At 45.3% G+C, this 142,910-nt stretch overlaps 4 protein-coding genes and 1 long non-coding RNA gene across 7 annotated transcripts in view; 3 read left to right on the top strand and 2 right to left on the bottom strand.

The window, feature by feature from the left end:
• The window catches only part of Tsen2 (tRNA splicing endonuclease subunit 2), a 44,018-nt gene extending 12,659 nt beyond the window's left edge, over positions 1-31,359 (top strand). Inside the window, exons 5-12 of the mRNA XM_021165226.3 lie at positions 2,931-3,447; positions 4,895-4,972; positions 14,198-14,248; positions 17,055-17,193; positions 23,344-23,380; positions 24,592-24,703; positions 25,617-25,706; positions 26,628-31,359. Of these exons, the coding sequence (XP_021020885.1) occupies positions 2,931-3,447; positions 4,895-4,972; positions 14,198-14,248; positions 17,055-17,193; positions 23,344-23,380; positions 24,592-24,703; positions 25,617-25,706; positions 26,628-26,687 (1,084 nt within the window). The 3' untranslated portion in view covers positions 26,688-31,359. The remainder of the gene's footprint in view (positions 1-2,930; positions 3,448-4,894; positions 4,973-14,197; positions 14,249-17,054; positions 17,194-23,343; positions 23,381-24,591; positions 24,704-25,616; positions 25,707-26,627) is intronic.
• Positions 31,360-32,620: 1,261 nt separating this feature from the next.
• Mkrn2os (MKRN2 opposite strand) lies at positions 32,621-39,955 on the bottom strand. The gene is made up of 4 exons (XM_021165610.3): positions 39,630-39,955; positions 36,544-36,593; positions 34,254-34,416; positions 32,621-33,171 (listed from the first exon to the last, which is right to left on the bottom strand). Exons 1-4 carry the CDS (start codon positions 39,845-39,847, stop codon positions 32,949-32,951), a joined length of 654 nt encoding a protein of 217 aa, XP_021021269.1. The 5' UTR covers positions 39,848-39,955; the 3' UTR covers positions 32,621-32,948.
• A 36-nt stretch (positions 39,956-39,991) lies between these two features.
• Positions 39,992-41,972, top strand: LOC147003853 (uncharacterized). The gene is made up of 2 exons (XR_015047573.1): positions 39,992-40,215; positions 41,769-41,972. It is a non-coding gene; the product is annotated as an uncharacterized LOC147003853 (long non-coding RNA).
• A 5,292-nt stretch (positions 41,973-47,264) lies between these two features.
• On the top strand, positions 47,265-62,547 carry Mkrn2 (makorin ring finger protein 2). 2 transcript variants are annotated; one of them, XM_021165726.2, is made up of 8 exons: positions 47,265-47,379; positions 54,321-54,449; positions 55,261-55,442; positions 56,333-56,637; positions 58,014-58,228; positions 59,235-59,345; positions 61,845-61,989; positions 62,141-62,547. In XM_021165726.2, exons 1-8 carry the CDS (start codon positions 47,354-47,356, stop codon positions 62,276-62,278), a joined length of 1,251 nt encoding a protein of 416 aa, XP_021021385.1. In that variant the 5' UTR covers positions 47,265-47,353; the 3' UTR covers positions 62,279-62,547. The 2 variants fall into 2 exon arrangements, with proteins under 2 accessions (XP_021021385.1, XP_085696274.1); XM_085840148.1 differs by lacking the exon at positions 47,265-47,379 and adding an exon at positions 47,474-47,655.
• A 586-nt stretch (positions 62,548-63,133) lies between these two features.
• Raf1 (Raf-1 proto-oncogene, serine/threonine kinase) lies at positions 63,134-120,768 on the bottom strand. Of its 2 annotated transcripts, none has more exons than XM_021165724.2 (17): positions 120,474-120,768; positions 88,124-88,356; positions 82,185-82,297; positions 79,397-79,499; positions 78,966-79,123; positions 77,167-77,265; positions 75,527-75,680; positions 71,382-71,409; positions 71,146-71,273; positions 70,724-70,841; positions 67,946-68,030; positions 67,366-67,542; positions 66,307-66,353; positions 64,756-64,874; positions 64,337-64,468; positions 64,109-64,243; positions 63,134-63,951 (listed from the first exon to the last, which is right to left on the bottom strand). In XM_021165724.2, the coding sequence occupies exons 2-17, from the start codon at positions 88,328-88,330 to the stop codon at positions 63,808-63,810; spliced, it is 1,947 nt and encodes a 648-aa protein (XP_021021383.1). In that variant the 5' UTR covers positions 88,331-88,356; positions 120,474-120,768; the 3' UTR covers positions 63,134-63,807. The 2 variants fall into 2 exon arrangements, with proteins under 2 accessions (XP_021021383.1, XP_021021384.1); XM_021165725.3 differs by lacking the exon at positions 120,474-120,768 and adding an exon at positions 119,921-120,211.
• Positions 120,769-142,910: the final 22,142 nt, after the last annotated feature.

Below are 142,910 nucleotides of genomic sequence, written 5' to 3'. Positions count from 1 at the left end.
AGTGGCTCTTTCAATGTGTTTTTGCTTTTAGGGTTTTTACTAGGTTTTTTGTGTGTTTGTTTGTGTTGTGGTGGTGGTGGTGGTTTTTTGTTTTTGTTTTGCTATACTTTTACTTTTTATTTTTTGTATGCCAGAGATCTTACCATATAGCTGGCCTAAAACATGCAATCCTCCTGCCTTTATCCCTGTAGGTGCGAAAAGAACATACTTGCACCACTGTGACTAAGTCACATTTTCAAGTCAGGGAGGATTCTGATGTATCTTATAGATCCCTTCTTCTACAGTAAAGTACATCGACATAAGAGGTTCAAATAACAGAAGTCCAGAGGATGGAGAAGTGGCTATTAGCTCTCACTGATCTTGCAGAGGACCCAGGACCAGTTCCCAGCACCCACACAGTGGCTCACAACAATCTGCATCAGGGGAGTCCAGCGCCCTCTTTCAGCCTCCAAGAGCACCACGTGCATACGCTGCACGTACAACAAACCCACACACATAGACAGAAAAAAATCAAATGAACAGGTTCAAAGAGCCACAAAACCTCTAGAGTCTGTGCTGCAGTTGCTAGCACAAGAGAACTTTTAGCTCTTTCTGGCTTTTCAACTGCGTGCACTGGTTGCCAGGCCACCATGTTCCTTGCTGATAAGAAGCTGTATGTAACAAGATCTCTGTGAGCCAGGAGGACTAGCATTCCCAATTTTGTGAGAGAGGAAATGGAAGCAGAAGCTACACAGTGGTGAATGACAAAGTCAGACTAAACCCCAGACATGTGCAATACCAGATTAACCACGCCTTTATACTACAGGTTTCAGAGCAGCCTTGCCGTGTTTCAGTCCTTTAGTGTGGGAGGGAGCACTTTTTGAGACAGGGTTTCTCTGTATAGCCCTGGCTGTCCTAGAACTCACTCTGTAGACCAGGCTGGCCTTGAACTCAGAGATCCGCCTGCCTCTGCTTCCAGAGTGTTGGGATCAAAGGCATGTGCCACCACCTCCCAGCTATGTTCCAGTCTTTGAAACATAGTCCCAGCTACGGATTCAGCCAGGCCTCGTAGCACAGGCCTGTAATACCAGCTACTCAAGAAACTGAAGCAAAAGAATTGGCAAGTTCAAGTCTTGGCTGGATAAATGAGACCCTATCTCAAAAAAGAAAAAAGAAAAAAAAAGAGCAGGGTAAGGCACAGTGGACAGTAGTAGGGCCCTTGCTCTTGCTTGCTGAATAGTAATATATGAATGAGTCAGAGATTAAGTTCCCAGGATACAGGGATGTGTGCTCATCTGTGTATAGGAAAACCAATGTGAACAGCTTGGAATTCCAATAAGCCAAAGTGAAGCAGACAACAGCTTTGTAGGTGCAAAGGACAGTTTGCCTGGTGGACAGTGTGTGCACCCTGATATATATCTGGGTATCAAGCACACAGGTGAAATAAGAAGAGGGATGAAATTACTTGTATCTTCAGTTGTATCTTCAGGATGGTCCGAACCACTGGTGTTTGCCACTAAGATCAGCCTTCTGCTGATCTTTGGTTGGTAACATGTTCTTATGTCACAGGAACATATCCCAGCAATCCTGACACAGCCCCGTTGTCTTCACCATAGCCTTTGTACCTTGGCAAATGCTCAACTCTTTGAGGATAGAAATTTAATGTGTTACTATACTCTTGAGGATTATTATGGGGAACTATTTTCAAATGTTTGGACATATATGTGTGTGTGGTGGTAATCTTGGGTGTCAGTTGAAGATTGGTCTACACAGCCATTCTTCTCAATTGCTAACTGATGGAGGAAATCCCTAGAGCACTGTGGGTGGTACCATCTCTAGGCAGGTGGTTCTGGGCTGTATAAGAAAGCTAACTGATGCCAGGGTGTAGTGGCGCACACCTTTAATCCCAGCACTCGGGAGGCAGAGGCAGGCGAATTTCTGAGTTCGAGGCCAGCCTGGTCTACAGAGTGAGTTCCAGGACACCCAGGACTACACAGAGAAACCCTGTCTCAAAAAAACCAAAACCAAAAAAAAAAAAAAGAAAGCTAACTGATTGTGAGCTAGAGAGTGAGCCAGAAGCAAAGTTCCTCCAAGGTCTTTGCTTGGGTTCCTGCCTCTGGGTCCTGTCTGGAGCGCCTGCCCTGACTTCCCTTCATGGTGCCTGTAAGCTCTCAGGTGAAATAGACCCTTTCCCCACCAGTTGCTTTTGGTCAGAGTGTTTCATCACAACAGATGATTTGCCTTACAAGTTGTTGAACAGTGTATAAGGAAAATCAGTTCTTCCCATATCCAGTGATGTTCCTGGGCACTGTGAAAAGTATCTATTGAAATTTACTTTCCGGGCTGGAGAGATGGCTCAGTGGGTAAGAGCACCCGACTGCTCTTCTGAAGGTTCAGAGTTCAACTCCCAGCAACCACATGGTGGCTCACAACCATCCGTAAGGAGATCTGGCGCCCTCTTCTGGAGTTTCTGAAGACAGCTACAGTGTACTTACATATAATAAATAAATAAATCTTTAAAAAAAAAAAAAAGAAAGAAAAGAAATTTACTTTCCAGTGCTAAACAAAGGGTCTTATATCATGACTGGAGTGTCTGTCAGAAACAGTGTGATAACCAGGATTAAAAATAAGACAAAATGGACCCCAGTAAAAGGCAACATTTTTTTCTGCCTTATTTACCAGCATCTCTTGGTTTTAAATAACATAGATTATCACACTTTGTTAAAGGGAGGTTAACTTTGTCAAAATAAGCAAATAATGTTAAAGGGTCAATGACGCTTGCTTGTCGCTGGACAGTTAGATGCAGGGGAATGAGGGCGGCAAGCTCGGCCTGTAGTCCACCCTTGAGAAGAACTCGGCATATTGGTGGGCCACCTTGTAGGCTTTCTGGGTTACTTTGTTGTCATGGAATTGAGACTTGAGTGTGTTATTGACGGTGTTTCTGTTGGCAGGTATCAACATCGGGTGGAATGGGCCAGGGACTTCCTGCGTAGGCAGGGCCACGATGAGAGCACTGTACAGAAGATCCTTACTGACTACACAGAGCCACTGGAGCTTCCTTGCAGAGAGGAGAAAGAAGAGACCCCACAGCACGAGCCACTGAGCTCCAAGGCCAACTCCTCCCTGGAAGGCAGAGTGGAAAAGGATGAACTTCCCGTGACCCCTGGAGGTGCTGGACAGTCAGATGACCTACCGGGTCTCAGCACACACTCAGACTGCCTGCAGGAGGGGCCTGGCCATGCCACACTCGCTGCAGCTAGTCCATCTAGCCATAATGGGCATGTGGCAGAGGACCCCCAGGTTCTGCCCCAGGAAGCCCTCGTTCCACAGGATGGCCTTTGGCCTGAAGCCAGCAGCCAGGCAGCAGGAGAGAAAAGGGCTGCTCACGAGTATGTGCTCATAGAGGAAGAGCTGTGTGGTGTCCAGGAGGAGAAGGAGGCAGCGGCGGCGGCATCATCAGATGAGAAGGTACATAGATCAAAGTGCCCTGCTCCCCACATCTGGGCTTCAGTTACAGTCAGCGACAGTCTGAGAGCATTGCTGTTGGTTGTGGCTTTTTAAAGAGAGCCCACATTCCCTATTGCCGTCATTGCAGTGTTAGGACCCCTCTCCTGTACTTGTCATTGTTGCTAATCTCTCACTAGTACAGACTTTACCATGAATGGGTGTGGATAGGAAAACTGTACCCCTGGGGTCAGTGCTACCCACAGTCGCAGGCATCTTCTGGGACTCTTAGGCATGTCCCTTGGAGATATGAAGACTGTCAGTCACATCTCCTGCTGGCCAGTGAGAGGTGTCAGCCCTCCCAGATGTCCTTCACTTGCCCCTGGGCAGGCCCTGTTGTCTACACTGGGCCTGTGTGGTGTTTCTGAGGCCAGCGCTGAAGCACAGCCCCAGTTGCACAGCAGTTGTGAGGCCTGTTTCTGCTAAAATTCAACTTTTTTTTTTTAAAATAAGTTAAAGCAAGACCAGTAATTCTCTGTACATTGTATGGGAGAGGAAAAAACTCATGATAAGTGCCTGATCTCAGGCATGACTGAAGTTTTGACACCTAAGTTCAGGCACACAGCTTGTGAGTGGAAAACACTAAGTTCAACGGTGGAGTTGTCTCATCTGCAGGGAAAATCCACAGGATGGCGCTAGCAGCAGAAGAACAAAAACATCCATTCCACGTAGGGCTTCTTAAGTATTTATTTGTTTTATGTATATGAGCACACTGTCACTATCTTATGTCACACCAGAAGAGGGCATCAGACCCCATTACAGATGGTTGTGAGCCACTATATGGTTGCTGGGAATTGAGCTCAGGACCTCTGGAAGAACAATCAGTGCTCTTAACCACTGAGCCATCTCTCCAGCCCCCACATAGGTTTTGTTTTTTTTTTTTTTTTTTTTTTAACAGATTTTATCTAACAGCGTGAAAAACCCAGTAGAATAACCTGACAATATTCTGAAACCTTGATGAGAAAAGAAAGTCTCAAGTTGGGTGTGGTGGTACATACCAAATCCCACCACAGCTGAGGCAGCCTGGGCTAGCCTGGCCTATGTCGCCCATTGAGTTTATCAAGAAAATGCTGGGGGCTGGTGAGATGGCTCAGTGGGTAAGAGCACCCGACTGCTCTTCCGAAGGTCCAGAGTTCAAATCCCAGCAACCACATGGTGGCTCACAACCATCCGTAACGAGATCTGGCGCCCTCTTCTGGAGTGTCTGAAGTCAGCTACAGTGTACTTACATATAATAAATAAATAAATCTTTAAAAAAAAAAAAAAAAAACGAAAATGCTCATTTGGGAATTAAGTCTCATGATAGGTGTGTCTCAAGTGGCTGATTTATTCATAGTCTCATTCATTCTCTCTCTCTCTCTCTTTCTCTCTTTCTCTCTCTCTCTCTCTCTCTCTCTCTCTCTCTCTCTAGTTGCTGAAAAGGAAGAAACTTGTGTGCAGAAGAAATCCATACAGGATCTTTGAGTATCTGCAGCTCAGCCTAGAAGAGGTATGTGTGCATCTTGCTCTCAGCCCTGGGTAAGTCCAACCCTGTGCACTGTGCACCTGACCCCACCTTGCAGACAGTTCTGTATAGAATGCTAAATGGGGCCATCACCTACTAGGATGTTCATCCTCACTCAGCCTGTTTCACCATTTGAGAGTGTGTTGGAGCTCACCAAAATGGTGTTTGAGAGCTCTGGGTTCAAATCCTCAGCAAGGAAACAAAAGGAATTTTGAGCATTTAAGGGGTTTATCTGAGCCCTCCCTTCCTCCCTCCCTCTTCCCTTCTCCCCCCTTCTTCTTTCTCTTCCTCTTCCTCCTCTTCTTCTTCCTCTTCCTCCTTCTCTTCCTCCTCCTCCTCTTCTTCCTCCTCCTCTTCCTTCTCCTTCTTCTTCTTCCAAGACAGGTTCTTATTACTGGGATACCAGGCTAGCCTGAATTTCACAGCCCCTGCCTCAGGTGTGCTGGGATTTGGTGTGTACTACCACAGCCGAATTGAGTCCTTTTCTCAGCAAGGTTTCAAAATATTGTCAAGTTTTCTGTTGTTTGTGTTTGTTTGTTTGTTTGTTTGTTTGTTTGTTTGTTTTGAGGCAGGGTATCTCAGGGTAGTTCTGGCTACCCAAAAACTCACTATATAGACAGCTGGCCACAAATGTACTGAAAGCCTCCTGACAGCATCCTGGGTGCTGGGATTCAAGGTGTACAGCACCATGCATGCCCAGCTAATTTTTGTCAGCTTTTTAAAAAAAAATTATCTTTATTAAGATGTAATTAGCACACCAGTTCATTCATTTGAAGTGTGTAACTCAGGCTGTGTTGAAGGTCATTGGCAGATTTCCTGCCTGATATTCACAAAGTTCTGAGTCAATCCCCAGTACTGTAAAACAATAAAAAAGTTAATAGAAAAATACACAGTCCACCTTGTGTGGCCACACATAGCTACCAGGAGACTAAAGAAAAGTGATCATTTGAGCCCAGCAATTCAAAGCCAGCTAGAACGCACAGCCAGACTCTTTCCAGGATACAAAAAAGGAAGGAAGGAGGGAAGGGAGGGAGGGAGGGAGGGAGGAGGAAAAAAACTCAAGTTTTTTTAAATTGCAGAGCCTACTGTTTTTTATGTGTTGTGTGACTCTGATCACGCCCTGACTGCTGAGGGAGGGAGTATTCCAGGCATTTCCTCTGCAGAATCCACTCACTGCATGACTGCGTTCTAAGTAAACTCTACAAACTCTGTCACACTGCCCTTCTTGTGTTCCTCTAGCTGTGGTTGAGCTTGCTTGAGACCCTCCCTCCCTTCTTGCTCCTGCCTTTCTGCTGCAGGAGGCAGTGGGCCCTTGCTGAGCTTCTCAGGCAGCTCTGCAGCATCACAGCTCTTCTTCACAGCTCTGGACAGCTGGGCAGGTCTCTGGGGAATTTGTTGTATTCATCCATGGAGCTCCTGTCAGAGCCACATCGGTAACCCTCCGTTTCCCTGTCCTTGCCAGTGATACACAGCTGAGCAGGGAGTGGTGTTGTGGCCAGCACCTTTTCTCTTAGTTTTTCACCTGTGGCTGATAGTCCACCCTGAGATTCGGTAGCCACTGGCCACACCTGACTGTTCTAACGTAAACGAATTAGAACTGAGTAAGTGCAAATTTCCATTACCCAGTTGCCCCAGCCACATTTTTGTGTACCAAACAGGCACATGTGACCTCCGTCCTGGACACCCTGTAGATCATTCTCAGTTTCACGGACAGGAGGGGCTGGGCAGAAATGAAATGAGCCCAGCCTGTCCTTTCTCTGTGTTCCCTTCTCCCCTCTGGTGTCCAAGCATCAGACTCCATCCATGTGAAAAGCTACAGTTTCCACACAGAAATGTGTGATGACTTCTTCCTGCTTTTACGATATTGATCCGATCTGTAAAAACAGTTCTACCACAACCTTCTGAATGCCTTTTCAAAGAACTCGGACTTCTCTCCATCTTCATATTTAAAGCCGCCTTTCCTGTATGTTCAAAGAAACCCCTCTGAGTGGCTGGAGGGTCTGCTTTGTCGACTGCCCCTGGGCTGGTAGGAAGAAGAGCGGATCATAGCATCTCTTCCCTTGCGTCACTTCTAACCTTCATTTAGAATCTTGAAACTAGCTAAGAAAGGGCAGTGGCTGCTGGGGGGCCAAACCAGAACTTTGTGTATGCTGGACAAGAGCTCTGCCACTTAGCTACCCAGCCCAAGAGCAAAACAATTCAAACAACAAATGTCGTAGCTGGTGGTAAAACAGTAGACTAGTTTATAAAGTGTAGGAGTGAAAAGATTGGGCCCTAAGAGACTAAAATAGACGGTCAGAAACAGTCGGTAGACAGGATTTCAGTATTCAGTAAAACTGTCATTTCCAGTCGGTGCTGGAGCAGCTCATTGACCATGTGGAAAGAGACCCTTAACATAACCCTGCCTCACAGTATATGCCAAAAGACAGCTCAGGGCAGTTAAAGAAAGATATGCATGGTGGTGGCACATGCTTGGGAGGTGGAGACAGAAGGACCACAAGCTAAAGGCCATAGACAAAGCTACATAGACAATTGTATGGCCATCCTGAGCTTCGTGAGACCCATCTCAAAAAACCCAAGGCTAAATACTTGCATTATCTAGCTTTGCCCAATGAGTAAGTTCTTCCAAGAAGCTGTGACATATAGATTGCATGCCAGGGGTGGGGCTATCAATCCATGATGGAGTGATTCCCTATGGGGCTCCAGGGCCCTGGCTCCTTCCCTAGGAGACCACAGCCCTGAAGAAAAGAGTGGAAACTGAAGTTTCAGAAACTAGCAAAACACCACACAGCTGCAAATGAACTCTTTTACATATGGGGTTGCTGTAGATGTTTTTCTTTGACATTCTAACCTAGTTCACAGAGGCTTGTTCTTTTTCACTTAAAAATTAAGTTACCAGCCGGGCGTGGTGGCGCACGCCTTTAATCCCAGCACTCGGGAGGCAGAGGCAGGCGTATGTCTGAGTTCGAGGCCAGCCTGGTCTACAAAGTGAGTGCCAGGACAGCCAGGGCTACACAGAGAAACCCTGTCTCGAAAAAACAAAAAAAACAAAAAAAACAAAAAAAAAAAAAAATTAAGTTACCATACAAAGTATGCTTCGTTATGGTATTGTAAGGGTCCATGATTCACTGAAGACTGATAGATACCCTGGACTCAAATAGTGTTTAAGTGCAAAGACTGTTTTATTCTGCAGAAGTTCGGCATACTGAGGCCTCCCATTACCAAGATAGAGAGACAGCTAAGTGAGCTTGCAGGGTCGTTTTTAAAGCACATTGGAGTTCAGGGGCAGATGAGCTTCATCTTACTCTATCTCTAGCATTCTGGAACCATTACTGGGATGTGAAGGCTGGAGCCTGGTGGGTTTTTTTGTGGGTTTTTTTTTTTTTTTTTTTTTTTTTTTCTGTTAGTAATTGAAAAGACTTGTCCCGGCTTGCCTGGACTGGCCCAGTTTGTAGGCCTAGTCTCCCTGACTGGCCGTTTGAAGTGTGCTGTGGAATCAGCCTCAGCTTCTCAGTATGTTCAGACATGTATGTCAGTATACTTATCTCTTCTCATTGCCCTCTCCGCTGTACTCTTCTCATTGTCCTCTCCACTGTACTACCCAAACCCTTGTTCCCATCTTCCAGACCCTCCTGTTGCCCTCAGATAAGCACACCCCTGCTCTCTCGTGGACCCCACTGCCTTCTCTTCTTCCCAGTACCCTGCCCCGAGGAGCTCGATCTTGTTTCACCGGCTCCTTAACGCTTTTATGGGCAATGCATCCACATTTAACTCTAGATTCTGTATTTGAAGGGGGAACCCTGTAGAATTTGGCCTTCTGAGCCTGGCAGAATTTGGTTTGAATGATGATTCCCATGTTCCTGCAGACTTAGCATGTTTCTTTCTTGTTGTTCATGTGCATCATGATTCCTTTATCCTTTGCACACAGTAATTGTCCTTAGGTGGCGAGAGCCTGCCTCCCTGTGAGGCCTGTGGTGGACTGTTTTGGGGAGGGAGGCTGGTAGTGCCTTAGAGCAATAGCTCCGGTAGGGTGTATCCCTCCTGTTGTGGCCTTTTGTTCAGGCAGCATTTCAGGGCGACCTCCCATGTCTGCCAGGGTAGCTGCTGGAGAGGTGAGCAGGAAAAAGACCTCAATCCTGTTCTTTTGGGGACCTGTAGTCAAGGTAGAGGAAAGGGGGGGCTCATGTAACAGCACCTGCCCCATGCCCCGCCTGCATATCCGCTCTGGATACCACAGAGAACACTGCTGCTTTTCTGTTGTCTCCAGGACCCTTCACAGAGTGTGTCTCTCATTGGCCCATGATTATGTGAGCTCAGCTCCAGGGCTCAAGAGGAAGTCACACATACTGAGAACAATGGAATACTGAGTGTGCTGGTCTAATGTTTCATGTGCATGGTCTAGTGTCTCTGCTAAGGACCTGTTTGTGTGTTATCTCCCTAAGTCCTCATATTACCCTCGACCGTGTTATGATCTCTTTGACCTGGGAAGAAACTATACCTCAGGCTGGTTAAATTCCCTGCTCAAGATCAGTACTTGAACCTACGCCATCTGACTGTGGAGCCAGGACTCTAAGGCATTTGCTGTGAACTACCAATGATAATGGAAATAAATAAACAAGACGGTGCCGATCAGTATCCAGTGATAATGGAAATAAACAAGACGGTGCCAATCAGTATCCCAACACCCTGGTGCAGCATTTGCCTGCAATCCTGGGGTTGCTCCCCCAATAGTAAAGATAGGTGTGATATTACAGACAAAGATGAATAGGGCAGGGTGTGGCAGCCCACACCTTTAATCCCGACACTGAGAGGCAGGGGATCTCTGTGAGTTCTAGACCAGCTTGGTCTACATATCAAATTACAGGTCAGACATAGTGAAACTGAAAAAGTATAATGTAAAAGCAAAATTCTAGGCCTTTAGGCCCAGGCTTGAGAATGTGACCTCTGTGACTCAATGCTCCAAGGTATACTAATCATAAAACAGACAGCGACATTCCCACCCGCTTCCTGGGTTCAAGGGGTGTTCATTCAAAGAAAGTCACCCTGACCCACCCTGACCATTGCTGGAACCCGCTATGCAAATGTGCTATTGTTAAGGGCTCTTAGAAACTGTCTTGAGAAATAACCCACACAATTACCGGGTATTCCTTGTGACTCTTGTGACTTAGCACTTCCTTGTGACTCTTAACTGGTATTTTTGGTATTTTCCAACAACGCCCTCCCCACCTCCTTGAGTTGTGGTTTCTTCCTTTAAATACCCCCTTACCTAGCTACTCCAGGCGCCACGGTCCTCTACCCCTGCATGGTGTATGACCGTGGGCCCAGAGCGCTCTTGAATTAAAAGTCCTCTTGCATTTTGCAGCAAGACCGTTTCTCATGAGTGATTTGGGGTGTCACCTCTCCTGAGTCAGAACGTGGGGGAGTCCTCACATTGTGGGTCTTTCAAAACCCTGTTTAAAAAAAAAAAAAAAAAAAAAAAAAAGCAAGGGGACTGGAGAGGTGGCTCAGTGGTTAAGAGCACTGACTGCTCGTCCAGAGGTCCTGAGTTCAATTTCCAGCAACCATGTGGTGGCTCACAACCATCTGTAAGGGAATCTGATGCCCTCTTCTGGTGTGTCCAGACAGCTACAGTGTACTCCTATATAATAGATAGATAGATAGATAGATAGATAGATAGATAGATAGATAGATAGATAACAAAAACAAAGCAGGGAGAAAATACTTTCCTCATCAACATAGCACATGAGAGGTGGCATCCTTTGGTTTTCTGATGGGTGACCTGCCAGGATGTTTCCCTCAGAGGGATATAGTGAAGACCCCATGAGGTGTGACATGTGTCACGTGCCTCTTGAGGAAGCAGGTAACTACATGCGAATCTCTTACCAAGGATGCTGCCATCCCTGGGTGGACATGGCCCCAGTTTTAGTCTCTATTCTCTCTGTTGTCCTGATGTACAGAATGGCCGGTACATACGTTTGTTTGTTTGTTTGTTTGTTTGTTCTTTCCTCTAAATTTAAAATGAGCTCCACCAGAATTTGGTTTGATCATGGCTTGTTGAAGGATTGGGGGTGCTAAGGGAACTCTTTTTTTTTTTTTTTTTTTAGCTAAGGGAACTCTTAAGAAAAAAAGTAAGTCTTTCAAATGTGTTCCCTTCTGCTTATTCAGTGTAACAGTTCTCTTTGAGTTCATGGTCAGTATCAGACATCGCAATAGCTTAACAAATAGCACATGCACATAAAGAAAGATGAAATATTGTAACTTGTGAGTTGTTTAAGAGCCCACTGCCCCGGCCTGGGACTGAGAACAAAGCAGAACAGCCCCCAGGCATGCCAGGGCAAGGCTGTTGTTAAGGCATTCCTAAGAACATCTTGACTGTAAAGATGAAAAGGTATGTAAGGACCAGCAGGGCTATATTATCTAAGTCAACACCATCTGGCCAGAACCTCCCCTCTGTCTATTGCCCCTTGGCGCCGAGTAAAGTCATACATCAACTGGTTGCTATGTGAACAAAGATAAGCCCCCAGCCCACAGAAACAAAGTCCTGCTTTCTGTTAATGTTTGAATAATCCGATAGTGTGTTGCTATGCTGAATTCCACACCCCTAAGCCCCTTACTCCATAAAAACCCCTAGTTTTCAAGCCTCGGGGCCGACATCCGTTATCTCCTGTGTGGCATGTCAGCCCGGAGCTCCGTAATTAAACGTCCTCATGTAATTACAGCAAAAGATGGTCCTTCGTGATTTTTTGGGTGCACGCCGAATCAGGAATGGGGTGGGGGTTTCCCCACTAGGTCTAACACACACGTCTCTCCTGGCAGAGTTCCTGACTCTACAGTGCCTAGTCAGCAGTGCCTTAAATCTCTCCCTATAGCAAGATGCCCTCTCTCTCTAAATTGCTGATACCCATCATAAGTTAAGAAGAATTCACAGTGACTTTACCCTTTCCTCTGTTGGACAATAGCAGCTGTCACTCAGATATGCTGATATTGTCTTCCACAGCTGGCTGCTTGCGTATCTGCTCTTGAACCATGCCATGGCAGATGCCACACTGTAATTCTGTGCCCTCCTTTAGGAAGTCATGAGATCACAGAGCCAGGCTGATCCATGGCTTTAGAGAGTTCTGTCTTCAAAATATGGTTTTCCAGTGTGGTGGATCCTAGCCTAAATACGCTGTCCCCAAAAGGGAAAGCTTGCTGGTGAAGCCAGCTTCACAGACCTCCCTCCTCTGCCTCCTGAGGACTTGATTCCAAATAAAGTACTTCAGTGAGGTTGGAGAGGTAACAATTAAGATCACTGACTCTGACCTCAAAAGGACCAAAGGTCTGATCCCAGCACCCAGTGACTCAGAGCCATCTGTTATTCCAGTTCCAGGGGATCTGGGCCTCCTTGGATCTGTGGCACACACATGGTACACATACATACATGTAGGCAAAACACCCATACACATAAAATAAAAATTAAAAATACAAATAATTTAAACCACCTCAGTGAAGGCTTGAACTCAGGTCTAGTAGACCTCATTCCATGCTCCTCTGAAGCAGGTTCCCTTTCTGTATTGTACTATTCTGAACCAAGAGATGCAAATGTGTCAAAATGTAGGGAACTAGCTGGGCGTGGTGGCGCACGCATGCCTTTAATCCCAGCACTCGGGAGGCAGAGGCAGGTGGATTTCTGAGTTTGAGGCCAGCCTGGTCTACAAAGTGAGTTCCAAGACAGCCAGGGATATATGGAGAAACCCTGTCTCGAAAAACCAAAAAAAAAAAAAAAAAAAATGTAGGGAACTTGTCCACCTAAGGGCAGCTTTATCTTTTCTACAGTATTTCAGTCACCCTGGGCCACCCATAAACTGTAGTATTCAGTGTTAGAAAATGGTGGTGGCAAGAATGAGGCCAAAGTAAGTTCATAGGAGGTTTGGTGAGGCTTTGGGCAGCACTGGGAGAAGTGTGACCTCTCTGGGGACATCTAGGCCCCTGGAGAAGCAAGCTGAGGCAAGTGCAGAAGCCCCCAGTGGACCTAGGTGCCTGGGTCTCAGCCAAGGCAGGGTTGGGGTTCCTTTCGTTCTCTCAGCACAAGCATTGAGCCCTCACAAAGGGAGCTGGCCTGTCTTGTGGGCGGAGGCAACAGTGTGCCTCTGCTCTGCCTTAGAGGCACAGGGACTGAAGGTGTCTCCAGACAAAAGCAAGTGCTCTGGAGCAGAGAGGCAAAAGAGTTGCCTGAGCCTGTGGTGAGGAAAAAGCCATTAACACAGCACCGAGCGGGGGTGGAGGGGCTGGTCATATTCCGGGAGCAGGTCTGGGCCACCACACCCTGCTCCAAGCTGTGTGTGTATGAAAAGTAACTTTTCTAAATCAAGACTGAGGAAGATCTGTCCTGTTTTGGTCCTGTTTTGCAGATCATAGTGGGGTCTGGCTATGATGGGGTCTGCTGTGATCTCACCACAGGCTTCGGGCTATCTTTTCCTCCGCCTGTGCCCCACCCCCTGCACACACTTAGCAGGAGCGCGAGTGAGGCAGATAGTTTTGAGTTTGTCACCCAGGACTCGCAGACAGCTTGGAGAACCGCAACTCTGGAGAGCATCAGTGGCTCTGGGCAGTTCCAAGGAAGCCACTGGGGTGCTAGGCCCTGCCCCTCTCCTCTCATCCCTGGACACCTCTGCACCCTTCAGCTTTCTGGCCCCTTGTTGCCATGTGTGCACAGCCTTGGGACAGGAGGAGACAGAGAAGAAGGAAGCCAAGTCCTGTTTCTACTCAAGGACCCTCCTGCCCTGCGCCTGGAAGCAGGGGCCATTTGTGATTCGTTGTGGGTAGCATATCTCATGCCTTTTAAAATACTTGGACATGAGAAAAGTCAGGTTGGAATGTAGCTTAGCAGGGTAGTTCAGGCATGCGGGAGGCGCTCCTTCTGTGGCCAGCACTACAGTCAATAAAATACAGAGTAACCCAGTGTCGTCTTTCAGTACTGCCCACCACCCTGTCCCCTGGGTGCCTGAGGATCATAGATCTGTCTGCCCTGGATGGAAGCCACAATATGAGGCTGTTGGGATAGATGGGGGTGTGGAGGCATGTTGGCTTTGTCAGAGAGCTATCTTTATCTCTGTTGGGTGATGTGGGGTGAGCCAAGGGTGAGCTAGGCAGTCGCTCCCCTACTAAGCCCCACACCCACACTAGGAGAGCAACAGCGTTTCTAATGAGAACTCCCCTGCTTTGTTGCAGGCTTTCTTCCTGGCGTACGCCCTGGGATGCCTAAGTATTTACTATGAGAAGGTAAGTTTTTGTGTACACACAATCCGGTCGTTCCCCAGTTGACATAGGTAGAGACCCTTCCTATGGAGTTAAAGCCAATGTGTCAACTTTGACTGAAAAAAAGATTTGTCCTTTTCCCGGTAAGGCTCAAACTAAGGAACCTCAGCTGAAGCAGTTCAGGCAGAAGCAGGGTGAGCCTTTTAGCTTGTGTCTCTCAGAGGCTGAGGAACTGCAGCCTGATGTGTAAGAAGGAAACCTGTATCACCATGGTCCTAGCATCACCAACAAAACCCAAAGTTCCAGGTTAGGTGCCGCCCAGGTGCATAGTGCCTGCTCTGGGTGTTTAAGGCCTTGGGCACAAGGCTACCCCAACACTGCAAAAATAATCAAACTCACCAACACACAGTTATACCTGTACTGAGTGTCAGGCCCTTTAAATTCATTGGGTTTTGTTTGTTTATTTTTAATGTGTATAGGCATTTTGCCAGAATATTCGTGCACCCATTGCATGCTTAGTGTCCACAGACACCACTGAGGGTATTGGATCCCCGGAAACTAGAGTACAGACAGATGTGAGCTGCCGTGTAGGTGCTAGAAATATTCTAGGATCAGTGCTCACACTTAACCACTAAGTCATCTCTCCAGACCTTTGTTTTTGTTTTCAAGTCAAGATCTTCCTTTATAGCCTAGGCAAGCCTAGAACTCACTGTTTGTAGCCTAGGCTGGACTCAGTATGAGGTAACCTCCCTACTTCAGCTCTCTGAGTTCCATGCTGTCCAGCTTGCCTGTGCTAGTTCTGTCTTTTCCACCTCTTGGTCGGAGCTGCGTTAACAAGCTAACTGAGCTTAGAGAAAAGAAGCACAGCCAAGGCCACCTGGCTAGTGTGGTTAGAACCAGCTGGTAAGTCCATGTGTGTGAGGCTTCAATGTCTCTGGTTTCACCTTTGCCAGGGTATTACCATTACTGACCTCTAGGCAGACAGCAGGGCAGCCTCTCTGGACATTTCTTGTCTGTTTTGAATGTGGCACTTTGCTGATGTAATGCCTTAGGATACAGTAATGAAGAGGAAAGGAGACAGACGGCATCCGAAGTGTCTGTGTCTGCTTCTGGGAGATCCTCAGGCTCCATGCGGGACCCCGCCCTGTCAGGGAGACTTAGTGAGGGGTTAAAGCCACACGGGTATGAACAAACCCTGATGCTAGGTGTTGATGAGAGCTGTTGTCTGGGGATGGAGCCCAGGGCCCTGTTCACACTAAGCCCATGCTCTACCAGTGAGCTGCAGCCACGCCGTATTTGTGGAATTAAAGCTTCGGCTGAGCTGAACTGAGAAGCTGAACCCCAGACAGCTGAAGAGTTGGTTCTTTCCCAAAGTAGTGGAATGAGAAAGATACTTTCTAAACCCACCCACTTAATTTTTGTGACTGTTTTCTGATGAAACCCGGGGAAAACTTCTTGTTCTATTCAAGGTCCTTCTCTGGACACAGTATTGCACCATCAGGTGGCTGTTCTCCTATCTGAAAGCTACATGGAACCAAGGATTATTTTGGGACTTTAGTGAAAATTTCACTTACAAAATGATTTTTTGCTTTGCTGAGCCTGGCCTGACATTGCAGTATCTGCTCACTGAAGGGCCTATGGACACATGTTTTTATAAGCTCCCGTGGGCTTGTCACACATGACCCAACTCCACATGCCACTGGCTCCTTTATCTACAACATCCTTCCCCAGGTCCCCACCTCTTGGCCTCTGACCCCTTTGCTTTTTCTCATTTCTAAATTTCATCCTCTCTCAAGGATGGAGCCCAGGGCCTGTGTATGCTGAGCCCACCAACAAGATGCACACCAGCCTCAGTGTCTCCTTTTCTGAGTCCTAGATCCCTGCAGCATAAGAGATGAGTGAGAGCTGGGCGTGGTGGCGCACACCTTTAATCCCAGCACTCGGGAGGCAGAGGCAGGCGAATTTCTGAGTTCGAGGCCAGCCTGGTCTACAGAGTGAGTGCCAGGACAGCTAGGGCTACACAGAGAAACCCTGTCTCGAAAAACCAAAAAAAAAAGAGATGAGTGAGAGCCTCAGGTGGGAGCCACATGGGTCACTGTAGACTTTTCTGGTGGCACTTGAGAAGCAGAGGCAAGAAGACTGCAAGTTCAAGGCCAGCCTGGGCTACAATAGTGAGACTATCTCAAAAAAAAAACAAAAACAAAAACAAAAAAACAAAAACAAAAACAAACCCAGTAGCCCCCACCCCCCAGAAGAACATTTTTTTTTTTCCTGAGACAGGGTTTTTCTTTGTTCCCTCTCTCTGTCCTGGAACTCACTTGGTGGATCCACAGTGGCTTTAATCTCATAGAGATTGGCCTGCCTCTCTGCCTCTGTATCCTAAATGCTGGGATTAAAGGTGTGTCCTACCAACACCACCTGGCTTGGAGCAATTTTAATAATATGCACATAGTTTATCTAACCACGGTATGCAGGTGGGCTGAACTGTGGCTCTGAGGGAGGGCACTTGCCTAAGCATGCACAAGGCCCTGTTTTGCATACCCAGCACTGCAAGAGGAAAGAGTATGACTAACTTAAAATGACCCAAATTACTGAGGTTGCTTGTGTTACTTCCTCTGAGATGGACAGAAGGACCTCACAGTAGCACCTGTGTTGGGAACAGCCACACTTAGTGGTTGCTGTCACATAAACAGTGTGGGTTAGGTCTCCTGAATGAATCCCTCTTGTTCATCTCCATTGCTGCTGCAGTGCCATGTTAGTCTAGATGTCTACTCCCTTACTAAAGCAGGAGTGAATAAATGCAAACTATTATCTTTTTAAAAAACATTAGGAGCCTCTGACAATAGTGAAACTCTGGCAAGCCTTCACTGCAGTCCAGCCCACCTTCAGGACAACCTACATGGCCTACCACTACTTCCGAAGTAAAGGCTGGGTGCCCAAAGTGGGGCTCAAATACGGAACAGATCTGCGTGAGTAGCTCTTGAGTGTGAGTGTGTGTGTGTGTGTGTGTGTGTGTGTGTGTGTGTGTGTGTGTGTGTGGCATATGTGAGGACAGGGTCAGCCCAGTTTGCTTGGGAGGTCGAGGTAGCTGTCTGTTCTGTTGGATACCATTGCTGGGTGTTTGGATGGAATGGGTTAAATCCAGAGAATGAGAATGCCGTGTGTTGGGAAAGCCTACTGGCAGGCTCAGACTTTCCTAATCATAGCCAAGAGTTCTATGGCACCTGCTGCACATCAGCCATAAGCTTGTGTGATTTCTGTCAGGTCTGTTTTCTCGAAGTTTCACTTGCCTCAGACTCTGAGTCCTGGAGTTATGATGATAGTCAGCTGTTGTTTACTGAGCTCATGCTGTCCGGCATGGTGCTGTTCCTTCCTGTGACACTCCTCACGGCAGCCTTTTGCTATTCTGTATGCCACTCTCGTTCCTTACTGCAGTGTGGAGAGGAAAGGCCATGTACCCTCACTGGCTTCCAGTCTCCCTCAGGCTTTGGATTCTAGCACAAGGCTCTTAGGCACTTCTGTGTGTTGCTGGCTCCCCCAGTGATCCCCTCAGACTGTGAAAGGCTTGCTGGGCAGAGCAAACAGCACAGAGGCTGGGGCAGGACATGCTAAGCAGGTCTCAGACATGCACAGAGGCAAGAACATGGAGAGCACTGATCCCAAGGTACTCAGGCTGGGACCTGCCTGGATGTTTGAGATGAAAGTCTTCAGAGTGCTGTCTTACCAGTGACTGAAGAGAACCAACAGAATGGATGCGGCACTTGTGCACAGAGGAGCCAGGTGGCATCTGACGTCACCTCAGATTCTTGATGAATTCATCTGGTGCAGTGCAGACTGAGAGTACTAATCTGAAATGCTTGGCCACAGAAGCAGACTGGGTTCCAGGCACTTGTAGGATGAGGTCTGCAGTGAGAATTCTGAAATAGTGTTTTCATTTTAACCTAGATATGAGGATATGGGGCTGCTTCAGACTGTCCACAGCAGCTGACTATGATTTCCCTCATGCTCTAGCAGAGGTGTGGTTTTGCCAACTACATATAGTTTCTGCAGTTGTGTGACAACTGGAATTCTGGGAACTTTTCAGAGGGCATATAAATACTAGAACCCCAAGAAATGGAGTCGGTGGTTGGTGGTTGTTGTTGAGTGGGTGGGGAGGGTTGGTTGCAGTTTGTTAGTAGTCCTGCTCAAAGAAGGAACAAAAGGAAAGAAATTAGATTCAAGGATCTCTCTCTCTCTCTCTCTCCCTCCCTCCCTCCCCTCTATCCTTTCTCTCCTATCCACTGATAATAGGGGGTAAAACCAGTATGGGGTGGGGGGATAAAGGGTAGGAAAAAGAAGAACCCACAAAGTAGCCTGGTTTTTTTTGTTTTTGTTTTTCGAGACAGGGTTTCTCTGTGTAGCCCTGACTGTCCTGGAACTCACTCTGTAGACCGGGCTGGCCTCCAATTCAGAACTCTGTCTGCCTCTGCCTCCTAAGTGCTGGGATTAAAGGCATGCGCCACCACTGCCCAGCTTAGTAGCCTGTTCTTAATACTCACCTTTTTAATGGTTTTATGCACAAGTATATCTTCATACTGTGGAAGTTTCTACTGTGACATATCGGCACTCAGCAAGCTTGGATTGGGACAGAGCGGGAGCTTCAGCCTTGCATGCCTGAGGCTGCACATGATCCCCAACAAGGAAGAATTCAGACCTTGGAGCCTCAGAGATTAGTGATGCTCTTCATGATTGAAGGAGGAGACAGGCAGTTCTGGGGAGCTGAAGCACCATGGCAACCCTAGGGAGCTGTAGATGTCAGGGGCCTGGGTTAGTAACCATCTACCTTTGGGTTCCCCTCAGCTCTGGGGTCATTCCATAATAAATCACCAAACCCCATGTCCACATGGGCCATATGAATGAGTGTTTCCTGGGTCTTTTCAGAAGTGTTTGTGAGGCTCAGATAAAAATTTTAAGGTATTTGAGAGCCCCCAAAAGTTATAGCTTTTGAGGGGTTAAGCCACCTTGTTTCAGCTTGTTCCAAATGTCTCTAAGCCTTTTTAAATAGCCCAAAAAAAGTCAATGCAGTCTTTAAAATTCTTACACTGGGGCTGGAGAGATGCCTCAGGTTCAGGGCACTGGCTGCTAGCTACACTTCCAGAGGACCTGAGTTTGATTCCCAGCATCCACATGGTGGATAACAACCGTCTGTAACTCCAGTTTCAGGGAATGTTACATTCCTGTCTAGCCTCTGTTGGACACCGAGCACACATGTGGTGCACAGAAATGCATGCAGACAGAACACACACACACACACTCACACACACACTCACACTCTCACACACATACAGTCATACACTCACAATTAGAAAAACAATGAATAAAAACTTTAATGCTCTAAAGTAGGCTGTGCTTAAGCTGGTGTTATTAAAACACTTTCCCAGGGTGGAGACCCAGGCAGTATCTACCCTTCCAATGGCCCAGTGAGGCCAGTTCTGACAGTTTACTCTGGGGAGCCAGTCGGTTTATTGAGCTTCTGTGTAGGTAAGGGGTTACTTACAGTGGTGTAGATCCTCCTTTACCCGCAGCAGGACACACCTAGAAAGCCTTTACCCTGACTGGATGAGGGCTCATCCTGTAGACCCATTGATGGCTCCTCTCCATTCCCCTGGCCTAGCCCTCCCCTAGGCCATGTGTAATTAAAGCAAAGTTGCATACAACAGGTGTAGGGAGTGCTAGATTCTCAGGTGAGGGTCTCATGCCCTCCCTACCCCTCCTCCTCAGACTGTCAACAAGCTCAGCTGGATAATCCTCATTCAAGGAGCCTGAATTTCCCCCAAGAAATTGCTAGGCTCAGAGGACAGTCACTCACAACACCCAGAATTGAGGGATAGTCCTCAGGGAGCACCAGCAGCCCTGAAGGTCTTTTCTGACAGTAGGTTGCTATGTGCCCATCCCCCTAGGGGAAAGGCCTCTTTTGTTTCTTCCATCCTGGAAGTAACCCACAGAAGGCTGATGGAGTGAACTGGGCTCAAGTTCTGGAGATAAATTCCAAGATAGCTGTGTTGGTCCCAGCTCCTGTCTGTGCAGGGGAATGGCCTGGATTTGTTTCTTTTAGACTTCCTCTGTTCTCACTCCCGAGATCACAGCCACTCTACCTACCTCTCAGGTCTCCACCATCCTTGTCCTAAGGGGGAAATGAGAGTTGAAGCAGTTGGGGAGGCCGTCCACTGTTAAGAGGCCTCATGGGTAACAGAAAGCGCTCTTAGGTTAGACAGCTCTGCCTTTTCCCACCTGTGTGACCTCAGCTGGTTTCTTAATTTGCCCGAGCTCTGTCTTATCACACCTTGGGGTGTTTATAAAACATCTTTGTAGAGCACTTCTGAGAAGGACTGGGTGAGTTGTGCTCCCATGACTCAACGATTTAGTCAAAGCATGCGGTGCCCCAGAATGTGGGGTAAAGATGCAATTCAGTTCCAGACATGAATTCAGCGGGTAGAGAAGACCTTCATTTCCCCATGGATGCTTTGGGTTTTGTTTTGTATCTTGAAATAGAGTTTTACTACATTGCCCAGGCTGCTCTCACAGTTGAACAACCCTCCTGGCTCAGCCTCCTAAGTAGCTGGACTACATGTGTGTGCAGTAATACCTTCGTTTTAGAATGTTGGAAGCCAGTTCAGAGAGGCTAGTAACTGGCCTAGAGTCTCACGCCCTGGAGTGACAGATATTGGACAGGAAGAGATGGTCCTGGTCCACCTTCTTCCTATCGCTGAACCCCAAGTCACAGAGCTGTTTGGATGCGTGTGGATGTTCACTTCATGGGAACTGAGCTGAGCTGAAACACAGCATATAGGAAATGAATGGGCAAATGGCAATATGACCACAGAGACCAGACCACAGCAGCTGGGTGTGTAGGACCCCAAATATTGGGACCCCCACTCTAGTCCAGGGACAGGAAGCACCCACGAACACAAGAATCCTCTCTTGTTGCAAGACGCACGGAGGCTTTATTGGCAGAGCTCTGGGCCGACACGTACCTCACACAGGAGGCAGGGGAGTCGACCCTGAGGCTCAGAAGCTAGGGGTTTTTAAAGAAGCAAAGGGTTAGGAGTACAAGGAATTTTGACAAAGGCACGGGATTGGTTCATTAACAGAAAGATTACATGTCAGCAAAAAGGGGCATCAGAACTTTGTTCCGGTGGGCTTGGGGCTTATCTTTGTTCACATAACAACCAGTTGATGTATGACTTTACCCGGCGCCAAGGGGTAATAGACAGAGGGGAGGTTCCAGCCAGATGGTGTGGACTTTAGACAAGATGACCCTGCCTGTCCTCGGATTGAGGGGAGATTCCAGCCAGATGGTGTTAGCTTAGATAATGTAACCCTATTTGTCCTTGAATACCTTTTCATCTTTACAGCCAAGATGTTCTTAGGAATGCCTTAACAACAGCCCTGCCCTGGCATGCCTGGGGGCTGTTCTGCTTTGTTCTCAGTCCCAGGACAACTCACAAGTTACAATATTTCATCTTCCTTCAGGTGAAGGGGTCCCGCAGTGGCCTGGGGAGTCCCAAGTTGGCTCTAGGATCACTGTCTCCAAAAAGGAAATTGTGTTCATTTCTCAAGGGGAGCAAGGGGACAGCCAGTGTCCCAGGACTAGCACATGGCAGCAGTAATGGCAAAGCTGTAGGTTACTGATAGATTTCAGCCTTCAGGGCATGGCTATACCATTCATTGTTCATTTATAAATGTCAAGCCTGGGGCTCACCAGAGCACTCTCTTTTAATTTCCATGAAATCCAGTGAGCATCTCCAGGTAGCTCCAGATGACTGACAGGTCCTCAGGGTCCTGGGCTCCATCTTCAGCACAGGAGCTCAGAGTCACTAGCTGAGTGCTGAGCTCTGGACCCAGGAGGGTTGTGAGTCAACCCGCAAGTGGCACAGCTCAGGGCCAGGCCTGGCTTCTTGGGGACTGAGAACCTGAAGGAAGCCAGGTAGACATGGTGGGCAGCTGGCCAGTACCTGCTTCCAAGGGGTCCCTGCAGAGGGCTACCGTCCTTAGGCCCAGGCTCCTTCAATGAGAGGCTCTTTTTGATCTCTAGAGACTGGCTTCACCCCTTCCTGTGTCAGATCCCCATGAGAAAGGCAGGCTGGTACTGGATGGACTGTGTGCTTATGGGTCTTTTGTAGCCTCTCTGCTGAGTTTCTCATTTATTTACTTCCTTTTTTTTATTAGTGTTTGTGACTCAGGTTCTCAGGTTCACATGAGCACATGCTATGGTGTGGGTACGGTGAACTCAGGCATGACTAGACACATGTGCTGTGTATGTATGGACGTGTGCTATGTATGTGTGGGCATTAATACTGAGCATGCTTACTTGCTGAGACTTCTTGCCAGCCCCTGCATGTCAGTGTGTTGAGTGTGATGCATGCAGATGTCTTCAGGTAAGCATGCCTCAGGAGACCAGGGGAAGAGGGCAGGTAACTTTCTCTATTACTCTTCAGCTTATTGCCTAGAGACAGGGTCCCTCAGTGAGCCAGAGCAGAAGCACCCTATTTCCGGTGGACTGGCCAGCAAGCTCTCATAATCTCCCTACCACCCCCTGGTGCTGGGGCTTCAGGCATGGGTAACCCTGCCCCACTTACAACATATGTTCTCCCCACCAAGCCAGGGCCTGAATTTCTACGCTGACAGCCAAAGGCTAGGAAGTAGCCCCAACTGCCCTGAAAACTGTGTTTCCCATGTGCCCCTGCCATGGCACCAGCAGGCGGGGCCACCCTCACTCTGAGTCCGGTTGGATTTGGAATGAGTCACAAATGCTGTACATTGTATGGACTTAATGTACTGTCTGCTACTTCCCACACACGGAGAAAGACCAGGCCCACTTGTAGGTAGGAGTATGGCCCGGGCAGAGTGAGTCACTGGGCTCAGTCCCCAACACCAATGGAAAAGAAAAAACAATGACGTGTACTTAACTTTGGGAGTCGCTTTTGTTGGGTGAACGAGAGTGTCCAGGTTCAGACAGCAGATTTGACTAGTTTTGTTGCTTCTGGGGATCTGAAGCCAGTGTGGGGCCAGAGAACAGAGCACCTCGTGAAGACAGCTGTACAGTTATGATGAGCTAACATCTCCTTCTCTCTTTGCAGTGCTGTATCGGAAAGGCCCTCCATTTTACCATGCAAGGTTTGGAAATTTTTAAATAAATTAATAGAAAGGACACAAGGAAATATCTAGCTTGGGGTTTAATTTTCAGTTTCTCAGAGGCAATTAAAAGTCATATTCTTAGCTGAGCGGCAGTGGTGCAGTGGTACACGCCTTTAGACCCAGCCATCAGGAGGCAGAGGCAGATAGATCTCTGAGTTCGAGGACAGCCAGGGCTACACAGATAGATTCTGTCTCAAAAAAAGCCAATCCTCTCCCTCTCCCACCCCAAAATGTCATATTCCTGGGGCTGAAGAGATGACTCAGTGGCGAAGAGCACTGGTTGCTCTTCCAGAGGTTCCAGGTTCGGTTCCTGATACCCACATGGTAGCTCACAACAGGAGGATCCAGTGTCTTATTCTGACGTCCACAGACACCAAGCAAGAACATGGTACACAAACACATATGCAGGCAAACGCCTATACTTATTTCTTAATCACTCTTAAATTTTGTGTGCACTGGTGTTTTGCCTGCAAGTGTGTCTATATGAGGATGTCCGATCCCCTGGGACAGCAGTTACAAACAGTTATGAACTGCCATGTGGGTGGTGAAAATTGAACCCAGGTCCTCTGGAAGAGCAGCCAGTGCTCTTAACCACTGAGCCATCTCTCCAGCCCAAACACCTATACTTATAAAAATAAAATATATCTCTTCAAAAAGTCATGTTCCTGGCCAAGTGTGGTAGCATGTATCTTTAACCCAGCACTCTGAAGAGGAGGCAGGTGGAGCTCTTTTAAGTTTCAAGTCAGCCTGGTCTACATGGCAAGTTCCACTTTAATCAAGGCTACATAGTGAGACCCTGTCTCAAAGCAAACAAACCCACCAACCTGCAGGCTCCAGGCTGGCCTGAGGTGCTGTTAGACCGCTGGGTTCCATGATCAGCACTGCAGGAGATTTTAGCACACTGGCCTTGTTACGCTGTCCACACGATGAGTGATGGTATCGTGGATCTGTGTTAACATCAAGTTAGTCTGTGTACAGTCCTCAGAGCACAGTGAGTATGAGTGTATCCAAAGAGTTGTCGGTAGGCGTGCATTCAGCCTGAAGGGTGGTAGCTTCCCATCCCGTTGCTCATTAGTTATTCTCTTTGGTGGGCTAGGCTTTAGCAGCAGGCAATGTGAAGTTCTTCTGTCCTGGTTCTTGGTAAGACACGCTGTTCTCTGGACAAGCTGATGGTGTGTCTTGTCTTCTAGCTACTCGGTCATCATTGAGCTCCTAGATGACAACTATGAGGGCTCCCTCCGCCGGCCTTTCAGCTGGAAGTCGCTGGCTGCCCTGAGCAGAGTCTCGGGGAACGTCTCCAAGGTACCAGGCTAAGCCCCGCTGCTACTCACGTGGCTCCTTTGCTTTTCTCTTAAAGGCAGCAGAATTGTTGGGTTTTTTAAATGGAGATGTAGAGGATAGAGAAGTGGCTCTGTGGTTAAGAGCACTTGGCTCTTCCAGAGGACCTGAGTTCAGTCCAGCACCCACATCAGACAGCTCACAAGCACCTGTATCTCCAGCTCCAGAGGACCTGACACCCTCTTCTGGCCTCTGTAGCACTGCAAGCACATGGTGCACGTACACACATAACCAAAAATAACTTTGTTTGTTTGTTGGTTTGTTTGAAGTCATTTGGGGCTCGGTGGCTAAGAGCTCACATTGCTCTTTCTTCCAGAGGACCAGAGAGAGCACCCACACCAGCCATCTCAATTCCAGCTCCAGGAGAGCCAGGGCCCTCTTCTGGCTTCCACGGGCGTCTGCACTCACATGCACTTCCCTACACAGAAACGCAGATACACACATAACTAAAAATAAAATAATAGAAAATCTTAAGTTATTTGTACGGCTGAGTATACACCTGTAACCCAGCACTTGGACAGTGGAGACAGGAGGATCATGAGTCTGAGGCAGCCTGGTCTCCCCTTCTCTGGTGGCATATATATATATATATATATACACACACACACACATACATACATACATACATACATACATACATACATATTGCAGTGTGTATTTTTCATCTTGGATATGTAAGCAGCTTGTCGGCTTCGTCACATCCCCGCATCCTCTTCACCATTGTAAAAGCCAGGGAAGCAGGGGATGTGCCCTCTGAGTGTGCACGCTGCAGTGTACTTGTACACAGGGACGGGTGGGAGTGCCTGTTCTCCTCACACACTGACACAGGTGATGTCTCTTTGCAGAATATGGAAAATGTGTCATCTTTTCTCGGCAGGAGCTGATGCTGTGTTATTTGATTAAGCCCTCTACCATGACTGCTGAAGACATGGAGACCCCAGAATGCATGAAGAGGATTCAAGTTCAGGTGTGTGAGCGAGCGCAGAGACAGCTCCACATCATCCCAAGAGTCTACACCCACTGCATCCTCTGCAAGGCTCTTTCCTCAGTGACAAAAACTGCTTCTGGCCCTGTAAACCTCTCTCATCTTCTTCCCCCTGAACCTATCAGACTCCACCTCTCACAGCCTCGGCCAGTCTATCTGTTGCTTCCCCATCTCCAGCCGTGGGTGAGCCAGCTCAACAGCCAGGCCAGGGTCTCCCACAGGTCTCACTCCCAGAGACTAGCTGTCACTCCCTCCTCATACTTCCTACGTGACTTCCTTCAGTGCTGAGGATGGAACACAAGGCCTCACTCACAGTAAGCGTCTGTTCTACCATACACACCTGAGTCTCACACACCCACACATGTCACTCCCATGTTCCTGTGTTGAACCAGACACCTGGCTGCTTTCCTCTACTGGGGCTGCCAAGTTCTCAGTAGAGTCACCACTGTGTGTTAATATCTCTGAGCCCTTCCCCACTGCCCACTCCAACAACACCTTAGCTACCCACACAGCCTGTGCCCCACCCTGGTCCCAGGCAGATGTCCTGTCGACCTCCAGGGCCCCAGTGGCACCTCCCTCCATTTGTTCTGATCTTCTCTAGGTTTGTGATTCATGGAACGTCAGTGTCTGCTTGTCACTTCCTGTGTGTCCCAGAGCAGGTCCTCACTCAAGCTGAGCACTGGCCTTGACTGCTGCTGTGTGCTGGGAGACTAATTCAGTGATGACAGGGGACAGGGTTCCTGTGTGAGGGTTATGGTTACACCTCGCGCTTTCTCCACATCTTCCTCTTTCAAGACTGGGAAGGGAGTCCCTGCACACCAGCCATCTGTGACAGGCAGCTGTGACATCACATGCTTGGGACTTCCATGTCCAGTTCTGAAGCCCTCTTTTTCTCGGTTGCAGGAGGTGATTCTCAGCCGATGGGTTTCTTCCCGAGAGAGAAGTGACCAAGATGAGCTTTGACCTTCCAATTCCAGAGTCCACAGTTCACCAACAGCTCTGACTGTGTGCCATCGGCCTGCCCCGGAGGAGCACTGGCACATTTGGGAATCACAGGACCCCGTGGTCTGTTGCTGTAATAGAAAAATCTACTCTGTAGCTCAGCTTACCCAAGGACTTCAACCAATTACCCACGTGACTGGAAACCCATTGACGGTTTGGAAACCTTGAAATACTGAGTGGCTGGTGCATTCTCAGTGAACTCACTATTTGACAGGTTGGTGCATTGAACATAAAACTATGTAGTACTGGCTATGAGAGATGCATCTTACTTGGAGAACCTCTTATAAAATAAAAGTGAGAAGTGAAGGTTTTTGAGAGAATAAATGTAGTTAACATTTAGCAGAACATGACATCATTACCCTCTCCCACAGGCTGGAGAGCAGAGAAGATGTTGCCTGAGGGGCATTTAGGCATCTTAGTCAATTTTTTGTGTTGCTGTAGCGGAACAGTTGATGCTAGCTAGCACATAAAAGAAAAAGAGCTTATTTGGTTCATGATTTTCATGGCTGGAAAGTCCAAACAGCATGGCACAGATCTTGGCAGTATCATAATATGCCGGAGGAATGAAAAGGGATATTAGGCAAACCAGGGCTGGGGACGGGGCTATGGCTCTCTGACCGGCCTCCAGGGAACTAACCCACCCTTGAAGAACTGTACTCCCTTACAAGGGGAAGGTAGTGATTTGATCATCTCCCTTGAAGAACTTGCCCCCCTGCGCTGTTAATGGGTAAGTTAAGCTTCACCATGTTTTGGTGGGGGCGGCACACAGTCACAAGATAACCAGCGGGGATGTGGACTTGGGTGGTAGTTCTTTCTGTGAGGGTGGACTGAGAGCCACAGCGTGAGTTAGTGAAAGTGTAAAAGTGTCAGAGGTTCACCCAGGTCCAGGCTCAAGAAACTGGCAAGATGGTGTAGGCACTTGGTCTCCATGTGGTCTGCTGAAACCGTTTGGAAGCAGTGATCTTTAAAAAGAAAACAGGCGTGCTTGCTAATTGCTGTGGGCCATGTCCTCCAGTTTCCTGACTCCATGCTGTCCGCTCATGGCCCCGAATCCTGGTTGTGAGCGTCTGTACAGGCCTCACTCTGCCCACACACATTAGGCCTGGTGCTCTGAAGATCAGGTTCAGCAGTGCAGCTTCCCCAGCATCAGTGGACTGCACAGACACGCTTGTTCCTACCTCGTATTTAGCTTTTTACCATCATGGCTTCCCTTCGGGCTCCAGAGCTGAGATTTCTTGTGGCTTCTTGTTTTGAGTGATCACTTTTTGGAACTTTTCAAGTCAGACAAAAGTCTGAGAAGTCAGGCGGGTGGTGGTGGCACACACCTTTAATTCCAGCACTCGGGAGGCAGAGGCAGGTGGATTTCTGAGTTCGAGGCCAGCCTGGTCTACAGAGTGAGTTCCAGGACAGCCAGGGCTACACAGAGAAACCCTGTCTCAAAAAAAAACAAAAACAAAAACACACACACACACAAAAAGTCTAAGAAGTCGCTGTATGTATTTCACTCAGACCTGCTCAGAGACTGGTTACACCACACTCGGAAATCTTTTTTTTTTTTCCTAGAATTATTTATTTTATGCATGTGAGTACCCTGTAGCTGTCTTCAGACACACCAGAAGAGGGCATCAGATCCCATTACAGAAGGTTGTGAGCATCACGTGGTTGCTGAGAATTGAACTCAGGGCCTCTGGAAGAGTACTCAGTCCTCTTAACCACTGAGTCATCTCTCCAACTCTTCCAAGAGTTGTCCTCCAAGGTTGAGTGACTCCAAGAATACAGACTTAAGTACGGTGTAGAAAGCCCAGGAGACCACAGGTGGCACTTGACACAAAGCTGTGGGGAGGATCCTGGGCTGGGTTGGGGCACAGTGAGGGCACGCCTGCAGAGTGGAGACTTGGGTTTGACCCCACCACTAAGGAAGGGCAGGAGAGGGAAGAGCAGTGTGGCAGAGGCGCCATCTTCTCACTTGGTTTGGTTCAGAGCTGCTGGGGACTCAGGCCTTGCCCATGCTAGGTCAGAGTTTAGCACTGGTAAATCCCTAGTTCCAGAAGCAGCCATTACTATGGAGCCTTGGGATGCTGGACTGAAACACATCAGAGGCGCTGTGGCTTCCAGTCAGTAGCAGCGTTAGCTTACTTTTGGAGGACTTGTGCACTTCTGAAACAGATGTGTAATACATTTGTTTACATAGCCCAAGTTTGCCTGGTGGTGCCACACACCTTTAATCCCAGCACTAGAGAGGCAGAGATAGGCAGATCTCTGTGAGCTTGAAGCTCTGGTCTACAGAGCTATTTCTAGGACAGCTAAGACAAGAAACCCTGTCTCAAATGAATGAATGATGGATGGATGAATGAATGAATGAACAAAAATAAAAAGTCCCAAGTTAATCAAGATTAGAAATTTGCCCTATTGACAAAGCCACCTTCGTGAACTTGCCATGGGTGAGCTGCCGTAGCTACCTCAGCAGAACTGCCTCCCCATGCCCAGGTCCTCAGGATCCCAGGAGTCTCTTCCAGATGAGCTTTTAGTAGAACTGCTGCCTCAGGATTGAAGGTCAAAGGACCACTTGCAGAAGTCAGTTCTTTCCTTCCACTGTCCAGGTCCCAGGGGTCGAACTCAGGTTGTTAAGATTGTTAACCACAACTGGCCTTGCCTACTGCACCATCTTGCCAGCCGAAACTTGAGATGTTTAACCCACCAGTTTATCTTAAACATTTGTTGTTTCATAAAGTGCTAGGAGGTTTAAAAGCAGTCTGACCATTGTGAAGAATATAGGGATCTCTTACCTGAGTATACAGAATAGGAAAAAGGCATTTGTAAACCTTAGTAACAGATGGTCTCTGTATTTCCTTTATGTGAAAGGCTTCTAGTAGCTCGAATAATTGGCATCTTCATGTACATTTTTGAGAGCAGAGGATACAGGGTTCTGCTAGGTAGCTCCAGCTGGCCTCAAACTCCTCCTCCTCCTGATCAGCTCCCCACCCCACCCCCATAGAAAACTGAGTAAGTTTCCATCAGCGTTTCATCAGCGTTAGTTCTCCCTAAAGTCTGCCCAAGTGTCACACATGCTGGATAAGTGTTCTGCCTCTGACACTCTCCTGCCCCTTCCCTTGGCATATGCTGATAAAAATCTAATCAGAAAGCCCCAAGTTCACATTCCACATCAGCACCAGGAACATGAGTACCCTTGGGAACGGTGCTCTTTCTGAGCCTCAGTTTCTTCATCTGTGAAATGGAGTTAGGGGCTGAGGAGATGGCTCAAAGGGTAAGAGCACTTGCTACACACGCATCAGGACCTGAATTTGAATCTCAGCACCCAGGTACACAGCCAGGCATGGCTGCACATGCTTTGTAAACCAGCATTGGATAAAGATAGGCAGATCTGAAAAGCTTGTTAGCCAACCAGCTGAGCCAAAATGTCGAGCTTCCTGTTCAGTGAGCGACCCTGTCTCTGCCCCAGTCGTCTTGGTTTCCAGTGAAGTCTTAGCTGTTGTGTGGTATTTGGATGGGCAGTTTTATTTTTCTGTAAAGTTCCTGAATTTATAAGTGCAAATATTTGGTATGGAGGGGAGTCTACTACCTCCACCTCACCTAGCAAATTACCCACCCATGGGACAGTTATATCATGACACTCGTGATTGTGTATGCTGATCAAAAAAATAAATATAAGGTAGGATCCCATACAGTTTGTGTCAAAAGACTCTCAAGAGCTCCTGGGAAAGCAGAAGCCATCTCTAGACTTAGAGCCTGTGGTGGCTAATATGAGTTGATTGTCAACAGAATCTAGAACCACCTAGAAGACAAACCTCTGGTGAGAGAACCCATCCTGTACAGTGAGCCACACATCCCCATGGGCTGAGGTCCTGGACTGAATCCAAAGGAGAATTCCTGGCTGCAGGCCCAGTGGGTTCACCTTGCACCCCTTCCTCTGTGACAACCCCACCACAATAAACTGTATCCCTTAAACCAAGAGCCAGAATACGGCCTTCCTTTGTTGGGAGCAAATAACAGCAACTTGTCTTAAGTGCTGCCATTTTGACTTCAGACTCCATTTTACCTAAGCTGACCAACTCTTTCTCTAAGCAATGGTTCCCCAAAACATACTGCCTGTTCCTAACAACTGAAAGAACAAATGAATATGACTGGTTGAGCAAAAAACATGTTCAATGTCAGTTGACAAGGATGGAACACTTGGGAAAGTCCCTAATCCCTGAGTTCTGATTGGTAAACAGAACTGTAACGGCCCAGATGCTTTCTGGTCTTATGCTTATAAACCCTGCTTCAGCCCCTACTTGGGGATGCCAGAAGAAACAAGGCTCTCAGACCCTTGTCCGATGGCCCTGATTGATCGGCAACCCTGCTTATGTGAGGGGAGAAGGTACCCCAGCGGAAGGGCATCCTAAGACACGGGAGCCTAAGAACCTTACAGCTCTGATGTGGGACAGTGTCCCGAGGGAAGGGCATCCTGTGACCCAAGAGCCCAGGAACCACACAGTTCTGAGAGGAAGCCTCCTCAACAGAGGCTTTGTAGCTCCAGGGGAGGTATCCTCAGCTCAGGTGAGGAGCTCCGCCGCCTCAGCCCCACTCCTTTCTTTCTCTCAGTACTTCTTTTCTTCATGGCTTCTTCTGATGAGAGAGTTACACCAAGCAGCCATGGCTAAGGGCCAGGTTAGCCACTATTACCTCAGATTGTTATCACTTGAGGGGTGCAGTTGCGTGCCCTGTGATAAGGTGTCTGGTGTCCTCTGCCGTGAGGCTTCGGGTGTCTTGTCAGTGGTGTGGTGTTGGGTGTCCTGCTTTCAGTTTGTTCTCCCTAGAATTTGAGATCAGCTAGGGAAGGGAAAAACCCAAAGAGAGAGCAAGCCAGAGAGGAAATGAAGTAAGTTAGAGTTCTGGCCTCTCTGTTAGAAGGCAGAGGAAGGTGTGTGAAGGACAGTTTCAAAGGCGCTTCTGTTATACTTGGCAGGGGGAGGTTGTTTTAATTTTGAGTTATTATTATTATTTTGCCTTTGTGTGTCTCCACCATGTGCCTGATGCCCACAGAGGCCAGAAGAGGGCACTGTATCCTCTGGAACTGACGTTGCCATGTGAGAGCTGGGAATTGAACCAAGTCCTCTGCCGGGAACAGAGGCTCTTAGTGACTGAGCCATCTCTCCAGCCTCTGCTACCTTTGTTTCTGTTTTGTTTAGTTTAGTATTCTTGACACTCCAAAGGTTACTGAGCAGGGTTTTCCACCACTTGGCTGCATCCCCAGCCTTCCCATGAGTCGTCAGTCGCAGACATAAGACACACATACACTTTCAGAACCTGTGTCTGTCTGTCTCTCTCTGTCTCTGTATCTGTCTCTTTCTCTGTCTCCCCCCACCCCCTTAACTCTCCTGTCTCTGGTTCCTCGCTCTTTTCATTCACATCAAAAAGTAAGTGTGCTCGGTTCATATTAATTGATACAAAGTATTTTCTTCGATCAGTGAATACTGTTCTTCCACTCTGATTATAGCAGATTCTCAGCTTAAAAACACAGCTGTTGGGACTGGGGAACACTGACTGCTCTTCAAGAGATCCTGAGTTCAGATCCCAGCAACCACATGGTGGCTCACAACCACTTGGAATGAGACCTGACACCCTCTTCTGGCCCGTCTGAAGACAGATTCTTACTGTCTGAAGACAGTGGACTTACTTATAATAATAAATAAATCTTTGGGCCAAAGCAAGCAGGGACTGAGTGAGCAGGGTCAGCCGGAGTGAGTGGGGTTTACTGGAGTGAGCAGAGGTCCTAAAATTCAATTTCCAACAACCAACCACATGAAGGCTTACAACCATCTGTACAGCTACAGTGTACTCATATACATAAACTAAATAAATCATTTTTTAAAAAAACATAACTGTTGGAGAAATTTCGTTGTAATGAATTTTTTTTGGAACCCAGGGAATTTTTTTTCTTAAATTGGGGGTATGGTACAGGGGACTGGACCTAGATCTCTTACATGATAGGCAGATAGTTCTCCCACTGAGCTACATACTCTGTCATTTCATTTGTTTTATAAATTTTTATTTACTTTTGTTAGTTTCCTAATTTTTATATAATAAGCTTAATGGAAAACCATACATTTTTTCAATTAGTCACAATTAAGTACATTTATAAATCTGTACTACCGTCTAAAGGCAACAAACCCAACTGTCCTGTCTCAGCGGCCCTCAGATGCAGCATTTGGTCCAGTCTGCCTAAGAGGGGCTTGTCCGTGGGTCGGGATGGTCAGTCACGTGGAAGCCGCTTTCTTGGATGGCCCTGAAGAGCGTGATGTACTTGGAGGCCAGGCGCGTCCTCGGGATCACGTACTTTTCTGTGAACGCGTGCTTGTCCAGCTGCTCTCTGCCTTCCATGGCGAGGATGCAGTTAATGAAGGCGAGGGCAAAGGTCAGGCAGTTGTGCTGATTCTCTTCATACCTTGAAGGGATGAGGGAGACTCAGTGAGGTAAGACAGTCGTCACTGGTCTCCAGGCTGGCCTTGAACTCCTGACCTCAAATAGTCCTCCCACCTCAGCGATTACACCTGAGGCTACCATGCTGGCCCCTGAGAATGCTAACAGTAAAGGCTGATCTGTAGGATAGGCACCCACCACCAACACAAACAATCTCTGGGATTCACACGGCAGAAGGGAAGAACCAATTCTTTGATGTTGTTCTCTGGCCTCCACACATGGGCTGTATATGGTGCACACACATGCGCAAATGCATACACATAGAGGCAAATAAAATACATGAATACAATGTCATTTTTAAACGTTTTTTTTTTTTAAAGAGACCAGGCATAGAGCTCATACATCTTTAATCCCAGAACCAAGGAGGCAGAGGTAGTCAGATCTCTGTGAGTTCAAGGCCAGCCTGACCTATAAAGTGAAACACTGTCTCCAGAAAAAAAGAGTGGAGATGGAAAAAAAATGAGAAATTAATCTCAAATCACTAAAATAAACAAAAAAATGGAACTTAAATATTTTTATACCGTAAGCAATATTTTGAAAGTTTTAGAAATGCCAAGCATAGTGGTACAGGCCTTCAAACCCAGAACTCCAGAGGCTAAGGCAGGTTGATCTCTAAGAGTTCAATAACTGACACGCAGCAGTTTCTGGGAGGAGGGCTTTATTTGGGCTCTGAGGGACCTGTCCAGCCTAGCATCCTGTGGGAAGGCTGGAGGCAGCAGGAGTTGGGGCCACTGCTCACACCTCCAAGGAGCAAAGGGCACAGGTAGGGCAGGAAAGAATGCAGGCTCCAAGGCCCATCCCAAGACACCTGCTTCTCCAGCCGAGCCCCTCCTGCTCCCGGTCTCCCTCCCAAAATAGCACCAGCATCGGTGCCACTGAATATCAAAATACATGAATCTGTGAGGGACATTTTCTAGCAACTATATTTAGCTGTTCTCACAGATTGACAGTCAAGACATGGACTGCACTTAAACAGCGATGACCGTGGAGTGACAAGAATGCGTGACAAATGGGTGGCAGTGGCTTGCAGTCTTTCTAGACACCTACCTATGAGGCAGCCAGGCCAGCGAAGCAGAGAAGTCTTCCAAGTACTTGTCCCACTGGTCCAGCAGTCCAAACATGCTAGGCTGTACAAGTGGAACACTGAGACTCCACTCCCAGCCTGCCTCATCTCGCTGTATACCGTGTGCACTGTAATTATACACGACCCCTGAAAACACAAAGCAGTCAGTCACTCTGTAAAAGGTGCTCAGAAAATGACAGTAGGGCTGGCGAGATGGCTCAATGGGTAAGAGCACTGACTGCTCTTCCGAAGGCCCTGAGTTCAAATCCCAGCAACCACATGGTGGCTCACAACCACCCATAATGAGATCTGACGACCTCTTCTGGTGTGTCTGAAGACAGCTACAGTGTACTTACATAAAACAAATAAATCTTAAAAAAGAAAAGAAAATAACAGTAGCCAAATCCTATAAATCCGGGTCACACTTGTCTGCTACTGTCAGAGCTGCTGTCCATCCAAAGCAGTGGTTCTCAACCTTCCTAATGCTGTCCCCTTTACTACAGCTCTTCATGTAGCGCTGACCCCTGACCACTAAATTATTCCATTGCTACTGAGATGCCAAATCTTTTAAATTCAGGTTTAGAGGACTTGACCTGAGTTTGAACTCAGGTAAACTAACAGGCTGGTACCTAGCATCAGTTTCCAAGTTGCCCCCCAACAAAACCTGAGCCTAGTTCCAGTCTTTAGGTTAATCCCCAAAAGACCAGTGGCTCCAGGTTATTCCCCCAACAAACCTGCACCCCAGGTTACAAGCCCAACCTCTGCCTAACGACCACCAATGCAGAGGGGAGCAGAAATTGAGTTTATGATAGGACTCCCAGACCAGCCAATTATGTTAAAGGCCACAGGAGCTTTCCAATTAGATGCTTGCACATGTACTCCCTGCCTGCTGCTTACTCTAAAGCCTTGCCCCTGTAGACATTTGAGGCCCCACCCAAAAAAGTCTTGCATGATGGTGGTGCATTGGAGGATGGGTGCATTGGAGTGTGCTAGCTTGAATAGAATAAAGACCCCGACGTGAGTTGCATCAGATTGACTCCTGTCTGTTTGGGGGGGAGGGGGGATCAACATTTCCCTGGCACAACACTACTTCAGAACTAATTTTGCTACTGTTATGAGTCATAATGTAAATACCTGATATGCAGCATATGTGATATGCAACCCCCAAAGTGGTGCCTGGCTGGAGGAAGAGTCTCTTGGGATAGACTGTGGGATTTGGAACCTGCTTCCTTCCTGTCGCACCTGGACCCTTTGCTCCTTGGAGATGTGAGCAGCGGCCTCACTCTTGCTGCCACCAGCCTTCCCACAGGATGCTAGGCTGGACAGGTCCCTCAGAGGCCAAAGTTGGTCTTGACCCCAGATTAAGAATCACGGATCTAGTGAGGTTTAGAAGGGTGTTGTTGTTGTTGTTATGGTGGTGGTGACGGTGATGATGAGGAGGAGGAGGAGGAGGAAGAGGTGGTGGTGGTGGTGGTCAAACCCAGGGTCTCATGAATACTGGGCAAGTGTCGGTCCTGCCACTAATTTGCGCCAGGGGTGGCTCAGTGGCCTCTAAACTAAATCCTGCCAACAGAACATTGTGGATAGTCTCCTGTTCATGACTTCTGTCCTTGAGCTGGGACTGAGGCAAGACACAGCCACCCCCAGTCCACCTTTCTAACGCACAAGACCACAGACCTCAGCACATCTCATTTCATTCCTCAAGCCTGGTGTGGGGGGAGAGTGGGGACTCAGAAGCCGAGGGTCCACATGCTGTTTCACACCCAAGAACTGAGATCTTGATCGAATCAGTTTCTTTCTTCCTTCCTTTTTTGAGACAAGGTTTACAGGGTTTCTCTGTATAGCCCTGACTGTCCTGGAACTCGCTCTGTAGACCAGGCTGGCCTCGAACTCAGAAATCCGCCTGCCTCTGCCTCCCAAGTGCTAGGATTAAAGGCATGCACCACTGCTGCCCAGCCTGTTTCTTTTTCTTAAAATCCAGCACAGACGTGTGCAGGTTTGGAAGGCTCCTTCTGAAAAAACAGTAAGCTGGTTCCAGGGCTTAGTGGTGTGTGGCTCAGTGTCCTGCCTGGGTTCCACCTCAGCACTATTACCAAGTGGTTTAGTCTTCCAAACCCTCAGACTGTAAGCAGTGCTAACTTGCCAAGTCTCATGACCTGCTTCGGGCTGCAGTGGGAGAAGCAGGGAAGGAGGTATGCTTTTGTTGTGACCTCATCCTGCCTAGAAACCCTCCGTGGGGTTTTCTTAGGCTGGGGAAATGTAGGAAATGCTCACCGCGTGTGTTAGTGATTCCAACGTGCAGATCAGACTTCCCATCGTACTCCCTGAAACAGAGGGGGATTGTTTGCATTCGGTGTTATTTTGATATGTAGCCCTGCTGCATAGCCCAGGCTGTCCTGCAACTCAGGATCTTCCTGCCTCAGGTCCCAAGACAGCTGCAGCTGCAGGTGTGCCAGCTCGCCCACCAACAAGCACTTTATATAAAAAGCATGGGCGTTTAAATGAGGAGGGCATAGGTCTCCCCCATAGCCTGTGCTAGGCCTCACCATCAGCTATAGGGTGGCTAAAGGGTTCAGCAAAGCAGAACTCCCATACCTCCACAGTCGTATGGTGGAAGAGCTTTCTTCTCCCTCTGGGAGTCCATTCACTGACCCACCAGCTAATATGGGTGAAGGTTCTACAGGTCCTCCACCTTCTTTTTTGTTTGTCTAATTGTTTTGCTGGGTGGGGGTTGTTTTGTTTTGAAATGTAGTTTCTCTGTGAGGCCTTGGCTCTCCTGGAACTCACTCTGTAGACTAGGTTGGCCTTGAACTCAGGGAGCCTCCTGCCTCTGCCTCCCACATCCTAGGATAAAAGGTGTGCGCCACCACCACCCTGCTTGGTTCTCGGCCTTCTTAACCTGTGGCCACTGCACTCCCTGGATTGCTGTTTCTTACCATTGCTCTGTTGGCTTGAGGTTTTTCTGGTTTGGATCGGTTAGTTCTTGGATCAAACCCTGAGTCTCACATACACTCAGCACAAGCTTTCTATCTCCCACAAACCCTTAAACATATTCTTTTGTATTTGTTTGGTTTTGTTTAAGACAGAGGCTCACCATGTAACCCAAACTGGCCTTGAGCCTATAAGCCAACATCAATTTTTTTTATTGTACATTAACAAAATAATAGGCTTCATTCTGACACTTTCTGACATGTCTATAATGTGCTTTGATATGATCTGTGCACCTTGCTCTGCAGGTCATTCCTAGGAGGGCTCAGTCCTGGCGTCAGCTCTCAGCTCTCAGGTAACTGATTCTTCAGTAAAGCAAACAACCCCAGCTTTCTCATCATACTGTTCCCTCTCCGTCAACCCCAGGGACTGTTCTGAGCTTACAGAGACCCCATGGGCTCCGAGGCTAAGCTTGAGTGAACAAGAGTCTGTGCTGAGGGCTGATTCTGCCCCACTCTGGGTGCTCCACACTCCTCATTTCCCAGCTCCATCTTAGCCAGACCACCATCCCTCCCATAAATTTTCAGTCTTTTGACAGCTCGCTGGGTGTTGACTCTGGGCCTGACAAGTCAGGCTGGTGACACAGGAAAGCATGAGGCTCTGCCCTCGTGGCTTGCTTCCAGAAGGATCATTTCAGCTTTAGTTTGGCAAGTCTATGTTTTCTTTAGTTCAAGATACCAGAGACTGACCGGGCAGTGGTGACGCACGCCTTTAATCCCAGCACTTGGGCAGCAGACGCAGGTGGATTTCTGAGTTCGAGGCCAGCCTGGTCTACAGAGTGAGTTCCAGGACAGCCAGGGCTACACAGAGAAACCCTGTCTCTGAAAAAAAAAAAAAAAAAAAGATACCAGAGACTGGTCTACATAGCAAGTTCAAGACCAGCCTGGGCTAAGTGAACAACAAAAAGTTAAAGGAAGGTTTTTAAGCAAAAGAGAGGCCATGGTAGATAAGGATCTGGAGCCGGGCATGGTGGCGCACGCCTTTAATCCCAGCACTCGGGAGGCAGAGGCAGGCGGATTTCTGAGTTCGAGGCCAGCCTGGTCTACAAAGTGAGCTCCAGGACAGCCAGGGCTATACAGAGAAACCCTGTCTCGAAAAACCAAAAAAAAAAAAAAAAAAAAAAGATAAGGATCTGGATCTACCCAAAGGAATGAGACGCTTCAGAAAAGATGAATAGTTGAGTAATAGAAAATATATGTTTTATTGAAAGATAATTGTATAAATCTAAAATTGATAACTCACTTATATGCACATTTTCCTCATTCTTAATATTGTACATATTTTAAATTTATGAGTACAGGTGTTTTTGCCTCTGTGTGTGTGTGTGTGTGCGTGTGTGTGTGTGTGTGTGTGTGTGTGTATGCGCATCATGTACATGTACTACCCACAGAGCTCAGAGGAGAGAGTTGGCTTCCCTAGAACTGGAGTAACAGATAGTCAAGAGACACCGTGTAGGTTCTGGGAACCGAACCTCCGTCTTCTGAGAGAGCAAATAGCCAAGCTCTCCCTCCAGCCCTAACACTTGCCTCTTTTTGTTGAGTTTTCACATTTAACATTAAGTTTGCACTTTCAAGAAAAAAAAACAAATGACTTTTTATTGGAATTGTATTAATTTGCATGTTTTAAGACTGGAAGAGGCTCTCTGTTGGCTCGTGTCTGTGATCTTAGCATTCAAGAGGCTGAGGCCGGAGGTTCACATGGTCAAGAACGCTCTGGTCAGCATAGCCAGTTCCAAGCCAGTCTGTGTTATTTATACAGCGAGAGCCTGTTTCAAGGGAAAAGAGAAAGGCAGCAGGCTTAGGAGTGCAGTTTAGCTCTGAGCACGCGTCCAGAGTGGAGCCCTTATGAGACTTTGAATTCTACCTCTAGCACTGTAAAAGGAAGAGGAAATGAAAAGAAGAAAAGGGGGAGGACCCTCAGACTTCCTTGCTAATTTAATTCACCCCCATTAAAAACCATCTCTTTCGGATTGTACTTTGCTCTGCACATTGTACCTGCTTGTCACATAAGCTGTGAGCCGTCGCTTACATCTCACGCCGATAACATTCACTGCCTGGCTATTCCCAGCCTGCCGCTCAGCTTTCCTCCTAAAATCACCCAGCAGGTGTCTTCATGCAACTCGCAGCCTTTCACATACTACTCAATCGTGTGCACAAAACCCAGGGCCTTACCCTAGGCAGGCAAGTCCCCCACCCTGGCCACATACCAACCACTCTGATGGACAAACAGGCCTGCAGATGAAGACATAAGGACTACAGTCTACCCAAAGCAAGCCCACACACACTGCACGGCACACATCCTTCAGAGAAGGTTTGATGGCTGGCACACAGCAGAAACGCATGCACCGGGTATCATAACCCAAACCACTGTACCTAAGGAACGTCCCTCTCGTGGGTTTGAGGAGGAAGGCGCACTTCTCTTGATGACCGTTGGAGAATGGATCTGAGATGCTGATAGGTGCGTCCTCTATCCTGGTGGAGCCCACGTCCCCCTGGCAGAGAGGGCAGCATTGGGGCACACTGAACGTGTAGATGGACCTCTCGCAGTGCCTGAATTTAATTAGAGGCTTCCCAGCTCCTTCAAAGTGCATCCCGAATGATTGCTGGGCCACCCAGACAGGTTTCAGGAGACTTCCTTTTCCTCATTATACAGCTGGCTAACTCACGCCACCTGAGTAACCTAATCTACAGTGACATCATCCTGGGTGGAGGCTTTAGACACCAAGCTAGGGAGATTAACCAGTAACCAGGCTGCCCCTGCTGGACTCTTAAAGAGCTAGTTCTTATTTGAGCTGGCTTACCAAGTTTCTTCTTAGATGCTGCACGTTTGCAGCTGGTGGCAGCCGCTCTTACTTATCCTCTAAAGCCCTGCTTTCTCATGCAGCCCGTCCCCCCTTCCTTCAGCCTCTCCTTATGATACTAACAGTAATTCGTTGTGACTGCCTTCCTGCTGGAACAGGTAAGTTTTAGAGTCTGTTTTCAGGCTGGGGTGGGCTCAGAGTTCATCAGAGGGTCATGAGATTAAACAGGAGGGGTCTAGCCCCTCTCTCCCCTAGCCAGCAGAGCAGCAGGCGCCGGGTCACAGAACTCGGAAAGTTACAAACAGCCTGCCGCATGACACAGTCCTCCTTCATGAGCGGGGCAGTCTCAAGCCTCCAATTATTCACGAGGTAAGACTGTGTCCTGCGCCACTTGGATGGGGAATTTGGAGGAGGCAAGTCCCAGTTTATAGGTAAAAGGGGCAGGGATTTCTGGTGATGAAGAGACTTTAAAAAGCCCTGTCTTGCCGGGCGTGGTGTCACACGCCTTTAATCCCAGCACTTGGGAGAGTTTGAGGCCAGCCTGGTCTACAAAGTGAGGTCCAGGACAGCCAGGGCTATACAGAGAAAACCCTGTCTCGAAAAACCAAAACCAAAATCAAAACCAAAACCAAAACCAAAACCAAAACCAAACCAAACCAAACCAACAACAACAACAAAAAAGCACTGTCTTGTGGTTTTTAATCCTCGCACTCAGGAGGCAGAGGCAGGCAGATGTCTGTGAGTTCAAGGCCAGCTCTGGTCTACAGAGCTAGTTCCAGGACAGCCAGGGCTATTCAGAAAAACCCTGTCTCAAACAAACAAACAAACAACAAAAGAAAAAGAAAAAAACCACAACCCACTGTGCTGCGTTAAATCAGCAAGAGGCTGTTTTCGCCTTTTCTCTATCCTGGTGTCCCTTCTGCAGAAAGGTTCTGGGGTAAAGACCGCTATGTTTCCATGACTCTTTTTGAATCATTTATCTTATTTCCCACACTGCCTTCCTTCCTCTTTTTTTTTTTTTTTTTTTTTTTTTGCTGTTTTTTGTTTTGTTTTGTTTTTTATTTGTTTGTTTTGTGGTTTGTTTGTTTTTTTTTCGAGACAGAGTTTCTCTGTATAGCCCTGGATGTCCTGGAACTCACTTTGTAGACCAGGCTGGCCTCGAACTTAGAGATCCGCCTGCCTACCGAGTGCTGGGATTAAAGGCGTGCACCACCATTCCCAGCTCCTTCCTCTTTTTTCTCAGATAAACAAACGTAATTGTTTCCCTAAAGGAATATCCCCTCCAACCCCCCGCAGGCATATCCATCTTAGGTTGTAACTAAAAACAAAAGCCAAACCAGTGTACATTGGATAAGAATAAATAAATAAATAACCCACCACATCGGAAGTAGGCTCTTTGAGTCCAGCAGTAACAGGCAGCCTCAAGTCTCTAGAGCAAAGGTTCTCAGCCTTCCTAATGCTGGGACCCTTTAATACAGTTTCTCATGTTGTGGGGATCCCCAAGCATAAAATTATTTCCATTGCTACTTCTTAGCTGTAATTTTGCTACTGTTATGAATCATTATGTACATATCTGATATGCAGATGGTCTTAGGTCTCTGTGAAAGAACAAGTTGAGAATGGCTGCTTGCTCTCATCAGTTTCAAGTACCTGAAATAATTCAAAGGGGTTTTGTTCTTGTTTTTTCTTTCTTTCTTTTCTTTTCTTTTAGCATTTAGAATAACCAGGAATGGGCTGTTGAGATGGCTCAGCAGTTAAGAGCACTAACTGCTCTTCCGAAGGTCCTGAGTTCGAATCCCAGCAACCACATGGTGGCTCACAACCATCTGTAATGAGATCTGACACCCTCTTCTGGTGTGTCTGAAGACAGCTATAGTGTACTTGCATATAATAATAAATAAATCTTTGAGCCAGAGCGAGCGGAAGTCCTGAGTTCAATTCCCAGCAACCACATGATGGCTCACAACCATCTGTACAGCTACAGTGTACTCATATACATAAAATAAATAAATGAATCTAGAATGAATAGCCAGGGCCATCCTGTGGCAGGCAGAGCCGTGAGATGCCGGAGGGATGTGGTAGGAAACCACAGAGAGGCGTGGCTCCACATGTGGCAGTCATGGGTAACTGCAGCAGCTGCACCTTCCAGCAGAAAGAAGGGAGCTTATTTCAGAGTCAGCCATCCTCCCTGGGGTGGGCACCAGCAGTTGTGTTTCTGGTTGTGTACCAAGGCCGTAGAGTACTGCGTTCTCATCAAACTGTATTGAGATGTGCTGGCTATAAAGTGCCCGTGTCTTACTATCATTGGCAGGGCGGATCTGCCTGACCACTGGCTGTGCAGCAGCCCCCTCACAGTCCTCAGGAGAGGGCCAGAGACACATGAGGAAGGCGGGATTGTCTTAAAAGAAGTTAGGCGGGGTGAAATCTTCTTTTGTTACTTGAGGCCACTGTGCAAAGTCCTGTCCTCTCAGCTTTAAAGCGTGACACCCATACAGAGAGTCTCTGTGAGGTAGACACCTCCCTAGGTAAGTGTGCCTAAGTCTTCTTGCACCTGCTTGCTCAGGTTTCTCCAGGAGGCACAGTTTTGGGTTGTTGCGTTTTGTTTTGTTTTGTCCCCAGAGCCTTCATCTTTAGATTCCTTGTAGTCTTTTCTCTTCCATTGTGTAGTGATGTACCCTCTCCTCATCCCCATCTTCTGGACAGCTTCTCTTCTGGCAGAGGCTGGAGTCTCTGTACTGGCTAGTTTTTTGTCAACTTGACACAACTGGAGTTATCACAGAGAAAGGAGCTTCAGTTGGGGAAATGCCTCCATGAAATCCAGCTGTAAGGCATTTTCTCAATTATTGATCAAGGAGGGAGGTCCCCTTGTGGGTGGTGCCATCCCTGGGCTGGTTGTCTTAGGTTCTATAAAAGAGCAGGCTGAGCAAACCAGGAGAAGCAAACCAGTAAGTAGCATCCCTCCATGGCCTCTGCATCAGCTCCTGCTTCCTGACCTGCTTGAGTTCCAGTTCTGACTTCCAGCAATATGGAAGTGTAAGCCGAATAAACCCTTTCCTCCCCAACTTGCTTCTTGGTCACGATGTTTGTGCAGGAATAGAAACCCTGACTAAGACACTCTCCATATTGGATGCTAAGGGAAGGGGTAGTGTTCGAACAGGACAGGACCAAATGTCTTTGGGCACTGTCAGTCAGGTGAGGGCCACTCACAGCAGGTGCAGAGGCCACACGACTTCTCAGACACTTCTCAGATTCCACTGGGCTGGATGAGGTTGGCACAGCTTGCTTCTGTGGTGGAAGGAGAGGGCCACTATCTAAACCACTAACTGGGGTTCAGGGTGAAGGAGATGGATGTGGGTGGAGCCATTCTTCCTCCTACACTGAATAGCTCATTCGGACTCACATTACAGAACTCTCTAGTCAATTATTCATATTGAGTTTTGTGTTTTCCCACAGTCAGAGAGGCTTTTGGGCTTGGGGGCAGACATTTTCTATTTTTATTTCATCCAGAAAAAAACATGAACACACAGTTTGTTACTTTTAGGCCAGGGTCAGGGACAGTAGCTCATTGGTAAGTCCCTCATGTTGTTTGAGTGAGGCCTTTGTACATCCCTAGCACTGAACCAGAAAAAGAGAAAGAAATATTGTTGACCCCATGTCTTAGGGTTTTACTGCTGTGAACAGACACCATGACCAAGGCAACTCTTATAAAGTACAACATTTAATTGGAGCTGGCTTACAGGTTCAGAGGTTCAGTTCATTATCATCAAAGCAGGAACAAGGCAGCATCCGGGTAGGCATGATGCAAGAGGAGCTGAGAGTTCTACATCTTCATCTGAAGGCTGCTAGCAGAATACTGGCTTCCAAGCAGCTAGAATGAAGGTCTTAAAGCTCACACTCACAGTGACACACCTACTCCAACAAGGCCACACCTACTCCAACAGGGCCACACATCCTAAATGTGTCACTTCCAGAACAGAGCATATACAAAGCATCAAACCCCATAAAAAGTGGATTGAAATAATGTATCATTTTTTTTTGGTTTTTCGAATAATGTGTCTTAATACACTTTATTTAATGCACCAGCTTTGTAAACAATTATTTTATGTATGTGCTATGTGTGCCAACATGAGTTCATGTGCAGTACTCTAATGCAGGTCCCTGAAGAGGTCATAGGTCATTGACTCCGCTAGAGTTACAGGTTGTTCTGTGCTGCCTGCTGTGGGGGCTGGGAACTGAACCTGGATCCTCTTGAAAGAACAGTAAGCTCCCCCACCTCCGTGTATCACTGGCTGTCTTAGAGCTCTGTGGACCAGACTGGCTTCTTAAATCAACTACACCTCTCTTTAATCCTACTCCTGGCCAACTTTATTTTTTTTAGGCAAGGTCTCAAATAGCCCAGGTTAGCCCAGAATGAGCTTAAACTCTGCCTCCAACTCTAGAATGCTGAGATTACAGGTATGCACTACTATACTGGGTACTTTTTGTGTCAACTTGACACAAGCCAGAGTTACTTAGGAAGAGGGAACCTACATTGAGAAAGTGCCTCCACCAGACTGGCCTGTGGACAAACCTGTAGAGCATTTTCTTGATTGATAATCGATATGGGAAGATCCAGCTCACTATGGGTGGAGCCACCCCAGGCTAGTGATCCTGAGTGCTATGAGAAAATGGGCTGAGCAAGCTATGGGAGCAAGCTGATTCAAGGCAGTCCTCCATGGTTGTGGCTGCATTTCCTGCCTCAAGGTTCTTGCCCTGACTTCCCTCAGCGATGGAAGGTTGCATAGAACTGTAAGCTAAAATAACCCCTTTCCTTCCCAACTGACTTATAAGCATACATGGTTTTTATCATACCAGTAGAAAAGTAGCTAAGACAACCATCATGCACGGTTTCTGCAGTGCTGGCGTTTCACCTGGGATGAGCATGGAAGCAAAGCACTTTACTGAGCTATACCCTGGCCCTATGAACAAGATTGTTCTCTCACTCTCTATCCCCATATTCTCCCCAATTTTCTTCTCACCCCATCCCCTTCTCACTGAATCCCTTCTTTTTCTTCACAGCCAGACCCCCAGTTACTTTGGGATGTATGGGTTTTTTAATTGCCCACTGAGTTTCACTAAGTCTGTTTGCAACAGCATGGATAGGAGTCATTTACTTGAGCAAGGGCAAGTTGCTAGTGGCTCTCTCCCAGGAACCACTAACTTCTGATTACTGCCTGTGGAGGAGGTGAGTGTCTATGAGACTCTCCCCCACCCATGACAGGATGCTGATGAACCTAGTATTTTTCTTTTTCTCCTTCAGATAGAGTCTCACTGTGTAGTGGCAGATCTGTATTCACTATGTAGACCAGGCTGCCCTCAAACTCATAGAGACCTGACTGCCTCTGCCTCCTGATTTAAAGGAGTAAGACTAAAGACATTGTCTTAGTTAGGGTTTTACTGGTATGAACAGACACCATGACCAAGGCAACTCTTATAAAGGACATTTAATTGGGGCTGGCTTACAGGTTCAGAGGTTCAGTTCATTATCATCAAGGTGGAAGCATGGCAGCATCCAGTCAGGCATGGTGCAGGAGGACCTGAGAGTTCTACATCTTCATCTGAAGGCTGCTAACAGAATACTGGCTTCCAAGCAGCCAGGATGAGGGTCTTAAATCACACACCCACCATGACACACCTTGACAAGGCCACACCTAATCTAACAGGACCACACCTTCTAATAGTGCCACTCCCTGGGCCAAGCATATACAAACCATCACATTCCACTCCCTGGCCCCCATTGTCTTGTTCAAACATATGAGTCTATGGCTGGCCATACCTAAACATAGCATAATTCAAAATACATTTAATCCCACTTCAAAGGTCCCCACAGTCTATAGCTGTCTCAATAATGTTAAAAGTCCAAAGTTCAGAGTCTCTTCTGAGATTCATCCAATCACTTAACTTTAATCTTCAAAGCAAGACTGGAAACCAACTGGGCAAACTCCAAACTCTGCATCTCCATGGCTGGTGTCAAAGCAGTCTTCAGATCTCCAACACCTTTTTCATCTTTGTTGACAGTAACAAACTTTCTCCTAGTCTGGTTCTACTGCTTTTTAGCAGCTTTCCTCAGCAGATCGCCCACAGCTCTGGCATAGCAAATATCTTGAGGCAACGTGCCAATGTTACAGCTTCTGTTTCAATGCCTGGGATCCACACATGATCTTCTCATTTGGGCTGGTTGTGAGCCACCATGTGGTTGCTGGGAATTGAACTCAGGATCTTCAGAAGAGCAGTTCTGTGCTCTTAACCGCTGAGCCATCTCTCCAGCCCCCTGCTGTTCATTTCTATACAATGCCAACTCAACACAATAAACCAGGAGACACTTTTTCAAAGCTGATAACACAGCTGTAGTTTGCAAAAATCCAAATTATATATATATATATATATATATATATATATATATATATACATACATACTGCTTCAGTGTCTGCCTCCAGATTCCTGCCTTGAGTTATGTACGTATGTATCTATGTATGTATGTATATATGTATGTATGTATTTACATAAAAAGAACAGTACGGGGAGAGGATATTTGGTGTGGATATAATCAAATACATTGTACACATGTATGAAGTTATCCAAAAATAAATAAATAAATAGATAGATAGATAGATAAATAAATAAATAAATAATTCTTACTAGAGGATGGCTCAGTGGTTAGGAGCACTGGCTGTTTAGTTGGGGACCAAGGTTCAGTAACTTGTGGTAACTCACAATCGTCTGCAACTCCAGTTTCAGGTGATCTAACTCCCTCTTCTGGCTTGCACCAGCACTGCATGCCACTTGGTGTACATCCACACATGCAGGCAAAAACACTCATATCATAAAATAAAGATAAATAGTAAAACTACTTGTATCATTATCATTAACATCATCAATCATCATCATCATCATCTTAAAAAACTGCCTTGAGAGATGGGGGCCGAACCCTAGAAGTAAGGGCCTCGCAGATGATTGGTAAATTCAGTATGCTAGACATGCTCAGACCCTTAGTCTCAGAAAGTTGGGACCCGGAATACTAAGGAGTCGGGACCTTCCGGCTCCACGCCCTGGCGGAACCCATTGTGATGGTGGTTAGGTTTCCGGGCGGCACCTTAGAAGTAGCGCACGAGCGAGGGTGGCGCGCGCAGAAGTGACGCGACTCCGCGCGCGCGCGGGGCGGGGCGGGGCGGGGAAGGGCGGGGCGGGGCCGGGCTGGGCCACGGCGCTGGCGGCTCTGAGGTTTCAGTGCGACTCCAGCCCGTGGCCCCGCCGCCATGAGCACCAAGCAGGTCACCTGCAGGTGAGTGCGCGTCCCCGCTGGGCCTTGGGCGCTGTGGGCCGGCCAGGGAGGGAGGCGAGGGGCCGAGGCGGGCGGTGGCGGGGGGCGGACAGCGGGGATAACGCGCAGGAAGGCCGCGTAGAGGCTAGAGCCGCAAGAGCTGCTGCAACCGCGGCTTGCAGAGAGTGAGCGAGGGCGATTGCGGGGACATACGGGGCGGTCGCATTTCTTCTCCAGCATCACCACTGAGCGGAGAGTCCCATTTCGCGATGCAGGAAACCGAGGCCACCTAGAGAGGTAAAAGCGACACCCATTTAAGGGCAGAAAGGCGGCTTGTTAGACGAAATGGAAAAGCAGAAAACTATTCCGTGACTACTATTTTGAAACAAAAATAGTTGGGTTGAGTAGCAACGTCCTAACTTGGTGACGAGCTTGTGGCTGTCATTGGGGTCTAGTCCTGTGAGTTTGCATGCTCAGGAGGTGCAGCTTGTGAGAATCCCGTCTGTGGAAACCCAAATTTCGAAAGGCTCCAAAATCCAGTACTCTTAAAATAGCTAAATAGAAGGCGGGTGGTGGTGGCGCACGCCTTTAATCCCAGCACTGGGAGGCAGAGGCAGGTGGATCTCTGTGAGTTGAAGCGAGCTTGGTCTACAGAGGGAGTCCAGGACAGCAAAGGCTACACAGAGAACTTTTTCAGGGTATGTGTATAAGCATATATGAAATGATGAATTCTGTGTTTAGACTCTTGTACTATCCCCAAGACCTTATGTACATGGAAATACTGTAAAATACAAAAAAATTAAAGACTCTCCGGAGCCCAGGCTTTTTGGATTAAAGGAGCCTCGGCTTATACAGATTTTAGTTGGTTTCAGTAAATTAAGAAATTGAGGTATAGTTTGGATATGTGGTAAGCATTTAATGACCTTGTTATTTCTCATTAGTTCAGACTCCTAGAACTAATACCTTTATGAAGAGTTCTGCTCGAATTAAGATATTAAGGGTTGGACCATGTACCAAGGTCCCAGGTGGTTTATGTTAAATAGTAATCAGCAAAGTGCAGTTTGTGTGTGTGTGTGTATGTATGTGTGTATGTGTATGCATGTGCTGGTTTTGTGTTAACTTGACAAAATTGACATGAGACAGTGTCATTTGGGAAGCGGGAACCTCTTGGTTGATAACTGATGTGGGAGGACCCATCTTACTGTGGGTGGTGCCACCTCTGGGCTAGTGGTTCTGGGTGCAGTAAGAAAGGCTGAACAAGCCAAGAGGATTAAGCCAGTCAACAGCACTCTCCTTGCCTCTGCATTAGCTCCTGCCTGGAGTCCTGCACTGGCCTCCCATAGTGATGGAGTAAGACACTTAAGTAGAAGATACCCACAAGTCTAAGCTCTCCTCCCAGAGTCGCTTTAGGTCCTGGTGATTTATCACAGCAATGGGCACTTTTCGACAGTCCTGTAACAGTGCTCGCAGGTCATTGCTACTAGAACGTCTTTGTTGAGGGTGAGTGTACGGGTGATTACTGCCTTCCCTCTGCAGGAGGAAGTGCTCCTATCACAGTGGCCTTTAAAGCAGACTCCAGCTACTTAGAAAATAACCTTGAAACTCTGCTTCTTTACAGTTTGGTTGTTTGAACTCAGAAATCCGCCTGCCTCTGCCTCCCGAGTGCTGGGATTAAAGGCGTGTGCCACCACTGCCCAACTCCTAGGTGCTTTTTAGTTCTACCACTTAAAGGCTTTCCTAAGACGAGTGTCTACAAAACCTTCATGTAATGCTTGAGTGCACCCTTCCCTTTTTATTCAGTCTTGGGCCCCAGCCTAAGGATCGACACTTCCACACTCAGGATGGGTCTTCCCACCTCTCCCTCACAGTCATGACAGGAGATTTGTCTCCCCAGTGATCTGCAGTCAGTAGCATCCATCACAACCTTGAGATCTGTCAACCCTATGAACATCTTCCACAGTGAAAGGACCTTGGTATTGTCAGGTTTTCCCTAAGGTTAGGTTAGCGTCAGAGTGACACGGATGTGAAGCTAGCATTGAGTCTTAGACCCCGTGATCAACTGAAGGACGTTTCAGAGTTTTCACATGTTCTCATTCTCACAAAAATGTATGAAAAGGAAGTTTCCTTGCAAAAGGGTATGAAGGATGGGACTGGAGAGTTAAGGATGCTGACTACTCCTACAGAGAGACCAGGTTCAATTCTAGCATTGGTATAGTGGCTCATAGCCATGTGTAACTCCAGTTCTAGGGGGTCTGACAGGGTTCTGCCTCTTCAGGCATCACACGTGTACACAGTGCAAAGACATAGCCACAGGTAACACATAGACACACACACTTTTTTTTTTTTTTTAAGCTGTGAAGGAGTCAGGCTCTGCTAAATACAAAGTATTTAAGTGGGAAAATTGCAATATCAGTAGGTTTGTGTTTGTGGTGAGAGAGTATGATTTCTCATTTCATTTACAAAAGCCTTGTCCCTGACAGTGAAAACTTAATAGAAAATGCTCAAGGACTGATTTGTTTGTGGGTTTAGGACCCAGTTTCTTAAACTGTGAGTCTTTTTTGTTGTTGTTTTTCAAGACAGGGTTTCTCTGTGTAACCCTGGCTGTCCTGGAACTCACTCTGTAGACCAGGCTGGCCTCGAACTCAGAGATCCGCCTGCCTCTGCCTCCCAAGTGCTGGGATTAAAGGTGTGTGCCACCACTGCCCAGCCTAAACTGTGAGTCTTAATTCCATGTATGTTGAAATCACAAAATATTTTGAGGTGATAAAATATTTCTTTAAAACATAATATTTATGGCCAGGTGGTGGCGGTATACACCTTTGATTCCAGCACTCAGGAGGCAGAAGCAGGTGGAACTCTGAGTTAAAGGCCAGCCTGGCCTATAGATCTTGTTCCAGAATCCAAGTCTAAATGAAGAAATCCTTGAGTCTTGAGGGGCATTTCTCAAAGAATTACCAAGCCTGGTGTGGTGGTGGGCCTGTGCTCTCAGCCACTTGAATCTGAGGCAGGGGAGTCAATAGAATCAGTTAAGTCCTGGAGTTCAGGGTCAGTTGAGATGATATATTAAAAAACTTTTTGAGTCAGAAAATAAAAAAGAATTGCCCAATTGTTTAGATATGGAATATCTTCTTGTCTGGAGGAGTCCCAGGGCCAACTACATTCACACCTGGAGACTGGCTAGATAGATTCATGATGTTTAGCATACAGCTAGACTGCAGGCCAAGGCTGTTACACTAGCTTAGCAGCAGTACACAGCCAGGTGAGGGAGAACAGGAGTCCAGAGGGTGGTCCCTTCTGTGGAGAAGCACACAGCACTTTCCTCACCTGAGGTATCAGGTGGGGTACAGGATGGGACCAGTGCAGCTTCTGCCGGTGACCCACCTTCCAGACTCAAGAGGAAACAGCTTTTGTGTGAACCATAATGGTACAACTGAGGCACTGTGAGCTGTTTTTACCATTAGAGAAACTCTGACTATACCATCAGCTTCTAGAAGCCAGAGGATGTTCTTAGGCCAGCTCAGAGGTCTTGGACTTGCTGTGGTGGCTTCTTTCCATGGTCTTACTTGCTCTCTCCACCCCTATCCCTATCTGCTGAGAAGCAAGCCCAAGGCCTCTGAACGCTGTGGGCTCTCCCTGGGGTTCGTCGTCAACACTCCCTCTAGCCTCCTAGCAAGCTACAAACCATGTTGGGCTTGGAAAGTGTCTCCTGGGACACGTGGGTGACTCCTGGAAGTTCAGAACTTTCCATTTCCCATCTTGACGGTGAGACTCAGGGGAAGGAAGTTGATAGGTGGGCCTGGCCAGCTCTTCTGCTTTCATGGATGTGCAAGGCAAAGATGCAGGCTTGCTCCATAAGCTAAGCAGGAGGTGGGCATCTTCAGCAGCCTGCCCACTCTGTCGTGAATGTTATGGACACTGTACTCTGGTCTACTTGCTGTCGTGGAAAAGGCCAGGTGCTGGACTGTGCTTTGCTTTTGCCTTGCTGATTTAACCACAGGGCCAGCTCTCCAAGGAGTAGGGCCTTGCTTTTGCCAACAGTGTCAATGTGGATGTGCTCAGTGATCCAGTCTTTGAGTTTTGGGACTGAGAGGAAGAAGAGGCAGGTAGGTTCTAAGGAGTCATCTTGTGTAGCTTGGACAGGGCAAGTTGTAGGTCATGGCTCTCTGGAATCAGCTGGTGAGTCAGCTCATTCATGGCCACTGTTAACCCTTTATGTGATCTCATTTCATGTGTGCCTCACATTGTATTTGTTCAATGGAATGTGAAGAGGCTGTACCCAAAAGCCTACTTTCACAGCGTTCTTTACCACAAGGGAGCGGGGCAAGGTAAACTAGGCAGGCCAGTAGCAACACAGTTGGCTGGCTCAGGGTCCAGTCTGCTGGTCCACTTTGCCTGATGAGGGAAATTTTATTCCTCTGTGTGTGTGTGTGTTCCTTTTTTCTACAAGTTGTTGTATGTAGCTAGTCTGGCATTTGGCTTATGGCTTCAGCATCTCAAGTGCCTGCTACGTTCTTAAATAAGTTTAAAAATATCCGCTCCAATAAAGCTGTACTGGAAAAGCATTTCTGAGCCTTTTGTAAAGGGGCTGTTTTACCTTCTGCAGGCCCCCTCTCCCTGCAGTGTGTCCCTGCAGTGTGTCCCTGCAGGCTGACTGTACCACAGTAGGGAGTGTTCTGCAGTCTCCAGAAATCCTGGCCTAAGCATGTGCCTCTCAGCTTCCCGGGCACCTCATTTTGAGCATGCCAGCAGTGTTCCAGCTGCTGACCAGGTGACCTGGCGAGCTCTGGTAGTGTGATTCCAGTCGAGGCTCCCAGCAGGCCTGCCCCCACCTCACCCCACACAGAGCTACCTTCCAGTCTCCACTTACCATGCTGCCCTCCCTCAGCTCTGTCTGTGTCTCCTGTCTCTTTGCTTCCCCAGCATTCAGCCTTCACTTGGAAGATCCATCAGTGTGACTAAGACCACTTGTCTTGTCCTTCATAGGCCTTAGTAAGAGCTGCACTCTGGGGAGCCTGAATAAAGCTGCGCTGAGCCGAGCAGTTCACACTGCACCCACTCATTTAAAAGTGATGTCAGCCTTCTGTTACTACAAAGGCAGTTATATAATATGTTCACAGTAGAAACACTGGGAAGGGCAGATGCTGTAAAAAGAAAAATGTCAAATGCCTGGGTTCTGGCAGCCTGCGGTCAGCATCAACAGCTTTGAGAGCTTTTGCCCTTTGCATATGTATTGAGCTTATCCCAGTCTACCTTCCACCCTCTTTTCCCTCTCCCATTGTCCCTTATCCTAGACAGTTAAATACTTGGGTGGATCACCACTCTTAGCTCACTAGTTTATATTTATGATATTTTTAACCAAAATGAGATCCTGTATATGACTTAAAAAAAAAAAAAAGAATGTTGTGTGTACTAGTTAGTTTGTTGTCAGTACAAGCTAAGAGTTGTATGGGAAGAGAAGTGTTGAGAATGCTTCCACCAGCTTGACCTGAAGGCAAGCCTGTTACTGCTTTTTCTTGATTAGTAATTGGTGTGGGAGGGAGAATCCAGCTCACTGGGCTGAGCAAACCAGTCAGCAGCCTTGAGTTCCCTCAGTAATGGACTGCGACCTGGGAATTGAAAGCTGAACTAGACCCTTTCTAACTCACAGTGCTTTGGTCATGATGTTCATTGTAAGAGTAGAAGCCCAGGAGGATACTGGATAATGGGAATCTCATAGCGTAGGTTTACCAGGGCACCTGTGTTACAGTCCATTCACAGTCATGTAAGCAATCCCTGGAGCTCTACCTGTTAGACAAAAACATATGCGGCACCCCACAGTCTTCCCCCTTAACTGCCAACAGTCCCTCTGCTTTCTGCTTCTGTGAATTTTTAACTGTTCAGAGTGCCTTACATGAATCTGTTGGCACGATGTCCTTAAGGCTCATTCATGTCATGAGTTGGAAATGTTTTCCTTTTTAAGACTGAATAATATCCCATGATATGTACATACATTTTATGAGGTTTGTGCATTTTTTCCTTTTCTTTTTCTTTTTTTTTTTTTTTTTTTTTTTTTTTTTGAGACGAAGGCTCTCTGTGTATCCCTGGCTGGCCTTGGTTTTTTGTTTGTTTTTTAAGCCTAGGTGTCATGTGCAGTCTAGCTTCAGATTTGTTAGGCGTCTAAGGATGACCTTGAATTTCTGATCCTTCTGGCTCTTATCTCCTAGTGCTTGGATTATAGGCATGCATTGCCACATCTGCTTTATTCTGTGCTAGGAGTAGGATTCATGGCTTAGCACATGCTAGGCAAGCACCCTACCAATAGAGCTAAATCCCCAGTCTCCTAAGAGTGCTAGGATTTCAGGTCTATGCCACCGTGCCCAGCATCACTCGTGGCTTCCAATGCCACTGTCTTCTTTGGGGATCAGTACAGCAGCATTGTGAGGCAGTATGTGTTGTCTTCATGGACAGGTGAGACAGCAAGGATGGGGAAGAGGGCTTTGGGGACTTGGCTGAGCCTGGGACTTTCTCGGTCATCTTTTTTGACAGCTCCAGGAGAATGGGGAGGCGGGTTTTCTTTCCTGACATGTTTTTCCAGTTATAAAACTGATATCTTACATATTTAACATAAATCAAGAGCTTCTCCATAGAAGGGTTTTGAAGAACATTTTATGTGTATGAATGTATACTTGCATGTATGTCTTTGCACCACATGCACGCAGTGATTAAAGAGGCCGGAAGAGGGCATCAGATCCCCCTGAGACTGGAGTTGAAGATGGTGGTTAGTTGTGCTATAGAGGCTGGAAATAAGAGTCTGGGTCCTTTGCAAAAGCCGCAAGTGCTCTTAACCCCTCAAGATAGAAACTTTTGAGATAATTTTTCTACAAAGCTGATCTTAGGAAAATGAGTGCACTGTGGGCGCTTGGTGTGTAGTGCTCGAGAGTCCTCCAAGGCATAACTCAGCTCTCCTGTATTTGGCTTCTCAGGTATTTTATGCATGGCGTATGTCGAGAAGGCAGCCAGTGCCTGTTCTCACATGACTTGGCGAACAGCAAGCCGTCCACCATCTGCAAATACTACCAGAAGGGCTACTGCGCCTATGGTGCACGCTGCAGGCAAGGCTGCCACGACTGTGGTTACTGGAGCTGTTTGGTTTTGTTGACAGGGTTTTATGCCGCCTAGGCTGACTTCAAACTTTATATGTAGCCAAGGCTGGCTTTAAATTCTGGTCTCCTGTCCCCATCTCCAATGGTGGGAATACAGCTGTATGCCATATGCCTACCTGATCATGGGCCTTGATGTGGGGAGATTTTAACTTAAAATTGTATTTAGAATATTAATAATTTGTGTCTGACCTTTAAACCCTGTATAGCACACCCTAGACTGTCCCACTGCTACAAGACCATACTCTCACTGGTTTTGTGTGTCACACGGTGATATGCCATTGGTTTGAAAGCCATTTCTGGTTCATGCTCAGGTGACTTGTGGCGTGGATGCTATGACATTCATGCACACAGAGCTCTGTTGCTCCAGGCTAGACAACTGTGAGGTGCTTCATGCTTTGGTGAGCAGAGCCCATCTGGTCCTCACTGTCTGGCAGAGTTGTAGAGTTTGAGTGGGTCACCTGTTCATACACCCACCCCAATCAGTGTGTCCTGAGGATTCCTACCAAGGGGCCTGTCATGGTAGCACAGGTGTCAAGGGCTTTCCTTGGCAGTAGATGGGTTTCTGTCAGTCGTACTGGGACACAGGTGTGGGTATAGGTAGCAGGACACATGGCCCCAATAGCCCCTTTCAGTTGAGAGTACAGAAACAGGTCCTTGCCCACCTTAGTGAGTTCAGCTGTTGGTGGCTAGGAGTGCAGGGGAGGGGAGGGTGCAGGTGTTAGGGCTTGCATGGCCATGACACATGTTATGTTTTGTTCAGATATGATCATACAAAGCCCCCAGCTGCAGCAGGTGGAGCTGTGGGCCCTGCACCCAACCCTTCGCCCTCCTCAGGCCTGCATAGTCCTCACCCTTCTCCCGACATTGCCACATCTGTTATGAGGACACATTCGAAAGAACCTGGAAAACGGGAGAAGAAGACACTGGTGCTCAGAGACCGCAGTGAGTGAAGTGCAGCCTTTGCTGCCTCTGGGTAGCTTAGTGCTGTGCTGCTCTCAGGCCTCCTTCTCACGACACTCCTGACACTCCAAGGAGCCTAGAGTTGATCTGAAAACAGGCTGCAGAGCCAAAGGTGTATCTCCACAGCTTGACTGAGCTCCACTTTGAGCCCAGCAAAGCATCAGAGGAGTCTTTTGTCACATGAAGTTGCCTCTTCAGAGGAGTCACCGACTATTCATTTCTAGCTGGGTGTTTTAATGGTGGGCATGTGTCACTTTCTTGTTTGGTGCTGTGACCTGGTAGTGACTACTTTGGGGGTTTCAAGAGCATCTTCAGACATAGCATAAGGACGAGGTCTGGGCCCATAGCAGGTTTGAGAGAAAAAAGGCATCAAATGGTAAAGGCTTTTGAGCTGCTGGGCCGCGCTGGGAAGTTTCCTAGTTCTTGGAGTTATCCCCCTGGAATAGACACATTCTACTCCTAGCAAACACATCATCAGCTTGATGCAGTGGGTCATCTCTGACAATATCAGCAGTGTGTGACAGGGCAAAATCCCACTGACTTCAGGTCTCAGGATTTTTGCATTTACAAAGGAGCCCCTGTGTTCTGTTCTTCTTGTTCCTTCATGTTTTGAGGTGGTTTTAGCATTAAGTGGTCTGTATGTTGCCATCTTGTATTCTGTATAAAAAGACTACATTTTCTTTTGCTGTTCACGCATGTTCTACTGCCTGGGCCACCCTCCAGCCTCTGTACTGTTGTTGCTCTTGGGCCTGCTTTTTACTAGCTATTCCTAGTGTGGGCTGTTAGTTGATAGGACAGGTCAAGCATGTTCCTGTGTGTGTGTGTGTATTTTGTGTTGAGATCTCATTTGTATGTGTGTATTTTGTGTTGAGATCTCACTGGTCTGGCTGAAGACAAGACTCCTCCAAGCAAAGTGAATAATCCAGGTGGCTGCAGTAACCCTCAGACCAGCCCAGAGATGAAGCCCCATTCCTACCTAGATGCCATCAGGACTGGCCTGGATGACTTGGAGGCCAGCAGCTCCTACAGCAATGAGCCGCAGTTGTGCCCCTATGCTGCCGCTGGGGAGTGCCGCTTCGGAGATGCCTGTGTCTACCTGCATGGGGACATGTGTGATATCTGCAGGCTTCAAGTCCTCCACCCCTTTGACCCAGAACAAAGGAAAGCTCACGAGAAGGTAACTTGAAAACCTTGGCATGAAATCATTTGAAGAAACCTGAATGAACCACAGGACGGAGTCATTCAGGAGTCTCACAGACATCTTTCTGCCAGAAATTCCTGTGTTACATTCTTGGCTTGTTTTTATTCTGGTTTTAAGTTCTTTTCCTGTTGCCATTTTTGATTATTGAGAACAAAGAAGAATAAGAAGTATTAGAAATGCAAAGTTCAGGGCTGGAAAGATGGCTCACCAGTTAAGAGCACTTGCTGAGCCTGGCAGTGGTGGCACACATCTTTGATCCCAGCACTCAGGAGGCAGAGGCAGGTGGATATCTGAGTTCAAGGCCAGCCTGGTCTACAGAGTGAGTTTCAGGGCAACCAAGACTACACAGAGAAGCCCTGTCTCAAACCAAAAAACAAAACAAACAAAAAACCAAAGAAATAACAAAAAAATCAAAGAAACAACAAAAAATAGCTGTTTTGTGCAGCGTCCTATAACTCCAGCCCCAGAGCCCAGCATCCTCTTCCTACTTCTATAAGAACCTCATTTATGTGTGAGCACACCACACACACACACACACACACACACACACACACACACAGCCCTCTTACACACATCTTTCTTCCCTAGGTTTACATGTCTCTGTAGTTAGGATACAGCAGTCAATGTTTGGAAACTTTGAAAATCCTTTATTATGGACTTTCCTTAATATTATTACCTATCAATCTATCTAATTATAACTAAATGTGTATGCATGTGTGCGCGCGCAGGTGAGTACCTATAGAGGTGAGAAGAAAATGTAGAAACCTTGGCCTAGCATTACAGGCAGTTGATGAGGGTGCTGAGACTAAAACTCATCTCCTTTAGAAGAGCAACAAGAGCTCTTAACTGTCCACCATTCCTCTAGCCCTTTTACCATGGACTCTTTTAAGAGCCAAGTCCTGGAAGGTGATGAATATCCCTGGTCTCTGGGTCCGCGCTATCCACACGCAGAGCGCTGTGCTGTGCACTCGACTCAGCAGGGCCTGGATCTCCTCATCTGCCTGGTTTTTTTGAGTTCACTCAGCTCAGTGTTTACTGTATTGATGTGGCATGGGATAGGCATGACATGCAGAAGAGCCCAAGCCCTGTGACCCGGTATGTGTGAATGCTACAACCTCCACAGTAACCTCAGTGTGCAGAAATCCATGGCTGGTAAGCTGGAGGTGACCGTATCTTACTAGGGAATTTAGAACAAGGACAAGGTGGCTTGAGGTCTACTTTGTGGTCAGATCTGTGTGTCCTGAATCCAGGGACTATACACACAGCTTCTAGTAGCTTCTGTGACTGTGTGGCTGCAACTCCTGGGATCTTGGCCAAAGAGAACCTAAGACTTCCCTTCCTGTCATTCTCAGATGTGTATGTCGACTTTTGAACATGAGATGGAAAAGGCTTTTGCCTTCCAGGCGAGCCAGGACAAAGTGTGCAGCATCTGCATGGAGGTGATCCTGGAGAAAGCATCTGCTTCTGAAAGGAGGTTTGGCATTCTCTCCAACTGCAGCCACACCTACTGCCTGTCCTGCATCCGGCAATGGAGATGTGCCAAGCAGTTTGAAAACCCAATCATAAAGTGAGTGCAGCTGGGCTTCTCTGCTACCCTCTGGAGCCCAGGCCCCCAGCTGTGTACAGAGCCTGTACAGATCATCCTGAGTCCATCTGCCTGTCTTAGTGACCAGCCTCTCTGATCTCTACATACTGGGAACTCTGCTGCACATCGTCAGGTGGTGTTGCTGGGTTCTGTTTTGCAGCCCTCATGGACAGTTGTCGTGTCTACCTTAGGCTAGCTGCCTTGTAACCTTTGGTTCTTCAGGTGTTTTCACCTTAATAAAGGGGCTGAGGCTCCCTTGGAGAAAGGCTCCTATGCACTTCCCACTCCCTTGTGCACATTGTTGGGGGACTTGCCTATGTGCAGCAGTTTCATAGAGAAAAGAGCACAGTTCTATGGCATCCAGTGCTTTGCAGAGTTGCTCAGCTGACATGCAGTCTAGTTTTAGAAACTTCACCGTCCCCGAAGCCTGCACTGCCACCCACCCACCCTTGTCTTCTGTCATGTGGTCTCCAGCCAAGCTCTTTCTCTACAGAAACCTTACTCTGCTTGTCCTCATGCACACCCTTTTCCCTCAGCAAATGTTCCAGGGCCACCCCTGACGAGCACGCTCAGCAGTTACTGCCTTTTTTCTCTGAGAACAGCTAGTGGGCACTCAGACACAAGACTAGACCCCAGCAGTGGTCACAGTTGCTTGGCCTCTAACCGAACAGCAACACATTGTTCCCCCAAAGTGCTCACACCATATCTCACTCTTACCTGCAGATCCAGCTTCTTGTACTTGGCTTTATTTCTAATCTGAGCTGTCATCTTGCCTTCCATAGTCCCTGAAGATAATGAGCATTGTTTTGTGTGTTTATTGGCTGTCCTGGGTGAATACTCAGGACTCTGTTTCTTACAGGAGCTGCTCTTAGACGATGGTAATTGTGTCTTTGGCCATGTGTTTGAGCACCAATGTTTGCAGTGGTGTGTGCAGAGGATTCATGGCGTGTTTCTCCTTACTGACCTATTGGTTTTGTTGTCTTTTCAGGTCTTGTCCAGAGTGCCGTGTGATATCAGAGTTTGTAATTCCAAGTGTGTATTGGGTAGAAGATCAGAATAAAAAGAATGAATTAATTGAAGCTTTCAAACAGGGAATGGGGTAAGTGACTTGATTTCATAAGGGGAAATACCTTATGAAATCATACCTACATGGCTGGGTATGGTTTGAGCCTCTGTCACCTTCAGGTTTCCCAAGAATATGGACCTGGTAGATGGATCTCAGAGCTTCTTGCTCCCGCCAGGCATTTTTCCTGGGCTTTGGGCTACAGAGCTCAGTGAGTGAGGCCTTGAGGAAGCAGTTGAGTTCTAAGATGAGCCTACGCCTATGTGCCAAGGTTGTCTTTCCATCTCTGATTGCCCATGCATTTAACAAGTACTACTGAGGATCTGCCGTCGCACAACCTGTCCATTGCAAGGCCCAAAGAAGCTGACAGTGTCAGCCTCAATACAACTCACACTTAGGAAAGGAAAGTAACGACCAGTAAGGTGAATAAGGCAAAGAGCCTGCCTCAGATGAGGTGGAAGATGAGAACCAACCCCCAGATGCTTGTCATGACACTCTGTTGCCTTGTCTGGCCTCAGCTTGCTGCCCAGTCACCCTCATGCTGCTGGGATTACAGGCATGCACAACCACACCTGCCACCTTTTTTTTTTTTTTTTTAGATTTATTTATTTTATGTATGTGAGTACACTGTAACTGTACAGATGGTTGTGAGCCTTCATGTGGTTGTTGGGAATTGAATTTTTGGGATCTCTACTCACTCCAGTCAACTCCGTTCGCTCAGTCTGTGCTTGCTCTGGCCCAAAGATTTGTTTATTTTTATTATTATTATTATTATTGTTATTATTATTATTATACATAAGTACACTATAGCTGACTTCAGACGTACCAGTGTCAGATCTCATTACAGATGGTTACGAGCCACCATGTTTCCTGGGATTTGAACTCAGGACCTTCAGAAGAGTAGTCAGTGTTCTTACCCACTGAGGCATCTCTCCAGCCACTGGCATCTTTTTAAAAGAACTATTTTTGTAGGAATTTTCCACAGACTATCCCACTGTCTTCTCTGTGTCCTCTGTCATCACCATCATTTGTATTGGGAATAATACATATGTTATATTTACATTATTACAAAACCCTCAAGGCAACATCAGATTTGCCATTTAAAATTTTTTCCTTTTATGTCATTGTTTTTATTAAGACAGGATCTCACTGTGTAGTGCTGGCTGGCCTGGAACTTGCTACATAGACTAGGCTGGCCTACAAGTCAAAAGATCCACCTGTCTGTGTCACCCAAGTACTGGAGTAAAAGGCCTGCATGACCATGCCTGGCCAAAATACATTTTTTTTAAAGTGCACCCCTCCCCAATTATTTATTTTGGAAGTTCTCATATTTATCTAGATTCTGTGGCTTGATATTTACACATTTTTTTCTCCTGTCATGTGATTATGTCCACCCACGAGAGGGCAGATGCTTCCAGACAGAACTGGTTGGGCTTAGAAAGGTGCTGGGCTGAAGTTTGACATTGTTTCACTGTTGTTGATGTTGCCTGGCTGAGCATCCCTCTGGTGAATGTTCTTGGGCAGTCTCCAGACACAGGGTTTGTGCCAGGCACCACCCGGGAAAGGAGAAAGGAGTGAGGTCATCTCCCATCAAAGGTGATGGGACAGTATGGTGGCAGACTTCGTCAGTAACCCAGGCCAGAACTGACAAAGTACTCGAGTACACCTTGGATGCAAGAAGGAAGTTGTATCCTTGTGGGCTAGACAGCAGCAGTTCCACTGTGGTCCTTTGAAGAGGTTGGAGACCTACTAGTGTGATGCGAGGATGTCAAGGAAGGCATGACTAGCAGCCAGGCAGCCATGCATACTGCCCTGCTAACGGGACAGTGGCACTGGAGGGTCAGGTGGGTTTGGTGTTTGGTTTGTCTGTAGATTAGATGAATGTAAGAGCTGAGAACACCAAGTGAGGTAGCCAAACTGGAGGAGAAAGAGGAGGGAAGACAAGGTTTGTTTTTGATACAGGGTCTTGCTTTATAGCCCTGGCTGGAGTATCTGTAGACTAGACTAGCCTCAAACTGGGGGACCTTCCTGTCTCTGCTTTCCAAGGTCTGTGCCACCATACCCAATGAGAAGGCAGTTCAGCACCCCTTGGAGAGCTGAGAGTTTACTGTCCAGACCATAAGAAAAAAAGAGTTAAGCTAGGTTCTAAACAGCAGAAGGTATCTGCTAAGACCTGCTTTCCCAGGCTGACAGGATTCCTGACCAAGAGGAAAGGAAACTAACTCACTTGCTTTGGAGACCTGAGCAGAGCAAGTGAACCAGCTTCAGACCTCAGCATGCTGGAGTTATCCAAGCCTCACTCAGCCCTAGTGCAGCACTGGAGCTCAGTGATGGGGTGGGGGTGGGGCACCCTGCTTCTAAGCACTGCGGCATCCCACACAGTGCATCCCAGCAGCTTGAGAATCAGAATACCAATGTGAGGTCACCAGGCCACCTCACTTCTCCCAGCAAGGCTTCCCCAGTGGAAAAGGAGAACACAGTAGTAGTCACGCTTAATTCCATTTTTCCATCAGCCTCAGATTTTGTGTTTTTCAGGAAAAAGGCATGCAAATACTTTGAACAAGGCAAGGGGACCTGCCCCTTTGGAAGCAAGTGCCTTTACCGTCATGCTTACCCTGATGGGCGGCTGGCAGAGCCAGAGAAACCTCGGAAGCAGCTAAGCTCTGAAGGCACTGTGAGGGTAAGCTGTAGGGATTCCTGGGTGCTTACTGTCCAGGCTCCTAGTAGCTTTGGCAGCAGAGCAGGACTCAGCATAAGCAAAACACAAGCTGGCACTCAGCGTCTGCTGCTATCTCCATTGACCCAGGGGTGTTTGTTGGCTGTTTTTGCAGTTCTTTAACTCAGTTCGGCTTTGGGATTTTATCGAGAACCGAGAAACCCGGCAAGTCCCCAGCAATGACGATGTAGATGTGACAGAGCTAGGAGACCTCTTCATGCACCTTTCTGGAGTAGAATCATCAGAACCCTAGTCAGTGCTCACTGACGCCTTCTTTTGGCTCTGCAGTCAACTTTCCAAGGCATGGTGCGGACGCATTTGTCACCGACCCGAGGTGACATGGTACTGGGATGTGAGTGCAGTAGTGAGTCCCCTTGGGAAGGGAAGGGAGATCACCAAGTCCATGGAATCACTACATTTAGAGTTGAGCTCTCAGTTGTACCTCCAGCCCCTTTCTCAGGGACCAGCTATGTGGTCCAGCTGTTTTAATTGAGTGCTTTTAAATGAAACCTGACTGCCATCTTTCTTTTGTGACTTTCTTCCTTAAGCAACAGTAAACTTGCAGCTGCTCATAAAGCAGCAGATCTGTTTTTTTTTTTTTCCTTGCCAAGACATCGCCAGCCCTGTAGAAGGCTCCTCTGCAGTGACCATCTCTAATAGAGTTGTTGAGCCTTGGAATTGATGCAGCTGTGTGTAGTGAGAACACATCTGGCCATATTGGTGCTGTACCATAGTGTAGACTTGAGGGTGGCTATTGAGTTCCTTCCAGTGTCTCAAGTCAACAGTGTGTGCAGTTGTGAAGATCTCCAGGGAGACTCCATCTTACCCTCCCCTTGTACTAAGAGCACAAGACACAGGACTCACACACAGATTACTTGTTCTCCCCTATAAAGTAGTAGGCTCCACACTTGTTTTTGTGGTAAACAGGAGCAGTCACTCCTCTAAGAACTGGGGCCAAGAAAGAGCAAATTTGTCCTAAACCTGAATTTATTTTTGTAAAAAACCTGTTATTACCTGTGTGCTTTTTTGCTTGGTTGTTCATGTAACTACAGAGGAGTTCTGTCTGCACAAGAAACTGCACTGCAAGTTTTGAAGGAGTCAGTAGCCATTAAACCTAAATTTAATTTATTTTATTAAAATAACATAAGGAACCAACTGTATTGGCTCAATAAAAACAAAATTAAAACCCAAAATCATTAAGAAAACCTGTATTCCTGGCTTTCTTACAGACAAGGATGTGACTACAGATAGGGTTGGGCCGCGGCCCACCCCATAGGGGCAGCTCCTGGAAGACAGATTCAGCATGTGGGAGGCTGCCAAAGGTGGAGCACCGCGCTTGGAAAGCCATCCACACAGGACACCTTAGACACAGTTTGTCCACAAAGTTCTGTAGTACCAAAGCAGGCTCCCCCAGGTGGCCAGGACTCCATGTGCAAAACTGGCACTGCACCACTGTCCATATAGGCTCAAGGAGCCAAGTTCCCAATTGCAAGTCCCTGCAGCAGCCGGAGTGCCCTACCTTCCAAGGCCATTTGCCCTACAAATACTCAGCTGACTTGTATACCTCTGGAGCAGAGCAGGCTTTCTTGGTGGACAGCTTCCGTTTCCAGGGCAGGAGGGGTAGAAAAGAAGGCAATATGAAGTTAAGGCCCTGTGAGTAGTCTAGGTCCTTAGCAGCAGCAGCTTTTCCAAAAACATGCATTCTGCCCCCAAGGAAACAGAAAGTGGTGCCTGCTGACTCTTCTTCGTCCCCTGGTGGCCTAAGAACAGCTACATCATCAGCTAGAAGACTGGTAGCCTTGGGGATGTAGTCAGCGTGCAAGCATTGATGTCCTCAGTGTGAGCTGCCCGATGCAGGGAAGGCTCAGAGGCGCTCCTGTTGATTTTCGGCAGAGAGTGCTGAAGCAGCTCTATGGAAGACAGGATCTGAAACAAGGCCCCATGTGGTCTCATTAGTTGGAAACTTGGTATCTCCCCAGCCATACCAAAAGCTTGTGGAGGTCCCCTCTCCATCAACCCAATCCTGGCCCACATTTACATCCTTAGAATGTTATAATCATATTTCAACGGAGCTCTGTCTAACCTGGGGAAACAAAGGTCTCTCTTCTTTGACTTTCTTCACACAGTCAGCCACCAACCTCTTCATTGCCTTGGGGCAGTTCTTGTAGAGCCTGCTGAGATCTGGGGATGCATACCCACGGCCTACCATGAAGATGATCTAAAGAAGAAACAGTTGAACAAAGGAGTTTGTGAACAAGAGTTCCAGGACTAACTAGCCCCTCACTGTTTTGCCTGGGCCCATGCAGATCACCTGGTCTCGGTTGTTGATGTGGGCGTAGGGAAGCTCCCCAGTCATCAGCTCGTACAGCACGATGCCATAGGAGTAGACGTCGGATTGGAAGCTGAACGGGTTGTTATCCTGCATCCGGATTACTTCTGGGGCCTATAAGGATGAAGTGTGTTAGTCCCTGGGTAATGACCTCCAGAGACATTGAGGAACCAGGCTATTTTAACTAGTCAGGAAGTCAAGTCCTTAGCCCAGGGTAGCTCCTCCCACAAAACCCCACAAGCTCTGGCCTCTGTTGCTTTGCCAGGATATGCGGTTTTGCCTTAAGCTAACTGACACTACAGATCAATCAGACTCCCATGGCTGTGCAGAAATGCTGTCAAATTTTGCACCCTACTCTGGCCCAGTAATTCCATCATGTTGTGTGGGGCCAGCTTCCTCACCATCCACAGCACAGAGCCAGTGGGCTGTTCAACCTGCTGAGAACCACTCCAGCGTGACTTCACTGTTGCCAAACCAAAATCTCCAATTTTCACCGTGAGGCCTTCATGGAGAAATATATCTCGATGCTTGTTAAGGAGACTGACAGTTTATACTGTTCATAACAGTGCTTCTGGCCTCCTTCACTTCACTACTAAATCTTCCGGGAGACAGGGAACCGTGGCATACATACACTCAATTACAGGGCCCCACACTGCTTACACTTGGTACTCAGAGGTTTACCGCCTAACTGATCTATGTTGTGACTTCTGTCAGCTTACTGCTAGGTAACAGGCAATTTTGGTCTGATTTGTGACCTGCTGATTTATTGGAATTCAAGCCTTAAATCTATGCTAATATCTTGGCCCAGTTCTTAGCTGCCGAAAAAGAATTACCTCAGGAAAGGAGGTCATGGCCACTGAATAGGCACAGCTCATTGGCCATGCAGAACAGCTGAGCTTAACCACCCTGAGGTGCAGTTGGTAAGGAGATGCTATTTCTAACAGTGGCCTCTAGGCTGACTTCTGTACATTTAACAGAAAGTAGCCATTTTGAAATTTCTGGAATTCTGGGATACTGGTTCTAAGATGCTAATTCCAGGAGACCTTAAGAAATATTGTGTCCTTTGAGTTAAAATAGGAGGTTAGGTGATTAATGGAATTTTGGTTGAAGTCTGACTCACAATAGTTACAGTGGGCCTCCAAACTCAGCCTGTGGATATTTCTCCAGGCAGAATTCTCAAACTGTTTCCCCTGGGAAAAGCTAAATGGAAGCCTTTAGCAGGGTCTCTGCCAGGGATGGGAACCAAAAGTGTCACATCCCTAGCAGAATTGCAGCAATCAGTGCTACCATCAAAGACTTGAAAGATGCAGGGGTGGTGATTCATGACCAGTACAGAAGACAGGCTATACCAGATGTGGTGTCCTTACTTGAGCAATTAACATACTTCCTGATATACGACGTGTAGCTACTGACCTAGCAAATGCCTTTTTCTTTGGTACCTATCCATAAGGACCACCAGAAGCAATTGCTTTTGATTAGAAAGTAAACCTTTAACTCTCCAGCCCTGTGTCATAACTTAGTTTGAAGGGATCTTGTTCATGTCTCTTCTACAAAATATCACATTGGTCTACTATATGGCTGACATTATGCTGGTCTGACCAAGTGAGAGACCATGCATCAGAGGATTACAATTACTTTCCCATCTGTATGTAGGCTTACACCTTCCAGAGGCTCAATATGAATAACCTTCTCAAGCTATATTTTGGATAATGTAACCAGGCTGAGTTCAAGTCGATTTCAAGCGTGTATTTCCTCAGAAGGAATTATTTCCAGATCACTGTTGGCTAAAAAAATAAAACCTTAAGGAACTCTCATGATCACCATGCTTGGCTTCTCAACTATATTTCTATTTTCCTTTAAAAGTCCCCTTCTCCCCATTCTGGCACCATGAACCATGTGTGCAAAAAGGCCCTTTTGGGTCCTTAAGCTGAGAACTCAATACCAAAGGATACTGTTGGATTTCATGTCTCTGTGGATGATGTTCTTTGCATGCAAATAGCTGTGAAGGAGAAAACTCAGTCAGTTAACCACCTCACTGCCCTTCAGCTAACTGGTGGGTAGCACTGTGCTCTGCAAACCAAGCCAGGCATGTAGAATGCTAAGTTTAACCTCACATTCTGCCTATCCAAGACAAACCCAGAAGTGGGAAGGCAAATTGTCAGAGGCTGGGGATGGCTGTGAGCTGGGTATTTTTCTGGGTGGTAAGAACACAGAATGTAATAATAGGATACAGAAAAGCCCCCAGGCCATACACTTCCAGAATAATTTGTATGGCATTTGAATTGTACCTGTGCTTAAGATTTAGACTCCTGTATGAATCTTTTTGTTCTTTAGTTTTCCGAGACAAGGTTTCTATTTAGTCCTGCCTGTCCTGGAACTTGCTCTATAGACTACACTGTCCTTAAACTCACAGAGATGCAGCTTGCCTCTTGAGTGCTGGGATTAAAGATGTGCACCACCTATCCGGCTTCTGCATGACTTTACGACAGAACAAAGCACTTATTTTATAGCACTTACACCAACTACAGTCACCTGGCCGTAAGCACTAAGGAGTGCTACCCCCTCACCATGGGGCACTTGGGAAACAAAGCTCAAGAGCACTGCCTGGTGGTCACATGGTCACTCCACACCATGGGAGGGAGCAGAGACCCTAAAGGTGACCTTTGAAAGAAAAGGGATAATCAAAAGGGACAGTTTGGGTGTCAGGCGGCTTACAACTGATTCCAGCCCCAGGAGAACCCAACTCCTGAATACTGGCATTCATACCTACACAAAGATCCACATAAATATACATAATTTAAAAAAATTTTTTTTTTTAATTATAATTGAGAAAGGTATTTTCCTGTAGGCCATGGCTGAATGGGTGGTCAGGCTGGTGAGAAATGGGACCTCTGGACTTCCCATCCATGAATATCTGCTGTCAAAGAGCCCACCCAAGAGCCACTCAATCCAGTCCCACAAAAGCAGCCCAAGGGTTCAAGCCACAAGGACTCACCAAACCGTCTACTTACTCCATTCCCTGAGCTGTCTGTCGGGCAATGTCAATTAGCTGGAACATCTGGAATTTGGTCTCCTGGACATGCAGGTGTTTGTAGAGACTGCTGCCCTCACACCACTGGGTCACAATCGCCAGGTTGTCCTTTGTCATGTACCCCATGAACAGCAGGATGTTAACATGCCGTGTTTTGCTAAGGGGAGGAGGAGGAGCACAGCTGTGAGACCATCCTTTGTCCACCTCCACGCTAGCTAGCCTTGCTTACAGAGCATGCACTTTGCACAGTCTGTCCAACTCATCCCTACTAATCTAAGAGTGAGTCAGTGACTACACTGAGGGTTTGAGCTCCAGAGCAAAGCAGATTAGCTATAAAAGATGCTATTAGCTATAAAAAGAAATAAAGGTTAAAAACAATCTCACTACCACAAACCAAACCCCATAGAGCTGTACAGAGAAGGGGTGTGTCCATGAAAAGGGCTCTTCTGGCTTCCAGCACATATATACACTGGAGAAGGACTGTACCTTAAAACCCACAGCAGGTGCTGACCTGCACAGCCTGGCCCTAGCTAACCCTGCTGTCCAGGGACTAGGCTCACCGCAAAACAGCCACCTCGTTCCTGAAGGCCTGGAGTTGCTCTGGAGTTGGGTCAACCACCTTTAGGATCTTTACTGCAACATCTCCTGCAAATTAATTTGTAGTCACACTTGTTATATAGTCTTTGTTTCTCAAATACCTTAGGATCTATGTGCATCTTACCTTGTTTTGTTTTGTTGGAGACAGGTTCTCACTGGGACCCAGGACTCACTGACTAGGGTCAACCAGTGAGCCCTTTTCTACCTCCCCAGTACTGAGAATGCAAGTCAGTACAACCACAGCTGAATGTTTATGTAACTGCTGGGGCTTGAACTCAGGTCTTCATGTTTGGATGGAAAGCTCTTTTTACCAACTAAGCCACCTCCCAGCTTTTCAAAAAACTCTAATTCTAAGGAAGATAGGGAGTCACTTTTCAAAGAACATATATGCAGGTAGAACAAATATGCCAACTAATATACATCAAGTGGGTGAGACGCTTCAATGCTACTCATACCCATGGAGGCCTTCAACAAGCGCGTATCCAATTGAGCATCAAGGTAGGTCATATGAGCTAGCTCTACAGCCTTATCCTGTGAGGATAAAAGTAGTGCCAAGGCCATGAGTAGCCCACCAAATACAAACTGATGAGGAAGCAGACCCTTCTGCAAGTTGAAAGGAGCAATAGGGATACTGAAACCTTGCTGCGTTGCAGCATGTATGCACAACTATTGAACTTACTCGGCAGAGAGGAAGTAGAAATAGAGGTCCTATTTTCTAAATGGCAAACTAGAACAGGGAGGTAAGTAGATCCACAGTCCTGTCTTTCAGTAGGGGCAGCAATCCAAGCGACCTCTCTATATCTTCAAAAACACCCAGGAGTCAGCTTGCTTTCAGAGATAGTTAGAAGTCTCATTCAAATATGTTTTATATAGAAGTATTAACAGTAATAAACTTGGAACCCTGTAAAGACCCCAGTTTGGGGACAAGGTTAGAGAAGGGCGTTGAGACAATGTTTCACCCTGTAGTCCTAGAACTCTAAACCAGGCTGACCTTGAACTCACAGAGAACTCATCTCTGCCTCCCAAGTATGCCACCATTGCCCTGCTAAGACTTTAAATTTTCATAAGGCTGGCTAGAAACGGAGGCAAGAGGCCAGCCTAGGCTACATACCAAAACCTTGTCTAAAAAATCAGTCAGTTACCCATGGCACCAACGATCAAAGTCTGAGTCAGTTGTGACCAATGGTAAAGACAGGGTTCCCATGAGGTCCCTGTCTTGACCCCTGTGAGCTCCAGTTTATCATCTGCACCTGACCTGACAGCTGATGTGTCCCAGCACCGAAGGAAGGCACAGGCTGCTGGAGAGAATGCAGCTCATCTGAGTGAAGGAGAAGCAGTGCTGAGGCCACCAGTCCAGCACAGTGACCAGAAACCATGTGTGCCCCAGGGGCAGCACTGGCCAAGGAAGGAAGATTGCTGCATGGCTGTGAAGTCTGAGACAAGATAGTAGCTGGGCTCAAAGACTACTGAGAAGTGAGGAGTGTATGGAGGTAGTGGACTGTAAGCACTAGGAAGAATATTAGAAAGGATATTCTAGACTGCATCAGAAACAAAAGGAACCTTGTGGGGACATGTAACTGAGCACCTGCAGAACAGAAGAGCTAGAGACGAATTTGGTGCAATAGCCCAGGTGAGGGCAGGCTTGGAGTTACAGTGGCTGGCAAACTGGGAGGGCTTGGAGTGGAGTGAGAGATGGGTGAGGGGGTCAGGTCAACTTAAGTGGTGAGGCCAGGAAGATGGTTGGTGGCCAGGTGCCTGCAAAGGCAAAACTTACAGGCAGACTATGAGAGCAGGAGGGAGGCTGGAGGTGATACTAAGCAACCCTTCAAGAACAGGCTCTGCCTAGTTCAGGGCCTGCTGCAGTGACAGCATTCCTCTGCAGACCAAGAGACAGGCCAGCAGGGCATTACTTAACAGTTCTCAGTCACTCTACAAGTCACTAACCAACTCTCTGATCTATGCCGTTAAGAAATCAACTGTTCATACAACGACTCAGGCAAAGCAAAACCCATATAACGATGTGCACTGAGAGAAGTAGACGCTGCTGTTTCCAGAGGAATGTGGATGTCTGCACACTTTATGCTCAGAACTTCTCTCCATCTCTGCCCCATTATCTATAAAGGTTATCAGCACCGTGTCTGAACTGGGGGGGTGCAACATCAAGAAACTTTATAAGCACATACAAGAAACCCCTACTTTTATTGCTAACATCCAAAAATGGTTAAGTATGTTGCCAAATTATTCAAGCTACAGCTACAGAGTTTAAGCTCAAATCTTCCTTCTGAGTGATCAAGTATTTCCCATGGCACAGGAAGAGATAGCTACAATTAAATCTGGGGCCCAAAGAGAGACACTGGTCAGGAAGTGTCCAGTTTTCCTGCACTAAGATGATCAGGAGGAGACAGCTCCTCCTTGTACCTGTTATAAGGTCCCTTCCAGCTGTTGGTGTCAAGAGTACACTCCACCCGAGGCAGCAGACATCTGCTCATGAAGAAGCATGTTCCATGAGCACCACTAATATTTCACTCTAGGGCTAATACTTGTCTACTGATTTCTAAGCACCACGAGGATTTTACTATACCAATTAAAATAACGTAAGGTTAAAATGCTGTGAAATTTCAAAATTGGTTTGATTGCCAGGTATCAAGAACCCATCGAGAAGGCCACCATAATCCAAGAAGCCCTCTCTGCTGGAACCTAACCACCAGAGCCCTGAAGCTGGAACCAGGCCCCAAACTCACCATGCCACTTGCCCTTGTACACAGTGCCAAAGGAACCTGACCCGATCCGAGTAGACAGCATCACCTCACTGGCTTCTATTTCCCAGTAATAACTTGAATCTCTCTGCCCACGAGGCCTCTGAAACAAGTGGAGATAATTCATAATCCATGCTATCAAAGAGAGGATCATCCTAACCCCATCTGTTCCTGCTTCCTTTAAAGATGGACACTGTCACTGCAGCTACACTTTCTGTCTTTGAGGTGCCAGTTTACTGAGCTGTAGCCGAATGGCAACGTATAGGATACGAAGGTGCCAGGGAGCACTGGCATTCATTTCCCTGTAATATATTTTACTAGATTCCCACCCCCAAATATCTAATTTTCAAGAGTTTATCTTTATTGAGCCCTGAGTGACTCAATGAAGTATTACTAGTCATACTCACAATTTTGTTTTTTTCCTGGGTCCCAGATCCTGGTGCCCGCTCTCTTTGTGCTGGCACAGGGGTTTTGGGCTGTGACCAGCCTGTTGGACTCAGGTTGTTTGGGCTGCTGGACAGGGCTGAAGGTGAGGCTTAATAGACAAGACAAACAGAATCCGCACGTAGATAAGCCAACAGAAGATCACAGCATAGAGAGAAAAAAGCCCATTACTGATCACTAAATGACTGGGGTAAAGTACCTGATTCACTGTGACTTCGAATTGCATCCTGAAACAAAGAACAAAAGTTGATCAGACAAGCTAGAAAAGGCTTTCTCTTGCAAGGGAAAGGTTGTAGGAACAATTGTTAACTCACTAAAATAGAAAGTATACTTCCTTACTCTAAATTCCTAGTTTACCTAATGTCAAAAGCAAATTTTTCCAAAATTGATTTCTATTAAATATTACATTAAGTGAGTGTAACTTTTCATGGAAACCACAACATTTCTCAGAAAGAAAGCAACAGAAACAAGCCTTCAGTAAAGGCTGGCAAAGTTATCAATGGGGATCTCCTCCAAAGACTCAGGATCCTGCTCTACTGAGACTTAACTGGATAGTGACAGCCTCATTTTTACTTCACTAGGAATAAGGACAAATACAGACCTAAAGTTGGGTTTGACACAAGTAAGCACTACTTGAGGCCTAAGTCACAGGGAAATGGAAAGACGACGAACCCCAGAGCCTGAATCCTGTGTTTACATTTTTTAAATTCAAATAGACAGAAGGGGAGACTCAGTCAGGTTCATAGGACAGTAGGTGGTAGAGATCTCACATATTGATCTCAGCCTCAGCTTCATTAGCACTGAGACACTACTGTAAACCTTAGTGATGTTCTCAAGCAGGCTACATTCTCCTTTGTGACAAGCCAACTCTTCTAGACACTGCTTCAAAGAATAATTCAAATCAGAGACCTACCTCAACAGGACATTTTTTTCAAGATTTCATTTTGATTTGTGTGTGGTGCACCAGACACAGGAAAATGTAGGTGCCCAAAGAAGTCAAAAGACACCGTGAGACCTCTGAAGCTGGAGTTACGGACAGTTGTGTGCCTTCCCACATGGGTACGTGGGCCTGAACTCATGCCCTACAAGAGCAACAAGCACTCTTTTTTTTTTTTTTTTTTTTTTTATGTTTTTCGAGACAGGGTTTCTCTGTGTAGCCCTGGCTGTCCTGGCACTCACTTTGTAGACCAGGCTGGCCTCGAACTCAGAAATCCGCCTGCCTCTGCCTCCCGAGTGCTGGGATTAAAGGCGTGCGCCACCACGCCCGGCTGCAACAAGCACTCTTAACTGCTCAGCTCTCCCCTTCCATGAGACAGTTCTAAACTCTACATTTTAAAATTCTTCCTTGAGGGTGGAATTTATAGGCAATAATATAAAACCACTTGACCCTCATAACTTCAGAAAATGTTTTTCTAGAAAGTCATCTGTTACTTTTCTTTGTATAACCACAGCAAACAAGATATTTGCTCTACAACACCACTACTAGGATGTTCTCACTCAATATTTTAAGGCTTATTTTTCATTTTATATGTAAGGGTGTTTTGCCTGTATATATATGTGCGTGTGCACCACATTTGTGTAGTACCCTGGAGGCCAGAAGAGGATACTACATTCTCAAGAACTGAAGTTATTTATAAACAGTAGTTAGCTTGTATGTAGATGCTGGGACCCGAACTAGGGTCCTCTACAAAAAAATGCTCTTAACTGCTGGGCCATCATTCCAGACATGATTTTGGTTCGTTGGCTGGCTGGTTGTTCTTTTAAATATAGGGTCTCACTGTGTAGCCCAGGCTGGCTTTGAACTTGCCATTCTCCTGCCACAGCCTTGTTAGTGCTATGATTACAGATATGTGCCACCATGATTAGCTTCCAAAGTAAAAGAACCACAAACCAAGCTCTGCACTCTCCCTCCCGCTCTCCTTCACGCTCTCTCTCTCTCTCTCTCTCTCTCTCTCTCTCTCTCTCTCTCTCTCTCTCTCTCTCTCACACACACACACACACACACACTCTCTCTCTCTCTCTGTCTCTCTCTCTCTCTCTCTCTCTCTCTCTCACACACACACACACACACACACACACACAATTTCAGCCACCCTGTCCAAGTGTCTTAACAGCATAGAGTAAAGCCCGAGTCCCAAGCCCATCTGTAAAACATCCACAGAGATACTTAAGAATCCAGGTCCGTAGGACCAGGGAGAAGGTTTGGTTGCTGAAGGGCTTGCCATGTTAGCAAGAAGCCCAGAGTTTAATCCCCCTGTGGTGGCACATGCCTATGATCCATATACCGGATAGATGGTGACAGGAGGATCCTGGAGGCTCACTGGCTACCCAGCCTAGCCTAACCGCAAGCTCCAGGTTCAATGAGACCCTATTTCAAAACACAGATGGAAGGGCAATCGAGGAAGACACGTGACCTCAATCTCTAGTCTCCACATGCCTGCACACACATGAAATATAGATCTTCACTCTACAACTCAAACTAGGCCTGATGATGTGTGTCTGTGTGGGAAAGGTAGAAAACTGGTGCCTGTATAGTTTTAAGTAGAACACCAAGGCAGCCAAGTGGGAGAAATGCTGGTCACTCACCCAATCTCTTCTATTATTTTCATTGATTAGAATTCTGGTCCACAGTACAGCAGGATAGTTTTTAATGTCTCCTACTTTTTCCCTCCTCTGCCCATTATTTTATTTGGTAGTAATTACTATAATTGGATCACATTATCCCAGGAAAAAAATTTAAATACTCTTAAGTATTAGTTTAGAAGAACATGACTGGTGTTAAGGCAAACAACAACATACGGTGTAAAATGCTGAGTGAATCATGTGTTATTAAAGACAAAGAAAAAAAGCACATGCCTTTAACCCTAGCACTTGAGAGGCAGAGGCAGGCAGATCTCTGAGAGTTAAGAGGCTACCTTGGTCTACATAGTGAGTCCCAGGACAGTTAGAACTATAGAGAGACCCTGTCTCAAAAACCACAATACCACCACCAAAAGAGGGGGGGACCCACAAACAAAATTGTCTTTTGAGGCACAAACAGGATCAATGCTGTGCTGCTCATGTTAGAACTGAAGGATGTTCACTTTGAATGTACGAACAGTTTAGACAGGAACAAGTTGGACATGGGAAGAAAATAGCTACTTTGATTATATTACTAGGACTAATAAGCCCGTAGCTTACACGGTTAAAAGTGATGTACTGCTAGAGAGAAAGTGCATCTGAGATCACAAGTGTCAAGGAACAAGGTTTTACAAAGGTCAGTTCCTGGTGTGGAGAAAGCACAGTTACTTGGCCACGTCTCTTGAGTCTTTTTTATTTGATTTTGACATAGGATCTCACCATGTATCCCAGGCTGATCTTGAATACGGCCTCCAGCGTGCTGGGACTCCAGTCGTGTGCTAGGATGCCAGACTTCCTGATAACCTTTTCTAAGTCATACTAACTAGATGGATTAACTGTTTTGGTCTCTAATATCTGAATTCAGTACAGATGCTGTGTTACTAGATCAGTCCACTCTTTGAGAGAACTGAGTTTTTAAAAATTATTTCAATCCCCTTGTCTTCAAGAATTTACCTTGAGAAATTTACCTATCAGTGGTAACCCAGAGGGTTTGTTTAACTCACAACTCTAGAAAAGGAAAAAAAATTATGGCAACAAGTGTGGCTAGAAGTATAAATGAACGTATAGTTGTCTCGATAGTCTACCATCTGATAGTCTCTCCTATTAAACCCGAGAAAGCAAAAGCATGAAGAAAATACCTACTCTCCCCCTCAGACAAACTCGTCTGCAGCACGCCCTGGGAGAAGCACTCAGGCTGTTACTCTAGTCCAAAGCAATGAAAAATAAAGAAGAATAAAGAACAAAGGAAGCATTTGAAGTGTATTCAGTTGACTTTAAAGATGAGCTAGAAAGCAAACCAAAGGAACAGAACATACAAGAAAAGACAGGCAGTTTGCAAACACTGACTGGCACTGACACATTTGCCTCAATGCACAGCAGATCCCAGAGCTCCTACTTTACACGTCTCCAGAGCATCTGAGGGCTTCACACTACACCCCTCACTGCTCTGCAGTATCTGTACCAGCCCAAAGAAATCACATCCAAAGCTAGGACACAGAGCACAGTGGCTAGAGAGGAGTTCTGTTTCCTGCTGGAATGACACACTGGCCTAGTTATTAAGCCAGTCTATACACATTAAGAGAGCTAAAAAGAACATTTCAAAGTCCAAGAAAGTTCAAAAGCCTGAGAAAGTACTGCAACACTCCTGAGCAGCTTTGAAATCCACATTCTCTGCTTCCCAATGTTAACTAGGCTGCTCATCACCACCCCCAGGGGCCCTATTACCTCAATCATCCTGCTGTCCACATGCAGGGTGGTGCTGACCATGTGGACATTGGGAGTGGACGTTGACCTCTGCCTCTGGGACAGGGAACCTTCTGAGGAAGGGCTGGAGGTGTTGAAAGTGAAGGCGTGGGGTGTGGAGTATCTGTGCTGGGAACTGGGCACGGAGGAGAAAAAAGTCCCATGATTGGCACTCAGGCCTCCACATTGGCAAAGTCTTTTCAACTGCTTAGCTCATTAAGACACTAAGGGCAAACCTGACCCATCCAACCCTTGACACACAATATTTCACTCTCTCAATATGCACTATTTAAAAACTCTTCTGTGCTTGTCATCCCTGTGAAAAGGAGAGTCCATTACACAATTTCTCCTCGGTAATAAGTCACTTTCCAGACTACTTCAGAGTTTTACAACATTTTTAAGAACAGATCAGTATTTGCTATAAGTACCACCTAACTGGAATCTGCCCAGTTTAATTTGAAGAAAAACTAAAAATCTTTCCCTGTAGCCAGCACACAGCAAAGTATGTGTTCTACTGTTAGAACCTCTGGGACACTGACCTATGAGGAGACTGTTTCAGCCTAGGGGCACACATTAACAAGGATAGACTGAGGCAGCTGCAGCTCAGCGACAGGAGGTTTACTCAGCCTGGATAAGCTCCTGGGTCTGAGCCCCACATCCTGAAACCAGTAACTCCTGAGACTAAAGGTATGACTCCATGGCATGTCACCAGCCTAGCCTAGGTGAGGCCCTAAATTCCACCCCAACTCAAAAAACCAACGGAGAGCATATTTGTTCTGTAGGTGAAATTTAAGGTTTGTTCAGGTCACACTCGTATGCATTCAAGGGATAAAGACCAGCTTTTCTAAGGGCTACTATTCTGCCTATTCCCACACCACCCTGAGCAGGCCTGGCTGTTCCCTCACTGAAATGCCACCTTGTACTAGGAATTCTACATTTAGGTTCTCAGGGTCTAGTTTCTTATCCTCGAGGCAAGTTGTTTTTTGCTCAAATGTGGTTTTTAAATTACCAAAAAGGGTTTATTCAAGTCAGGCATAAACACAGATATCAGTACAAATTCCTTGTTCTAAAATGCTGCCTTTAACTAATTCTATAGGGGTCATTAAATGGAAGCTGATTAACTATCAGACATTTTGGACAAAAATGTAGATTTTTAACTTGGGTTCTAAATACTTATGTGTCACTGACCAAGATGTAAACTCGAGTTTTAAAACCAGAAAACAGCAGAGACAAGTTAAAAGCAAACTCAGAGCATAGCAGATGTATCGCCAACTACCTGGATTTTAAGGCTGGGATAAACATTTACAAGTTAAGGTCTGATTTTCTTTAGTTGCTATAGTCACGTCGGGGAGCCTTTCCACAGACACCTAACTCACCACACCTGCAAGAAGGCAGAGCCTCAAGCTTTTATAAATGTAAGGTTAGACTGAGACTTGCATTGTAACAGAAAGGCCTGCATTCTGCAAAAATCACTTTCCAGAATGTAAGTAGGCTGGGACCACAGAGAGAAAGATCCCACTTGGTGTTCCACAAAGCAGCACATGAAGAGGGACTTCTTTGTATTCAGGCTGCCAACCCACCCAACCCACTGTAACTTCCTAAAAGAGTTCAAAGTACATTACCTAGCAGGCATCCGGGAAACAGATTCTCGCATCCGGCGCATTGGGAAAGAAGGTGGTGCTGGGACTCCACTGTCACCAACAGTGGAATTTGGAAACAGCCTAAATGAAACATGGAAAGACTAGTTTATGGATTCAGTCCTCTCACAGAGAAACCATCCCACCTTGCCTCTAAACCCAAAGCTAAAACCCAACTGTCCTTGACTCATTCTCCTCACGTGCTTTAGTCACCTATCAATCTAAAGGGCTGGATTACAGACCGAGTAACAGCAACCCGCTGATGAATTCCCATCCTGCCGAGATAGATACATCACTAGAAAAGTGGTCCTGTCCAGCTACACCACATGCGTCTTAAGTGACAGTACAACATCTCATAACCTATACTAGCCACAGCTTTTCTGGAATACACACTCACACACACACACACACACACACTCTCTCTCACACACACACTCTCTCACACACTCACACACACACACACTCACACACTCACACACACTCTCACACACACACACACACTCTCACACACACACATACACACACACACACTCTCTCACACACTCACACACACACACACACTCACACACACAGAATCAATTACATTCATCATATTCAGCAGCAACAGTAACTCTGAAGCTAAGCGGGGTTACTACTAAGTAGGCACTTTAACTCGTCCCCCAAGTCCTACTGCTGAGCAATCTTACGTTATCTAGCCAACCCTTCTGAAATGAAGGAGCTGAGACCTGGAGGTACTAGTGACAGTCCTGAGGTTGTGACGTGTTCACTGGCCACAATCACATGCCTTTCTGCTACTCAAGTGCTCCGAGAACCAACAAGTAACTTCTGTGGGAGCTACAAGGTTCTCTCCCATTGTGAATGAAGATAATATTCCTTTCATTTTCCTAATATGTTTCAATTAGGGTAAAGCTGACTTTTCATAATCTCAATACAAGATTTTAAAAGACTCTAAGAAGTGTAATTTAAAATATGCAATTATTTAAATTATTTTCTCTCTGTGAAATATATTTTTGTATCTGGCTCATCTCCTAACAGAGAGCCTCAATCTTTTATACCCAAACTGTCTGAGGCCCAAACACATTGCTCCCTGATGTGAGAGGAAGGAAACAGGACAAGCTCTGCTTTCTGCTTTCTTGGGACAACCCACAGCACTGGCCAGATAAAAAGAGAAAGCCTAGCCCTTCAATTTCCATGTCCCTGTTCTTTTCCTTACAAATCAGTGTCAGTAACAATTTGACAGACAATGGGTCCTGCCTGCTTTTGGTATTGTTTGTGCATGTGTGTCTGAGTTCATATGACTGGAGTGAATACCAAAAGTCAATGCTAGGAGTCTTCCTCAATCACTCTCCACCTTATTCTCTGAGACAAGATCTCTCACTGAAACTACAGCTCAATGACTCAGCTAGAGTAGCTGGCCAGCAAACCCAAGGACAGCCCTGTCTCCACATTCCCAACTCTGAGATTACACACTGTGGGCCCAGCTTTTATGTCAGTGCCGGTGATCAAACTCAGCTCTCATGTTTGCACAGTTAGCACTTTACCAACTGAGTCATGCCCAGCTCCCTACCTGTTTATTTTACAGCTAGATGACCACCACACTAAAACTAACTCATCTCAGAACTATTATGCTTCTAAAGTCAATAGCTTCTGACTCACAGCAATCATTTATTTAGCAAACCTAAAGCTCAGACTTTACATTGAAAATGTATAATGAGCATCCTCAAAAATGCTTCTGGACCTGACCCTGACATTTTTTACAAGGAAAAAAAACCACAGTGCCTTACAAGAGCTGTCTGATATTACTCCAGTCCACACACATAGTAGGTACTTTGGTGCTACAGTGCTCATGAAACTTGTAGCCACAAGTCTGACATCGAAATCCATTTAGCAGGAACTTCTGACAGATGTCACAGAATGCAAGCTTCAGGAACGTTTTCCGAGCCTGTGACAAGAAAGCAGGATTGTGAGAACTCGAGTGACAAGCAAACACAGCACTGCCCTCACTGTCCTTACCAGGGTCCCCCACAGGGAAGAATCATAGTTGCAAGACTGTCAGATTCAGAGACAGGGTAGAGGGGCCTCTGGTAATACATGACAGCATAGGGAGAGCTGAAAGCAACTAACAATGTGCACCCAGAGCTTCTCAGAAAGGTCAGCGATCCACTGTAGAGAGCCCAGAATGGCAAAGAAAGGGAGGAGCTGAAAGGAAACTTACAAAGTTGTGAGTTGTGAGTGGAACATGATCCAAAAAATCCACTTGCAGTTCTTCTCCAATCAGAGAGGCAGCATCGGTGTTCCAATCTAAGCGTGCTTTCTTACTAAAAATTATCCAAAGCATAACATGAGGGAACATTAGACAAGGCTCAAGACATAGAGCAGTTCTATTGTCTACTGCATGCTGTCTAAGCACACCTTACAGGTGTTCTGGTCCCACCATAAAGATAAGCCAACACTGCTCACTGTGTGACCTGTTGAATACCAAGCCTGTTGGACTCCAAAATGTATGCTCCTAGAACAAAGTATTCTTTAAAAATGTAATACAACAATCTCATGACAAGAGTAACTGTCTTTAAGGGGACTGCATAATATTAAAATCCTACCAAGTCACTACAGGTTAGTGTTCAATAGCTACTTCAATCTAAAATAATACATATAATATTAACACAAATGTGCTGTACATTAGTTACAGACTAATTACAAAGTTGTTTGTAGAAGTTATGAAAATAAACACAAGTCTATAGGAACACAACAGTCTTTAAAACTGACTGACACCACTCTTTCTGTGCCCAGAAAAAGGAAGACAGGAAACCATAGTGATTTAAGCAAAAACTGGTTCAGATCTGCTGAGGATGAATATTTCGATTAAGAAATGTAACGCACATATGACATCACTCAGATCCCTCTTATCACCTGCCAGAAACCAACAAGCCACTCTTCTGGCTATCCACTGAGCAATAATTCATTCTTTAAGATAATTCCCTATTCAAGGTAGGGAAATGGTATCTATCTGTCTAAAGTACTATTGTTTCCTAATGAAGACCAGGAAGGAAACCTCCCTTCCTGAATAGGTAGAGAGACCAGAGATCAGTTCCAAATCAGTACAGCTTTGAAGAAGAGTGAATGCATCTTAGAATCTCCCTAGTCCTGAAGGAAGTCTATGTATTAGTTTGGGGACAGACACAAAAATCAATCTAGCCAGAAGTGGTGACACGCTGATGATCAGCAAGCTAGCTAAATAAACAGAAGAACAGACACGCGGAGGGTAAATTGAGGAGACACTCTCCTGAGATGTTCTCTCCAGCCAGGGAACTCAACCACAGAGAACAAGCAAGAGGTTAGTAGCAGAAGCACTGTTTCCCAAAGAGGGCAAAGTCAAAGGCTTGGCTGCCATAGTAAATAACAGTACAGATATGGTGCTCTGTGGCTATGGGCCATGATTTCAGCCTTTGAAGATGGGCTACCACCACTGGAAATACAGTGTATTTTCCTGGAAGTAGAAATTCCCTGTCTCTTTCAGCCCTGTGGCTATCAGAGAGCCAAGATTTAATACTCATAGAACTGAATACTTAGCATATTCCAGGCCCTAGGTTCTGTCTCCAGTACTGCAACAACAGCAGCAGCAGCAACAACAACAACGAGATAGGTGAGGAAAGAAAGAATGAATGAATGACAAGAATCTCTCTTTTTTTTTTTTTTTTTAAGATTTATTTATTTATTATACGTAAGTACACTGTAGCTGTCTTCAGACACTCCAGAAGAGGGCGCCAGATCTCGTTACGGATGGTTGTGAGCCACCATGTGGTTGCTGGGATTTGAACTCTGGACCTTTGGAAGAGCAGTCGGGTGCTCTTACCCACTGAGCCATCTCACCAGCCCAAGAATCTCTCTTTAGGACTGCAATAAATGTGTACATGTAGCAAGACAACATGAAACATGAGGTTTATTCTCCGGGTGCCATCTATATTGCTTTGGAGACAAGTTCTCTCACTGATCTGGAACGCAGCAATTAGGTGAGCAGGCCAGCAAGCTTCAGGGACCTGCCTGTCTCTGGATGTCTCTGGAGACATCTAGGTGCTGAGGTTCCAAGGGCACAGCCACACACGGGGTGTTATGGCAGTTGGGCAATCAGAGAGCTTGGAAGCACTATACTGACTAGTGTATTTCTTTAGGCCCAAGATGAAAAGGGACAAGGAATCGGGGCAAAGGATAAGGGAGAGAAGAGGAGAAGAGCGGGAAAGAGGGGAGGAGAGCACAGACTAATCTTCCAGAGGTCCTGAGTTCAAATCCCAGCAATTACATGGACGCTCACAACCTTCTGTAATAGGATCTAATGCCCTCATCTGGAAGTATATGAAGCCAGGGTACTCATATACATAAAATCAATCAATCAATCAATCAATCAATCAATCTTTAAAAATTATGTTAAAAAAAAAAAAAAGAGGAGAGGGGAAGAAAGGTTTTTCTGTATATCTGAACGTCTCTAAGTGGTATGTGTGTCATGTGTGTAAAGGTCCCCTTGGAGGCCAGAAGGCGGCATACAATCTCCTGGAGCGGGAGCTACCATTAGCTGTGAACCACCTGATGTGAGTGCTGGGAACTGAACTTGAGTTCTCTGAGAGAGCAGCAAATCCGTTAATGAGCCATCTCATTAGCCCCTAGCATTCTTAACCATCAAAAACAGTGCAATCATGTTCAGAGTACCCACTCTGCATGGCAAACACCAGGAAAAGTCTTTGCACTCAAAAACAGGCCTTCTAACAATGCTCCCTCCATCCCTGGACAATGCTATTAGCATCTCCCATTTATTACAGTTTTTAAGACAATGTCCAGGCAATAATTTCAAGTTCTCAGAGGCAATTTTTCTGAATTGATACTTTGAAAACAAAGTATATCCACATGCACTAATCCCTAGGAAGCTAATACAAAGCATTGTAATATACCAAGTTATTTGTGGCTAGGAAACGCTTAGAATCCTAAAAGATGCTGGCTGGCTTTGCTCTTACCCTTTGTGTTCCTGGAGAAGTCTGAACACTGCACAGCATTCTGGCTGCAGGCCTCTCACCTTCAGAGCTTTCATAAGGCAGTCATGCAAGCTCATTCCATTCCGCACATTGACCTGCAAACAAACGATCCCCTTTAGTACCAGTGTAGGCTACAGCATCCCTGGCAAAGATAAACACTGAAATACACGTGCGACATATAAAATGGTATAGACTTGTGACATACTGTTTGCAATAGTGAACACACAGAGAAAAACACCTCAATATCCAGAGTTAAGTATAAGCAGATGCACATGGGCCTGAGTCAGCATTGGAACATTATACATCTCCTGTACTAACTACCTACCCTTAGTTAGTTATCTGAGGGACAGTGGTCTACGGCACGTTTACTAGAGAAGATACTTTCATTACAACAATACAGAGTAAGACTATTTTAAAGGTGGGGAAACCAGTATATGTTTATGTATGCTGTGTGAGTTAGAAAGACATACACCTTGCTATTAAAATTAGAGGGAAGGTGCTTCCCGCCAAGCCTGACAACTTAAATTCAATCCCTGAGACAAATAACTCCCAGAAGTTATCCATTCTCTGATCTCCACAAATGCACCATGGAGCATACATGCATGCGTGCATACACACGTATACATACATACACATACACACACACACACACACACAAATACATTTTTAAAATAATTTTAAGTGGTATGGAGGGACACTTGGTACATTTAGTTGTCTGGCCTTGCAAGAGTCCACATAAGTGCACAGACGCATGGACAGAAGGTAAAACACACATGAGATGAGAGATGATCTTCCTAACAAATGTCAAAGCTGTGAGGGTGAGTAGGAAGCGGAGGATCAGAGTTCCTGCTTGACTTTAGTGACAGAAAAAATAAAAGGGGTTTTTTAAGCTTTAAAAGCTCCTCCTTGGGCTGGTGAGGTGGCTCAGTGGTTAAGAGCGCAGACTGCTCTTTCGAAGGTCCCGAATTCAAATCCCAGCAACTACATGGTGGCTTACAACCATCTGTAACGAAATCTGAGTCCCTCTTCTGGAGTGTCTGAAGACAGCTACAGTGTACTTACACATAATAAATAAATAAATAAATAAATAAATAAATAAATAAATAAGCAAGCACGCTCCTCCTTCGGTGTGGATGAGTCCATCTGATTCTTCAAGTTACTAAACCTTCTTTACCACAGGAATACTAAGGGAAAGAACTGGGGAACTAGACAGGGGCAGAAGTCGCCCATACTTGTAAATCATGTTGCCTATTTAAACAATTAGCATTCTGTAAGTTTCTAATAGCTTCATGGTGGTTTGCATCTATTCCCAACATTTAAGAGTCTCAAACAGATGGCTGCTTTGAGTTTAAGTACAGCATAGACTACAGAGTTAGACTCTGCCTAAAGAAAAAAGTTCCTTGGACATACCAAACTAGTTCAGACAAACATTATCTAGGATTTGTATCAAAACAAATGAAAAGGTGTGGGTGGAAACAGACAAAAAGAACTGCTATGATCAGCCAAGGGTAAGCCAGGTGATAAACATACCAGAACTGTTACTGTAAGCTCTTTACTTTCATAGGTATTTACCCTTATAACATCTTACTAGTGTGTAGCAAAACGAGGCAGACATGCCTGCACTAGAGATCTGAGCTATAGACATGAGAAAACAGCAAAGAGTGCTAAACTCACACATTGACAGACTCATGCACCTATTAGACAGCTTTCAAAACTGTAAAGTGATATGTGGTTATCTTAATATTTCCAATAGAAGTCACAGATTCTGAGAGCTGGACAGCTCTTAATCTATTCTCTAATAGATTAATGTCCCCAGATGTAGACAGCATGGGAAGCAGCCAAGGGATTTGTCAGTCTCCCTAGCCTCCTGTACAACACATCCAAGGAGTCTGCTTCCAAGAACCTGTGTCTATTCCTGCCTGCCAGGTGGCTGGTTGTAAGGGCAGAGTTCTCAACTCTAGTAACTCACTTGTCCAGTAACCATGAGAAGCAGCAGCCAGAGAGACGTGCATGGTTAGAAAACAAAATGTCAAGAAACATTAAAAGACTATTATTCTTCTAAAGACAAGTATCCTTCTAAAATCATTTCGGTTAGACACATCCTCAGTCTGTCTCTCCTGCCACCATGGATGCACACTGTGATTAGGTCAATGGTGTCTCACTGATCTAGAAGAAGAGAAATCCTGGGAAGCCACTCTAGGATGGGGAGTGCTGGCTGCCTGAGGGCACTGGCTGCCAGAAGACACTTTCCACCACTGGTTTTCCCAGAGAAAGGTGGTCCATCTTTTGCCAAAGAAATAGAAGAAACTAACATTTGCTATAGACTTCCTCCCCATAAGCTTCAGGAGAGGTTAAACTCCCAACCACCTGCTATGTTCCAACAAAGGCTGTCAAGGATTACACAGATGAATAAAAACCTCAGAAATACTATTAGCAGCCACTACTATTGGCTTCTTTTTTTGTTGTTAGAGGGGTTTTATTCTTTCTAACGGGGGGGGGGGGGGCCGCATGTACATAAATGCACATGCACTGTAACAGAGGCTACACATGTAATATTCCCTGGCGCTGGAGAGTGTGGGCTGCTTAACTGGGGTGCTGCCAGTTGAACTCCAGGACCCTCTTAACTGTAGAGCCATCTCTGCAGCCTCAATGGCTCTTAGTTTTTAACATCTACAAATGGACCCGAAACAAGTATTAAATCTGGTTCCAAATTGCAGTGTTCAGCACCATGAAGAATAACTCCATTTATGAAAAGCTGAATTATCTTGTCATGTGATACACCTTCGAACAGAATCCATTCTCATCTTGAAATAACCCTTTTTACTCTTTTAGTATTAAAATGGCTTTGCTTATACAAAGCAATACTAACAAGTGAAGATTTTCTTTTTTACCTCTGGAGAAATAAGCTAAAAAGATCTGTTGGCTATTCGAAATTACTGCAGGTTGGTGGAGACATGACACATTTGAAAGAATTTTATCCACCAGTTATGAGCTCACAGGCATAACTAGCCATTGTAGCCCTAAAGAGGGATGACGGTATTAGGAGGGTTGGAATATTGTACTACAGAAGTGCAACAAGGGAGACAGAAAGGGTATCTTCAGTCAAGAACAAAGGCCAGGTTCTCAGGTTCTTACAGGCTTAGGGGAAGTGGGAGGTTCCATATGACCTAGCCAACATGGTCCTGTCTTGGAGGAATGCCCTAGACAACCTACAACTCAAAGTTCTGGATCCAGGGAAGGGAGCACAAGCTAGAAGGTCTATGATCTAATGTTGGCACTACAGATTTGTTTCTGAAATACCTCATCTGTGAATCTGGACTCCAGAGTGGAAAAGTAAGTGGAGAAATAGTCTTCTACTCAGTCTGAAAGGAGAAGCACCAGCCAGCACTGCTTACTGGAGAAATAGAGTCTTCTACTCAGTGTGAAAGGAGAAGCAACAGCCAGCACAACTAGCTGGCACAAACACTGTGTCCCTAATCTTAAGGTAGCTGCTCAGCAACCTTCTTCTTTAAATAAAATAAAATAAATTTTAAAAATTAATTTCTTTTGAATCTCATAGTAAGCTGCCTATGAACCCTGAAAGCACTGGGTAGCCCAAACTTTAGATCTAGAAAATTTAATGTCCTCTTCTGGCTTCTATGGGTGCTGTGTATACATGGTACACTGACATACACTCAGGTACAAACCACACAAACAAAATAAATAAGGATGAAGGAATCAACTAGAAAAACCAGAGGGGGCTAGGCAGTGGTGACGCACGCCTTTAATCCCAGCACTTGGGAGGAGGAGGCAGGCAGATTTCTGAGTTACAGGCCAGCCTGGTCTACAGAGTGAGTTCCAGGACAGCCAGGGCTACACAGAGAAACCCTGTCTCAAAAAAACAAACGAGGCCTGGTGTGGTGGCGCACGCCTTTAATCCCAGCACTCGGGAGGCAGAGGCAGGCGGATTTCTGAGTTCGAGGCCAGCCTGGTCTACAAAGTGAGTGCCCGGACAGCCAGGGCTACACAGAGAAACCCTGTCTCGAAAAACCAAAAAAAAAAAAAAAAAAAAAAAACGAACGAAAAGAAAGAAAAGAAAAGAAAAGAAAAGAAAAGAAAAGAAAAGAAAAGAAAAGAAAAGAAAAGAGAAAAAAGAAAAACCAGAGGGGACTGTCAGAAGAAAACCAAGAAAGCTCTGGCTGGCCTCCCAACCTTAGAGCCTGAAGGAACAAACAAATGTCTCATACTGTGCTCCACAAGGATGAACAAGTTCTAAATTTAGGTTAAACAAGACCTGACAAACAAAAACCAATATAAGTTCACTTTTCTGTTTCAGTCAAACTGGTTTTTTGCTTTTAAAGTTCAGAAGAGTAAAGGGTTTTGAGCAGTGGGTCCTTAGAAAATAATGGGGTTTCCTGTCAGAAAATCCTGTTGACAGCATCTGGTTCCAACATGGACCCGTCACTGATTCCATGGAAAATGCAGAAATATTTTGTGCCCTGAGAAGAGACAAGGCAGGAGTTTCTTCTTAAGCAACCTAAAAATCTATCTTGAGCCTATAAAATAATAAAATATCTTTTCCTAGGAGATGGAGAGATAGCCTAATAGTTAAAAGCACTGGCTTTTCTTGCAGAGCAGCCACATTTAATTCCCAGCGCCACGTGGCAGCTCATAACAGTCTGTAACTCCAGTTCCAGGGAATCCAGTGTCCTCTCCGGCCTCTATGCGCTCTGAACACACTGGCACACAGACATACATGGCAGGTAGCAAACACTCATTCGCATAAAACAAAAACTAAATTTTTTTCAAAATTAAAAATCTAGACTTTTTCCTAAAGTAAAATAACCCAGAAAATTGTATTTTCCTCATATGTAATGCAATCTAAAAATTAAGTCAATACTTTGCATTCACAGAAGAATAAATGTCTTCCCCCCCCCTTTCTTTAATTAGTTTTAATTAGCTTGGAAACTAAAAGAAGAAGAAGAACCCCCCCCCCAAAAAAAAAAAATTGGCTAACAACTGACAAGATGCTCTGGAGGCAGACAGCTGCTGCCACACCTGACCATCTGAGCTCAGTACCAGGGCCCATGTGGTAATGGAAGAGGAAATCTCCTCATACAAGCTGTCTGGCCTCCATGTCATACTGTAGCAGTACACACATGCAAGCACCGCACACACATGAACACACACAAAATTAATAAATACAATTTTTAAAATATTTCAAAAGAAAAAAAAAGTATCAGAAATATCCTCTCCTCCTCACCCAAAAATAAAGATGCAGAAAAAAAGGCTTTTGTGGGCAATGATTGAAGGCAGTAGAGAGTGAGCAGATCAGTGATTTCATACAGTAAATCTGAGCGGCTGACTGTTCTTCCACAGCTCCTGAGTTTGATCTCCAGCACCCATGCTGGCTCCCAACCACCTATAATAAGATTTGATTCCCTCTTCTCGTGTGCATGAAGACAGAACACTTAGATATAGATAGAGATAGAGATAGAGATAGAGATAGAGATATAGAGAGAGATAAAACAAATAGGTCTTTTTTTTTCTTTTTTCCTCCCTTTCCTTCTCCCTCTTGCTCCGGCCCAGCTCTTTCCACCTCCCTCTCCCACACACCCCCGGCTCACTCCAGCCCACAGGTTTTTATTATTTGCTTCTCATTACAGATGGTTGGGAGCCACCATTGTGGTTGGTTGCTGGGATTTGACCTCGTGACCTCAGGAAGAGCAGTCAATTCTCTTAACCACTGAGCCATCTCACCAACCCCAAATAAGTCTTTTTAAAAATAAAAATAAATTTTCACTTGGGGGAATTAAAAAAAAAAAAAAAAAAAAAACGATTAACAGAGACCCCAAGTGACAAGGAGATTCTCCCATCTATAAACTGGACAGCACAGCACAGTCTCCAAAGGCAAGAGAACTACATTTTCTAGGGTCACATACCACAGTCCTTTGCTTATTCGGCAAGAAAACCCGGATAGTATTGCTTGTCTTAGAAGAATCCGTGAGTTTGCCATCATCTGAGGCCCGGCGCTGATAGCCAAACTGCTGAACAATGGTAGGGGAGATGCAGCTGGAGCCATCAAACACCGCATCTTTGAGTCCAAAGCCGTTGCTGATCGTCTTCCAAGCTCCCTGTATGTGCTCCATTGATGCAGTTTAAACAATACTTATACCTGAAAGACAAATAATTATAATTCTAGAAGAAAAGTACTTAACCCAAGAACACAATATAGAAAGTTGTGAAAACAGTGGTTCATGGCTTTTTGTAATCTGTGAGCAAGTTAGTCAGGAAAAAAAATATACTGATTTATTTCTTCCTTCTACTCTTTGTAAGAAATCATCCTAGCTGCTGCCCCCAAACTCCCAGATTCCATATCTACTTACAAAGTCGGAATTTTCCACTGTAATATTCAGGGTTCAGTTTGAGTGCAGAACCAAAGCGGCAGACTGGTCATGTAACCCATCATAACCTGATGTTTTAACTATGTAACATGCCTCAGGTATAAGGACTAAGAATGCCCAGACACTTGCAAGTCAGCAAGGAGACAAAGCAATGGTTCTCCTCCTTTAGAAAACTATGAGAATCTCCCTTTGAGCCTTCTGTCAGACACTTCTTTTGTCTTATCCAGCAGGAGCTAGATAGAATTCACCAGGAGCCTCTATTGTGGGGTGGGATACAGAGCATATGTGCGTGCGTGCATACATAGCACATACGCAAATTTATGTATATACATGCCTCATTCCTATTATCCACATTAATACATACAGTTAGATACTAAGTAGAAGTGCTATCCCATCTAAAGCAGAGAAAATTCTTACAACATACTTCTGAGTGTCCAGGCTAAGATACACACATGAGGAGCTCTGACTCTACAGCTCTTACTGTCTCACATACAGTCCTGACACACAAATCACTTAGTCAGGGATGAAATGTCCTAGAATTAAAGAAAATGTAACCTATACCCTGTTTTCAACCAGAACTTTCTACCTGACTACCCACTATGTGCTGACTCTCAGCCCAGGAAATGAATTAAGGATTAACTGCAACCATACTCCTGTGCCATACCTGTGGGTCCACAGCCATAGACTCAACCAATTGTAAATCAAAAGTGTGTGTGTCTGTGTGTGTGTGAGAGAGAGAGAGAGAGAGAGAGAGAGAGAGAGAGAGAGAGAGAGAGAGAGAGAGAGAGATTTTAACAATCCTGAGTTCTCTGGGTGAAGTGGACTTACATCAAAGACATATGCAGAGCCCATGTAAATACTATGTCCTCCACATGAGGGGCCTGAGCGAATGCAGACTGTGCTATAGGGGTGCAGGAACATCTGTAACCTTAATTTGAAGTCAGGAAAGCAGAGTCGGTTTGGAAAGTTACTCAAGATCACTATGTGGTATTTTAAATCTCGGCCAACCTTTCTGGAGAAGAATCAGAACGTACTACCTACTAAAATTCTGACATCGTAGGGGCTGAGTTTTTATCACCAAAACAATCTTTAAACAGCAGCTCAGCATGTCACCCTCTTGCTGAAAACTCAGAATAAAATCTAAACTCCTTAACCAGGCCCCTAAGACTGCTTTCAGAACATACCCATCATACCAGTAATGATGGACACACTTTTAATCCTAACACTTGGAAGGCAGAGACAGGTAGATCTCTATGTGAGGCCATCCGGGTCTAAATACTCAGTTCCCAGACAGCCAGGGCTACATAGTGAAACCTTGTCTGAAAAAGAAAACAGCCAGGTGGTGGTAGGAGCACATGCCGTTAATCCCAGCACTCAGGAGGCATAAGCAGGTGGATTTCTGAGTTTGAGGCCAGCCTGGTCTACAGAGTGAGTTCCAGGACAGCCAGGGCTATACAGAGAAACCCTGTCTCAAAAAAAAAAAAAAAAAAAAAAGAAAGAAAGAAAGAGAAAAAAGAAAAAAGAAAAAGAAAAAGAAGAAAAGAAAAGAGACAAACCCACCAGAACAGGCCAATTTTCATACCTCAGAATTTCTTATTCCCTTCACCCAAAGGATGAAAACCCCAGAAACAATCAAATAGCCTTTTCACTATCTGTCTCAACCAAGACAGCCTTTTAAAGAGTCCTTAGCTGACACTCCAGCCAAAACAGTCTATTCCCCTTTCCCCCAGCAAACAAACCTGATTAATTCTCAGTGTGACACTTATTATTACCGAGACTGTTTATAAATGTCTGCTCTGTGAGCAGAACTCACTGGTATATTCTTAATACTTGGACCAGTACCTGCAACAAAGGCGCCTAACCCAGAGCTTTGTGTAATCCTATGAGTTTTCAGGCATTCCATTGGTGGTACACTAAATTTTTTTTTGGGGGGGGCGGGGGGTCCAGACAGGCTTTCTCTGTGTAGCCCTGGCTGTCCTGGAACTCACTCTGTAGACCAGGCTGGCCTCGAACTCAGAAATCCGCCTGCTTCTGCCTCCCAAGTGCTGGGATTAAAGGTATGCGCCACCACACCCGGCTGCTAAATTTTCATTCTTTTCACAGTAACTATTAGTTATTGTATGACCTTATTTATCATTGTGGTTTGATTTTACAGTGGAAGAAGTCTACTCACCAATCATGATAACTATAATTCCTATGATTATTTTGAATCAACCAAAGTTAGCTATCAACTGAAAAAAAAAAAAAACTAACCAAAATCAAGCATTAATCCCAACACAAGGAGGCAGCGGCAGGCAGATCTCTGTAAGTAAGCCAGTCTGATCTACATAGAAGTTCCAGGACAGTCAGGCTCTGTACAGAGACCCTGACTCAAAAAAGCAGAAGAAAAAAGGAAGAAGAAAAGAGGAGGAGAAGAAACCGGAGGAGAAGCAGAAGCAAGAAAAGGAAAGGAAAAACTGAACAGCAGTGGTTCTAAGTCTATATAACACTAAATATTAAAATGTACTAAGAAAATTGCTATAAGATACAACATAAAATTATAGTCACAAGCAGGTTCCATTTAAAACAGAACTATTGGGTGGACTGAGATGGCTCAGCAGTTGGAAGTCAGGGTAAGCACTGCCCTTGGAGAGAACCCCACGCCATGAAGTACATAGTAGCCTGCTGACATCTGCGGAAGGGATTATTACATCAATACAATTATATATAGCTTTTCCCTTTTTCAGTCATTGCTGGAGTTTAATTCTTTGTAACTTCTGACCAAAGCAGAACCACAGACTGCACCTTCTCAAACTCAAAAAAACGAAGAACATTATATCTTTTCCTTTTTCCAAAGAGCAGAGACATTAGAAATACACCCACCCTAAAAGACGATGACGTTCAGGGTATACAAGGATGCTACAGAAGTCAGCAGATGGTACAGTAGTTCAGGTTTACAGTAAAAAAAAAAAACAAACCGCCATCTACTCTGAATATGTGCAGTGGGGAAAGACTGTGGTACACTGCCATGTGAGCACTCACCCCAGAAAAGTGATTAGCACAGGCTAAAGTCGAACAAAGTGGGGGTGGGGGGCTGGAACAGAAAGACAAACACCTAGGGAACAGACAAATGAAATGTTGAAAAGAGTAATCTCATATACAATTCTCACTAAAACTGGGTGAATGAAAAATTATACTGTCTTTTCTTATATTTTAAAATTAGATTTTGGATGATTTTTATGTTAAGAAAGGCCTTTCAGTTTGTTTAACTGACTAGTCAATAGGCATCTACTTTTTGTCATCCCCTTCTGGGGGGCGCGCGGGCGGGCGGGGAGGTAAATACAGAAAGCATGGAATGTGCCACTGCTTCATCTCTCAGGAGTACCAAACACTTTTCAAATGTACAGAGGATAAAGACACAGACAGATAAAAGAAGCCAACACTACCCGGTGTAACTTTCTTTCTTTCCTTCCACCCACACAGCACACTCCAGGTAGGAAAGCACTCTACCACCAAGCCACACCCCAGTCCTGTAACATGCCTAAGAATCACATGATTCTTTCTAGTATTAAATCATAAACTTATGTTTATATATATGCCTTTGAAAAACAGAACTGGAGAGATGGCTCAGCAAAGAAAGAGACAGACAGACAGAAAGAAAGAAAGAGAGAGAGAAAGAGAGAGAAAGAGACAGACCACACCAGGCCAGGTAGTACAGGTACAAGTCTGTATATGCCCAGCACTCCCAACCAGAGCAGGAAGATGGAGAGTTCAAGACCAGCCTGATATACAAAGCAAGACCCTGACTCAAAACAAACCAAAAGACACAGGCCATTGGCGGAGGCACACAGAGCTCTGATTATAGACCAGCATGGACTGTAAGGACAGACCAGATGCTATTTCAACAGGCCCAACACTTGAGCCTAAACTAACTCAACATCTGACTGCAAAAACTGGCAGCCTCCTCCCCAGCTCAGCAACCAGACTCAAAGAACATGCTGAGCTTCCCCATCATACCACAACGTTCAGTAAAGCTCACCTGAGCTCTAAGACCACAGTCAGTTCTTAATCTTGTCCTGTTAACAAAAGAGATTAGCAGAGAACTTCCGATATAAAATAAAGGACCAGAGACCAAACCACATGGATGGGGACCTGAACTCTATCAGATTAAGAATGCATCACACTTATTTTATAATAACAAGAAAACAAGACTTCAGAAGTTTTCGCCAAAGGATCAGGAATCAGAATGGCTTCAAATCTGGAAGAAATGTCAGTACAATATGAAAGAAAACTCTAAGGAAGGGTAAAAGAGAGAGCTTTTTAACATTCATGATTCAAGAGCCTGACTGTCCATGTTGCTTTCTGAAGGGCCTCATTATTCACATAAGTCAAGAGAGAAAAGAACTTAAGACACAGGAAGCAATAGGACACTGAAATATAGGAAAGAAGCAAAGGAAACTGCCAGCAGGCCAGAAGAGGGGAATTCCTGGATGGCATACATGTGCCAGACATAGAAACCCCTAATGACCTGAGTCTAGAAACATCAAACTACCACTAGCAATGTTTACATACACAAATGTTTTTCTTTTCTTTTCTTCTAAGGAAAAGAAGAAACAGCAGATAACCCACATTTAAGTTCCCATGCACCTATGGTCCTGCTGACAGGACACAGCACAGCACAGCTCACCTCAAAGGAATGAGAGAGAATTTATTCTAAGCCAAAAAATGAGTGCCAGCAGCCCAGGAACGAGGACTTATGTGGCCTCAAATGACAAGCTTCATCATAGAAGTGGCTACAGGGGAAAGAAGTCATATGTCAAAGCACTGAGTTCACCAGCAGGAAAAGAGCGAGAGGATGCAAGGGGAGTGGGGAGTTCTACTACAGGCTCCAGATCCACCCAAGCCACAGTTAGACTGGGGATGGGTGGAACCTAAAGGTCTGTTCAGCGGACACAGTTCAGAGGTTTTGCTTGATATCCAAGTGTTTGACCAAATAGATGCTTGGACAATGAATGACTATAAGAGGGCTAAAGGTAGCCCAAGATAATTCACTCAGAACATTCTAACTCTCCACAATTAAAGAAGTTCTAATTCAGTCTTCTAGAATCTTCCACACAGGTATGTTTTTTGTTTTACTTTTGTTTTCTGGGAATTTAGCCCCTTAAGCTTATTATCTTCCCCATGGAGGAAGCAGTAAGGCCTGTGCTGGGTTCTGAGAACTTCCTGGTGGCTGAACATGACTGACATAATCCAACAGGGCAGCACTTCACAAAACACAGGACACACGTCCCTGATGACGTTAAGGAATATGGATGGGGCAAGGCACTGACTACAACCAATGACCCTAACAGGGGTTTGAGGGGGAGAAAGCCTCAGCTGGTGCTAGAAGGGCTTTGTTTGCATTTCTCTAATACTTCCTAATTTCCTTCTAGCTCAAAGCCCTGGAGAAACCAGATAGTTAACTAAAGTAACACTGCTGACTTCCTTTTACCAAAATAGTATAGAAAGTACAATATTATATGCAACTCTCCTAGGAGCTCTGCTTAATCTACACATTCTTACAAGTTCTTATAGAACACTGCTGTTCCTTGATTTGAGGTAAAATAATAAATATAAATAGTGAACCAGGGCCAACGAAGTGGCTCACTTGGGTAAAAGCACTTGTCATTCAAGCCTGAGTTCAATATCCAGAAGCCATAGTGCAAAGTGACACATGACTCTTATTAAGTTGTCCTCTGATCTCCACATTTGAACCATAGCAAGCACATATGCAGTCACATGCCATAAACACACAATAATCATAAATAAATAAAAATGTAAAAGGTAGGGAGGGCCAGTGAGATGCTCGGCATGTAGATGGCTTGACATCAACCCTGTCCTGAGTTTGATCCCCTCTACTCACACGGTGGACGATAAGAACCAGCATCAAGCTGCCCTCTGATCTCCACATGTGCCCCATGGCACAAGCACACACACACACACACACACACACACTTATGCACACACAAAATGAAGGAATACATGTTGGGTGCAATGCAGTACATTTTAAGTACAGCAGCTCACTGCTCTTCTGTTAGGTGAGAAAGGCAAAGGCCTTTAATGGAACATTATGCTAACAGAAAAGATGTCCTTTACATAATATGACCTTGTACTTAACAGTTCCTAGAGCCCAGGGAGGCTAAAAGATGGCACTGGAGCCCCTGGAACTGGAGTTACAGATAATTGAGTTGTAAGCTGCCACATGAGGACTGGGACCACACCCCAGTCCTTTGCAAGACCAGCCAGTACACTTAACCTCTCAACCTCTGAGCCAGAACTCTAGCCCCACCCCAGGCTTTTAAACAAACCTAATCCCCATAAAATTCTAGACCTGACCTAAAGTCTGTCTGTTCACTTGCACTCTCCTGTACCTCCAGCAGTCTCTTGCTAAACAAAGCCTGTCCTCTGTCATCTCTCCTGCCTCAAAACAAACATCAAGGGTCATTTCAAAAGCTGCGTGGCTTCCCGTGCCCCCCTTTTTTTCCCAGACAGGGGACCAAATTGTAGCCCAGCCTAGCCTCTCTAGCCTCCACCTCCTGAGTTCAGGGATCACACAAGTGTACCACCACAGCTGACTGTTCACAGGCAGTCTGCAGAGTTCTCTTTCAGTAAAGTGAGATGCACAACCTATACTTCTCTTTAAAGAAACACTTATGTTCTAACAGCCATCTCCCTCACACTCTAGCCCCAACCTTGACAAATCACAGCAGAATCAAAGCTGGAACTTGATCTTAAATGGAGACACTGGGCATGAGGTTCTTAAAACTGAAAACAGAAAAAAAATTTTTTTAAATAAAATTAAATTTAAAAAAAAACTGAAAACAGACAAACTCATGAGCATGTTGGGCCATGTGTATCAATACACAGGTCACTGTTAAAGAGGCAATAATCTCCATATTCATCTAGGGGTTTCAACCAATCCCTACTTATGGTTTCAATCCTGTGATAAAATATCATGACCAAAAAAACTTGGGGAGAAAAGGGTTTATTTTATTTTACAGCTTGTATTCCATCATCCAGAGAAGTCAAGGTAGGAACTTGAGACAGAAACCTGAGGCAGGAACAAAAGCTGGGGCCATAAAAAGAGTGCTATTTGCTGGCTTGCTCCTCCTAGCTTGCTTTCTTATACTCCCAGGACCACCCACAGTGGACTGGACTCTCCCATAATCAGTCACTAATTAAGAAAATGACCCACAGGTTAGGATATAGACCAATGTTATGGAAGCAGTTTTCAACTGTGGCCCCCTCTTCTCAGATTATTCTAGTTTGTGTCAAGGTGACAAAAAAAATTTTTTAAAAATCAAACATTTTTGTAGAAGATGACAAGCTGATCCTAAAACTCATATGGAAACACAAATGATGCAGAGAAGCCTAAACAGTCTCAACTTTTGGTTTGGGTTTTTTGTCATTGTCAGGATCTAGACTATAGACTAGACTGGAATTTTTAGATTAACACAAGCTAACCTTGAACCACCTGTAACTCCAGAGGAACCCAGAATCCTCTTCTGGCCTGAGAGCATTTGTATTCATGTGGTGCACAAAACACACACACATACTCACAGAATAATAAATCTTTAAAAGTGGCTAACTTTTATTTCATTATATATATATTCATTCATATTCAATATATATATATATTTCATTATATATATGGGTGATACAAACAGATATAGATATATGTATGGGTGTTTTGTCTGAATGTATGTCTGTACATCATGTGCATGCCTGGTGCCTACAGAGGCCAGAAGAGGACATCAGATCTCCTGGAACTGGAGTTACAGGTGGCTATAAGTCAGCCAGTGTGAGTACTGGGAACCAAACCTAGGTCCTCTAGAAGAGCAGCCAACATTCTTAATTGCTGAGCCCTCTCTACAGCCACAACCTCTTTTTTTAAGACAAGGTCTCACTATGTAACCCTGGCTGGCCTGTAACTTGCAATGTAGGAGACCAGGCGGGCTGGCTGCCTGCCTCCGCCTGCCAAGTGCTGGGTGGGATTAAGGATATGCACCACTATACCCAGAAAACTTTATTGTACATATATTTTGCCATTTCTTTAGTTACAGTTAACTGAATTTATTATGTCATTTTAAAAAAAGCATGCTGATCATTAAAAGTGGAACATTACTAAAATTACTAAATTTGAAGTTCCTAGGACAGATGCCTGACCCTCAGTATCTTAGTGGCTTCTTCCTTGTGACAGCAAGGATGGGTAACACTGCATCAAGTCCTACTCCCAGCATGAAGTCTCAAGATCTGGAGACATCAATTTAAAAATTTTAAAAATCCTATTTTCAATGTATAACATAAAACCTAATAAAATTATCCTTTTGCCTTCCAAAAGCCTGTCCAGAACAATTTTTTTATCAACTAAAATTATAGGACTTCCAAGTAATTTTTAAAACTGTTATCATTTTTTATTTTGTGTATGAAGGGTAGGATATTTGCATGTGAATACAGGTGTCTATGGAGGCCAGAGCTGTAGATGCCCTGGAGCTGGAGTTACAAGTGGTTGGGCGTTATCTACGGTGGGTGCTGGGAACTGAACCAGATGCTCTGCAACAACAAGCAGCCTTCTGAAGAACTGAGCCACGGCTCCAGCCCAAGTGGTGTTAATAACCTTAAACCATCAGATTCCCTATCAGCATTATTCCAAATAGCCAAGGGGGGTGGGGAGCCAAAGTCCATTAAGTGACAAGGAGACATTATCTAAGCAAAAGATTAGTAGTACTTGATTATAAAAAGTAATGAGTAGGAAGGTAGGATCAAAATATACACACACGCATGATACTGCCAAAAATTAAATAAAAGTATTTTTTAAAAAAGAAACAAACAAAAAAAGCAATTAAATTCTAGTAGAGAAGTCCCTCATGCTGCAGGTGTATATTTCAGACCTCAGTAAGGCCAGGGCCCACAGCTAGTACTTAATAAGTTCTAGTCAACTCCCCAATACCCAGCTTGTCATTCAGGATGGCCACAACTGTGAGGCACAACAGCAAAGCTGGAACAAATCTCTTATTTCTTCGCAGCACAGATGTCTACAGTTTGTACACTTCTTTTCTTAGGTTTCTTATTGCTTCTCTTCAGTTTATCCTCTTGCAAAATGAGCCATTATCAAGTAAAAAAAGAGGGGTGGGTAGTGTGAGTACCAGTCTGCAATACCACACAGAGGATCTGATAACAAGACAGCAACTGTGTGACTGGAGGGAAGCATACAGATCTAGCACAAGTATGCTGAACCAGAAGATGACTCATGTCCCAGGCAGGACAGAAAAGAGGGTGTAAGATTTCCTCATGCTACCCCAAATGGCACACAATTTAAAACTCAAGAGTTGTTCATTTCTAACTGTCCAACTAATATTTTAAGAACTCATCTAACACAGGTATGTTCTTAATAATAGGAAAATACTGGGAAAAGCAGAACTGAGGACAAGAGTGTCAGTCCATTTTCAGTTTTTCCAACAGAACATGAGACATCATTTGTAAAGTTATTTTGGCTCGTAGTCTGGAGGCTAGAAAGCCAACAGTATGTCACAGTGTCTGCTTGGCTTCTGCTCAGGGCCTCTGCTGCAGCTCAAAGCCAAAGGCAGAAGGGAAGCAGTATATGCCAGGGACAAAGCACTGGACCTTCATGCTTTCAACAGTCACTCTTGAGGAGCTGGATAGAGGGCTCAAGCCTCAGGTTGCTCTTCTAGGGGACCTGGGCTCAGTCCTTAGCACACAAATGGCAGTGAGCAACCATCTGTATCTCTAGTTCTAGGGGATCTGGTGCCTTCTTCTGGCTCCCATGGGCACCAGGCACGTACATGGTGCACAGACACACATACAGGCAAAACACACATATAGATAAAAAAAAATTAGTAATTTTTAAAAGTGTCTCATGGTAATGAACCCAGACCAGCAAAAGATGACTCCTATTCAACAATTACAATTACCGTTCAGCTTGAGTTTTGGTTGTCCAGAGCACAGTGAGGGAGACAGCATTGCACATGTGAAAACACAGCAATGTTAGACATTGGGCTAAGGCAAAGTCCAAATATTGACTCTATTCATACAAAAGTCTCAAATTGGCAAATTCATATAAATAATATGATAATGTGCTCATAGTCTCTGCTTCTCAGAAAGCTAAGGACAGTCGACTACCTGGAAGCTATAAGTGTGAATCCAGCTAGATACAGCAAGATAAAGATAAGAGAAAGAAAGAGAACTATAAGGAAAGGGGGAGCCGGGTGGTGGCGCACGCCTTTAGTCCCAGCACTTGGGAGGCAGAGGCAGGCAGATTTCTGAGTTCAAGGCTAGCATGGTCTACAGAGTGAGTTCCAGGACAGCCCGGGCTACACAGAGAAACCCTGTCTCGAAAATAAACCAACAACAAAAAAGTGTAAGGAAAGGGGGAACAGAAACAAAGAACAAGTAAAAGGCAGATTAGTGGTTCCCTAATACCAATTTTATTTTGGGGGTGATAAAAACATTTTACAATTCACTAAGTGAGAGCTGGAACAATGGCTAAGGGTTAAGATCCCTTCTCTTCCGGAAGAATCAAGGTCAGTTCTAGCCTTTGCCAGACAGCTCACAACTGCCAGTTCCAGATCTTATTCCATCTTCTGGACTCGGAAAACAACTGTACACAACAGAACCACACACACACACACACACTTTTAAGTACTTTTAAAATTTCTGTTAAAGTGAAAGTATATTAAAGTCTATGTATTACAAACTATGCACAATGGTAAATACCTCTAATCCCAGCTAACAGTGGAAGCAAGGCAATCAGAAGTTCAACGTTATACTAAGACTACACAGTAAATTCAAGCCAGCCTCAGACACACAATACTCTGTCTCAATAAGTAAAGGAATCCTATGTATCAATAATCTTAAATGAATATTACAAGGAGCTAGGGCTTGAATCTGAACTCTCAGAAGACCCTTGAAGAGTGTAGTATTCTAAAACACAAGGGGGGGACAGGCATCATTGGAGGGCTGAGAAAAGGTTCAGTGGATAAAGTGTTTTAACACATGTATGAGAACCTGAGTTAGAATTCCCAGCAACCATATTAAGGCCAAACAGGTGTGGCAGCACATCTGTAATCTGAGCACTCGGGATAGAGCAAAGGGATCCCAGGAGAACAAGCTGGCTAGCTAGATTGGCCAAATGTGCCAGCTCCAGGTTGAGTTAGAAACTCTTGCTTCAATATATAAGGTGAAGAATGATCAAGGAAGACTTGATATCACATATACCCACAAACCTGTGCATGCACCTGAACATGCCATGCAAACCATGCCAAGTGAACACATGTCACACACACATGCGGCCCCCTCTTCCCTTTTCCCTGATCAAATCACTGTACTCTACTATTCCCTTCTCTATTGCTTTCCCAATCCCAGAACGTTTTACCTTCATTTTCACGGTTCCCAGTGACAGTTGTTTGCAGTTCAGCAAGACAACAGTAGTGAATTACTGTAGTGCGTACATGCGTCAGTGTGTGAAAATTTTTACATCTGGGCTGATGCTACTCCCTCCAAGAATCAAAGACCATCAAACAGAAACCCCCAAGGCAGGTGTGAGAAGCCATCTTTTGAGTTGTTGGTCAAGGCTGTCCAATAGACTCCCAAGATATTAGAAGCTACTGCCCTTGGCTACACACTCCCACCCCAGACACCTGAAGACATTATGCATGAGACAGGGCCCAAAGACCTCTGAGCTGAAACTGACCTAAACGCTTCCTACCTGAGGCATGGTACCAGAAGGCACCATGCAAGCTTTCAAAGGTGGGAAGCAACCAGCAGTCCTACCCAGCTAGGACACCTATGAACCACAACAATGACAAGAATGGCATCGGATGCCCTGGAACTGGAGTTACAAGCAGTTTAGAGCTGTGATGTGGATGCTGGGAAATGGAACCCAGGTCCTCTGAAAGCATAGCAAGTGCTCTCAACCCCTGAGCCATCACTCTAGCTCCCTATTTCTTTTCATGTCACCCATCTACCCTCTGTATTTAAGGGTGTTAAACTTATAACAGGCCTCTAAGATCTATTTCCTGAATAACAAATGTGGCCATCTGGGCAATTCAGCAATCATCAGATCCACTATTCATTGATGTGCCATCCGTGTAATGAAGTTATGCTCAGACCTGGAACCCTAACAACTATGAAGAAACTACAGAACCAGCAGAGTAACTGTTGACTGGCAGTTAACTCAAGTCCAGTTTATCAAACAAGCTGCAAACAGAAGCCACGGTTAACAGCTATTACTGCAATAAGACAGAATTTCAGTTAGTTTAAGGATCTTAACTGGTTTTATTACTTTTGTTAATTCAATTGGACAAAATAATAGGTTTCATGGTGGTATTTTCATGTATCCATATAATCTAATTCAATGCAAAGGATTACAAGTAACTTTCATTTTGGTTTGTTATAGGTTGTAATTTCAGTTTTAGGGTTTTTGTTTTGTTTGAGAAAGAGTCTATGTACCCTTGCCTGGTCTTGAATTCAATGTAGTCCAGACTGGCCCTGACCTTTGAACTCAACCTCCCAAGTGCTGGGATTACAAGTATGTGCCAACTCCAAGTGGCACTGCAGCTAAGACCCAGTGTTTTTGTTATTGTTCTATTTCTATAATGAGATACCATGACCAAGGATACTTATAAAAAGAAAGCACTTAATTGGGGACTTGCTTTCAGCTTCAAAGGGTCAGTTGATGACCACCATGAAAGAATGGTGGCAGGCAGGCAGGCAGGCAGGCATGGCTCTGGAGAAGTGATTAAGAGCTTACTTAACATCCTGGTCCACAGGCAGTAGACAGGGAGAGAATGGGCCTGGTGTCCTGCTTTAAACCCTAAAAGTCCACCCCCCCCCCCCAATGACATACCTCCTCTACAAGGGCATACCTCTTAATCCTTCTGGAGTTTTGGGTTGTTACTGCATTACTTGGGCTTTTGGGGTTTTGTTTTTAAAGATGGTTTCTTTGTGTATCCCTGGCTGTCCTTGAACTAGCTCTGTAGCCCAGGCTAGACTAGAACTCACAGAGATCACTGGCCTCTGCCTCCCGGGTGCTAGGATTAAAGGCAAGTGCCACCACTGCCCAGCTAATTCTTCTTAAACAGTCCACCTAGTTCCTAGTCCAATTAGGAACCAAAAATTCTAATATATAAGCCTATGGGTCATTCAAACTACCACACCCAGTATTTAATGGGCTTTTAAACTATAGTTCTAAAATTTGGTAACATCTCACTCTACAAGACAGGACACATGTTTTAATCAGCTAAGCAAAGATTAGTTTTAAAGATATTAAAAGGTAATATAAGAAGAAATCTGGGGGCTCTGCCACATGATTTAGTATCTGAGTCTTCTTAGCACCCATGTGCTTTCTGCATGCACCTTTAACCCAGGAATTGTCTGAAGCTAGCTGACCAGCCAATCTAACCTTGCAAGCTCCAGTTCAAAAGAATAAAGTGTCTGAAAAGACACTTACTGTCTAAAAGAATAAAGTGAGGCTGGCAACACAGCTAAGTAAAAGCACATGCCACCAAACCTAATGACCTGAGTTCCATCTCTGGATCCCATGTGGCCCAAGAACTGTTGTAAGTTGACTAAGGTGGAACTGGGTATGTTGGACCATATCTTCAATGGCAACACTCAGAAGGCAGAGGCAAAAGGGTCTCTTTGAGACCAGGGATACACAGTGAGACCTTGTCTCAAAAATCAAAAAATAAAAAGTAGAAAGCAACTGAGAACAACTTACAATCCCACGCCGTCACTTACATGCGCACACATACACAGAAAAATGAAACCTAAAGACGGAAGAAACAAAAAAGTGGACAGATGTCTTAAATTTATTTTCCTTTTAAGATCAGTAATACAGACAGGCACTTGGGAAGCAGAGACAAGCAAATCTGTGAATTCAAGTAGCCTGCTCTACATACTGAGTTCCAGGACAGCCAGGACTACGAGGGAGGGACGGAGGGAGGGAGGGAGGGAGGGAGGGAGGGAGGGAGGGAGGGATGGAAATAATTAATACAGGGAGTCTTCCTTTTGCTGACTTAGATAAACTGCCCTCTCTGACTGGCTGATATCTTTGTCTTTTAACTGGCCCATTAAGGAGTTCAGCTGATTAGCAGCATCTGGCCCAAGCTATCTATCTTCTGTGGTCTTGTGCAAGAAGCCAGTCCAAAACAATGGTCTTCTGTGAATTTTATTAAGCAGTACCCAACTGAAAGACTGGAGAGATAGCTCAGTTGATAAAGCACTTGTCACTCAAGTATCAGGACATCAGTCTGGATTTTCAGCACCAGTAAAAGGTTGGGTGTAGCATTTATCTACAATCCTACCACTAAAGAGACAGCAACATACAGATCCCTGAAACTCATATAGCCAAATCAATGCGGCTCTAAGATCAGCAAAAGACTTGGTCTCAAAAAATAAGGTGACTAGTAGCTGAGCAAGACACCCGACAGCAATCTCTGGTGAAAACGTTCACCATACATAAAGTGTACACACACACACACACACACACACACACACACACACACACACACACCATCCAACTGAAGCCATTAGGAAGCTCTACTGTGCAAAAGAATTCCAAAGTCTGATTTTCTACAAATGCTTGACACATCCCTTCATAGGTTCTCAAATTACAAATAAAACCAAGCACCTGAATTCAATCCCTAGCACTGCTCTACTATTAAAAAGAAATGAGAGAGAGAAAGAGAGAGAGAGGGAGGGAGGGAGGGAGGGAAGGAAGGAAGGGAGAGAGAGGAAGGAAGGGAGGGAGGGAGGGAGGGAGGGAGGTTTTACTTGTCAAAAATCAGTTGGCTACCTTGGTGGTGGTAGCACACACCTTTAACCCCAGTACTCCAGTACCTCCCAACAGAGGCAGGCGGATCTGTGAATATGAGGCCAACCTGGTCTACAGAGTGCGTTCTAGGACAGCCAATGCTGAACAGAGAAATGCTATCTCAAAAGTCAAAAAAATAAAAAATAAAAATAGATAAATAAAAATAAATCAGTTGGCAACAAGAAATTTCAAATTCAAGCATCGGGCCTCTGTATGTTAGGCAAATACTCTATCACTGAGCTACACCCTTCCAAAACACCTGCAAGAGAAACAGTGTTCATTTAATCACAGAGAACTCCACCCACTTCAGTTCCTAGCACCCACGGTGGGAGGCTCATGATCACCTATAACTTCAGTTCCTGAGAGACTTGATGCCTCTGGCTTCTGTGGACATCAGCACTCAGTTACACACACACACACACACACACACACACACACACACACACACACACAGACATATATACGTATACACAGATAAAGTAATCGAATGAATTCAAGAAAGCAAATTTATTTCTGAGTACAACTCCTAATAAATTCTAAGAAGAGCTCTCCATAGGACCCCAGTAGAGTTTATTCTGACATCCAAAACCCAGGAAAACACCAGGTTTTGATAAGTAAGAGTTGTGATGGCTATTAATGTGACTAGGGGGAGAAGCACCTGGAAGGAGTGTTTCACACAAAAAGGACCGAGCACAGGAAGAGGGCCCCTGCTGGGTGTAGTCCACACGGTTCCTATACATACACTGGGAGACACGGGTAGAATACAGGGGAAAGGACAAGAGCACCTCAGCCCCTCCCCCTCCCTCTAGCCTTTCTCCTGCCTAGCCATCACCATGTGAGCTGTTCTGTTCAAGCATGCCTTCCCTGTTATGATGGTTTGAATTGAACCAAAATAAATAATTCCTCCTGCAGACTGCTTACATCAGGGATTTTTTACACTGATACTAAGGCTAACAACATAGAAACATTCAGATCAACTTTTTTCATAAATTTATTTTATCTATTATCATTGGGGTGAGGGGACTGCATATCTGTATAAATCACAGTATAGCTTTCAGAAATATGTTCTACCTACATGGGTTCTACATGGGTGTGGCTTCTGAACCCCCTCCCCACCCACACTCCCCTTTTCTTTTTTGACAGAGTATCACTATGTACCTAAGATCAATTGTGAGGTTCCAGTGACAGGCAGTTTGCCCACTGAGCCATCTGGTCAGCCTAATGATAACATTCATTCTGCTCTACAATGAGTTTCTGTGAATTTCTGCACCTAGAGGCATCTCTAAAGCAGAGTAAATAGGGATGGGGTGTGGCTCAATGGTAGACCATGTGTTAAGCACACCCTCAGCTCAATCCATAGCATTAGAAAAATGAGTAAGGAGCTGGAGAGAGAGTTCAGAGGTTAGGTACTTCCTGCTGCTGAAGAGGACCTAGACTTGGTTCCTAGCACCTAAATGGCAACTCAGAACCACTTGTAACTCTGCCGCCAGGGGATTTGATGACTTCTGACTTCCACAGGCACTTGCATGCAAGTGGTGCAAAAAGACTCACACAAGCGCACACTCATACACATAGTAAATAAACCTTTTGGAAAAATAAGTAAAGTTGGGCATGGTAGCATCGTTAATCCCAGTATAGGGAAGTAAAGGGGAGCAGACGGGTCAGGGGTTGGTCCTTTCCATAGTGAATTTGAGGCCACCTTGGGCTACACAAGTATCTCAACTTTACAAAAGGAGTAAGAATAAACAGTATCAGCCGGGCGTGGTGGCGCACGCCTTTAATCCCAGCACTCGGGAGGCAGAGGCAGGTGGATTTCTGAGTTCGAGGCCAGCCTGGTCTACAAAGTGAGTTCCAGGACAGCCAGGGCTATACAGAGAAACCCTGTCTCGAAAAACCAAAAAAAAAAAAAAAAAAAAAAAAAAAAGAATAAACAGTATCAAATTAATAAAGAATAATTTAAAAATCAAACTATTAAAGGTCCTGGGAGGATCTTGTTGGTTTTCTTTTGAGTTTATTACATGATGCTAGAGAACATGAGAAAGCGAGTCCATATCCAAGGTGCAAGATTAACAGAGAAAAGCATATACTTCAAATACCTTCAAGGAAAACAAATCTAGGGAGACTACAATTACTAAAATGTAACTACCAGAATTTACAGTATTGTTTTAAGTAGTTTGAGTCCTGACAACAGGGTTTCTCTGTGTAGCCCTGGCTATCCTGGAACTCACTCTGTAGACCAAGCCGGCCTAGAACTCAGAAATCCGCCTGCCTCAGCCTCCCAAGTGCTGGGATTAAAGGAGTGCGCCACCACTGCCAGGCAAGTCCTGACATCTTAAGGACCATGGCTCATATTAGAGACTGAAAGAAGGCATTCTACACTACCTGCAGAGGAGAGCCTCCTGAAGCATGCACAGCCTTTCTTATGGGTGCTTTTGAATAGCTCCTCTCCTAAGAAGTCAAAGCAAATTCCTTTTCACTGTAGGAAAAACAACTAATGCTAATGACCCTGATTAATTCCAGAGGCTTTTTCAGAATTAAATCCACAAGAACCAAAAGTTTAAATTTTTCTGCTGAAAAGAGTCCAAGGCAGGCATAGTGTATATTAAAAAAAAAAAAAAAAAAAAAAAAGAAGCAGAAGCAGAGCCGGGCGTGGTGGCACACACCTTTAATCCCAGCACTTGCAGAGGCAGGCGGATTTCTGACTTCGAGGCCAGCCTGGTCTACAGAGTGAGTTCCAGGACAGCCAGGGCTACACAGAGAAACCCTGTCTCGAAAACAAAAACAAAAAACAAAAAAAACAAAAAAAAAAAAGAAGAAGCAGAAGCAGGCGGATCTCTGTGAGTTGGAGGCTATAGTCTACATAGAGTTCCAGGCCAGCCAGGGCAGTCTGTCAAAAAAGAAAGGGATTAGGGATTTAAAAGCAACTGAAAAAGCCTGACGTCAACTTTGTTCTGCACTATTCCTTGACTCTGCTTAAGTAAACCAGCCAAATTTTATTAATTGTCCTTCCCAAGTAAGGACACATCTACAAGCACTAAATACTGTATATACAAGGCCATTTTTAAACTTTCTCCAAAAATGCTTCAGCAAATGAGTTATTACATTCACACTAAGAAACCTACCTAAGTCTTAGCACCAGGAGTGGAGAGGCCAGCACTCCAGAAGAAGGCTCAAAGTCATACTCAGCTAGACATGAAGTTCTAGGTATGCCTGGATACATGAGACTAAGGTCTTGAGTTTTTCTTCAAATATTCTTTCATTTAAAAGTATAAAACCGAAAGGGATGGATTCTACATAGTAAGTTCTATGCCAGCTTGAGCTATACCATGAGATCACATCTTAAAAACAAAATTGGGGGTGGGGGGTAGCTCAGCAGTTGCGAGTTACTGCTCTTCCAAAGGACCCAAGTGCAATTCCTAGCACCCACATCTGGCCACTTACAGGCACCTATAGCTCTAGGAGGTCCTACAGTTTTTCTTCTGATCACATGTATGTATTATACAGTAACACAGGTACCCTCACTCAAATGAATGAAAAATAAATAAGTTTTTAATACAAAGAAACAAGGCTGGTGAGATGGCTCAACTGGTAAAAGTGGCTGCCACCAACCTGACAACCTGAATTCCACCTCCAGCACCCACTTGGTGGAAATGACTCCTGAAAGTTGTCCTCTGACCTACCTATACATACTACAGCATTCATGCATGCACACACAAAATACATGAATAACATCCATTTTATAAAAAGAAAGCAAACTAGAAAAAAGAAAAAGGTGACACAAAGGTACAGCACTTGCCCAAGCCACTTCACTCCCCAGCACAAGGAAAAAAGACAAGAGGAGGAGGAAAGGCAGAAGAGTCTCAAGTGTAAGGACTGTTTGGACAACAGAGTAAGTTCAAAGCTGACCTGAAAAACTTCTTTTTTGTTTTTTCGAGACAGGGTTTCTCTGTGTAGCCCTGGCTGTCCGGGAACTCACTTTGTAGACCAGGCTGGCCTTGAACTCAGAAATCTGCCTGCCTCTGCCTCCTGAGTGCTGGGAGTGCACCATCACTGCCAACCTGAAAAACTTCTAAATAATTTTACTTTATATTTTTATTTTATTTTATATTTTTATTTTATGTGTACGAGTGTTTCACCTGCATGTATGTGTACCATCTGTGTGCAGTGTCTGCAGAGGCTAAAAGGTACCACATCTCCTGTAACTAAACTTGAAGACAGTGTGCGCTATCATGTAGAGGTTGGGAACCAAACCCAGATCCTCTGTAAGAGCAGTTTGAGTGCTCTGAACTGCTGGGCCAACATTCCAGTCCCTGACCTGGGAGATGTAAGACGACATTTAAAATCATAGAGCTCGGTGGTAAGTGACAAACACTTATGTCCCACGCACACAGCCCCAGGTCTAATCACTACAGTTAAAAAATAGCAAGCTGGGGCTGGAGAGATGGCTCAGCAGTTATGAGCACTAACTGCTCTTCCAGAGGTCCTGAGTTCAAATCCCAGCAACCACATGGTGGTCACAACTATCTGTAATGGGATCCGATGCCCTCTTCTGGTGTGTCTGAAGACACCTGCGGTGTACTCACATACATAAATAAATACATTCATAAAATTTCATCTGCATTTATAAAAAAAATAGTAAGCACAGGCCTTGAATTCCAGCACCCACATAGATCTCTCTGTTGAGGACAGCCTCTACAAAGCGAGTTTCAGGACAACCAGGGCAAACCCTGTCTTGGGAAACAAAACAACAACAACAAAAATCAAAACCTCTAGTTTCTGAAAATATAACAATATACTATGTGGTTAGTGTTGACTGTAGAAAGTCTTCATCAATAAAGAGAAACTCAGAACTGTAGAAGATAGTTTATTTAGTTCTCTCCATTGTCTCACAGTAGTGTTAGAATTAATCAAGTCAGGGCCAAGCATGGTGGCATGTGGTCCTGAGTCAGGACCAGACTGGTCTACGATGATAAGTTACAAAGCAGACATAACTACATAGTGAGACCCTGCTTCAAGTCATCACCACCACCACCACCATCAAGCAAGTATTTTTCTTATCTCTTCTTTAGACGAAGAAAAAGTAAAATTTGGGGCTAGGAAATAACTCCATGGTCAAGATCTTGCCTAGCACAGATAAGGCCTGAAATTTAATTACCTACACCTGAAAAAGAATACAAAGAAAAAAAAAATCAAGCTTTAAAAAAACAGGGAACAACTTAAGAGTTAAACAAACAAATTGGTGAAACCCAGTACTATGCACAATGAATATATGAAAAAAAATAATAATCAGGTCCTCAGGCTTTACATTACTGATCTACTGTAATATTGACTTAAATTATATAAACTTTATATAAATGTAATGATGCTAGTATTATACTACTTTGGAGTAATTTATAGGACCTGTGACAGAACAGAAAATACAGACTATACCTAACATGTCATTAGCAATCTGTAGTTCTCTTAGCAGTCATCCTCCCAAGCCTTCCTAATTTGGCCCTTCCTTCTTCTTAGCCATTAAATGAAAGAAGATACATTAAAATTATGAACTTCTGTTTATGCAGCTAACAATCTACAAATATATTGTAGAGATTAAAATGTCTATTAAGTCATTGTGTACATGCATACATGAAAACTTTGTGTTATCATTCTTTTTTATCTTTATTACAGAAAAAAATTCCCCATAGGTGGTAATTAATAAATGTAGGTTGGGTAAAATAAATCCCCATGTAATCACAAGACTGCTCAACTACAAACCATGACTAGTTCTAAAGATTAGTCAAGACAAAGAAATTCCTACTTGTTGGAAAAACTGGGCACCGTCCTAAAGTTACAATTGTGCTACAATGTTACATGCTGTGGCCAGTTTCGCCTCGGCTTGAAAGCAGAAGACAAAATAAGGTAATAAGAGCTAAGTGAACTTCTGGCAGGATACTTGTATTGCTTTCTCTTCTACTTGACATGTACATGTCTACTGTCACCACGGTGTGCCCCACAACCCAGGAGCTGGAAAATAAAGCTCAGAGTGAGTGCTCTACTACTGAGCTACATCCCCAGCCCTTGCTCTGTTAACACGGGGCCTGATTGTCTAGCCCAGGTCGGCCTTGAAATACCAATCCTCCTTCCTTCACATCCACTGCTGGGATTACAGTATGAATATCTACGCAGCCTGACATGTTTCTTAGTCTTTTAAGATTACAGAGAAAGCAAACTGTTAGCATAAGCTACCAAATGATACTGCTGTTGTTCTTTGTTATAGAAGCAATGATGGCTCTGTTGATCAGAAACGTACTCCTGAATGGATTTCCTGAGTTAGCTACCTAACAATGTTACCTATTCCAAAAGAACTCCAGGTTCTGAAATAAGGGCGGACCAACTGTGAGCCTATAAACCATCTGCTCACATTACCTGGGGAATTCTGAATCTCCTCTGTATCAATTTTACATCATCATGTCCATTCCTGTTTGCAGATTATCTCCAAATTCTTTTCTTAATTATTTTTAAGTGTATGGTGTTTTGCCTGAATGTATGTCTATACACCCATGGGAAACAGAGAAAGCATTGGATTCCCATGGTTGTGAGACACCAGGTGGGAGCTGGGAGTCAAACCTCATCCTATGGAAGGTCGGTTAATGTTCTTTAACTTTTGAGCCATCTCTCCGTTTCTCAAAATTTTTAAAAGGCTCTGGGAACTGAAGAGCTGGTTCAGTGGTTAAGATCATTTGCTGCTGCTCTTGCAAAGGACTAGAGCTTAGCCCCAGCACCCCTGTTAGGTAGGTAGCTCACCACCACTTGTAACTCCAGCTCCAGAAGATCAAATGTCCTCAAGGCACCCACCAGCACCTGCACTAACAACCTACACAGAGACACATTAATTTTAAAATAACAAACACTGCGGAGCAGTGGTGAACACGCCTTTAATCCCAGCACTCAGGAAGCATCAGGAAGCAGAGATAGGCAGACCTCTTATTTCAAGGCCAGCCTGGTCTACACAGTGATTTCCAGGACAGCCAGGGCAACACTGAAAGAGAGAGAGAGAGAGAGAGAGAGAGAGAGAGAGAGAGAGAGAGAGAGAGAGAATATCTTCCATAGGACCTGGGTTCAACTCCCAGCACCAACATGGCAGCTCACAGCTGTCTGTAACTCCAGTTCAGACACCTTTTGTCCTCTTCTGTTCTCTGTGGGCACCAGACACACTTGTGATGCACAAGCATATACATACACAAACACTCATACACATAAAACACAACAATTAAATATTTTAAAAGAATACTATAGGAAATAAATCCTCCCACTCTAGCCCCAAATTAAACTGTCAATACTGGGAGCCTGAAGCAGGAAAATCTGGAATTTAAGGCCAACAAGTGTTATATAGCCAGAACCTCTCTCAAAAAATAGGACCTGAATGAGGTTGGAGAAAAGGGCTCTGGCTAAGTAAGAGCACACACTGATGCTCTGAAGGATCTGAGCTTAATTCCCAACACCCACAGTTCATAGCCACCTGTAACCCCAGCTCCAGGGGATCCAACACCTCTAGCCTCTGCAGACACCTGAACCCACATGAACACAATTATAAAAACAGTTTTTAAAGGAGCCTAACTAAATAAAATCACATTTAAAAAAATAAAATGTTCTGGACATGAACACCTACGAAGCCAAAACTCTAGTAATCAGTTTGAAGATACCACTGCAATTGAGCATACATTCTGGGGGGAGGGGCTCACAAAGTTTCTGCTGAGCAAACATGAGCTGTTCTGATTCTCATCTCATCCCAGCTAGAAAACAGCAATGGTCTCGTTTGCACAAGGCTTATGCTACCGTTTCTCAACCAGTCCAAAAGGGCAGTCATGCACTGCAAGCTGGTCAGGATGTGTCAATATTTTGAGTTTCCTCATCAACTCTTTCTCAATTTCTGGCCACAAACTGGTGACTTCATCAGATGACTGGCCAACACAGGCTTACATAAAGGAATGGACCAGTCTACCCTTCTAAATGTTAGCAAGCATTAGCTACCCAAGTATGAGAAGCAGATTTTGTTGTTTTGAAGTGTAACTGATTCTACAATGCAAACTGAGTATGAGGTAGTTCAGAAACAATCATTCCACAGTGAAAGGTGCCTGGGACCAATTTCATTTTTACCTCACCACAAAATGAGTTTTTTCATTATCCTCTTTAAATCTTTTGAACTGTTTTTGGATAGCCAGTGGCTGGCTGGCTGGCTGGTTAGCTGACTGATCTTGAGTTTCACTGTGTAGGTTAGGCTGGTCTTGCACTTTTGTGGTCCTTCTATCTCAGAGTCTGACTGCTCAGAGTGATTGTCAACGGCACAGCCAAAACTGTGGCTTTCTCTGAACTGTTTTTAAACTCAGCTTTTCTTTTCATCTCCAAATCAGTAACTGCTTTTTCATTTAGGTAATAGCTAATAATTTTTAAATGAACAATCATTTACAAAGTCGAACATTAGCACAAATACCTAAATATACAATGTGCAAAGTCTGATACCCACAATAAGAAGCTAAAGTCTGAGGAGAACAGGAGCAGCAAAAGCCAATGTTATCTCACTCAGGCTCACCAGACAGAAACACTAATGACTTCATTTCACATTAAAATCAGACATTTTTGTGGCAAACCTTACATACACAACAAGTAGTTTTAAAAACTAGTCTTTTGCAGAATGGTAATGCACACCTTTAGTCCCAGCACTCAGGAGGCAAAGGCAGGTGGATCTCTGAGTTCAAAGACAGTCTGTCCTACACTGCAAGATTTGAGCCAGCAAGGGATACACAGTGAGATCCCATCTCTAAATAAATAAGTGAATGAATGAAAAAGTAACCGTTCTCATACCAGCAAGACAGATCCACAGATAAAGGAACTTGATGCCAAGCCTGACTACCCAAGTTCAATCCCCAGGTCCAACATCATAAAATAAGAAAACTGACTCCTAAAAGTTGCCCTATACAATAATGATTTTAAAAAATTGTTTCTCATGCAAATGCTATCACATTACACCTGTAACCCTAGAACTTAGAAAGTTGAGGCAAGAGGAACAAGAGCTCAAAAATGAGAGTTTGAAGCCAGCCTACACCACTTAGCCAGAACTTTATATCAATTTAAAGGAAAATGGAAGCAGCTGTAATGGTTTGGATATGAAGTATGCTTCCATCTCTGCTGAAAGGCTCTGTGAGGTTTAGTTCACTTGCTAGTGGGGTGCTCTTGGGAAATTCTGAAAATTTTAGGGAGTAGGTCACCAAGGGCATGTTCTTAGGGGCTCTAGCTTGTCCCAGGGCCCCTGTTTCTGCTTCCTGTTTACCGTGAGGCAAGTAGCCTCCACCACATGATATTCTTCCTCATCACCCAGTACAGAATCCACAGAACAATGATGGAAAACATGGGGAATCTCAGCACTCCCGAGATGAAGGCAAACGATTAGGAGTTCAAGGTCATCCTCAGCTAGAGCTCCAGGACAACGTCAACTATAAAAGATCTCGGCTCAAAAAATCCACACATAAGCTTAGTGTTGGTGGGCATGATAACACAATACCTGGACTCCCAGCACTCAGGAGACTAAGGCAGAAAGATAAATATGGACTCAGGGCCAGCCTGTGGTACCCAGCACAGAATAGGACCAGTAAGACGGCTTAGCAGACAATGACACTTGCCACAATGTCTGATAACCTCAGTTTGATCTTGAGGACCCACTTGGTAGGAAAATATACTCCTGCAAACTGTCCTCTGACCATGTACACATGTCTGCACATAGAAACAGATAGATAGACAGACAGACAGAGAGAACTATAAAACAAGTAGTGTTGGGATTTCAATTCATTCTCCAACAGCCTGGTCCCTCAACCTCTCCAATGAAATTTCCCCACAAATATCAATAAATAAGAATAAAGAAATCAATCGATCATTGGAGTTTATTATCTACCTAGATAGGAGCTCACAAATAACTGCGATGGAGGCCATAAAGCAAAAGGTCAGGGAGTGACCCTCCAAGGAGCAAGAACAACAAGTAGTAAGCTTGGCGAAGCTCCTCTATCAGACAAAATCCTTCACAGTAACAACTTGCACTCATTACCCTGTATCATTCACAAAGAGTGCTTGCATCTACTAGAACTTTTAAAAACAGCTTTTAAGGCTGGCAAGTGGTTCAGTGGTTAAATGCTTGCCTGATGATCTCGATTCAATTCCCAGGACTTACATAGAGGGAAAGAATAGACTGACCTTCATTCGTGCACTGGACAGAGAGATGGGTAAGTAATTAAGAGTATTTACTATTCTTGCAGAAGACCTGAGTCAGTCTCAGCATCTGTGTCGGGTGACCAACATCTACTTGTTACTCAGCTCCAGGGAGATCTAGTGCCTCTCAGATTCCTTAGGCTTCTACACTCACATATGCATGTGCCCCAACAGGCACATGCATGCACATAATCTTAAATTAATAATTTTTCGTAGGCTATAACAAATACCTGTAATCCTAGCATATGGGAGACTGAAACAGGATTAGATCAAGGCTAGAGTTGGCTATATAATAAATTCAAAGCCAGTGTAGACTACATGAAACCCTATCTCAAAAATTTAGAAATTTAGTAGCTGAAGAGATGGCTCCATTTCTTGCTCTTATAGAGGCCCCAGACTCAATTGCCAGCAGCACCCACATGGCTGAATGATTATGAGTATGCATCATCCATCCATAATTCTAGTTCCAGGGAATCCAACAGACAAATGCAGGATGCACATACATGCATGCAGGTAGAACATTCATATATGTAAAGTAAATAAATTAGAAATCACTTTTAAATCTGGGGCAGGAGGTCCTGGGTTTGATACTTAGCATCACATAAATTGGATGTGAAAACTCAAGTCTATAATCCCAGCAACTGAGAAGTAGAGGCAGGAAAATCAGAAATTCAAGGCCATTCTTGGAAGCATAACAAGTTCAAGACCAACTACATAAAGGAATCAAGGTTTAAAGGAGAATAGTGGAACAGGAAGGGTTAAACTGGGGTGGGAACAGAAAGTAGGTACAGGAGGGAGCATGAGAAGGACCTTTCAAAAAAGACACATGGAAAATATCTATATCTAAACACACACATATGTTAAAATGTTATGTACATGCATGGGAGGGGTACATGCATGTGAGCGCAGAAGCACCGAGCTGACTTACAAGTAGTAGACATCAGAAGCTTACTAATAAAAAGACCCATGCCAGAAATGGCTTACAACTTTAGTGAGGTCTCACGGACACCACCCTCCCAGCATTACAGGATATTGTCACTGTTCTTGGATATCCTCCGTTGCTGAAAACACCACATCCTTGAGTCATAGGACATGGTGAAATTAACCTGGTATGGACCTGGAAGATTCATCTTTATTGGCTAGCTTTCAAAGGGCTGGAGAGTGCTATGCATAGTGCTAAAGGAGAAAAGCAAGCTACAATAATGACTAGCCTGGCAGGACATACCCACTGGTGCAATGGTGGCACAAACAGCATGTGAGCAACCAATCATTTCTGATTGGATTTTAAGTCCCACTCCACAGTAAGAACCCAATACCTGGTAACATTATTATGCTAAAAACCCTATGACTACATAGGTCATAGGCCCTAGGGGAAAACTTATTACTATTAGGCTGCTAAAAGAGCACAGTATTAAACTGACTCTTTAAAAGACTTCTTGTTACATAGAGATACATAGTGCAGTGTATCTCTCTACCCTCATCTGGGAAGCTTCTATTTGCAGTAGATAACTGTTTTGTGCCCACAACTGGCCAAGAGGCAGAAAATAAGAGACTGTAGCATGTTCAGCCTTGAAGGGAAAAGACACACTACATCTCAAAAGGTTCAGGGTCCACTGAGGAACAGAAGGCAGGAGAACATTTAAGGGCCAGAGGCAGTGGTGACTACAAGGAAACACCTCTGGACACAACAGAGCAGCTGCAGCATATATCAACTCTCAGCAATTGGGACAATATGTACAAAACCTTTGCAAACCATACCAGACCAAATCCCAGCATGGAGGAGGGAGATGAGCACACAATCCCAGCCCACTCTGATTCTTCTACATTGATGTGCTGGGCTGAAGAAAGGCAAACAGACTGGCAGTGTTTGTCTGGTCCACTTAAAGCCCTAGGTTTAATCCCCAGGACTGTATCCATAAAAACAGAAAAGGGAGATGTTTTGCCCAAACATCATATCTCATTACAGAGTCAATGAAAAATCAGAGAGAACTTCATAGTAGGCTAGAAGGAAATAAAGAGGGGAGAACTTGATTCAAGCAGTCAGTGTGCTTACTCTTGCTGCTGGATGACAATAAATTAGAAACAATAGTTAGACAAAGGAAGATGAAGCAGGGCAAGAAGCAGGGCGTGGTTGCCCACACCTTTAATCCCAGCACTCGGGAGGCAGAAGCAGGTGAATCTCTGTGCATTCAGGTCAGACTTGTCTACATTGTATGAAAGTTCTAGGACAGCCAGGACCACAAAGGGACCCTGTCTCAGACAGAGACAGACAGACAGAGGACAGTAACTCCACACAACACAGACCACACCACTTCACTGAAGGAATATGCCATACAAGAGTTTATTTAAAACACTCTCATTGAGCCGAGCAGTGGTGGTGCACACCTTTAATTCCAGCACTCTGGAGGCAGAGGCAGGCGGATTTCTGAGTTCTAGGCCAGCCTGGTCTACAAAAGTAAGTTCCAGGACAGCCAGGGCTACACAGAGAAACCCTGTCTCGAAAAAAAACTCTCATTGCCGGCTGCTTCCCATTCTTTAACCAAAAATGTAAATACAGCTAAATCGCGAGGGTTTGCAAATTCTAAAATAGCTCTTTTAGAATTCTTAATCACCACCCAACTAAATCCTTTAGAACCTGGTCTAAAAATAAAACTGTGTCAAGTGTTTTTCAAAATATACTATGTACACTGACTGAAATGAAATGCCAATTAACACACTGAGCAATTAAAAAAAGAAAAGTCAAATAGCCTGCACCAAGCTAAATAAATAACAAAGAAATACCATCCACTTGAAATGTCCTTCAATTAAACTGAGATTCTCAGAACAATTTCAGAACTCGAGCGTCTACAATCACCAAGTGTTGTAGCACATACCTGTAATCCCAAATCTCAGGATAACTGAAACAGAAGCATCACCAATTTGAGGCTAGCCTTGTCTATATATATATATTTAATAAAGCATGCATTTTTTTATTTTATGTATATGGGTGTTTGGCCTGAATATATGTCTATGTATCATGTGGTTCCTTGTGTCCCATAAGGACAGAAGAGGGTGCCAGATCTTTAGGAACTGGAGTTATATACAGACAGTTGTAAACCCCCATGGGGTGCTTAGTCACCCACACCCAGGCTCTCTGCAAAGCCAACAAGTCCTCTTACCTGCTGAGCCATCTCTCCAGCCCTGAGACTGTGTAAACAACAACAGCTGGACTGGAGCAATGGCCCATCAATCAGAGTACTTAATGCTCTTGCAGAAAATCTGCTTCAGTCTCCAGAACCCACACAGCTCACAGCCACCTGTAATTCCAACGCTAGAGGATCTGATGCCCTCTTCCGACCTCCACTAACACTGCAGACATTGGTGCATATACACTCAGGCACACAAACATACACACATGTACAATAAAAGTAAAATAAATACATAAATAAATAACATAAAATAAAATAAAAACAATCACCACAACAAAAACTACTAAGGGGCTAGAGAGATGGCTCAGCAATTAAAAGACAATCTTGCAGTCGAAAGGCCTGGGTTCAGTTTCCAGAATCCGCCCCCATGCCAGCTCACAGCTGTCTGTGACCTCCGTTCCAGAGGATGATGCCGGCTTCTAACCTCCAAGGCAATAGGCACAGGTGTAGTTCTCAGACATATGTGCAGGCAAAATACCCATACGTGGATAATTAAAATTTTAAAAACTAAAATCACTAAGAGCTATACAAATAGTCCTGGGAGCAAAGAAGTAACAGAATGACTCAGACACTACAAAACTTAAGTGTCAATCTTAATGACTAACTAAAGACTTTTTTTTTTTTTTTTTTTTTTTTGGTTTTTTGGAGACAGGGTTTCTCTGTATAGCCCTGGCTGTCCTGGCACTCACTTTGTAGACCAGGCTGGCCTCGAACTCAGAAATCCGCCTGCCTCTGCCTCCCGAGTGCTGGGACTAAAGGCGTGCGCCACCACGCCCGGCTAAGACTTTTTACTCACAACTTTGAAGGTCAAAATAAAACAATCTGACATTACTATCCTAGGATTGCAGACAAGGGTTTAGACCTACCCCATAACAGTAGAATCTTAACATAAATATTTAGTTATATTAGTATATTTTGAACCCGATGGATGAACAATTAGCAAGTTCACCCATCCATGTGTACACATCTCAAAGCAAACAAACAAACTAACAAAACAAAAACTCAACAACCTCCTAAAGAATCTACACCTTTAATCCCAACAGTTGGGAGGCAGAGGCAGGGGGATCTCTGAGTTCAAGGATAACCTGGTCTACGTAGTGAGTTCCAGGTCATCCAAGGACTACACAGTGAGATCCAGAAAAAAAAGAAAGAAAAAAAAAATCAAGAAAGAAAAAAAAAAATTCTGATTTTTCAAAAGTGGAAGACCCTGATTTTTTATGGTCTACTTACAACTTTAGAAAAATAACACAACAAAATTTTAAATTAAAGCTTGATTTTTATGGTTTCATAAAGCCCCTCGCTGGTACATTTGTTCACTATCTGGCAGAGACAATATTTAAATTCTGATCTGCAAGTCAACTTTAAGGCATGCTGTTTAGTTAACAAGCTCCTCCCAAGATCAGGCTCATTACTAGTAAACCTAACAGGCAAACCAAAGCATTCTTTCATATTTTTAGGTAGCAGGTGAGTAACAACCTTCTGTCTAAATTTTAACATTAAATAATCAAACATTCATTAATAGACTTCCTAAAAGAGCAATTTGAAGTTAGTCATTGTATTTCCATTAAAAATATTTAGTCCTTCTACAAATATCAAATTAACTTCCAAAAACTGTCATGTAGTTTAATCATCAGAGCATAATTGACTTGAAGCCAAAAGCAGCTGGGTTCCGAGCAGTTATGATGCAGGTCACTGATAATTTTTGGATACTTTTTGTCATAAGTAAAAGGTTCTCAGTCTTTTTACTACTGGGCCAAATCCCTTAAAATGCATTCAAAGCCTTTCAGTCAAGCCCTCTACTTCACAGGCACACAAGGTCTTTTCAACTATTGACAAGACCTTCACAAAGCTGCCTGATCCCACTTGAGGGCACAATCACAGTCTTGCAGACCTGAAGATAAGCCTTCAGAACAGAAACATCAGCAGGTTTATTTTTCCAAGTCTCCAGTCTCGGCTAGGTCAAATGTTGCTGCTGGATTTTAAACAGCTTACTTAGCCCTTGAAATGATAAGAGTAAAACCAAATCAAAAGAACCTCAGTGGTTTTCAGTGGTTCACAGCACCAAAGATTTGGACACTGCTCCTGATGTCTCTTCACTTCTAAATAGCCACTTCAGCATAAGCCTTAATCGTAGGAGCTATTTTAGAAGAATGTTCACAGGGCTGCAGACTTCTTAACAAAGCTGCAACCTGGGGACTCAGTCCAAAGAAAAGAGTCTACTACATAAATAGGGTTAATTAAAAATACTTTCATGCTACACTTCTTCAGGTGCTTTCTATAATCTGCCAATTTCTGTCTGTTTGGGGAATGTGTTAACCTTAGAAATGGCTGCAAGAGTATCTCCAAATAGGAACCAGTGAACAAGCACTAAACATTTTCTATCAATTACCAAAACTGGTTAGCAAGAGTTAACAAGGTAAATTTTGTTCACTACCATAGCGGGAGGGGGTGCAAAGCAGTAACCAGCAAGAACTAAACATTCACAACATGAAATTAATTAATAAATGAGCTAGTTCATTACTATCCATCACACAGACCCTTCACAAGCGATCAATTTTCCTTTTGAACCCTGACGTCTCACTGTCTTCCTGCACCCCACATTTACTAGCTGCTCCCCCAAATGATCCCAACTCCCGCAGGCTATGCCTCTGTGCCTTGGTGCCAGCTGTTCCCTCCGCCGACAATGTCCTCCCCTCTGCCTCACCTGGCGGAACAGTCCTTCAAACTCCGCGCAGAAGCAAGCAAGGAACCTCAGGGCCTCTCGACTCTGCACCTAACTGTTCTAAATCCCAAGAACACTTGGGAAAACAAGCCTTATCACCGCGCGATGTTTTCACGCCCCAGGAACTGAGTCTCCAACGACCCCACAGGACGCATTGCAGGCATCCAGACGTGCCCTGAATTCATTCCCCACTTCTATACACAGACCTGGCCCATTCCCCAGGACCCGGTTACGTCTCAACCCGGAAAGAAGAGATTCGACTGTCCCTCCTAACAAAGAATGAAAACCAGAGGCACACCCTGGGCCCTGGAGAGAGAACAATGAATGAACACGGTCACCTCGCCTCCCGTTGTGTCCCAACTCTGCATCCATCCACGGGCTCTGCAAGAGCCTGGGAGGTTGTCGCTTCACACAAAAGGCAGCCTGGCTCCTGATCGCGAGCATCCCGGGCCACCCATTTGGAAGCCCCAGGCGAGGTCGCAAGCCTTTGAGGCGGGACCCTGACCGTTTTCTCTCGCTGCCTTCCCCGATTCCTCTTGTCTTCCCTAAAAGGGTGTCACTTAAGCGAAACAGCCCGAGAGGAGGTGCAAGGCCGGGCTCCCCCCACTTCTGCAGCCCGAGAGAAAAAAGAACGAGCCCATCCCAGTGACAACACAGTCACTGGGCAGCTCTGGGAGAATTTTTTTTTCCCCATTGCCAAAATATGAGGAATGCTCGCTGGGCACCAGAGTGGCGCTGGCACGTTTCCGAGAAACACTGGGAAATCTGAGCAGGGGTGTGGAAACTGGCTCGCCGGCCATGACACCCGGCCCGCGCCCGGCCCGCCACCAGGATGACAGCGGCCTGGCCGACCCTGCGCCCCATGGTCGCACCGTCAGCCCTGTGGCCTACCTGAGGGAGGCCGGGCAGTGCCGGGTCCCGTCGTGCAGCGGCAGCGGTGGTTGAGAGAACGCGTTGGTTGCGGTCACATTCGGCGTGTCCCCAGCCCGGGGGACGGGGCCCCGGGGAGGCCCCGCATCGCTGCACTAGCGCCCCGCGCCTCAGGGCACGCGCCCCAAAGCTCGGCCAGCTGGCCCGTCCGAGGGCCTGCGGAGAACGGCAGAGAAGCCTTCCCGCCTCAAGCCCGCTCGGCTCTAACTCCCGCCATCCAAGATGGCGGCACCAGCACCCGCGATGAAGACGCTCTCAGGCTGTCCCGGGCGAGCTAGCCCTGCGCTCGACACTCGTCTCCACGACCTGCGGCGCCGCCGGGCTCACTGCCTCTGCGCGAGCTCCTGGGCTCGGCTGTCCGCTTAAAACTGGGCTCGGGAATCTATCGCTCAGGCCTGGAATGTGGCCCCGCCTCCGGGGGCGTGGCCTCGCGGTCCTGCGGCCGCCATTTCGGGGTTGACTCCGTGGTAGCAGAGTGACTGTTTCTGGTTGAAGGCCAGCGGTATTGGGCTGCAGCCGCGGTCCGGCCACCCGCGAGGCCCTCCGCGGGCCAGACGCGCCTGGTGACACACGGCACAGGGCCCCAGCTCTGGTGCTTCCTCTCCGAAGTTGACATCCGTGGAGAATGGCGGCCTAGGGGTTTTGTGGGAAAGCCCTCATACTATGTGAAACCTCAGGTTCCTCATTTGTAGATGGAGGGTTCGCTGTAGTACACCAGGTTGACCAAAAACTAAAAGTATGGTGTTGCACACCTGTAATGCCAGCGCTTGGAAAGTGAGGGCAAGAGGGTCGGGAGTTCACGGTCATATGAGCTGCATGAGACCCTGTCTCAAAAAAGAAAAAAACAAAATTAAAATTGATGCGACAGTATGGCCCACGGTAAATGAAGCCTGTTGTGCGTCTTCGTACAGCTCCCGTGGAATAGACACCTGGAGGGCAATGTGTTTTGTCAATTATGCTTTTTTTTCCCCTTTGAAATAGGTTCTCAACTTTATTTATTTATTTATTGTGGTTTTTCGAGACAGGGTTTCTTTGTCTAACAGCCCTGTCTGTCCTGGAACTCACTTTGTAAACCAGGCTGACCTCGAGCACAAAGAGATCGCTCTGCCTCTGCCTCTTGAGTGCTGGGATTAAAGGCATGTGCCAGATTCCCTCTTAATTTGAGGCTGGCCTCAGACTCCGGTTCTCCTACCTCTGTGTAAGTATTTTCCAAGTAGCCATTTGGGGACCCTCAAGGTGACTCAGAGTAAAAAGTGTGCAGAGTAAAACCTGATGGAAGAGAGAACAGGCTCCTGAAAGTTATCCTCTGACCTCGATTCGAACCCGGTGCTACGTGCGCAACCTGCAACCGCATTTACAAATACACAGACAAAGTTTTTTTAAGTAACCATTTATAAGTAAACATCTTTTGGCATTTAGTGCGTTCACAGTATTGTGTAACCACAACTTTGGTTCCAAAACATTTTCATTACTCTGAAATAAAATTACCCACTAAGCAATTTAGTTTCTCACTAGCTCCCCACCCCGAGCAACCACCAATACTCATTTTGCTACTTCAGACTTGACTTCTAGATTATCTTGTGTGCGTGGATACTTATAAAGTATGGGGCCTTCTATGATTTAAGTCTTTTCACTTAGCCTGTTTCCGAGGTCATCTGTAATACATGTGTGCTAATACTTCACTCCTCTCTAGAGCTAAGCTATTTCATCAGAAGTTTACACCAGATTTTCTGTCTAGGATAACCATGGAAATTTAGGTTCTTTCCATCTTTGGGCTTTTGTATTGGTTACTTTTCTGGTTTCTGTGACAAGATAATGGACAAATACAGGGTTAAAAAAAAAAGGGGGTAGGCCCAAAGGGCAGTGGCTAACCACTGGGCAGTGGTTAGAGCACCAGCTGCTCTTGCAGAGAACTTAGGTTCAATTCTCAACACCCACATGGTAGTCACAACCACCCATAACTCCAGGTGCAGAGGATCAAATGCCCTTTCCTGATCTCTGTGTACGAGACACATAGTACACAGATACACATAAATAGATTAAATCATAATAATAAAAGAAAGGAAGGGCTTCTTATTTTGGCTGACAGTTGAAGGACACAGTCCATCATGGTGGGAAAGCCATGATGGCAGGAGATGGAGGCTGATGGTTGTGTCTGCCCCCAGTCAGGACAGAGACTCAGGTCTTAGCTCACTGCTCCTTTGTGTTCCCTTTTCCTGTCTGAGACCCTCTGCCCATGGATTAGTGTCACTTTTAGAATGGGTCTTCTGATAACAGTTAACCCAATCGAGAAGCTCCCTCGAAGACATGCCCAGAAGTGTGTCTCCTAGGCGATGCTGCAACAGTGGTTCTCAACCTTCCAAAGGCTGTGACCATTTAAAACAGTTCATGTTGTGGTGACCCCGATCATAAAATTTGTTTCATTGCTATCTCATAACTGTAATTTTGCTACTGTTAAGAATGGTTGTGTAGCCGGGTGTGGTGGCGCACGCCTTTAATCCCAGCACTCAGGAGGCAGAGGCAGGCGGATTTCTGAGTTCGAGGCCAGCCTGGTCTACAAAGTGAGTGCCAGGACAGCCAGGGCTACACAGAGAAACCCTGTCTCGAAAAAAACCAAAAAAAAAAAAAAAAAAAATGGTTGTGTAAATATCTGTGGTTTTTTTTATGATCTTAGATTGCCCATGTGAAAGAAAAGGGGGTTGAGACCCACCTAGGTAGAGAGCCCCTGAAGCTTGTGAAATTGGCAGTCAGTATTCGCCATTACATTGAGTGATGGGACTAGAGTGAGTGTTATATGTACCTGCCTTGCTCGTGTTCTTTTTTTGGTTTGGTTTGGACTTGACTTTTGAGACAAGCTCTCACTCTGTCGTCCTAACAGGCCTGAAAGTCACTATGAAAACCAAGCCAGCCTCAAACTTAAGAGGTTTGTCAGCCCCTGCTTCTGGAGCGCTGGAATTGAAGGTGGGCTCCTGGCTAAGTGCTTGTTCCCTTCAAGGTTTATTTTTAGCTGTGTGTATATGGTAAGAGGGGTGGCATGTGCATATCAATGCAGGTGTCTATGGATCTAGAAGAGGACGTTGAATCCCTTGGAGCCAGATTTACAGGTGGTGTGAGCCACCCAATTTGAGCTGTGTCCGTGGGTGCTAGGAATAGAACTCACTTCCTCCACAAGAGAAGCTCATGCCCTTAGCCACTGAGCCATCTCTCTAGATCCCCGTTTTTCATTTTCTGGAGTATATGTCTGTACTGGCTATTTTTGTGTCAACTTGACACGCTGGAGTTATCACAGAGAAAGGAGCTTCAGTTGAGGAAATGCCTCCATGAGATCCAACTGTAAGGCATTTTCTCAATTAGTGATCAAGGGGGAAAGGCCCCTTGTGGGTGGGACCATCCCTGGGCTGGTAGTCTTGGGTTCTATAAGAGAGTAGGCTGAGCAAGCCAGGGGAGGCAAGCCAGTAAAGAACATCCCTCCATGGCCTCTGCATCAGCTCCTGCTCCCTGACCTGTTTGAGTTCCAGTCCTGACTTCCTTTGGTGATGAACAGCAGCATGGAAGTGTAAGCCAAATAAACCCTTTCCTCCCCAACTTACTTCTTGGTCATGATGTTTGTGCAGGAATAGAAACCCTGACTAAGACAATGTCTAAGAGTGGAATTTGGGGAAACATTTTACATCCTGCCGGATTGCATATCCCCCACCTTGGAGACCTAGTTTGTTGATAGGCAATGCTAGTGTTAATTAGGTAAAGCTTGAAAGCGAAGCTGGGCAATTTGGGGGCGGGGGCTGATAAATAGTCTGAAAAATGAATAGGTGGTGTTGGATCAGGAAGGGAAAAATGGAGATGTTTCAGAAGAAGCAAGGGAGAGAGAAGGCTAAAGCCAGCTGTGACGGTATTAGAGCATTCTCCAGTTCAGAAGTGGCAATGTTGAGGTTTTTAGATGTGAAAATTGATAAGTATACCTTGATCTTTATTTTAGCTCAGTAAAATTTCTTTTAGAAGACACTCAAGCTTTAAGCCTTAGAAGTATTTTTAAGGTGCTGGAGACCCTGCTCATCAGGTAAAGAGCTTTTTCTGTCTTGTAGAGGGCCTGGCCTTTCCCTGTACCAACATGGTATCTCAGAACATCCGTAACCTCCCTTCCAGGGGAGCCAATACCCTCTTCTGACCTCTTCAGGCACCGTGCAGATAGTTAAAAACAAAACCAAAAACAAATTAATACAAAAGAGTTACTTTTTTTTTTTTTTTTTTTTTTTGGTTTTTCGAGACAGGGTTTCTCTGTGTAGCCCTGGCTGTCCTGGCACTCACTTTGTAGACCAGGCTGGCCTCAAACTCAGAAATCCGCCTGCCTCTGCCTCCCGAGTGCTGGGACTAAAGGCGTGTGCCACCACGCCTGGCTCAAGAGTTACTTTTTTAAAAATTTTATGTATATGAGTACACTGTCACTGTCTTCAGACACACCTGAAGAGGGCATCAGATCTCATTATAGATGGTTGTGAGCCACCACGTGGTTGCTGGGAATTGAACTCAGGACCTCTGGGAGAGAAGTCAGTTCTCTTAACCGCTGAGGTCTCTCTCCAGTACCTAAAGAGTTACTTTTGAGATGAAAGAATAAATAATAATAATAAATAAATGATATCTGTCATTTATGAAATCTCATTTTTTCATGCTCATTTCCAGACTCACAGCCAATGAAAGGCCCGTCCTCAGTTGAGGATCCTTCAGAGACTATAAATAATCAACACAAGGACACAGAGACTGTAAAGGGTGGAGCAGAGAGTTGGACCCATTGTTTCTCCTTGCTTCCTTCATTAAAGATCTGAGGAGGGGCTGGTGAGATGACTCAGTGGTTAAGAGCACTGTCTGCTCTTCCAGAGGTCCTGAGTTCAAATCCCAGCAACCACATGGTGGCTCACAGGCATCCGTAACGAAATCTGATGCCCTCTTTTGGAGTATCTGAGGACAGCTACAGTGTAGTTACATATAATAAATAAATCTTTAAAAAAAAAAAAAAGATCTGAGGAAAGTCCAGCTGTGATTGATGGCGCCTGCCTATTGTCTCAACACGTGGGAAGCTGAGGTAGGAGGACCAAAAGGTGAGATCAGCCTGGGTTACATAGGAGAAAACCCCATCTTAAATATGTATGTAGTGCCAAGTGTATGCCCTGCCAGGCCCTGTGTTAGCCAGGCAAGTGGGAGGGCACCAGAGGAGCTCATAACAATGAGCAAGCCAAAGTCCCTCAAAGGGACTAACACAGATGAGCATCAAACAAGCAAACCATGTATCTCAGACCAAAGTTAGTGAAGAAGATGATGGGAATGGAAAGATGGGAAGAGAGTACACCCCAAGATTCAGGACAGGATAACCTCCCTTAGATGATGGTTAAGCTAGGCGCTAAGGATAAGAGAGGCCATTGTAAGCAGCTGAAAGGACACATGCAAGAACCATAATGTGAGACAGGAGAAAGGTGAGCATGTTGATGGCAAAGAGCCAGGAGGAGACAAGGCCAGCAAGGTGAGGACAGACGGCAGAGCCATAACCAGTCTGACACCCACGCCCTGGCCCTTCCGTGCCATCTTGCCTCTCCAGTAAGGTTAATTTTAGTCACAGATGAATTTGGAGTGTGGGCCCTGCCTGGGCTGGGTGCTGGGAGAGAGACAGCCATGTAAATAAACAGTTACCCTACCAGGTGAGTGGGAGGGCACCAGAGGAGGAAGGGAGGCACAGCCTCTGCTACAGTGGCTCAGGAAAGCCTCCACAGGGGTGGGGCTCAGCAAAGGATGAATTGGAATTTTCCAGAAAGACAGGAGGCCGAGCTGAACAATGAAGAACATAGAGTGTGGCTGGCTAGATGATGTACTGGGGAGCAGCACCCCGTCATCCTGTGGGAGATTGCCTCCTGGAACAGGGAATGAAAAAAAGCACAGCAGAAATTTGGGGCAGATATCGGCCCAGCACCCACTCCCCTCATGTACAACCATCCACGGTGCATGATGTCAATTTGAAGTCACTTGGGAGAACAGAGCTCCAGCACACAGCATAGAAGCAGCCTGGTCCATTGTGAAGTAGTCGCCTACTGTCTCTGGACTGGATAAAATGCTCACAAGCATACCGAGTATCAAAAAGAGAAAACAAAGACACCAACTCTCTAGTGAAGTTGCTTGCTAAGTTCCTGTAGGGCAGGAACTATGGCTGCAGCCATCTTTGAAAAATAGAGTCAGCATACATATGAGGGAAATTTTCAAAGAAATCCTTTAATTATCTTGGAAAAAAAAAAAACGCATCATGAGCTGGAGAGATGGCTCAGTGGTTAAAAGCACTGATTGGTCTTTCAGAAGTTCTGAGTTAAATACCCAGCAACCACATGGTGGCTCACAACTGTTTGTAATGGGAATCCAACGCCCTCTTCTGGTGTGTCTGAAGACAGTGTACTCATATACATAAAATAAATAATAAATCCTTCAAAAAAAAAATCACAAAAGGCTGGGAAAGATGGCTCCTCTGATGAGAGCCCTTGCTGCTCTTCCAGAGAACCTAGATTTGATTCTAACACCAACAACACCAATATGGAAGCTGACAACCCCCTGTAACTCCAGTTCCAGAGGATGTGATACCCGCTTGCCTCTGTAGACACTGCGTGAATGTGCACATACATGCACATAAAAATAAACACAACTTCTAAACAAAGGGGTTTTTTTTGGGGGGGGTTGGTTTTTTGAGACAGGGTTTCTCTGTGTAGCCCTGGCTGTCCTGGAACTCACTCTATAGACCAGGCTGGTCTCAAACTCAGAAATCTGCCTGCCTCTGCCTCCCAAGTGCTGGGATTAAAGGCGTGCACCACCACCTCCCAGCTCTAAACAAAGTTTTTAAAAACATCACAAATTATCCTTAGGTTGCAAGGGAGGATTGGGAATTAAAGGTATTCCTTTGCTAAATATTAAATGATGAGTGCATCGTCCTTGGACTGAATGCAGAGCCCAGGGGTTGTATGTTTATTCAGTATGCAAGAGCACCATGAATGTAAAAAACAAAAACAACAAAAAACAAAGTACATTAGCATCATCATCATCTTATACCCTAGATGGCTAGAAAGATGGCTCAGAGGTTAAGAGAACTGACTTCTCTCCCAGAGGTCCTGAGTTCAATTCACAGCAACCACGTGGTGGCTCACAACCATCTGTAATGGGATCTGATGCCCTCTTCTGGTGTGTCTGAAGACAGCAGCGGTGTGCTCAAAAAGATGAATAAATAAATCTTTAATAAGGAAGGAAAAAAAGGAAATGTCTTAGGCCTCTCTCAGCACTAGAATGAGTAGCGCTGAGTATACAGTTGGTCCCTAATGTATACTTTTTTCTATTATTGAGAAATGCTAACAGAAGAAAGCTTATTGGGTAACTAAACCCTTGGATGACTAAACCTTCCTTTCAAGTTACTTCATTGGTATTGTTATCCAGCATCTACATCTAAAATGGTCCTACTCCAGTTGACTGCTCCAGTGCAGGGACAAAAGCCAGAGAATCAAAGCCAAAGACACACTGGTGTTGATGTTTGCTGAAATTGCACAGACAATCAAACTCTTCTTTGGGAGTTAGAGGTGGAGGTTTTTTTTTTTTTTTTTTTTTTTTTTTTTTGAGACAGGGTCCCATGCAATCCAGGCTGGCACCAGCTGTGGCCTTGAATGGTCAATCCTTCCTCTACTTTGCAGGTTCTGGGACTGCAGGCATGTACCAGCACACTGGTTTCCTTTCTTTTGTAAAGATGTATTTGTTTATGTTTCATGTGTACATGTATGTACCTGCACCATGTGAATCCCTGGTGCCCAAGGAGGTCATAACATGGCGTTGGGTCCCCTGGAACCAGTTTACTAAACAGTGCGAGCTGCTCTGCAGGTTCTGGGAATGGAACCTGGTCCTGTGCAGGGGCTCTTACACCCTGAGCCAGCTCCTCAGCTCAGCCCTTTTTGTTTGGACTTTGTTTTGCTTCATGGGCAGGGTAGGGTTGTTTCTCTCTACATAACTTAGACTGGTGGAGAACTCGTATTCATCCACCTGCCTCAGCCTCCCAAGGGCTGAAGTTACAAGCATGCACCACTACACTCAGCTTGATACTGCTCTCCATTATCTAGAACTAGGTTACCTTAGGGTTTTACTGCTGTGAACAGACACCATGACCAAGGCAACTCTTACAAGGACAACATTTAATTGGGGCTGGCTACAGGTTCAGAGGTTCAATCCATAATCATCATGGCACGAACATGGCAGCATCCAGGCAGGCATGGTGCAGGAGGACCTGAGAGTTCTACATCTGAAGGCTGCTATGAGGAGACTGACTTCCAGGCAGCTAGGAGGAGGATACTAAAGCCAACGTCCACAGTGACACACCTACTCCAACAAGTCCACTCCCTGGGCTAAACATATGCAAACCATTACTTATTCTACTTCCTGGCCCCCATAGGCTTGTTCAAGGGCAAGAGTCTACAGGGGCCATACCTAGCCATAGTGTAATAAAAATACATTTAGTTCGAGCTCCAAGTCCATGGACTATAGCAGTCTCAACAATGTTAAAAATCCAAAGTTCAAGGTCTCTTCTGAGATTCAGCCAATCACTTGTTGGACAGCTGTAGATGGGAAGTCCAAGAATCAAGTAGTTTCAGTTGGTATTCTGTAGAAGTAGGTTCCAACAGATGTGCTGGTGAAAGAACCTAGTGGGGAAACCCCCACTCAATTCTCATTTGGCACGCACCCAAGAATCACGAACAGACAGCCACCTTGATGTAAAAGCATGAGGTAGTTTAATGACGGAGCTCCAGGCCGACACATATGTCCCGCAGGAGACAGAAGGGTTGACCACATGGTGGAGCCATAATGGTGGAGCTCCAGTTAGAAACGTATCTCACACAGGAGACAGTGGTTTCAACCCCGAGGCTTGGAAGCTAGGGACTTTTATAGAAAAGGGGTGGGGCTGGGGGGGAGGAATTGGCGCGGTTTTACATGATTGGTCCATTTAAACATCAACAGACTGTCAGAAGGGCAGGAGATAGGGAGGCACCAGGCCAGTCAGGACATGTGACGACGGGCATGTCCTGGCCTGTTCTGCTAGGTTCTCAGCCCCAGGTTTTAAAGCAACTCTTTGGGCTATTTGACATACATTACATGCATCACAGGTCTCAAGCTTTATTTCCTTTCACTGGCAAGTAAGTGCCAGCAGTCAAAAGAAGAGTGAGTCTTCCTTTTTCCAATGTCCTTGTGTAGGACTCCAGCAGAAGGTGTGGCCCAAATTAAGGTGTGTATCACCATGTCTGGATCTGAGGCTTGCTTTGTCACAGGCTGACCTTGAACTCAGAGATCTCCTTGCCTCAGTCTCCTGAGATGAAAGGCATGTACTACTGTTGCAGGAAATATTTTAAAAGACTGGCAAGCTTCCCGCACCAGCAACTCTCGGCCTGTGGAGCTGGCTGCCAATGGCTGACCTGTTATTATCTCATGGAGACTCTGACTCAGAACTCCACACTCTCTCCACCCAGCTCGCCAGGTTCCCACTGGTGGGTCCTTACCACATCAGCCTCATGCTTCAAAGCCCCCATGGCCTTTGTGGTGCCTATCAGGCGAACCCACGCTTTGCTGCCATACCTTTCTCTCTGGAACTCAGCCAAATTGCCATGAGAAGAAAAACACCACACAAACTTAGCTCAGAAACAATGGTAACTCAATCTCTCGGCGCAACAACTAAAACCTTATCTTTTTATTGTTGTTGTTGTTGTTTTTGTTTGTTTGTTTTTCAAGACAGGGTTTCTCTGTATAGTCCTGGCTGTCCCACCACCCAGCTAAAACCTTATTTTGTAAGCCCTATTAAATCTGATTCCCTTGGTGGCTAATCCTGATTGGATCCGCCATGATACCGAGACGCCTTTATGCTATCCCGTTCCAAAAGCCCCAAACACCTCCTGCTTCCTCTCTTCCTCTATCCAACCCGGAAGTCCTGCCTACTTGCCCGGTGATTGGCTCCTTTATCAACTTGCCCAGTGATTGTCCTATTAGGGGATGGTTCACAAGAAGTCACTTGAGTATGTGACTCATTCTTCATTTGCAGCCCCTCCCAGGAGAATGGGATTAGCATCAAAATACAAGCAACCCAGGGGCTGTCCACAACACTTCCCCTTTCTGTCCACTTTTATCTCAGATATGAGGTGAGCACAACTATTACCATTTTGTAATTTATAAAGTTCAAGATAGACCTAACACCCAGTCCATCGTTTTTTGTCAATAAAATAGAACACTGTCATCTATCCTAACTTAAAAGGCTTAAAATTCTACACCTGATTTATGTCCTGGCTTTAGATTGAATGCCATCTGTAAACCATCCTCTCAAATCTGTTCTCTCAATGTAAATAGACTGTGTTGGCTATGAGACTATAAGTAATCTTCAACCCCGTCAGAAATCTGAGAATGACCAACATTAACTGAAAATATATAGGAAGTCTAACACAGCTTCCAGAACTGAGACAAATTGTAGAGACAGCTGCCTACCTATACAGCCCCAGGAAGTCAGGAAATTGGAGCATCCGTCTTCAGCCTCTGGTTGGATTATCTGACAGACCTTTGAAAAGCAAGAACTAGCCTATTCTGTCTCGGCAGAACTAAGCTGTCCTAATTTGTAAAGTGTGTCCTTTCAAGACCAGTACAGGTCTACAGGAAACATAGGCAATTTCTGCCCAGGCACCACCTAGCCACAATGTACAGCCTCACCTAGAGGTAGAGATGCTCACCTGCTTCTTTATTTTGTTTTGTTTTGTTTTGTTTTTTTGTTTTTCAAGACAGGGTTTCTCTCTCTCTTTCTTTCTTTCTTTCTTCCTTTCTTTCTTTCTTTCTTTCTTTCTTTTTTTCTTTTTTTCTTAGACAGGGTTTCTCTGTATAGCCCTGGCTGTCCTGGAACTCACTTTGTAGACAGGGTTTCTCTCTCTCTCTTTCTTTCTCTCTCTCTCTCTCTCTCCCTCTCTCTTTCTTTCTTTCTTTCTTTCTTTCTTAGACAGGGTTTCTCTGTATAGCCCTGGCTGTCCTGGAACTCACTTTGTAGACCAGGCTGGCTTGGAACTCAGAAATCCGCCTGCCTCTGCCTCCTGAGTGCTGGGATTAAAAGCGTGCACCACCACGCCTGGCTGCTTCTTTGAATCCATGAATGGGAAGCTGTTAGGAGCAGATTTGTCACAACAACTGAATAAATAACATTAAATGTCACCCTCTGTGTATTCTGACGTTTTTGAAAAGCAACTATCTTTGTAAAGTAATCTGGACTGTTCTCATTAACTACTCTCAGCTATTTCTAATTAAATATCTTGAAAGCACCCTAACAATAAACTCAGTCAGGATTTGCTATTTGGCCCTTAACTCACAGGCTTAAGGGCCTAAGTTTTTCATGGCCACTGTAACTTAAGATCTCCATGTCAAGATCCAGGTCAGAGCCGGGCGTGGTGGCGCACGCCTTTAATCCCAGCACTCGGGAGGCAGAGGCAGGCGGATTTCTGAGTTCGAGACCAGCCTGGTCTACAAAGTGAGTTCCAGGACAACCAGAGCTATACAGAGAAACCCTGTCTCGAAAAACAAAAACAAAAACAAACAAACAAACAAAAAAAAGATCCAGGTCAGAAACTTGTGTCTTGTAGCCTTCAGATCTGGATCACAGATGTGCCCTCCAATTCTGGATTGTAGTTCACTCCAGATATAATGAAGTCGACAACCAAGAATAGCCACCACACAGATTATTTTAACAGGTATTTATTGAGCAAGGACTTCATGCTGGAAGCTATAGACTGAAGTAGCTGCTGAAGATGCTGAGATGCCCAGCCCTTCAGGGACTCACTGTGTCCGGAGGAAGAGGGGGAGGGGGAGGGGAGGGGTGAGGGAGAGGAGGAGGAGGAGGAGGAGGAAAAAGGAAAATGGAGGCCTGTACAAAGAACCCAATCATGGAAGTCTGGCTGGATGTTGTGTCTCATTGTCATGTCTAAAATCCCAGCATTAGAAAAGCAGAGTTGGGAAAATTAAGAGTTTAAGGCCATCCTAGGCAATATACTGAGATTCTAGCTAAAAACAAAGGGGGGGGGTGTGAAATGGAAATTGCTGGTTGTGTTATGTGATGCAGACTCATGTGATAATTTGCTGAAGAAAGACCCCTGAGATGTTTGGACAGAGTATAAGTAGGACCCAACGGATAGTAACAGGGCAGCACTTGCCTAGCTGGCTGTGCAGTGCTTTGCTGATCTCAAATGTTTGCTGATCTTTACTTCATTGAAAGAGGCTATGGGGGGCTGGTGAGATGGCTCAGTGGGTAAGAATACCCAACTGCTCTTCCGAAGTTCCTGAGTTCAAATCCTAGCAACCACATGGTGGCTTACAACCATCCATAAGGAGATCTGACTCCCTCTTCTGGGGTGTCTGAAGACAGCTACAGTGAACTTGAAGAAGTATTAAAAAAGTATAGCAAAGTAAAAACAAAATTCGAGGCTTTTGGGCCCAGGCTTGGGAGTGTAGACTTTGTGGCTTAGTGCTCCAGGTGCTGGTCATAAAACAGATAGCGACATTCCTTCCTCCACCCACCTGCTTCCTGGGTTCAGTTCAAAGAATGGCACCCTGACCATTACTGGAACCTACAATGCAAATGTGCTATCTTTAGGGGCTCTTAGATTGTTAGGGGCTCTTAGAAACTGTCTTGAGAGATAACCTGACACTTGTGACTTTATACTTCCTTGTGACTCTTAACTGGTATTTTTGGTATTTTCCAACAACGCCCTCCCCACCTCCATGAGTTGTGGTTTCTTCCTTTAAATACCCCCTTACTCAGCTACTCGGGGCGCCATGGTCCTCTACCCCTGCGTGGTGTATGACCATGGGCCCGAGAATGCTCTCGAATAAAAATCCTCTTGCAGTTGCAGCAAGACCATTTCTTGTGTGATTTGGGGTGTCGCCTCTCCTGAGTCAGAACGTGGGGGAGTCCTCACGTTGTGGGTCTTTCAAACTCACATATAATAAATAAATCTAAAAGAAGGAAAAAAAGAAAGAAAGAAAGAAAGAAAGAAAGAAAGAAAGAAAGAAAGAAAGAAAGAAAGAAAAGAGGCTATGGCAGGAAACTTGTCCTGGGTTTCTGGCTGGTTCTGGTCATTTCTGCTGACTCCTGACAATTTGGTGGAGGCCTAGATGTTTCTGCTGGATCGTGCTACTACTACTGATTTGTGTTTGGTGACGACACTCTTTGAACTGTACTGTTGGTATCCTGACACTACTGAACTAGACTGCTGGTATCCTGACAAAGGAAATTGGAATTGCCACATAGAACTACTTCTCAACAGGTCCACATTCCCTTGTCCTATTTAACGTCTTTTCTCCCCTACCTTTGGATTGTAGGCTAGAAAGGGGGTCAAAGCATTTGAGAACCCTTATTAAAGTAGCTTTTGAAGGGGAGAAGGAGGAGGGGGGAGGAAGAGAAAGAGAATAAGAGGAATGAAAAATAATTTAAAAAATTAAGAAAGGAAGAAGGAAAGCCGGGCGTGGTGGCACACGCCTTTAATCCCAGCACTTGGGAGGCAGAGGCAGGCGGATTTCTGAGTTCGAGGCCAGCCTGGTCTACAAAGTGAGTTCCAGGACAGCCAGAGCTACAGAGAAACCCTGTCTTGAAAAAACCAAAAAAAAAGGAAAAGAAAAAAAAAAAAAAGAAAGGAAGATGGGGGGTCTAGAATTGTAGCTCAGCTGTACTGTGGATCTAACATTAACTAAGTCCTGAATTAGATTCTTGGGACTTCATAAACCTTGCATATATTTGCCTTAACATGTACAAGGACCAAGGTTCAGTCTCCAGCAACACATATAACACACACACAGAGGAACACAACGACAAAATGATCATTGGGCCAGTGAGATGACTCAGTATGTAGAGACTCTTGCTGCCAAGGCTAACAACCTGAGTCTGATCCCAAGGACCTCTAAGTTGGAAGGAGAGAACTGGCTCAAACAGGTTATCCTCTGATCTTCACTAACACTGCATCCCCCACAACAATAGCAACAAAAGAAATACCAATATACTCAAAACAAATTCAAAACAAAACTTATTCTTGGCTGGAAGCCCCAAGGCTAAGGGGCAAATGACGTGTGTCAACCAGTTTCTGCTCACTCCCTGATTGTACTTCCTGGGGGGTCATGTATAACAATAAAACTTCAAAGCTCAGAGCTAAAAAAAAATGTTAGGGATCCTTCACTGTGAGCATCTTTGACCCCAAAGTTTTACAGATGGATCTGACAGTTTTAAAGCTGTCCTGATAGCAGGTTCCATGTTCTGCCCCCATACAGCAAGAGCCCTAAGCCATGTAACCGGGACCATTGCAGGTCTTTATAAGTTCCTATGACCTTGACAAAGACCTAACTCCACAGAGCTCTGGTTGCCTCATGTGTAGAGGGAATGATAAGAGATAAAATTCTGCATCTCTGAAGAACCCCACAATTGTTCCTCTCCTACTGTCTCAAAAAGCTTGTTCATACCACAGCTTTTTTTTTTTTTTTTTTGTCCATGTAGAATAAAAACAGAGAAGCTGAATAACTGGATCAGCTGGTATAAACCCTTTTATGGCCTTAGATCTATGATGCTAACCTGTCTCCTTATGGGTACTAGACAGATTGCCACATGAGCCCGCCAGTCTCAGAACACTGCTGGAAGCCCGAAATGTTAGAAATGTTTCCTATTGATGATTCAAAAAGGAGAAAGTTCTTTACCATGTTTTACGTTGTAAATCTTTGATTAGTCATGGGAGTGGGTATTTTCCCAGGTATATGTTCCCCGTTCAGGTTCAGGACTTATCTGTTTGTGACATTTGCCCATGGAGCGTTGCTGGATTTTCTTATCAACATGTGTGAAATATTTTGTATGATAGCGAGTTAACTTCTTATAATCTGTGTTTGTAGCAAATGTTTATTCTGGTCTTTGGCATGACTTTTTAATCTTTAAACTGCATTATGCTCCGTGACTTTGAGGGCATTGGTGCTGGAATTTTGAACACAGCCCTTTTATAGATTAAGCATACTCTAGCACTAAGCTAAATTCTCAGTACCGGGGAATTAGAAACAAATGAATTATTACATCTCTCTGTCTCTGTCTCTGTCTCTGTCTCTCTCTCTCTCTCTGTTTGTGTGTTTGTGTGTGTGTGTTTCTCAGTGTAATTTTGTGCAAGCCTCAGCATGCCGCCTGTGGAGGTCAGAGGATGACTTGTGGGACTGATTCTCTCCTTCCTCTGTGTGGGTTCTAGGGATCAAACTCAGATCATAGGCAAGTGCTTTCACTCACTGAATCTTTGGTTCTCTCTCTCTCTCTCTCTCTCTCTCTCTTTCTTCAATTTATTCTGAGGACTGGAGGCAGTCAAGTGTACTTACTGCTCAGCACAGGACCCAAGATCAATTTCCAGCACACACATGGTAATTCACAGCCATCTGTAATTCAGTTCCAGAAGAGCTAATGCTGTCTTCTGGGCTGTGTAGGTATCAGGCTTGCATGAGGTGCACAAACATGTCGGTAAAACACTGATGCCCATAAAATAAAAAACCAAAGGGTTGTTGTTGTTTGTTTGTTTTTTTTTTTTTTTTTTTTGGTTTTTCGAGACAGGGTTTCTCTGTGTAGCCCTGGCTGTCCTGGAACTCACTTTGTAGACCAGGCTGGCCTCGAACTCAGAAATCCGCCTGCCTCTGCCTCCCAAGTGCTGGGATTAAAGGCGTGCGCCACCACCGCCCGGCTATTGGAAGGTGTATTTTTTTTTTTTTTTTTTTTTGGTTTTTCGAGACAGGGTTTCTCTGTGTAGCCCCGGCTGTCCTGGAACTCACTTTGTAGACCAGGCTGGCCTCGAACTCAGAAATCCACCTGCCTTTGCCTCGAGTGCTGGGATTAAAGGCGTGCGCCACCACGCCCGGCTTTGTTTTGTTTTTGTTTTAGAGAAAGTCTTACCATATTTCCCTGGTTGGCCTGCAACTCCCTATGTATCCCAGGTTGGCTGCAAACTCACAGACATCCACCTGCTTGTACCTCTGGAGTGTTAAAAACATACTTATACGTAATTCAAATAACTTTGAGGTCAACTTTCAAGATACCTTAAATACAATCAAAAGTCAAATCAGATTTTTAAAAATTGCAGTGTATGTAGCAGAGAGATACCATGTCAAGCATGTGGTATGGGGGCTGGAAAGATGGCTCATCAGTTATGAGCTCATCAGTTATGAGCACCTTATGCAGAAGGCTCAGGTTCAATTCTCAGTTCCCACATGGTGGCTCACAACCATCCATAACTTCAGTTTCAGGAGATCCAACACTCTCTTCTGACTTCCGCCGGTACAAGATGCACAGACATACATGCAGATAAAACACAAGTGCCCATAAAATAAATAAGGGTTTTCTAGCCTGAAGCTCATTCATCCACTCCACTTGAGATGTGATGACCCCTGCCTTGCAGTTTGCTCAACTTGACTGTATAGTTGTGGTAGTGGGGGACTATGTGCCAGCTCTCCTCAAAATAAAATATATTTCCAGGGCCAGGAGTGGTGGTGTGTGCTTTTACTCCAGAGGGGAGAAGTATGCTGATTTAATTTTAGCTCAGCTAGGATTACATCGTGAGATGCTGTATAAAAAAACAAACAAAAAACAAAACAAAAACCCCCATACACGCGCGCGCACAGACAGACAGACACACACACACACACACACACACACACACCCCAGCAGCAGCAGCAGCAGTTCAATTCTATAGGAAGGATTCATTCCTTCAACAGAAAGCTTCAAATATCAGTCAGAAACCAGAACCTGGGCTGGAGAGATGGCTCAGCGGTTAAGAGCACCCGACTGCTCTTCTGAAGGTCCTGAGTTCAAATCCCAGCAACCACATGGTGGCTCACAACCACTGTAATGAGATCTGACACCCTCTTCTGGTGCATCTGAAGACAGCTACAGTGTACTTACATATAATCAATAAATAAATCTTAGAAAAGAAAGAAAGAAAGAAAGAAAGAAAGAAAGAAAGAAACCAAAACCCACTAGAAAAAAAATAGTAGCTGGGGGGTGGTGGCGCACGCCTTTAATCCCAGCACTTGGGAGGCAGAGGCAGGCAGATTTCTAAGTTCGAGGCCAGCCTGGTCTACAAAGTGAGTTCCAGGACAGCCAGGGTTATACAGAGAAACCCTGTCAAAAAAAAAAAAAAAAGAAAGAAAGAAAGAAAGAAAGAAAGAAAGAAAGAAAGAAAGAAAGAGAAAGTAAAAAGAGGCAGGGTTGGGAATGTACCTCACCAGAAGAGAGCTTGCTTGCCTGACATCTTGAGCCTGAGTTCAACACCCAGTGCTGTGGGGTGACAGGAGCCATCTAGGAAAAACCAAGGCTATCAGGTGGCCTTCCTGAAAGTAGTCCACCTTTTTGCATGGCCTAAGATGAGTGAGATCTGAGAGACAAGGTTTCAAGAGACTTCACCTCAGAATTGCTTCTTGCGACTGGTATGCCTTTCCTGTCACTGTTACATAGCCTAGGGCTCCTGGGCATAGGCCTACTCTATTGAGCAAATTTCCTGCAGAGCAACATAAAGATGAACTTTCATGAATTAATACTGTTTAGATGAATTAATTTATTTTACAGAATTCCTGATTGATTCAAATAATCTTGGAAGTTTTAAGATATGGTTTTAGTTGTTTTGCTAGAAATATGTAACAAAGTCAGAATGAAGAATAGAATGTGCCCACTCCTCATAATAGTAAGTAAAGGCTGCATAAAAAGAAATACAATGCTGGGCAGTGGTGACGTACACCTTTTAATCCCAGCATTTGGGAGGCAGAGGCAGGCGGATTTCTGAGCTCCAGGCCAGCCTGGTCTACAAAGTGAGTTCTAGGACAGCCAGGGCTACACAGAGAAACCCTGTCTCAAAAAGCCAGGAAAAAAAAAAAAAGAAATACAATAAGCTTTCATAATTATACTAAGAAGAGAAATAGGCTTGGGACAAATTTGTGTTCAAGGAAAAACATTCAGGTCCAAGAATGAAGCCACAGGTGGGCACTATGATAAGACAAGGCCATGTAAAAACTGTTGCTTTGAACTTATAATGAGCTTGCAGTATGAAATACTGCTTTGAGCTTGTTATTGATATTCTTCCGTAACTCCCCTTTTAACATGTTATCTATGAGGTAATTTTTTCTTACATAGAGAACTTTTTAAGCTATAAAAAGGCTGAAAGCAATAAAGAAAGGTGGTGCAGCCACTATCTGCTTCACCTGGTTTGTGTGAGTGATTTCTTTCCTTTCCTTTTTCTCTCCGGTTCAAAAAGAGTTAACTAGCTCCAAGCTTCTCACCTGGCCAGCAAGAGGCCTCTGGCTGACTCCCAAGGAAAGGATCTCTAGCAATAAACCCTTTACTTGTTCCCTGCTGCTAAACAGCATATGTTAACCTCCAGATATTAGCCTTTATTTAACCACAAGTAAAGACAGATAAGGGTTAAGTTTCCCCAGCACTTATTTAAGCGTAAAAAGTTAAGTTTTAGAGCTTACTGAGGCACAGAACAGTAAGAAAGAGTTAAGTCTCCAGGGTTAAATAAAGCACAGAGAGTTTTATAAAGTAAAAATAAATCGCAGAGAGTTAAAGAAAAAAGAAGCCACAGAATAAGCAAGGGAGTGTTAAGTTTCCAGAAGCCATCAGTTTCTAGTATCCAGGCCAGTTAGAGAGAGTGAAAAGGCCAGAAATTATCAGTCCTTTGGCTTTTGTCCAACTCTGTGTTCCACCTCAGCTTGTCCCCTAAGGCCGGGCAGGCCCCTGGCAGTGACGGAAGGAGAGGTCATAGATATGAATAAAGTCACAGAGGGAGCATAAACTATTAAACATGAAAAGATCAGCAGCATCATAATAGGAGGAAACACACCATGAGACCCAGAGGCCACACCCCATTCTACCTCCCTTCCAAGTCAACATCAATAAAACATGTGTGTTTGGTGCTGGAGATGGAACCCAGGACCTGGAGGGCTCAGTAAGTGCTTTCCTACTGACCCCCATGTCCATCTTTTTAAAGTATTTTTCTTTGTTGCTGCTTATTTATTTATTCATTTATTTTTATGTGTTTGCCTGTATGTGTAGCACATGTGTATAGTACCCAAGGAGGCCAGAAGAGGGCATCTGATCCCCTGTAACTGCCAGGTATGTGAGAAATCAAATCCAGGTCCTAGGCAAGAGCAGTCAGTGCTCTTAGCCACCGAGAGCCATCAGCCATCTCTCAGCCCCATTGTTTTCTCTTTGCCTGTTTTTACACTGGGTCTCAAGCAGCTCAGGCTGTCCTTGAACTCATGAGGTAGCTAAGGATGACCTTAAACGCCTTCTAATCACCCTGCTTCCATCTCCCAAGTGCTAAGGTTAACAGGCTTGCACCACACCCAGCCAGGTGTGCACTGCTGCCTGGGAAAGGCTAAGGGTTAAAACCAGAGAGTCTGGCTGACCTTTTAAAATTCTTTGTGGTACCCGAGTGTTGCAACTATCTTGACTGTGCTTGCCCTCTCCTGTGGAAGGCTCAAGAAACCAGCTATAATTAAGAAAGAACCAATAGCTTGTGGTTAGCCACGTGTGACTGTGGTTTTGAGGCCTGGATCTGTCACCTGCTGCCTGTGTGACCGAGGGCAAAGGTGTTAATCTCTTGTTTGTTTCTGTTTATATGAGACAGAGTCTCATGTAGCCCAGGTTGCCTTCAAATTCCCTATGTAGCTAAGTATGATCTTGAATTCCTGATCCTTCTACCTCAGTCTTAGACCACAACACCAAGCTAAACAGTCCGTCTCTGAGCCTCAACTGTCCCCGTCTGTGAGAGGAGGATCACACAGGGCCTGTTTCATTGGGCTGCTATGGAAAAAAAAAAAAAAAAAGAGGTGTGTTTGTTTAAGGAAAGTATTTAGAACAATGCCTGGCACATAATACCACATAGTTGTGTTATTGTTATTGTTGTTGTTGTTACTGAAAGGTGACCCTAAAAGACTGGTTAGAAAGAGAACGCCTGCTCATATAATTAGGAAACCAGACATGGTAGCCACCCCGTATGAACCATAATCTTTAAAATGTACCCTCTACATCAATCATCCAACTTTCTTCTAAGCTTGGCTTTATTATCTCCATTTTACTAAAAGAAAAAAGCAAAAGGTGGAGAGGTGAAGTGACCTGTCTAATATCACACTGCCAGGAGGCCCAGGGCCAAGACTGAAACCCAGGCCTGGGCAGGTTCTTTCCGCATCTGCATGAAGCCATCTAACACAGATGATCTTTTCTCAGCCTCCAGGAGCACCCTCTTGTCCACTGAGGCTGGAAAAACCCAGCCCAGTCCCAGATGCTGGGCCCCAACTGGAATATCCGCCAGGCTGCTATGCAGCCGTGTGATCAGCCGGTTTATAGAGAAGTTGGGGAACATTCCCACACCCCAGTCCCACCCTAAGGTTGGATTCCTCAGGCCGGAGTGGAGTCTTCACCCCTAAGAACTTGGCTAAGAAGCAGGGCACACATGGATGCTCAGGCCTGCCCAGAGGCTGGCCTCCTCTCCCTCTGCTTGAGGTTCAGGTCTGAGGCCCCTCCATACACCCACAAACTGCGGTGACCTGTTTCTAAATAGATCTCATTTGGGCCATGACTTTGAACACGTGCCAACAGGCACCAACCAAAAATAGACAGCTTACTGCACTGTTATTTTCATGACTTAGAAAAAAAAAAAAAAAACTTGCAGAACATAGCAAGTATTTTTATCCTGGGCCTTGCCTAGAATAGTGACGCCTATTTACTGGGAGGGCGGAGACTGCGGTTGGTTTCAGGCTGGGTCTGTGGGGCCCTGTGGATGAGCACAGGAGGCTCCTCTGCCTCCTAGGGACCGCCCACAGCTTGCAACTGCTTTCACCTTTTCTCACAAATGAATAAGACCCTGGTTGTCCTATATCCCACATTTTGGAAGGTCCTGGACCCGCTGGCCTTATCCCAAGCTTAGCTTCCGTGCTAAGCACCTCAGCTGCCTCGACCAGAGCTGAGAATGCAGGTATCCACTGCTACTGCTCCTACGAGGTGGCAACCCTCCTCCCTCGACCCGCGAGTGCTGGACTCACAAGCATGAACCTACATAACTGGCTTCTACATTTTTTGGTTTTTGGTTTATTTTAAATACCAGAAAGACAAATATTTGCTTATGTTGACAAAAAGTAAGTAAGAGAAAGCTTACGTTCCCCCCAAAGTACGCCATGTGTTGCTTACTTTTGGAGCCGGGCTGCCTGCGAGTAAATCCGGGGGCTGCCACTTCTCATCTATGGCTCCGAGTCATGTGTTTACTGACTCCATGCCTCCACTCTCTCACTCGGGACTAGAGGCTAACAATAGCTTCGACCTCACGGGACAGGCATGTGCAGAGTGCTGGAAGCAGTCCCTCACACACGACATGAGTTCTGTAAAATAAAAAAAACAAAAAACAAAAAACTGCCCCCCTGAACCCTCAGACCAGGGAAGGCGGAAGTGTAGAGGTGGGGCACTCAGCTAGCCGCTGATGTGTTGGGAGGGCCAGTGCTGGGAAGCTTTTTAAGGTTTCACTGTAGCTCAGACTGAGGGAGAAGACTAAGGGGAAAGGGGGGAGTTGGGCTTCAGCCACACACTCATGTGCCACCTGTTCAATTCTCCTGATTCCAGGAACCCTGACAGCCACTAGCTGACCCTCGGGGCAAGCAAATGTCCAGGTGTTTGCCCTTTAGAGGTGGTGGAGCCAATCCTGTGGGGATTTGTTTCTTCGTTTTACAGATGAGAACTCAGAGGCTCAGAGAGGAAGAGTCATTTCCCCAAACATCACATAGTATCATTATACTTCATTAAGAGTGCAGAGTCAAACCAGGGAATTAAACCCAGGACCTTGAAGATGCTAGGCAAGGGCTCTACCCCTGAGGTACACTAAGATCGTTCCCCAGTGTGATTTTAGTGCGAATTAGGGTTGGTATGCTGTGGTCTCACGCTAAGCAATTTATCTGTCTATCTATCTATCTATCTATCTATCTATCTATCTATCTATCTATCTATCTATCTATCTATACTACTTTACACTGAGTGCTACATCCATGCCCAGGAATATAAAGAATTGGCTGTCAAGAGGCTAAAGCAGACAGATCTCTGTGATTTTGAAGCAACCAGCTCTACATAATGAATTCCAAGTCAGCCAGGTTTATATAGTGAGTTCCTAACTTTTTAAAAAGGAGGAGGAGAGTAGGAAGGGAAGGAGAGAGTCAGGGGGAAAAGGGGGGGGAGGGAGAAAGAAGGAGGGGGAGGGGGAGGGAGAAGAGATAGAGAGGAAGAGGGGGAAGGAGAGAGAGAGAGAGAGAGAGAGAGAGAGAGAGAGAGAGAGAGAGAGAGAGAGA

The sequence above is a fragment of the Mus caroli genome, unplaced genomic scaffold (genome assembly GCF_978045245.1).
Source record: "Mus caroli unplaced genomic scaffold, Mus_caroli_1 scaffold_7, whole genome shotgun sequence".
Classification (NCBI taxonomy): domain Eukaryota; kingdom Metazoa; phylum Chordata; class Mammalia; order Rodentia; family Muridae; genus Mus; species Mus caroli.
The sequence above is the reverse complement of the archived record's forward strand: the minus strand, read 5'-3'. Positions and strand labels throughout refer to the sequence as shown.

Bases quoted from the DNA above. Each gene is read 5' to 3' on its own strand.
- Mkrn2os (XM_021165610.3), bottom strand. From the start codon at position 39,847: ATGCACTTTGAAGGAGCTGGGAAGCCTCTAATTAAATTCAGGCACTGC. The intron at 36,594-39,629 runs GTACAGTGGTTT...CCTCTGTTTCAG, and splicing joins ACGAGAGGGACGTTCCTTAG to GGAGTACGATGGGAAGTCTG. The intron at 33,172-34,253 runs GTAGGTGTCTAG...CATCCCTTCAAG, and splicing joins CTGGCCTGGCTGCCTCATAG to GTATGAAGAGAATCAGCACA.
- Mkrn2 (XM_021165726.2), top strand. From the start codon at position 47,354: ATGAGCACCAAGCAGGTCACCTGCAG. The intron at 47,380-54,320 runs GTGAGTGCGCGT...TTGGCTTCTCAG, and splicing joins ACCAAGCAGGTCACCTGCAG to GTATTTTATGCATGGCGTAT. The intron at 55,443-56,332 runs GTGAGTGAAGTG...TTTTGTGTTGAG, and splicing joins ACTGGTGCTCAGAGACCGCA to ATCTCACTGGTCTGGCTGAA.
- Raf1 (XM_021165724.2), bottom strand. From the start codon at position 88,330: ATGGAGCACATACAGGGAGCTTGGAAGACGATCAGCAACGGCTTTGGA. The intron at 64,469-64,755 runs GTGAGGAAGCTG...TCATCCTTATAG, and splicing joins CTGGCTCTGTGCTGTGGATG to GCCCCAGAAGTAATCCGGAT. The intron at 63,952-64,108 runs GTTAGACAGAGC...GCCTTGTTTCAG, and splicing joins AGAGACCTTTGTTTCCCCAG to ATCCTGTCTTCCATAGAGCT.